General features: G+C 43.1%; 4 protein-coding genes across 5 annotated transcripts; all 4 read left to right on the top strand.

Annotated features, from left to right (window-relative positions):
- Positions 1-46,060: 46,060 nt before the first annotated feature.
- Positions 46,061-48,310, top strand: LOC127752685 (uncharacterized). The gene is made up of 3 exons (XM_052278087.1): positions 46,061-46,289; positions 46,533-46,853; positions 46,965-48,310. The coding sequence occupies exons 1-3, from the start codon at positions 46,061-46,063 to the stop codon at positions 48,308-48,310; spliced, it is 1,896 nt and encodes a 631-aa protein (XP_052134047.1).
- Positions 48,311-55,118: 6,808 nt separating this feature from the next.
- LOC127753470 (geraniol 8-hydroxylase-like) lies at positions 55,119-90,181 on the top strand. The gene is made up of 2 exons (XM_052278951.1): positions 55,119-56,016; positions 89,486-90,181. The coding sequence occupies exons 1-2, from the start codon at positions 55,123-55,125 to the stop codon at positions 90,107-90,109; spliced, it is 1,518 nt and encodes a 505-aa protein (XP_052134911.1). The 5' UTR covers positions 55,119-55,122; the 3' UTR covers positions 90,110-90,181.
- Positions 90,182-98,531: 8,350 nt separating this feature from the next.
- LOC127753473 (glycosyltransferase BC10-like) lies at positions 98,532-100,021 on the top strand. The gene has a single exon (XM_052278954.1). The coding sequence runs from the start codon at positions 98,574-98,576 to the stop codon at positions 99,786-99,788; it is 1,215 nt and encodes a 404-aa protein (XP_052134914.1). The 5' UTR covers positions 98,532-98,573; the 3' UTR covers positions 99,789-100,021.
- A 14,368-nt stretch (positions 100,022-114,389) lies between these two features.
- On the top strand, positions 114,390-130,268 carry LOC127753471 (geraniol 8-hydroxylase-like). 2 transcript variants are annotated; one of them, XM_052278952.1, is made up of 2 exons: positions 114,390-115,324; positions 129,378-130,268. In XM_052278952.1, exons 1-2 carry the CDS (start codon positions 114,422-114,424, stop codon positions 129,978-129,980), a joined length of 1,506 nt encoding a protein of 501 aa, XP_052134912.1. In that variant the 5' UTR covers positions 114,390-114,421; the 3' UTR covers positions 129,981-130,268. The 2 variants fall into 2 exon arrangements, with proteins under 2 accessions (XP_052134912.1, XP_052134913.1); XM_052278953.1 differs by lacking the exon at positions 129,378-130,268 and adding an exon at positions 119,474-120,091.
- The last annotated feature ends 13,911 nt before the right edge of the window (positions 130,269-144,179 follow it).

Below are 144,179 nucleotides of genomic sequence, written 5' to 3'. Positions count from 1 at the left end.
AACCTTGACCTTGCTTGTCATCGAGATCATCTACTGTATCCTTAGTGCAGACATTTGAACCCTCCACGACGCCCTCAAAATAATAGCTTGGGTTCTCCATCTTCAATTGGTTGTATATCAGAATCGGACACTTTTAGAAAATCTCCATCCCAGACTTTTCCAGATAAACAATCAAGGCCATCCATCTCCCAAAGAGCTAAATCGGCACTGACAACATTAACTGACCTGTCGGCTGGCACGATCTCTATCTTGTCGCATTGCCACTGAATCAAACATTGATGCATAGTTGAAGGAATGCAACAATTGGGGTGAATCCAAGCCCTTCCAAGCAACAAGCTGTAAGAACCCTTCCCATCGATGACAAAAAACGTTGTAGGAATAGTCTTACTGCCGACTGTCAGCTCTACATTCAGAACACCTTTGGTTTCCGATGGATTACCACCAAAGTCTTTGAGCACCATATTTGTCTTGATGAGATCCTCGACATTTCTACCCAACTTCCTAAACAAATCATAGGGCATCAAATTTACCGCGGCCCCACCATCAACCATCATTTTAGACATCGGCTTCCTGTTGACATAACCGTTTATATACAATGGTTTAAGATGTCGATTCTCTGTTCCTTCAGGCTTCTCGAACACCGCCTGCTCTAGTGATAAAACCAACTTAGCTGATTCCTCTTCCACCTCGTCAACATCGATTTGATCGATTCCGAATTCGGCTGGCAGGGTAAAGACCATGTTAACCAGTGCCGTCACAACACTCTTCCCTTTTGCCAACCTCTTTGCCTCATCGGCCGCAACATCATCGGCTATAGGAACCTGATTCTTAACACGCCACTCCTGCCTTGGCTTTGCTTTCTTCAGTCGATGATTAATTTCTTGTTCAACGTCCTGAAGGCGCTCCCTGTTCCTCAATCTTTGAACCCTTCTCTTCTGATTCTTTGTGAAAATACCAGAAGGGCACCATTGATTCTTCCTGATTACGCTGTCCTCTTGGCCATGATCTTGATTTACTGGACCCAATCTTTGATGAACAAAAACTCGTATTTGTGGCGCATGTGTGTCGATTTCACAGACCTGAACAAGGCATGTCCGAAGGATGATTTCCTCTTGCCACGGATCGACTAACTCGTGGATTCGACAGCTGGCTGAGAACTCATGAGCTTCTTAAATGCATACTCTGGCTATCACCAGATCAACATGAACCCGGCCGACATCCCCAAGACAGCCTTCATCACACCAATTGGCACCTTTTGTCACCTCAGGATGCCTTTTGGCCTAAGGAACGCCGGGGCAACCTTCGCCGGGCTGGTGTACAAGGTCCTTTACAAGCAGTTGGGGCGAAAGGTGGAAGCTTATGTCGACGATATCGTTGTAAAAACCGCAAGGCTTTCGACCACGCGTCCGACCTACAGGAGACCTTCGACAACTTACACGTGGCGGGTATGAAACTGAATCCTGAGAAGTGTGTTTTTGGTGTTCGCGCAGGCAAGTTGTTCGGTTTCCATGTTTCTGAAAAAGGCATCGAGACGAACCCCGAGAAAATCAATGCCATTCAACAAATGAAGCCTCCGTCGAGCGTACATGAAGTTCAAAAGCTCGCAGGCCGAATTGCGGCACTAAGTCGATTCCTCTCAAAGGCAGCCGAAAGAGGTTTGCCCTTCTTCAAGACCCTCTAGGGCGTGGGAAAATTCACCTGGACACCCGAATGCCGATCAGCGTTCGAGGAGCTAAAGCAATATCTGCAAAGCCCGCCCGCCCTGATCAGCCCAGCACCAGGAAGCGAACTGCTACTATACCTAGCAGCTTCGCCAGTGGCAGTCAGTGCTACCCTCGTCCAAGAAACAGAGTTAGGCCAGAAACCGGTCTATTTTGTCTCCGAAGCATTGCAAGGAGCGAAGACAAGATACATTGAAATGGAGAAGCTTGCTTACGCCCTGGTGATGGCTTCGCGCAAGCTTAAATACTACTTTCAGGCCCACAAAGTCACGGTGCCATCGCAGTACCCTTTGGGCGAAGTACTCCGAGGCAAGGAAGTTACTGGCCAGCTCAGCAAGTGGGCGGCGGAGCTATCCCCTTTCGACTTGCATTTTGTTGCCCGCAGTGCTGTAAAGTCTCAGGTGCTAGCTGACTTCGTGGCCGAATCGACATTGGCATTCGCCTCTGAGCCCGAGCCCGTTGAACAACCCTGGGTGATGTACTCTGACGGCTCGTGGTCGCACAAGGGGGCGAGCGTTGCGGCGGTACTCACTTCGCCAGGGGGCCTGCCAATTTGCTATGCCACAAGGCTGCAGTTCGACACAACCAACAATGCAGCAGAATACGAAGCTATTCTTTTGGGCCTAAAAAAGGCGAAAGCATTGGGGGTTCGGCGCTTGCTCATCCGAACCGACTCCAAGTTGGTGGCAGGTCATGCCGATAAGTCCTTTGAGGCAAAGGAAGAAGGAATGAAGAGGTATTTGGAGGCTATTCGGTCTATGGAAAAGTGCTTCGCCGACATAACGGTCGAACATTTACCTAGAGGCCAGAATGAGGAAGCAGACGCCTTGGCGAAATCTGCTGCTTATGGGGGCCCACATTTGCCGGGCATCTTTTCGAAGCCTATACGCACCAAGTGTGCCCACAGAGGGCCTGGATGTCATGGCAATCGACCAGGCAGAACTGGGCGAAGATCCAGCAGACTGGCGAACCTCATTCGTAAAATACTTCAAGAGCGGCTGGTTCCCGGAAGATGAAGCAGAAGCAAAGTGCTTACAGCTCATAGCCGCGAAATACAAAATAGTCTCGGGCCAACTATATCACTCCGGCGTACTCCAACCTTTACTTCACTGTATCTCTTTTGCCGAAGGCGAGGAAATGGCCAAGGAAATACACCAGGGGCTCTGTGGCGCACACCAGGCCACAAGAACAGTTGCCTCCAAAGTGTTTCGACAAGGAGTATACTGGCCCACCATGCTGAAAGTCTGTGTTGAGCAAGTCAAGAAGTGCGAAAGCTGTCAGCGCCATGGCCGAAACCAAACTGCGCCCCAATACGAGCTGCAACCCATCGCACCAATCTGGCCCTTCGCCAGATGGGGGTTGGACATCATTGGGCTGTTCCCGGTGGTGCGAAACGGGTACAAGTTCGCAATTGTGGCCGTCGAATACTTCTCCCGATGGATTGAGGCCGAACCCCTCAGAGCGATCACTTCAACAGCAGTGCAGAAGTTTGTATGGAAAAACTTTATTTGCCGTTTCGGAGTGCCAAAAAAGTTCATCACGGACAACAGCAAGCAGTTCAACTCTAGCGAGTTCAAAGAGTTGTGCGAAGGGCTTAACCTGGAAATCAGGTTCACGTCGGTCGCGCACCCGCAGTCAAACGGGGCGGCCGAACGCGCAAATGGAAAGATCCTAAAAGCACTAAAGAAAAGGCTTAAGGGGGCAGCGAAGGGCAAATGGACGGATGAAATGCTATCTGTTCTCTAGGCCCTTCGGACGACCCCCATAAGGCCAACCATGCTCAGCCCGTTCATGCTCCTCTATGGCGATGAGGCAATGACCCCGACAGAGCTAGGGGCTAATTCACCAAGGGTGATATTCTCTAGGGGCGAAGAAGGGCGCGAGGTGTCGATCGAACTCCTGGAGGGGGTGAAAGTCGAAGCACTAGAACACATGCGCAAATATGCCGCAGGCACTTCGGCAACTTATAACAAAAAAAGTTCGACCGATGGAGTTGTTGTCCGGCCACCTCGTCCTAAGGAGGAAAGCGAACCCAGTGGCGGTCGGCAACCTCGAATCGAAGTGGGAAGGACCGTACCTCATCAAGCACAAGTCTAGGACAGGCTCCTTTCACCTAGCGACACTGGAAGGCGAAGAGTTCGACCATTCCTGGAACGCTGCCTCTCTCAAGTGTTTCTATGTGTAGAATGGGTGGCACCCGAATCGCCAACTTGTAAAAATGTACATATCGTTATGTAAGCCTTTCGGCACGAAAATGCAAAAAAAAAAGAAGAGGAAAATGAAAAAAGACAAAAAATCTGGATGTAGGGCTATTATCCATCATGGAGGCCCGAACTAGTATAAAATTTTTGTGTCCTCTGCCTTCTTTTTATTTGTGTGATTGATAATTTGTGGAAAAACCCCAAGGCAAATGCCTGATCAGCGAAAATGCCAAGGGGGCGAAACGAATCGGCCAAAGCATCACTCGCCGAACATTGAAACCGCAACAGCTTGTTTCGGGAAACAACTAACCGAACACCGTTACACTCGATCAAAACGAAAGCACGAGTGCTTCCTCCAACACAGAATAAAACGGATCGAAAACGGAAGCCGAAAGCTGAAAAGTCAAAAACCTATTTCGCTAATATACACAAAGGGGCCGACACGTTCCGACCCAACGAAAGCATGCGAAGTGACAATGCAAAAATAGCGAAAAGGAAATAAAACACATCTTTATTGATTTCGAAGAAAAATATATCGAAGAATTCAAACCCAGCAACATTGTACAAGTAAAAGAAAAAGCAATGGCTTTACAGATAAATTACATCTTCACCCCCACAATCACTCTCTCTCTCTAAGGACTGGGTTCATCATCAGTACTAATATCATACACAACCCTAAGAGGAGAAGGGGGCGAAACACAGACTAGACTGTAACGACACTGGGAGATCGCCTCCTGCCGATCAGTCTTCTGATGATTTCACCAAAAGCGAGCCATATCCTCCAAACGTTTTGTATGAACAAGATCGTAGTCTTCTAAGGTTCGCCCGGGGTGCGCCCGTAGCCAGCCGGCAACCTTAAAAACCTTATAGCTGTGGCCGTTTATCACCATTTCGCGATAAACAGGCCGAAACGGGCATCGCACCTTTGGCAGAATTTTAACGCCAAAAATTTCTCGTTTTTGCTTCGCCAATCCCTAGAGGAGGGCCGAAGGCACAATATTCGGCGAACACCCTGTTAAACAGTGCAGAAAGGGCAAAAGACGAATTGTATAGTAAGAATGGGCAAAACAAGATCAAATATTACATAATATGAAAATGACGTAATCATATACGCCAAAGGCATCGACCATAAAAAGTGGCTAAGATAGAGTCATACATTCCAAATATCCAAAGGTCCTTTTTCGACTACAATAAGGAGAGTAAGGGGCCGAATATACATTGTTCGCCTTTCCCGGCAAACACAAAAAGAAGAAAAATTTCAAAAATCTAAGGAAAGGGCGGAGGGCCTTACACCTTTGGGTGATCCTGGGCATCGCCTCCAACCCCTCCGACCGCTGCATCCTCTTCTTCTCACCGGTCTGCCGCCTCTACCTCTACCAGTTGCTCCAAAAGGCGCTTCTTGGCGGTGGATCCGCCGTCCTTCTGCCAGAACTGTTTTCTCCACGCACGAAGCGCGGGCGAAACGTTCTGCGCACTAACCTCCCAGTCCCTTTTCGCATAGTTAGGGAACTCGGCGACATGCTCACAGCCGAACTGCTGCAGAAGGCCCATAGTGAAGGCTGCCGATACACGCGCACAGCAATCGCCGTACGCAGTGGCACAGTCCGAAACGGCACCACTAGCCTGCTGGGTCCACTCCGAGAAGTCGAAGGCTGAGGCATCTTCGGCAGGGACTCCTCGCACCTTTACACCCATGTCAGAAAGGGCAAGGCGGAGCGTTTGGCATGTTGTTCTTGCGGACTCAGTGGCTTTCGCCATCTCCCGTGAAAACTGTTGCGACTCCTTCGCAGCGCTCGCCTCGGCCTTGCTGACCTCCCAGGCGAAGAGCCTCCATCTTCGGCTCAGTAAGGTTGTAATAATCAGTCAGCGCGGCAGAATGGGCTTTTTCTTTCTTTAGTTCGGCCTTGAGGCAATCAACCTTAGCTCGGGCCTCTTTCCCCTTCTCCAATTCGGCCTTGAGGCAATCGACCTCGGCCCTAGCCTCTTTCCCTTCTCCAATTCGGTTTGGAGCCGCTTGTTCTCGGCCTTCGCCTCCTTGAGGGTGTTGGGAGGGCCTCCATCTCCAAGCTCTTGCGGCCTATTTCGTCATCTTTGGCCTGAAGACGGTTCCTAAATCCATCAAGATGAGCCCGCATGGTTCGCTCTGTCGAACAGTAGGCCGCAAGAATCTGAATGCAAGATAAGAGCGGACGAAGAGAACAAATGTTAATTATGGGACCAGTAAAAAAGAAGGGGAGGAAAATAAAAAAGAGAGCGAAAAAGCATACCCGAACCAACAAGCTTTTAATAGTGGAACACCCTTCATCGAACTCATTCAACTCGGTGAATAGGCTCGGGGTGCTGGCAGGTAAGACAAGATTGCTTACTCCCTCGACGAAGGGAATAAGATCCGCACGGGTCTCGAAATCGCCAAGGGCGAAGTGGGGCGCCGCGAGAGAGTACTCCGAGGCAGATGTTTCGATGGCCGCCACCTTCCCCTTCGCCTTGACAAGCGGCGAAACAACCGGCTGACGCAGATGGCTTCCGAAAACCCTCGCCGCAGCCGTCACAATCCGATCGGCGGACGCTGAGGCCCCGGCGGCGGCAGTACCACCTGCTCCACCAGCGTCGAGCGGAATAATGGGGGCGGTCGAAAGGTCTAAGCTGCCGCCAGCAAGCGAAGTCGGGGTTTCGTCAGAAGACTCGTCGTCACTGAAAATGCGAGCAACATCAACCATCGACGAGTCCTTTCTTTTTGGAGATCTTTTTAACCGGACCTCCATTCGCCGCCTTGCCTGCTGAAAATGGAACCAACACCTTCGCCCGCTCCAAATCCTTTCGATGAAGGGGGGAGCTGTTCGATTCCACCCCAGTCTCGTTGTGCCAGGGGTCTCGACGCGGTTTTCGACCGCCTCGTCCCCGCCCTTTTCGGCCGCGACCTCCACCGTCACGCTCTTCGACGTCGTCCTCGTCGTCAATGTCAGAATCAGAGGAAGCAGGGACCCTTCGCTTCCTAGGGGCCAGCTTCACTTGTCCGTGTGTCCGCTTTCGCGAAGGCCCTACATCGTCGTTGACCTTGTGGGGGTCCGCCCGGGGAGGCAATTCGCCGTTGTAAACCCGGTTCGCCCGGGCGGCAGCCTGTCATGTAAGCAGCTGGCTATACTCGACAACCAACACGTCGCCGATCATCTTACGAGCTTCGGCGTCAGCCTGGTCGAGAGTCAACACTGTGAAAATAAAGGGTGTAGCCATGTTAAGCATTGAACAACGAAAAATAACGAAGCGCAGGAGTGCATAGTGAAAGTGCAGTCTTACCGTTCGTCCCCTCAGGAAGAACCAACTTCGGCAAACCATCGACCTCTTCGCCTTGGTCAAATGCCACTTGACATGACTGGGAGAGGGGAAAGATGCGAAGCATGCAGAACTCCTCCACCAAGTTGCAGCAGCTAAGTCGGGAGCAAACCTTACGCAGCAGGGCGAACCGCGCCTCCATAGCGCCGTCCACGGCAATCTTGGGTTTCCGGTTCGGTGCAATCGACTTATGCTAGCACCAGAGGGCCTTCGCTGACTCGGAACCAGCCTTGAAGGGGATGGTGTGGTAAAACCACCTCACCATCCAATGGCGGTCCCACTTCGACATGGCGGCATTCACCGACCAGAGATCGGAGCGCTCGGGGCGAACATTAAAGTTCACGCTCCCGAACACTGTCTTCTTCGTTCCGGCCGGGGTAATCACCATATTCGAATTCACGGTGGTGAAAAATATGGCACCGAAGAGTTCGGCACTAGGCTCAAACCCGGAGGTCCGGCACTGTGGACCCCCGTTTTTATAACAGGAATCAATCGTGTAAACAGTACCATTTCCCTGGATCAAGTAGTCTGGTACACACGAACTCATAGCTGAAATATCAAGTGCACATACACGAGAGTCTAGTACGAATTATTACATCATAAGCCCGCAGGCACAGTCTTAAATCATCGGACCGAGCGGTCCGGAATACATTCCAAAAACAAAAGTAGGTAAGGCAGCGGAGTTAAGGCAGCGGCACGCCATTGCCACAGGCAACGACCGTAACTAAGACCTACTGAGCGCCATCGTTCTCATCACCCTCCTGGTAATAGGCATAGGGATCCTCTGAAGCTTCATCTCCGGCCTCTGATTAAGTTTGAATATTGCAAGGGTGAGTACCAACCGTACTCAGCAAGCCACCACAACAATGATGCACATGACAGAGGAATTCAAAGGATGGCTATGGTTCTTTTGCGCAAAGCAAGTTTTGTAATTCTTTTCACAAGCCTAAGACCTAGCATAGACTGATCAAGTTTTAATACGAGTGTTCACATTAAACAACGACGGTTCTGTCCACCATCCATTGTGATCCCAAGGATAGCTTCCCGCCATTGAGTCGTTATGGTTTTCTGAGGACGTCCACATTCCCGCCTCTCAGGAAGTGGCTCCATCAGCATAAAAATCATTATGTAATATCCCATCCCACACAAGTTAAAGAATTTAGAGTCTAGCCAAGTGTAATACATGTCCCGGTGCTCAATAACCGCGAGCACGGCTATTCAAATAGATTTGGTTTACTCACACTGCAGTGGATGTACACTTTACCCGCACTCCGCGACTGCCCAACACATGAGCCTCGTCCCAACACATGAGACGCGTCACGGCAAAGCATTTTGATAACTTCGCATTGGCAGTACCCGCTCCATGAACTTAAATCCTCATGCACTCTAGGCGTCCATGTTTCTAGCAGTGAGAGGAGTTTTGGCGCTCCCAGGAAAGAGAAGTCTCACACACATATTAAATTATGGTTCAAGTTAAGTTCGCTCTCTCACACACTCATGGCAGTCCTACCAATGGCGACACCGATGTAGGGCACGCCTCTCGGCCCTACCTCAACGGCTGTCCCACCGTAGCGCACCTGCCTTACTCAGGGGTGAACCATCTATGTAGGGATACTGCCTCCGCTCGGCTATCTAATCCGCTAGGTCTATACCCATATGAGAAGTGCGGTTGTACGAGGGTCGTTTCATGCTTAACTTCATGGCTCGGTCCTTAATTAACCGGGGACATTACTAGCCTTTTCCAGATACCACCCAATTCCTCCGTTCGCCCCAGTCGAAAACAGTTGTTTATTTTTATTTCTCCTTTCACAAATCATGTCATCAACATCATAGCAATGTGGCGCTCATGTCTCCACATGCCGCATCTCAATTACCTTCCCAAAGGTAATTGCCCAAGCATATAGCATTTGATAAATATGAGTATGCATGATTCTAGAATAGCATTTCTAAGCAATTGTCATAGTTGTCTAGGGACTCATACGTAAACATGGTTACGAAGATTTAAGGGTAAACAATAATCAAGGCATGGCATAATCACAAGTGGGATGTTCATCATTGCATGCAATTTTATTTGTAAACAAAACAATTTCGCAATTGGGATCAACATGTTCAAGGAATAGTGATGACTTGCCTTGCTCAAAGTCTTGCAGGTCTTGGCCTTCACTTGGATCCACAACTCCCTCGGGCTCTATAGTTACGTGCGAAAATTGATTTGAATTCGGTTAGAATTCAAATAAAAATCCAAATAAATCCAAATGGAAGTCGAACGCGAAAGTCGATTCTTTTATATTAACTTTACTATTCGCGAACTACGGCAAACCCAATTTCGATTTATATATCCTAAACAATTTTGCGGGTATAAATATTTTGTTATCATAAGTTTTTAATTTAATCTACCCGAGCATTATATCCATATAATAGGTTGGAAATTTCTATCGCAAGCTAAATATCGGACGGAATCCTAAAATTATCTTATAATATTATACGATTTAATTTTAGTCTAGGACCAAACGACTAAATATAATATACGTCTAAAATTCCTAGTAATTAAATCCGAATTTCTACCGTGAATCAATTACTTATAGAGATTACCCAAAATAATCTATAATATTCTATAAGAATTCATCTAATCGTTTAGTTCTTAATTACATTTAAACTACTACCGCGAATTGATTTCTTGTAGAAATTACCAAGAATAATCCATAATTTATATTAAATTTCGCAATTCTACGACTATAACTAATCTATAACTAAATTCTAATTATTTTAAATTTTCTAAACTTCCCTAATCTCCCTCTAATTTCCTATTTATTTCCCTTTTCTTTTTCTTCCCTTCTTTTTCTTTTTCCTTCCTTTCTTTTTCTTTTCTTTTTTCTTTCTCTCTCTCTTTTCTTTTCTTTTTCCTTCTCTCTCTCCCTTTTCTTTTCTTTTTCCTTCTCTCTCCCTCCCGGTTTCTCTCCGCCTTCCTTCTTCTTTCTCTCCCTCGGCTTCTCCCTTCCTCCCTCTCTCTCGGCTCTCTCTCTACCCAGCGGCATGGCGACAAACAGGGGGGAAGGCAGCGGCTCACCGACGGCGGCGGCGGCGACGACGGCGACGGCGACGATGGCGCACGGCGCGGCACAGGGCGGCGGCTTCGTGGCGGCGGCGCGGCGGCTCGAAGGCGGCGGCGCGCGGCACGACGACGGCGACGCGTGGAGAAGGGGAGGGAAAAGGGAGAGGAGGAGGAGATGGAGTGGGGAGAGGGGAGAATGGTGGGCTTTTATAGGGGAAAGAGAGGATAAGGGGGAGAGGGAAGAGAAGGGAAGGGCAGTGGAGGGGGGGTGAGGCGACGGCGGCGATGGGACGGCGCGCGGCGCGCGAGCGGAGATGGCGACGGCACGACGCGGCTCGGGGCGCAAGGCGGCGCGGCATGTGGCAGCGGCGCGGGGCGCGAAGCGACGGGCGCGCGGCGCGAGGCGACGGGACGGCGCGCGGCACGGCAGCAGCACGGCTCGAGGCGGCGATGGAACGCGCGCGCGGCGACGGGATGGCGACGGCGACGGCGCGGCAGTGGTGGCGTGCGGCGCGAGGCGGCGATGGGACGCACGCGCGGCGTGAGGCGGGACGCGACGGCGACAGGCGGCGATGGCGACGGCGGCGCGGCGGCAGGCGACGATAGCGACGGCGCGCGGCGGCTCGGGGCGCGAGGCGGCCAGGCGCGACGGGCGGTGGCGCGTGGTGACGGTGGCGACAGAGAGAGGGGGAAAGAGGAGGAGCTGGGTTAGGGGAACACGTCGAACACCTGGCGGCCGATGAATAGTGTCTTTTCCTATTTAATCCCCATTTTAGCCTATTTCTTGTGTAAATTTGATTCTATAAATCCTAGATTTTGTATAAATGAAGTTTACTCAATATTTGTGTCATTCCAACCAATGGATTTACTCTAGATTAATATTACTCATTTTTTTATTTATATAGTTTATTTGAATTTTTAATTAGGGTAAATTCTTATTCCATCGCATTTAAATTTAATTGATCCAAATATGGTCGCGACAATATTTTGTTTATTTCCAATCCCACCTAATCTTTATTTTAATTTCTATTTTAATTATTTATTTAGCCAACTTGATTTTTAGGGTTTATTCCTAGTTAGTTATTCATTATTCGCGATTAATAAATTCCGAGATCAAAATCCAATGAAACAGGCGAATAAAATCGGCATGATGCAATTTATTACTTAAAAAGTTTTTGAAAATCCGTATTTTTGGTGTTTTGATTTCGTTGGTCGAATTTTCAGGGTGTTACAGGCACGCCCAGTCGAAGATAGCGATCCGGACTAGCGCCGACGGGCTCAACTGTGGGAGCTCCACCTGGAAAAGGCGAAGGATCTCCGGCAACAACGCGTTGCACGGAAACCGAAGCCCCGCCTCAAAAAAGACGGCGAACACCACCATCCGGTTGTCGACGGGCTTCGGTACCACGGCTTTCCCTGGGGCGAAAGCCTGTCCCTCGACCAACGCCCCAGAGCTGACCAACTTCGTCAACTCACCGTCGTCCATGAGAGAAATCCCCAAATAGGCGGTGGTTTCGTCGTCAATCCGGCCGGGGTCAGGCCCTTTCGCCGAAGCAGGGTTTGGCTTGCGAGGAGCCATGGTGAAGGGTGTGTGCAGTGGTGAACAAAGAGAGCGGGCGAAGGATCTGAAGGGTCAAGGGGTGCCGTGAAAGGAATGAACGGAGGAAGAGAGCGCGCACGGTGAAAATGGGGAAAGGGGGGGAGAATATATAGCCCACCCAGGCGACGGTTCGCCTACCCACCAGTAGTAAAGCGCCACGTGTCGCGAGGGTAGGCAAAACGGTAAATTCCCATCGACCGAGCCGCACAATAATAAGCCCACGAAGGGAAGGCCTATTACTGTTCATTTCGGCCCAGGAAAAATAAAAATAAATATACCACCATCCGCAGGAGGCGAAAAGCGGCAAAACAATACCAACCACATAGACAACAAACTTTATTTGCAGGAACAATATAGGTTTCGGCAGGAGCATCGGTCGAAAGGGGGCGCCACATACCATACCACATGGTTTGCATGGTCTCGGCCGAAGCTCCTATCTCACCCTTGCCCGTGAGGGGCTTGTTGGAGGTATGGCATGAGGCCCTTCAAACAAACCTACCGAAACCAGGCGACCAGTGAGGATTCTAGCCCGAGATGTCAAGGTTAGTCAAGGCGAAGCCCCCCCATGGCGAAGACTATGGAACAAGGACGGCGAGAGGCGGGGAATCGCGCGAGTACCTCGCCAAGCCAGAGGCCTCTTGGGCGAAGGATGTAGGGCGAAGAGTATATGCCGAAGGGAGACGACTTCGCCGTAGCAAGTTCTGCCCCGCGAGGATCGAAGAAGCCATCCTGGCCCATTAAGCCTAGGGGCTATTGGGCCGACGATCGCCTGACGGCCCATTAGGAGCCCATGAACCTCAATTACACTGTATACCCATGTAAATGTCCCTTTCATAAGGGCAACCATGTAAATTCCCCTGGATAACCAAAGCCCTAGTAGTAAGAACCTGTAATGAGGCTATAAATAGTCTCATAGAGCCATGTAATACGGGGGGATCACAAGAAAAATTCTCAATTTAATACACTTTACTTCTTTCCCAACTACTGTTGAGTAACCACGTCTTTCGACGTATGCAGTTGTCGTTTCGACAACAAACGCAATTTCGCAGAAGGTCATCGATCCGGATAGATTAGAAGCCCTTCAGAATGATGTGGTGCAATGTCTTGTCAGTTTTGAGTTGATATTTCCACCTTCATTTTTCAATATATAATGACGTATCTGCTTTGTCACCTTGTCAAAGAGATCGGTATTCTCAAGCCTGTGTATCTACACAACATGTTTCCTTTCGAGAGGTACATGGGCGTTCTGAAGAAGTATGTTCGTAACCGTGCTCATCCAGAGGCAAGCATCGCCAAGGGGTATGGAACAGAGGAGATCATTGAATTCTGCGTAGAATTTATTGAAGACCTTTGCCCAATCGGAGTACTTGAATCACGCCATGAAGGCAGACTACGGGGAAAGGGGACTCTCGGAAGGAAAGCCACTACAAGAAAAATACTTTGTGGAGACATTTTTCTAGTACTATAGAGACACTTTTCAAATGCCTTTACAATACTATAGAGGCATTTTAAAAAATGTCTAATAAGTGCCTTATGGTGAATTGTCTCTACAAACGAAGAGGCATTTTATATAATGTATATAAGGTGGTAGAGACATTTTCTAGAGACATTAAATTGTACCACAACCATATGAAACCAATGTAAAAATGAGAATAAAATATTTTCCCTTGTTTCTGTCAATCCTTGAACTCATGATCTTTTGAACAAATCATTCTTATGTTCAAGGCACTAACCAACTCAACCCCATGTCATTCATTGTATATATTTATGCCTTAAGTTACTTATATTTAGCCATTTAGTATACTTTTATTGTAAGAAGTGTCTCTACAGAGTTTAAAGTGTCTCAAGCAAATGTCTTTACATGTTAGACACATTTTAAAGTGCCGAAAGAATGCCTCTACAAGCTAAAATCTAATAAAATGTGCTGAAAATATTTCTAAAGTGTCTCTAGAGTAAAAATTTTCTAGACAATTTTGGAAGTGTCTCTACGCTATAAAACTCCTGATCTTAGAGGCAATTTGCAGAATTCCTCTACAAAAGTGTCTTTATATAATGTTTTTGTTGTAGTGGCAATAATGACGATAGACAACAATTTATTCCGTAATGCCCATTTCACGGTTCTGCAGCAATCTTCATTGGTGGCTCCTTACATCGAGGAGCACTTGGCTCTAGTTCGCGCCAGAAACATCGGTAAGTCTGATGCATTGATTACACGGCATCACATTGATACTTTCCCCGCGTGGCTATGACAACATCTCATGGGTAACGAGACAATTAACCAAGAACTGGCCTTCCTGGCGAGGGGACCATCTGGCTCGATCACGACATTCCAGGGATATGAGATCAATGGGTACACATTCTACACGAGAGCCCAAGACATGAAGAGCACGAACCAAAACAGCGTTGTTCGTATCGATGCCATGGGACATGATGGAACAACTGGCACGTATTACGGTGTCATCGAGGACATATGGGAACGACTATGGTCCTCTCAAGGTCCCTCTGTTCTGGTGCCAATGGGTTAGGTTGACTGGTGGAGGCGTAACGATTGTTGACAGTGGGATGACAACGGTTGACCTTAACAAGGTTGGATACTCGGACGAACCTTTTGTCCTTGCCAGTGATGTAACGCAAGTCTTTAACGTGAAGGACATGTCTAGCAAAGAAAAGAAGGGCAAAGAGCCTGACGAGCCGAAGCGCCACGTGGTTCTCCCAGGCAAAAGAAAATCGTCGGAGTAGAGGACAAGACTAACGAGAATTACGATCAGTTGGATGGGCAACCCCCTTTCACGGTGACGATTGACCCTAGCATCCTCCTATCAAATGAAGACACCCCTTACTCACGTAGCGATAACAAGGAAGGAACAATAGTGAGGAGAAAGTACGTGCGGTCAACCGTCACCGCCGATGTATTGCCGTAATTATTGTGTACACAATGTAAACTATTTTGGATGTATTGAATATCCATATAAATCAATTGTTGTATGGCATATGATAATTATGTATGATTATTAGAATTTTTAACAATTTTAAATCATGCATATGCTAGTTATATGCGATAATTAAAATTTTTAAAAGTTTTAAATCATGCATGTGGCATTTACATATGTTAATTAGAGTTTTTAAAAATTTTAAATCATGCATATGCTAATAAAATATGATTATTAGAATTTTTATTAATTTTAAATCGTGCATGTGGTATTTACATATGTTAATTAGAATTTTTAACAATTTAATATCATGCATATGCTAATTATATATGATTATTAGAATTTTTAACAAGTTTAAATCATTCATGCGCTTATTACGTATTATCCACTTAATTTACTACAGACAACAATAATTTTTCGAAGTAATTGTCATTAATTTTTTAACTTTAAATAATTTTAATGCATTATTTACTATTTGAGAAACAGATATGTAATGAAATTCAATATTCTGTGCTATTTTCTGTAGTCCCGGTTCTTAACCCTAACCGGGTTTAATAAGAATTTGGAAATAGCGGGAAAATATCTTTAGTCCCGGTTGGTGAAAACAACCGGGACTAAAGATATGTTTACTCCCGGTTGTTCTCACCAACCGGGACTAAAGATCAAGGGGTATATATATTCCCGATGCGCGCCCTCGTCTTCTCCACCAACACTTAGAAGTTTTTTTCCCCGATCTCGGCTTCTCCTTCGTCGCCACTGCCTAGGGCATCCCCGCGCCGACGCCGCCGTCATATATCGCCGTCGTCTCGCGGGGGTTGTTGTCGCCGCCTCTGCCGCCGCCGCATCTCTGGTGTGAGAGCCGCCGCCGCGTCCCTCTCTCTCGACCTCGATCTCTCTCTGTCTCTCTCTCCAAGCCGCCACCGCGGACGTCGACACGGCCGACCCTGACTCCGCCTCCCGCCGATGCCGACCCCAACCTCGATGCGGCCGCCACGACATGCTGCCGCCGCACCGCCTCGCCGCCACCGCGCCACGCCGCCGCGGTGCCGCCATGCCGACGCCGCACCACCACGCCGCCGCCGCGCCACGCCGCAGCCGCGCCGCCACGCCGCCGCTCCGCTGCCGCCCCATCAATGAACGAAAAGCGAACGAACGTACGTGAACGAAACGTGAACTTAACGAGAACGTGAACGTGAACGAAACGTGAACTTAACGAGAACACGAACGTTAATGAACGTGAACGAAACGCGAACGCGAACGAACGTGAACGAAACGTGAATGAAACATGAACAAACGTGAATGAAACGTGAACGAAACGTTAACGAACGTGAACAAAACGTGAACAAACGTGAATGAAACGCGAACGAACGTGAACGAAACGTGAATGAAATGTGAACGAACATGAATGAAATGTGAACGAAACGTTAGCGAACGTGAACGAAACATGAACGAACATGAATGAAACGCGAACGAATGAGAACGAAACGTGAATGAAACGTGAACGGTCGCTTTATTCGGCACTACGTGAAATACAATATATGTTATTTTGCATTTAGACTAATACATTTTTTTGTATGTTGCAAAAAAGACGTCGTCATCGTCGTCCCTCAAGCCGGAGTGGTAGCTAGCCCGTAAAGGAATTCGCGCAGGCACGTGATGTAAAGATATGATTGTTAGATTTTTAATATAATTAAGATTATTAGATTATTAGACTTACTAAATGTGAGTGTTAGAGATTATTATTAGAGTTTTAGACTTAGCATATGTGAGTGTTAGAGATTGTTAGAGATTTAATATAAGATTATTATTAGACTTAGCATATATGATTATTTGAGTTCTAATATATGACACTTAGACTTAACATATATGATTGTTAGAGTCTTAATATAAGATTATTATATTTTTAATATAGGACTAATAATATAAGACTATTAGATTTAATATACGACACTTAGACTTAACATATATGATTATCTAGGGTTCTAATGTACGACACTTAGACGTAGCATATATGATTATTTGAGTTCTAATATATGACACTTAGACTTAGCATATATGATTGTTAGACTTTTAATATAAGATTATTAGATTTTTAATATAGGACTAATAATATAAGACTATTAGATTATTAGAGTTTTAATACAAGATTATTACAGTTTTAATATAAGATTATTAGATTTGTAATTAGACTTAGCATATATGATTATCTAGGGTTCTAATATACGACACTTAGACATAGCATATATGATTGTTAGAGTTTTAATACAAGATTAGTACAATTTTAATGATTATCTAGGGTTCTAATATACGACACTTAGACTTAGCTGCACTGTCTCCTCCTCATGCTCCAGCACCGTCTCCACCTCAGGCTCCTGCACCGACTCCTCCTCAGGCTCCTGCACCGACTCCTCCTCAAGCTACTCGTCCGGCACCTTCCAAGTCAAGGGCCCCCCAAGCTCCATTGCCTACCCCACAAGGGCAACGAAAAAGGCGAAAGTTGACGCCGCCAAAAACAAGGACCTGGGGTACGACTGCACGCAAGAGAAGCTTAACGCTTATGTGGCATCAGAAGTCAGGAGACAATTGAAGCCTCGAAGTCCAGAAAAGAAGATTCCTATAGACCCGAGTGCCAGGAACTTCTTCAGGGGTATGTCTGCACCTGCCAAGGAGGCCATAAAGCTATCGGACTACGAGCGAACACTTAAGAAAGCATCTTCTGTAAAGTCCAAACCAGTCCCTCAGCTTGGAGAGCAACCAAACCAGGTGATCGAGCCGTTGGTGACCGGTGAAGAATTTGGAATACAAGATTTTATTAATGACACCGGGCTAACTACGGATCAATTGCTACGAGGAGCACCATTCGAAAAGGCGGAAGTGAAATACAAGTACGAACTCGGTAAACCGCTTGTCAAGCCTGAGCAGCTGCAGTCCCTACCGACACAGATGTACAAATTCCATCGACTGTACATGGAGATGAGCGCCACCGGTAGAGAGATGATCGAAGTGAGGATCAGGGACACGGACTTCTTGCAAGGAAAAGATATTCTCTGGATCAATTTCAAGGGTATCTACGAACTATACCAGCTGGACGCCTTCGACGTCTCTATTATGAGTTGTTGGACTGTAAGTATCGTCCAGTTAGATTTCTTATTACGTTTCCTTCAATTAATTAGGTCCTTGTATATAAGTACACCATATATAATATATACTTCCTTTTATCGTTGTAGAATAGAGATTCAAAGGGCCCGACGGCAGGGGGTTTTCGATACTGGATTCATCGACCCTCGGAAAGTAAACGTCGCAATGCTCGACGAGTATCCGCAAGCCACAGAGGACAATCTCGTCCATCTCCTAAAGGCGCAGCATTACAAGATGTTCATACTATTGCCGTACAACACAGAGTTAATTTTTACTGTCTTCCTACCAAATTTCATTCCCGTACGAACATGCTAAGTATTTCATATGTAAAGCATCCGACGCACATTGCAGATTCCACTGGGTACTTTTACTCTTCGACTTGGAGGCCTGCGTAGTCAATGTATATGACTCAATGGATAAAAAAGAGTCTACGTTTGACCAGGTTTTTGAACTTATAGACAGGTACTGTCATAAGTTCCAATGTTAATTACGAATCTTGTTATAATTAATTGCTACTACGAATCATAGCTTTAAACTCCATGTAGGGCTTGGTATCGGTTCCGTCATTTAGTCCACGGCAATTGGAGAGAAAGACTTAGGCGGAAGTTTAAATTTCCTGTGAGTACACATGCTCTACATTTATATTGAATCTCCAATTCAAATACAAGTGTATATTAATTAGATCTCTTGCCGTTTGTCATGTATATATAGTGCGCAAAGCAAGCCCAGGGAACTAACTTGTGCGGCTACTACGTGTGCGAGAATTGCCACTGCCTTGCAGACCAAATCATCAACACAAGAGAGTTCGATGTACGTACAAATAAATTGAAAATTTCATTGCGTACGTATCGATTTGTTGTTTACTAATTAATTTCATACATTCATAGGTTATTCGCATGAGGGATAACCTCACACACAACGAATTTATCGCAGCGGTTCAAGAACAACTCATGGGATTCATCAACAAACAAATCCTTGATCCCGAGGGTGAATTCTACTACGACGGAAATATAATTCATAGGTCGTTAACTTCTGAGATAACGACTACTACTATGTCGAAGTCGTAGTAAGCTAGGACATCATAATGAATTGTAATTAATACATGTCTATTTTTCTATATGCATGTACACATTTACTTTAGTGTAAATATATATTTTGGTCATATATATATGCACATAAAATGTTAAACGCTTTAATATATATAGACATATGCATTTGCATAACATATATGTATAAATACATATATATTATGCATGTATATATATTGAAACATATATAAATATAATATATATATATATATATATTAAGCATATATATGTATTGAAACATATATATGCATGGTTTATATATATGCATATATATATATATATAAACCATGCAGCAACAGGGCCTTGCAAATAAAGAAAAGGGAAAATTAGAACCATGCCATTATAATGTTGCAAAATTTGAGATATGCCATCCTGACCCACATGTCATTGACTCATGTGGGTTCTACATGTCATTGAGATACCGATAGCATATCTCAAACTTTGCAAAATAATAATGGCATGATTTCAATTTACCCAAAAAAAAAGGGCAGCTCGATCTTTAGTCCCGGTTATTTCACCCGGAACTAAAGATAGCGATCTTTAGTCCTGAATTGGTAGTCCCGGTTTGAAAACCGGGACTATAGGGGGGTTACCAACCGGGACTAATAAGGGTTTCTCCACCAGTGATTATACGATGCGCCGTCCCCACGCATGCGTCATATCTCCGTTTTTTAGTTGGTTGGTGAGAGGGTTGTTTGGTTGGTTGACTTGCATTGCCAAGTCATATTTTAATCATGTCACAGCTTATTAGTTATCATTTATAAAAAATAGTTGCTTAGGTATGTGTTAATTTGTTTCGCTGCTACAACTTTGTCATGCCCCCTTTTCTTAATTTTTGGATTCACTAGAAAAATACCCCTGCATTGCAACGGGTGAATGCTATTTTAAGCTTATTATTATTATATGGTTTAGGTATGGTAGAATTCACTGTGGGAATTCATTTGGATTTTTTTTTAGAAAATCACGAGCTGCAATTAGGAGTCCGACTTTCATCTCAAGTTAGCATGCGAGTTTTTTAAAAAAAGAGATTTCTTATACAATATTTTCAAAAGCAAACGAGTTTAAAATCCAACTCAAATACGGATATGTATTTCCAATAGCGAACAAATTTAAAAACCGACTCAAACAAGGATGACGTACCAAAATACCGGAAAAACATCTTCAATTTTTATAATTTTTATAATAGTATAGATAAGTTACACTCTCAAATTTAGAGCTAACCGTGCTACACTTTTGACCAACTATTTCTTAGCCACACTTATACCACCCATGCCACAACTAGTCACCTTATAGTGGAAGGATAGTGGATGAGATACTGTTACCTAATTACCAAATTGTTCAGAGTTGCTTGTGCAAAAATTGTAATATCTCCCCAATAAAAAAGAAGAAACATCGCTACATGCAGTTCTGAGTGGGCCGTCTGTTATAATACATGCCAAATAGTGATATTGGGATGTGAGAAAGTGAGGGCACTGTGGTCTTTTGGTTTTCTCTATTTGTAGGTATGTGTCAGGTAGGTGAAAACTAAATTTATTTTTGTATGAAGAAACAGTATGTATTATCATTACATTTGTATGTAAAGATATTTTCATGCAATGGTAATAATTTACTCCTTATGTCCCACATTAAAAATGTCAGGTTATTTAGTATGGATTAAGAGAGTCCAATTGATTACCCTAATAAGTCAAAACCAAATCTAAAATTTGAATTTTCAAACTTAATTTTAACGTTAATTAAAAGATATTTTGAACGTAGTTTATTTTTTGCCATTGGCATTTAAGTGATTACGAACACGTATATAAATTTTTATCTATAATTTTTTATTCCCAAATAAACCGTGTTGGTTATGGGCAAACGATGAGCACAGTGCTGTTCTTCCACAGCCGGAACCACCGTCCCTTCCCCTTCCCCGTGGCACCGGCGCCCATGGCGATGGCTTGTAGTGCTTAGTGAGCTCAGCGTCGAACTTGCTACATCCGTTTCCCGGCAACAGCACGATGGGGTGGATATCGACGACGGCGTGGTGGAGCAGACGACGGCGTGGTGGAGCGGTGGGAGGGCGCTGCCGTCGATGAGGAAGAAGGGGGACAACAGAGGAGGAGCAGCAGGAGGAAAGGTAGTATGTCCATTGTGGCAGATAGCTCGCTAGCTTGGTTGTTTGGAGTTTTAGATAACCACGCGAGATGAGACGATAAGTAGGAGTATATAAGTAAGTGGCACTCTAGCTATTGCTTGAAAGAGCCGAGCAAATTAACTTGCGTTATTATGGTAAGCTCAGTTGCCACGTTTCCGAAAACGGAAATTTGTCTGGACGAAAGTGATTTTCATTTAAGGATCCAACGACCTGAATTTATACATTTGGGCTCGTACAGATAATGTCACACCCTAAAAATCCTAAATATATAAATTGTTGTTTAATTGGAATTATTAGAAATGATTTTAAAAGCCTAGAAGAGAAGATCTAATTTTAAATAATAATTCCAATATAAAATGAGGCTAGATAAAATTTCATTAAATACTTTTCTTAATTCTATAATTCCTAGATTTTTCTGGGATTTATTTGAGCTAAGGAAGTATTTTTAATAAATGGAATTGCATTTCATGAATAATTTAAATTGGAAAAAGTTTTAAAAAGTCTCTTTTGGCTTTGGGCCGAAAGTCGGCCCAAAACCTTCTCTCTCTCTCTGGCCCAAGCCGGCCCAGTCCGCAGCCGAGCCGCCGCTCGCGCGCGCGCTCCCGCTCGCTGACAGGTGGGGCCGGTCTTCGTCTTCCTCGCGCCGCCGCCGCCCGAAACCCTAGCGCCGCGCCGCCGCCGTCTCCTTCCAAATCCGGCCGATCCTTTCCGTTTCCGATGAAATCGATAGAGGGGAAATGATCTTCTCGATCTCCTCTATCGTTTCTCTTTTGGAATCATAGGCTAGAATCGTTTGGAAATTCGTGGATTCGAGGTCGAATCGGATCGGTCTCTCTCCTCCGAACCCTAGACTTTCCTTCTCGTCGCCGCCCGCCGTGGGCCTTCGCCGCCGTGTCCTTGCCCCTATAAAAGGATCCCCGGTGTCTCCGCTACCCGTCGCCACCCTCGCCTTCGCCTCTCGTCGCCGGTAGAGCTCTAGCACCGTGTGGCTTAGCGCCGCCGTCGCCGCCGTCGCTCCAGCCGTGCGCCGCAATCGCTCCGGTCGTCGCCGTCGCTCGGGAAGGCCGCCGTCGTGGTCGTCGTCGCGTCGCCATCCTCGTCCGCCCCTCCGCCGTCGCTGTCGACCGCCGGAACTCCGTCGCCGTCGTCAAGCCGAAGGTTGCCGCCGCTTCTTCCTCGTCGCCGACGTCGTCCGGTCATCGTCCGCCGTCGCTTTGGTCGCCGGTGAGTTCGCCGTGCCGCTCGCAACCCGTAGAGGCTTTCCGTTCGCGCTGTCGTGCCGTGGTTCGCCGGCGAGCTCGCGTGGTTCGGTCGCCGCCGGTGGTGACGTCATCGCCGACGTCATCGATGCCGTCCGCCGTGGTCCGGCCGTGGACCGGTCGATCTCGGCCGTTCGTTTTTGATGGATCGATCTCGGCCGTCCGTTCTCGTGAACCGCCGCCGTGCACCCGGTCCACCGCAAACCCTAGCCGCTGACGCAATAAATCCTCTTTTCCTTTTCAAAAATAATTCATTATTGCGTCATAATTCAATTAAAATCCATATAAGTGTTTTAATCCGATTTAATCTTTAAAAATTCATAACTAATTCATGTTAGCTCGGATTTAGTTGGTTCAAGTTTCTAAATTTTTCTAAAATTGAGATCTACATGTTAAAAATATCCACATGTACTGTTCATACTTGTTTATGTGCTGTTTGGGTGATTTTGCTCTTTTCTCTTAGATTCCGACGTTTCCGGAGAGTCCGTTTTCGCAGGAGAAGAATTTGAAGAGTTCCAAGGCCAGCAAGGCAAGTCACACAGATCCCAAACAACCCTTTGAGCATGTTGATCCCGTTTAAAGCTATTGTTTCTATTCAACTATTGCATTTATTTTCGAATGTCATTGGGTGGAATTAGCCTATTGTTGGTTATAGCCCTTTTGTTCTTGATTACTTTATTCCTTGATACCTTGGGTTATTATAAATTGACTAGTTGAGCTTTATATATTGGTTCAGCTAGATATTAGATGTGATTGCTTAGCCATGCTTAGAAACTTTAGCACACTATTGGGATAACTTATGACTCACTATTATTTAATGATGGCTTAATGATAACTCATGATGGTTAATCATGATGGGTTAATTAATTAATTTGCCAACTAAAACCTGATAATGGTGGGTTGTGAGCACATGGTTTTGATGGTCGTGCTCATGACAATTAAGGACCGGTTCACGAGTTTCGGTTGTGAAACATTAACCGTGCCAACCAGAAGCCAGCGTGGGCAACGGCTTTACCTTTTGTATAGCATGGTTCATTGCGGGGCACCAGACTAAGAAGTGGCGGAGATAAGCCCACGGGGGTCGCTGGGGAGTCCATGCCTTGTTTATAAGGGGGTGATTATGATCCAGGAACGGTGCGCTGTGGTGGATTGTGTTGTGCGAGGGGTACTGTCACAGCTCCTTTCTGAGGTACCGTGGTGGTATCAAGGCGCATGGTGACATGTCGTGGGGCTGTGTCTTGTGGGTACAGTGGTACACCTTTGGCCAGAGTAAAACTATTCGAATAGCCGTGCCCGCGGTTATGGGCGGGTCGAACAATGTCTTTCGTGATTAGTCTCACACCTCTCATCATAATGAAAGATACTATGACTGGTAATAATTTGATTAGCTCCTGGTTTGGAATGGTATATTCCTGGTTTGGAGATAGAACTGTGCAGCCGGCTTTGGTTGTTCAGAATGGTTGGGCCTATGCAACAGGGTATGTTGTATAGCGTTGGATTAATAATGTTTAATTATTACTTAACTGTTTTATTAAATTCTGAAATGTCTATTAAATGTTGTTTATGCAAATGAAACCCTACTATGCCATCCTTTTGTTATCCTGTGCACTTGCATAATTGCTGCGTGGCTTGCTGAGTATGTCATATACTCACCTTGCAATCATTCATCAGAGGAGGAGTTCTACAGTGATGCTGATGGTGTGGAGGATTAGGTGTAGCCCTGGTCAAGCTGCCTGTGGAGTGGAGTCGTCTGCGCCGTTTATCTTTTTTTCCGCTGCTTAGATCTTTATTGATTGAGAGGAACTATCTACCTCTATAATGACATTTTATTCGCTTATTAATTAGAGTAATAATTGTACTCTATTATCAATTTGTTATTGTGTGCCTCGGCTGATTCCTGGACGAGGGTTCACACACATGTAAGCGTTTGGAATTTTGGATAGAAATTCCGGGCGTGACAGATAAGGCGTTGATTATGTGGTGCTGTCCCTGTCCCCACGCAATCGCTTATATTCTGCGGGCAGAGTACAATCAAGCGCCTGATGTTTGAAGAAAAATTGGACGCTTCACCTATGCACTTTGTGTTGCATACATCATATCTTCTTTTATTTATTGGTTGGTTAGAGGATGGTTGGTTTTGGTTGCGTCGCATTGTGAAGTCATACTTTAATCTTGCCACAGTTTTTTAGACATCCAGTATCTGAAAAAACAGTTTCTTGGGCATATGGTAGACCCTATTTAGATTACACCCTGTCACATCAAACGTTTGAACACCTGCATGAAGTATTAAATATAGTCTTAAAAAATAACTAATTACACAGATTGGGACTAATTTGCAAGACGAATCTTTTGAACCTAATTGTTTCATGATTTGACAATGTGGTGCTAGAGCGAACATTTGCTAATTACCGACTAATTAGGCTTAATAAATTTGTCTCACGGTTTACTGACATATTCTGTAATTAGTTTTTTTATTAGTGCCCAAACACCCCATGCGACACCCTATATAATATTCGATCTGACACGCTAAAACTTTACACGCCTGGAATATTTAAACACCCCCCGTAATTTGATTAGTTGCTGCATCTTTGTCATACCACAATTTCTATCTAGGGATCTACGCTTTCACATTTAGAGCTAACCATGTCACACTTGTGACCAATTATTTCTTAGCCATACTTATACCTCCCATATCACCACTTGTCTAAGTTTGCATTAACAAAATATCCTAACTGCAGGCTATATTCTAGGCTACATCCCATTCTTATATACTTATCTTAGCATTTTTTTCCCCAAATGATTTTTCCTTCTAAATTAGTTATCTAATCTGCGATTTGGTTACACCATCATATTTCTTTTAATTTAGCCGTTACAACAAGATCTTAGGAAACTAAATTTGATCTTGGACAAATATATTTTGATGAGAAAAATCATGTGTTATTTTATCGTATATTGAAAATTCTTTCATCACTCGATCAAATTTAGTTCAATTTACAAAAGGTTTCAGAGAGATGCAACATTCAAAATATATATGGACTACACCCCGATAACCACAATATGAAACATTGAGTCCCGATAAACGATACAATATATTTGCAATTTTTTTTATATTCTCAAAATATTTTTATATCATATAGGAACATTAAGTTGTGTATGTTGAAACATCATGAATATTCCAGAACATTATGTACAACATTTACAATTTAACTGAACATCATAAAATACTACCCCTTTGTTTCATATTATAACTCATTGACTATTTTCTTAGTCATCTCTATTTCATATTACAAATCATTTGACTTTTTTCTTAGTCCAACTTCCTTTAAGTTTGATTAAGTTTATAGAAAAATCTATTGACATTTTCAATACAAAATAAACATATTATCAAAATATATTCAATACTAAATTTAATGAAACTAATTTGGAGTTGTAGATGTTGCTACTTTTATCCATAAACTTTGTCAAACTAAAAACATTGACTAGAAAAAAGTCAAATAACTTATAATATAAAACGGAGGGAGTAGTTGAAACGTCCAAATAAACTTCGTGCAACAATTAAAGAAGAGCTAAATATTTTGTCATCGAATTATAACTATTTGTGGTCTTGATGTAAAAATATAATTGTAACGAACATAGTAGTGCAATCGGACCGCTGATTGGAGAAGTAATTTATGAGTAAAAATCATTCAAATATTATATTTATATGCATGCATAGTGTGGGTGATGTGCTATTGTGCATGCATACAAGTAGTGTACAGGCTGCATAACAATCATCACGCCGGAGAACCCAGAGGGAGATCCTACCTTTTTCATTTTCCCCCTCATTTCCCCTTACGCTTTCTACTAATAGGTATTCCTCCTCTCAGTCCCATTGCCTCACCACCAAGTCCAGTGCAACCGCGCCTGCTTGCCCCCCCTCCATATCCCCTTCACCGCTACAAGCGCACCGCCTCGGTTTCTCCCTGTCCCCCTGCAACGAAGTTCATCCTCCTCCCAATCCCCACCTCCACCAACTCCTAGTCTACGCCATTCAACCCCAGCCCCATACTGTAACCTCCTCCCCCCTGCCACCGGCAACTCTCCCTCTTCCATGCCCAATCAACGCCGCCTACACACTCTCCTTCCCCCTCCTTCCTTCCCCACTAACCCGTTACTGCTACATCGATCCTCCTAGGAGGGCAGAAAGGAAGAGCGACAAGAAGGGCACGACAGATCCAAAATGGAGGAAGCCGAGTAACGCGTTGCTGATTAGGAGGTCGAGGAGGAGGCCATGCTTCTATCCAGGACGAGTTGATGACTCTGATGTTCATATCTTGGTGTGCAAACTGATCGAGCTCGACTGCCATGATCCCCTGATTGCATATAGTTAAGATGTGAGGAAGTAACCAGACGACAGCTAAGATTTCGAATTATTTCACCCAAAATATTCTGTGGAATTAAATTTCAGTGCACACTATCAATTTAAAAATTTAATCCTTTTCTGTTGAAATTCTAATTGATTTATATTATCAATCTGCCGCATGCAAAGTTACCAAGAAAAACAGCAAGATTTAGCCTTCATTCTGTCGCAGATTTGACATAGCAAAGTTTAAAATTATTTTCCCATTTGTATTACTGTATAATCGCCAACTATTGATGTTAGGTAAGTGTTGGTATTTCTTACGACCACATATGAATCCGCAAGCGCACGGAATACCACTGTAGCACTTCACCTTCAGGTGACCCCAAAAGGATATCGAACTCAGGGAACGTGTGTAATCTACCTAAGGCTAAGACTATCCAAGGACAACAACTATAGGTAGGCATGCTAGGCTTGAGAGGACATTCTTTGTATTTTAATTATCTAAGCTAAGTTAAAGATAATTTCCTATCTGTTGCTTCGGGCACCGACCCCTGCTAGTCTGCCAGCGTGGTTCCAGCTATAGCTCTATGATTTATCCGAACGTGGAGGATTACTAGGACAGGATTCAGGGCTGTCACCACCTGTCGCCTACCTCTGACAACTCCGTGGGATACACAAAAAACAAAGGTAATCTCTAACTTAGACACCACGTCTAAGTTATTAATTACTACTCTAATACTCGTGCAGGAACTTCCTTCTCTATCCGGAATCCTAGTACTAGAGCACTTAGTATGAATACGAAACAATGAACCCGCAAAAATGAAAATCTATCTTACTTAAACAAAGTAATTAAATAATAAAAGAAAGGAACACGAATGCTTACTTTATAGAAGAAGGTTCTCCAAACTCGGAGCAGAGTGTACCGACAGCTTCGGTACTCCACCAGAATTCCTCCTAGGAAGCTACACTCGTTGAGGAAGAAGTCTGAGGGAGCGCCAAACCTTCCGGGCACTCCTCCAGAGCTTCCTCTCAATCTCTACCTTATTCTAATGTACAAAAGATACAATAGAGCCTTTTCTAATTCAGCTCAAAGTTGTGTGTGTTGGAATGAGAGTGAAAACCTCCTTAATAGGCTCCAAATAACGGTTACTGCTATGGGAAATGACCAAACTACCCTGCAACCGCCATCAGGAAGTAATCAGGAGCGTACACGTGTAAAATGGGGATCAATGGCTGCAATAACGGTTCGGCTGAACTGGTGGTTCGGCCGAACCAAAAAAATGTCTTCCCGACCTCTCCTTTAGCCGGTAGGTAGCTTATTGGGCCCCTAACATCATGTACTTTGATTTGGCTCAATTCTAAATGGTTTTGATTGACATATGGGCCCTCAAAGAGTTTGCATCCATATCCTGATTTGAACTTTTCCTATTTTCTAACTATGAAACTAGTAGATTTTCCGCTTAAATAGTAATAACTCAAAATGTATTAAGCTTTGGAATCACCTATACATTTGTCGACAAATTTTCTTTTAAAAATTTCCCAAATATAATTATAGTACAATCATGATATATTTACACTGTAATTTGCATGTAACTACAAATAACTTGTATATAACTTTCAAAAATCTCTCCTTAACATGCTATTTCGGTAAAACACAAATTCTCTCACATGTATGCGTGCTGTGACTTTTTTTCTTCCCCACTTACATAAATCTTGAAACAAATCTAACTGTTTGAAATTATGTGAATATAGTGTAATTACATGCAAGTTACAGTGTAATTACATGGTAATTACATTACGATTATACTATAATTACATCTGTCAAATTTCTAGAAGAAAATTTATGGATGAATATATAGCAAAATTGTAAGCTTTTGTATCTCTGGCATCGCCTGTACTAACAGAACTTATCATATGCAAGCCCATATTTGGAGATTAATCCTGACAGATACGGCAAGCATACATTTGATACCAAAAGGATGTGTTGACTACATATCTTAATTTACCTATTATAAAAATTAAAGATGATTCCACACTCACCATAATCTTTTAAATTTTAGGACTATCTATATATCATTGGACAGAAAATCCCACCTGCCATCTTTTAATTTTTAGACCATCGGATATGCTTTAAGATTCGTGCAGAGACATTAACCCTACCTCTTCTCCTTCCGTTCCCCGCGCATCGCTCGTTCCACCGCTTCCATCGCGTTTTTCTCCGCTCCGCCTGATCCCCCACCGCCAACCTCGCCGGCTGGCCGGAGGGCGTCAACGGCACCGGCGAGGCCCCCCCCCCCACCCCCGGCGGCCAGCCTCCTCCCTCTCCCCCTCCCACTCGCCCCCTCCTTCCTCCCCGAGTGTTGGCGACGAGATGCCCCCACCACCAACGCCAGCCCACCGCCCTCCTCCAACCCAGCGGCTCCGGCCTCTTGCTGCCCACCGTCGGGCTGCCGCCAACTCTGGCCATCCCTTTAGAGTTGGCGAACTCCGCCCCTTCCCCCCTCCCACCCCACCCCACCCCAGGTCCTCTACCGGAGTTTAGGGTGTCGCCGGTGTTGGAGAAGAAGAGGAGGTCGCCGGAGTTGGAAGAGAATACCTGGAGCATGAATCTCGAAGCTCATCTTGTGTCCCAAAATTTTCAAGATTTAGGGATGTAATTTGTCGAATGAAGGTTAGCAATTTCGTTAAATTTTTCGTCCGTTGTCCGTTTTGGAACATGTGTCATGTCGCGCGGAACGTGTCGGACTCGGGAAAACACCGCGCGCGCGAGAGGCGCGCTCACGGGAACACGCGATGGGCACGTGTTTTCGTCCGTCATCCCATCCGAGTCACTGGACCCCTCTCCCGCGCGCTCTCTCCCTCTCCCTGAAACGTTGTCCCTCCAGGAGGGAGAATTCATGTCCCTGCATCTGCATCCGCTGAAGACGAGGGTAGTAATACAGAGGAGCGATCCACGCCAAGGACGACGTAATCGGCACGACGCGCGGCCATGAGCAGCTCGGGGTGCATCACTACCTTCGGATTGCAATTGCAGCCAGTCTCATTTGCAGTAGTTTTTTTTTTAAAAAAAAGGCTCATCTGCAGTTGCCGGCAGTTGCACTTGTGCATAGCAATCGATCTAGGCTTTATGTTGTAACAGTGGATATATATTTACACAGTTATATACTGGATGTTACTACATTGCGAATTTATAATTGGAAATTACGAATACTAGTCGCCAACCCGTACGTTGCACGGCTATTGTTATTGATATTTAAATATTTTTAAAGAGATCTATTTATGATTTAGTTCTAAAATTTGTACTTAACTAGAGAAAATGCCCGTACGTTGTAACTGGTAAAGATGTTTTCATCAATACAACAACTATTAGGAGATGAGCAATCACACGGGTAAAGATGTTTTTAGTGATACAAGAGCAATAAATAAAAACATTAGGATCGCTATACATTATAATTGAAAAAAATAATGAATATTCTTCCTTGGTTTTGGGCCGAAGCATATTTCTTCCATACTTTTCAGCTTACCCCATACCCGTATGATGCCAAATTGGTTGAGGGCTTTTGATCCATTCGATCTCCTTTTTCCATTTTTTTTCACAAAATCAGGAAAAAGGGCCAGGGAAGCTTGCCGGTAAGCCATTATTAATGGAGTGACGAATTGAAGCCGAATTGAAAGGGGAAATCATGGGGAAAATAATAGGGAAGGAGTGGGGAATCAATTTTTGTAACCAATTTTAGAGGAAGTAGGAAGGTAAATCGACGTTGTGACGATGCTAGGGTTTGACCTGGGCAGTGGCTAGTAGGGGTGAAAGTGGTTCAGATAGTTTCCGTCCGGACCATTTTTCGGATTCGGATAGTTTCGGTCAAAACTATCCGGAAATTCTCGGATTCGGAAACGAATTCGGATTTTTTTTCTCGGAAACGAAAACAAATAAAGTAAGGGTACTATCCGTCGGAATCGGAAAACGGTCGGAAACTTTTCGGATTTTTTTTGGATATCCGCAGACATTGAGCAAATTTTAGAAAAAACACGTATATATACATAACTTTTTCATACGGAATTAGATGGAGACAAACTTTATATCAACATTGTAAAGCTCGATGAGATCTACAACTTTCTTATTGACTATTTTATTATTTAAGGTCATTTAAGGGTCTAAATATTCATTATAATATACCATATTATTTTTTACAAAATCTCAGATCTACAATTCAAACGACATCTGATGGAGATGTGCTCCATATCAAAGTTGTAGAGCTCAATGGGATCTACCACTTTGTAGTTTATAACATTTGTATTTGAAAGCATTTAAAGTATAAAACAAACATTACAAGTTTCAAAAATGTGAAGTAAAATAAATAATATCTCCAATTTATACAATGGTAAATAAGTTATACATATAGTAAAAGGTCTTGGGAATAGAAAATGATAATCATATTTACATATGGATCTCTAAGAGGAATAGCCATGAAAATCGATTTTCACATACGGTTGTGGGACCGTCTACAAAATTGACGATATAAATGTTGGAGATGTTGAACTAGAATAATAAGCGATATCTCTTCCTTGATCAAGAAACTCAATTTGAGGGGTTTTTTATATACCGATAAATATTCGCTACCGTATTCGTTCCGTCTCGTATTCGCTCCTTATCTGTATTCGATAATATTCGATTTCATTCCGTATTCGAGTTTTCGATTCCGATTCCAATTCCCAAAAAAAATATGAAAACGAATATGATAAAGCTAGTTTCCGTCTTTTTCTGATCCGTTTTCATCCCTAGTGGCTAGAGGCGTGCTGCAATTGTGCAAAAGATTGGATACTACTGAATACAAAAGAACCAACAACTAAAAAGGGGATGGATAAAAAAAACACGCACAAAGAAATTCCACATGTGAAAAAATACAAATTGGACAAAAAAATGATGAAAAAAAAGAAAAGAAGACGAACAAAAAAAATGCAAACCGGAAGAGATAAAGATAAATATTAGAAAACCAACTCAAACACGGATGACGTACCAAAATTTTAACAAAAGCATCTTTAATTTTTCTAATAGTAGAGATATAAATATCAAATTGTTATCGGGTTGGTTTTGAAAATCATTAAAACTGTAAAAACTAAAAAATATTTATTTTGTCATTATAATAAATTAATTGTATTTTTTCTTAGAGTTTACCGAGCTATTATTGTTAATATTATAAATATTACAATTTTAATCATGTGCTGTGCTTTCCAGTGGCTTAGATAAAGTTCATATAAGTTACTAATAACTTTGAAATTAAATAAAGTAGTACAGCTTAATTGATATTAATTTATCGCCAATTTTGTCATTATTAACTCTTAAAAGTAAAATCTTAAAAGTTTTCGTCCGCTGTCCACTGACTTATTTAGAAAATTAACGAAGTATTTGTTATTTTTGTTCTGTCTTTTTTATTATTAAAATTGCTCTAAGCATGATTTATTTTTTTATATTTGTCGTAAATTTTTTAATAAGATAGATGGTCAAATTTAAGATCCAAAAGTTAACAATATTATGTATTTAAGATAATTAGGCACTGTCCATATGCAGCAGTCTATTGAAAATAAGAATAATCGAAAATGACTATTATTTAGTGTAAAAACACACACACATATACATATATATATATATATATGAGAGTCTTCTATACACTCAGGTGTATGACGGGGTTGTTTGGTTGATGGCTAAGTTTACCACACCTCACTTTGCCACAAATGTGTCATGCCACACAAAGTGAGGCTAGCAATTAGTTAGCCACAAGTGTGGCTAAGTTTGGCAAGAATTTGAGTCTATGACGTGTAGGTCCAATGACTAGCAAAGTGAGGCATCACACAATGGTGGCAATCAACCAAACACTATACTAAGAAATTGTGGCATGCCTAAGATTTGGCATGGCAACCTTTGGGAGCCAATCAAATAGCCCAGTACTCCCTCCTCTCTAGTGGATAATCCAATAGGTAACCGATGAGCTAGTTTGAAAAACAAAATTCAAAATTTTTTTCCCGCATGCATGGGCAACGAAGGCACATGAAATTAGCTGATGTGCATCCGTATCTAGTCAATAATTCATCCATGCATTTCGGTACGTAAGTACGAGAACCAAGGTTGAAGGAGTATATACCTTTTCTTTTTCAGGATCCAGTATATACTGTTTTTTTTTTATGATCTAACATGTACTAGAATTTTTTTGCTGGAGTACATACCTTTTTATTGTAATATCCAGTATGTTTGTACTTGATTTCTTTTAGGTACAGTATGTACCTTTTTAAAGTTAAGTATATACTTTTTTAAGTTAGTAATGGTATATACCTTTTTGAATTAGTAGAGCAGTATATACCTTTTTAAGTTAGAAGTAGTATGTAACTTTTAAAAAATTTAGTAGCGGTATGTACCCTTTTTAAATTAGTAGAGCAGTATATACCTTTTTTATGTACCTTTTTTTATGTTAGTAACAGTATGTACTGTTTTTTAAGGTGAATATCAGTATATACTACTGTAATTTCAATGAGTACTGATGTACTTAATGATTTTTTCCTGGAACTGACTATATACTAAATTTAATTTCTTGGGACGAGTATATCCCGATTTCTTTTCTAAACAAGTTTGTACTACTCTTCTTTGAACGAGTGTACTGATCTATATACTGATTTCTTTCACAAATTATATTCTCCGATTTCAGGAGTGAACATGAAATTTTAAAGAATATATAGAAAGTTATTTCCTCAATTTAGATTAACTTGAAGCATAGTCCGATCCCAAGAGAATTTGCAATAATCCAGGCAGTATATGGATTCATACATTTAGCCATTCTGAAAAAGAAGAAAAAATGAATGTACAGTATACCCAATTTTCGACCTGCACAAACTGCTTTGGACAGAATTTTCATACTGCCATATCCACATTTTCTACATCTACATCAGCTAATCCATGCAACCATGCGAATATACTGCCCGGTGTTGGCCACCATCCATGGTGTATTTGTCATGCATCTGTACGGAGCAAAGCAAAGAACTAGTTAATTAGGAGCTTCATCATTCTTCAGAAGACTAAATAATACGCTGGGTTATCAAATAATTTTTTTTAAAATACTAGCAGGCCTACTCATGGAAAGAGGGTGAATGGGGATTACATTCAAGTACAGATCTAATAAGAAAGGGAATCCTCGATCTGCAGGAAGAGAAAAATGGAAAGATAATACCTTGGCAGGATGAATAAGGAGTAGAACAGAGTGGTTACGGCCTCATTTCCCTGCACGGCGCATGGATTTATGTGTCAACCGGGCTTGGCGAAGAAACCCCGATTGCATGATCGGATGATCCTGCACCTCCGGCCAACCGTCGTTCTTCGTCCACACCGGTGGTGAGGAGTAGTAGCGTCGCGCCGAGGTGCAGCCAGGCCACCGCTGCCTCCGTGTGGACAGCGTCACCGCACAGCGCCTACATAGGACGAGACGACGAATCGATGACTGATATCGTCGCCGCTAGGGCACTGCCTAGGAACGCCATGATTGCCATGTTGCTGCAAATGGATCTCACCGCATCCCAACAAATCACCGATGGATGCCGCCAGCACCGTGCATGGTTGCTCATCAATCGCCAATGGATCATGCCGTCCGCTTTGACTCTCCGGTAGCTAGCGGTCGATCCGAATATTGCGGAGAGAGCGAGCTATTGCCGTCGCTGGTTAAGTGGTTAGGATGGCAGCCGAGGATTTATATTATTTGCTCAGGACCGATTAGTGCGGGATAGTTAAGCATTAGGTGATTTTTTTTTTATAAAAACGAAACGGGTCTGTTGAGTGGATCTGGTAACAGGGTTGATCGTGTGCCTCATTACTGATGAACGGTGGCAGGTGCACGTACTCCCAGGTGTATAGAACCATTTTCATATATATATATATATACATATATATGTACATATATATGTACATATATATGTATATATATATATGTATATGTATGTATGAATGTTCCACGTGAAATCAGGACCCCGCAATCTATCCCAAAATATCCTGGTTTGGGTAATCAAGGGTTTTGCTGGCGAAAACTTGTGCGAATTGCGATTACGGGGTAAGGCGACACCTCATCTATCTTTTAGATCACAAAACGGTGGTTCAAATGTCTTGAGCAAGACGAATAGATTAGACAATCAAGCCAATGTGCTTGAAATGATGATTGATGTTGATCCAAGTGGTCCAAGTATATCTATTTGCAAAGATACGATAAGAAAGCATTGCAATATCTACTAGCATTAACTACTACAATTATAACATTTTATAGGAAAAAAATTTGCCCAAATGCACAAATAAAAATCAATAATTTTTCAGGACGAGATGGGGCCGGGAAATTAATAATTAAGATAGTTTCTTCATGGCCGAATAACATATATATGTCTGAATTCTGATCCTGAGATCATTGCCTAACATGCTATGCGCCTACCATGCTATCCGTTATATTTTTTCTCAGAATTTTTTTCTGCAAGGAAATGGTGATTTTATAATAATCAGTAACAAGTGCTTTAATGCCTAGAGGGTCATCAAACGGCCAAACAGCACGGTTGTTCAATCTCGATCCTAGCACGGTTATTCACAAGAGCCACCTTGTTAAACCCTCTTCCAATTATCTAGAGCTTCAAAATAATATAGATGGTTAAATGGCAGACTCATAATATGTTGAACGTAGAAATCGGAGTGCAAATACAGTGTGGCAACGAATTTAGTGTGGAATATGCCTCTAGAGCCTAAGGTGGACTCGAACTTGATATGAGTTGGACCTCCATCTTGATTTGAACGTCTATGACGATCTTATTCATCTCCTAGCTTCTTTTCATGTGCTCCATGGTTCTCTCCATGGTTCTCTCCATGGTTCATAATCGTGATTAAATAATTAGGTAGCAATCTATCCTCAAAAGCACATAAAGAAGTACTTAGGAACGAGCTCATCAGTAAATTTAATTGTCGGGCGCGAGCTCTAGTGACTGGACCTTGCAAAACAATTTGAGGGGTAGCGTGTGTATCCAAAACGATAGGGCATGTAGCCTAGTGGTTCTAGTGACCCGAGTAGTACCCCAAGGTCCTGAGTTTAAATCTCCATATGAGCGAATTTTAGACTGGGTTATTTATGGGGCTAAGTTACCAATTTCAATGGCCAATTAGTAACCTCGACTACCTATTGAACAGTGGGTGCACGCAGAAAATGAGGCGGACTTGTGTGTCCAATTGGGGGACATTGAGAATTTGAGATTGTATTTGTACATGAGCCTGAGCCTATGGTGCACGTACAGTGTATTGTAGTGTATTGTTGATCCATCCGCTTTGAATTTGGAGGCCCTAGCTGAGCGATAGAGAATTTCAAGCCCAATTATGCGTACTAGCCATCGAGTCGTGGGTTGCACGGGATATTAATATTGATAGCACACGCTACATGTGATTTAGAACCAACACCATGTTAAGTTTTATTTTAGTTACGTGGATAAAATATGTTTGGTCATAATTTCAAAAGAACTATTTATATATTGTACATCCTAATTCTTATTAATTTCAATTTATTAATCTAATAGTTTTAAAATTTACAAATATTAAGTAACGATATGTACTCATGTCCATGTCTCAATTCTGTATTTTATCTTAATTAATACACATATATAGAATTAATAGGTACCGTATTGTAGTTAGTTTAAAGTCTTCTTTTCATGATATAATATTTTTTCAATATATAATTACTAAATATTAAGTTATATTCATTTTGAGGTCTGAATTTTAGCTTTTTTGGACGATACTCCGTATGGAGTTTAAGTTATTACTTATTCATAATTTAATAACTTTGAAGTTCACAATCAATAACTATCGAGTTATATTTTTTTCAGAACATCAATGTTAGCTTTGCGATTTGTAATCCAAAAAATCAGAATAAATAAGTACCAAACTGTACTCAGTTTGGAGTATCAATTATAGCTCATGATTTAATGGTGCGAAAATTTGTAATTAATAAATACTGAGCTGTATAAGGTATCAAATCCAACAATAGTTTTTCCATGTATTAATAATTCCAAAAAAAAGGAATAGATTGTAATATCCATTTTAGCCTTTTCATAATTTGCTATTTCTAAAATTGATTATTAATAAATGCGAGTGCTACTTGTTGATGAAAAGAAAAACACACAATAGCCTGGGAGATCTGCTTAACTCCAGTGCAGGTATAAGATGTTGATGAGATGCGGGCGTGCCAGTTAGTTTGATCTTGCAACAGACAAGATATGTAAACAACAGATAAAACAGCCGATCGGCTGACAAGCCGATGGAGTAATTTCAGCCGATAGCCGATATTAGCCGATGCCGATTCCAGCCGATGTTGATAGGGTTTTGAGCAATCGGCTATATATCCATTGTAGATAAATATATATAGACAATCGGCTGATGATAATAAAATATAACAATATTATAATCCAATAGAAATCACTCGGCTAATAATAATATGATAGGATAAGTATCGATCCGATAGTTAAAAGCACACATTGGCTAAATGTCCGATGTCATAAAATTCAATCGATTTAGATAAACAGTGAAACCTTGTTGCAATCGGCAAAATCTAACTTGTAAGTAATCTTTGTAAGCCGATGCAACGTCTAGAAAACTTATCGGCTAGCATCCCGATAAAACACTAGCATGAACCTATCGGCTTAACAAGATTTATATTATCAACAATAATTTAGTAGGTAGGACCTAACCGATGCAGCACGAGATTATAAATGATAGTCTAATACTCGATGAGCCGATAGATCTGTCTAATGTGATGGATATAAGAAATCTATTTATAACAGCATTGTGATTGTAGAGATATATCGGTTAAGACGGAAGATCAGACTTAACCAAGACAGTCCGAATTAAACCGATACATCTCTAAATACAATGTAATTAGAGATAGAATTGAGATATAAGGTAGACAAATATATCAAACAAACCAGAGCGATCCAAGAGATCGGAGTGATGCAGCCTTGAACAACACCAATATAGCCGATAGTATCACCAGGGCCGACGAAACGCAGGACTTACCCCTTCGTCGGATATGAAACTGAACTGATGCAGCCCCGCATCAGGTACCAAATTCCTCTGGTTGATAAGTAAAACCTCAGAAAAGAGGGTGGCAGTGCGCCGAGAGTAGTATTGATCGAGAGATAAATTACATTGACCCCGGATGTATATATTTCTACACATGGGTGGAACTGCTTATACATTTGTCGGGTGATTTTTAACAAGAAATCATCCAGATTTTTTCTACACTTAGATTTATATCCAACAGACTACAAAATAAAATAACTAATACAAATTTACTTATTCAACATCTTTATCAAAATTACAGTACACTTATATGTCATATCAACTAAATTTACATATGTAATTTTAGTTATATAGGACTGTAATTTTATATTTTAAATACTCACATGTCATATCAACTGAATTTACAAATGTAATTTTAGTTATATAGGAGTGTAATTTTATATTTTATAGAAAATAACGAATGCATATTTAATTACACAACATTTTTATCAAAATTACAGTACACTTACATGTCATATCAACTAAATTTACAAATGTAATTTTAGTTATATAGGACTGTAACTTTATACAATTACAGTATAATTACATTGTAACTTACATATAACTACAGTATAATTATAGTGTAACTTGTATGTAATTTCAATGTAACTTGTATGTAACTTTTAAAACACTGCTAATCATACGAAATAAACATCACGAGAGATCTCTCACCCGTATTAAAGTAGTATTATCGTTCAATCACTTTCGTTCTATACAGTGGCAAAGCTAAAAAAAGATGCGTACAATACCTCGCTTGGTTATAAGTGCCTTGCCCTAATCAGGTGCTAATCGGTAGGTTGAAAAAACGTCAAATTTTAAGTAAAAAATTTGACGACAGATTTATAGCAAAACTGCCCATGGGTAGATACTAGTCCTTGTAGGACAAGAAAGAAACTTTCCTAAAGATGAAAGAAAAACATAAAGTCCTTATCGGACACTAAACACACTTTCCTTAAGATAAAAAGAAACTAAAACCTGCCCAATTAATAGATAAACTGTCATTTCGCATCCTCCTTGATCTCAGACTTTTCTAGATAAGTTTCCTTTAATTGATCTTTACCCGAATCAATCAAGAATACAACTGTTGGCGATTGATAGTTTCCATGGTCGATTCTAGGACTTTAAAACCGATACTAACCCTAAACCTATGATTACTCTGGGCTTAACAAATTTTGCCATTAACACTACTATATTTAAAATCTCAGTTAATTTAGTAATTTTGAAACTAATGCATATCAAATCGTACTTGGTTTGGAGTTTCAATTATAGATTTGAGTGATTTGATAATTGAAATTTAAGAATTAATCACTACTATTTGTCCCCATCCCAATTTAGTTTTGTATTTAATTTACTAATTCTGAAAGTTAGAGGTTATATGTTTCTGAGTTTATATACTTTGATGTCTTGCATTAGAATAAAGTAAAAAAAACTATTGACTCCATATGTTTTCCTTTTGGAGTGTTTTACTTGATACAAAATTGATTTGGGCCCGTGTGATTCTTTTCTAATTTTTGGATGAGCTCATAGAATCGGAGTATGTTTCTTCGTAGGTGCAAGGAAATTATACGGAATACCTATGTGAATCCAGCAGTTGCAACACAATCATGGATCTTCTTAGTTAGATGCAAATGAACCTTTCTTGTGGATTATTGTGTCATCACCCGAATTAGTTAGCTAATTTACTCCTGGTAGTGTGGTTTCAATGTGGAACAATTAATCAAATTATAAACCAATCTGTTTGATAAATAAAATAAATTAATAATCTTGATTGTGAAAAAAATATACCTGACCTGCAAATTTAGGATCTCCAGGTTCCATGCATTGGCCAATCGGAATTCATGAAGGCATCTCCTGCTGTTTTTTCCAGAGTCATGTACACATGCAACCATTTGATGATGCCGTGAGAAATCAAGATTGATTGACAAAACAAAAAAATATATACACTCAAATACCAAATAGCTGATCGGGATGGAGTATGAAGGGCAAACCTGGAGCATCTCCTGTGGTTTTGCGCGCGGTGTTCAATCCCTATTGGTTTCTCGTATTGCAGATAGAAAAAGGTAGTCGATTATCGTTGTTTTAATTAGATGTATCTCCCAAATATTTGAGGGGCTTTTACATGGCCCACAATATTAGCTAAGGGTTGTTTTCTTTCATCTACGGTTGCTATAGTATGATCTATTAAATTAACGGACAAATGTTTCTAGTTACCATGAGAGCTCGAAGATAGTGGCCAATTAGTATAGATACTAGCCGTCAACCCGTGCGTTGCACGGGTTACTGTTGTTGATATCATAAATGCCGCTTAGATTATGTATTAAATGTATTTTCTAAAATTAGTGTGGCTTAAATTTTGTAAAAAACTAACATTGCGGCTTATATTGCATTATAAGAACAATAACATTGCCTACAATTCACTTAGGCCCCTTTGATTTGGAAGAAAAACAAAGGAATTTCGGAGAGTTTCAATTCTGTGGAAAATTTTCTATGAAAGCCTTTGAAACAAAGGATTGAATCCTATCATATCCTTTGGAATACCTATGGATTGATTAATCCGGTAGAGATTTTGGAGAAAACTTAGTAAGAGCTCTAACCTCTTTAGAAGCTTTCCTTTGAATCTGTCTCTATCATCCGATTCCTGCGTTTTTCCTGCGGTCCAATCAAATGGTCATTTCTCTGTTTTTCCTATATTTTGCAATCAACTATTTTGCAATTGCATTCTTATCACAATCCTTTGTTTTTTTTTATATTCCTCTATTTTTCCATTCATGCGATTCAAAGGGACCCTTAGAATTAATATTGATTAATCATATTAATCATAAACTACCAATAGATTAAATTGTCCATGATTTTTTGGATAGCATATTTATTTAACATAGAATTTTTATGCAATCGACGGTCGAGTTAAATCTTTTTGAGCTATCCGATGGCTAATATAATCGGCTAGTATAAAAAAATGTTCGGCATCTTAATTGGAATTTCATATGAAGATGTGAACAATTTCATATTTATTAATTTTAAAACTGGAATTATTAAATCTCAAATGGTGTTTTTATTAAATTTAAATTGAAATATTTATTTGCATATTTATTTGTCTATAAAAATATAAGTGATGCTAAGACATAAATAAATATCAACATTATTTGTGAAAGGAATGTATAACTCTTCATCAATCTGTGTCATGTTGAGGGCTAATAATTTTGTTGACGTTGGGATTTATGGCATCCCAGAGTTCTATTACACTGACTTTGACTTTCCATGTTTCCTTTCCACGGTTGATGCATGTCACATGCCACTGCAGTTATAAAAAAAAGACTGTTAAGTTATATTTGTCAATGTAACCATGTATTAAATTGACCAAAATCTCTACTATTATAAAAATTAAAGATGTTTTTGCCAATATTCTGGTACATCATCCAGTTGGTTTTAAGATCGTTTGCTTTTAGAAATACAGTTCCATGTTTGAGTTAGATTTTAAGCTCGTTTGCTTTTGAAAATATAAAAAAGAGTATAATAAGAAATCTCTTTTAAAAAAAACTATGTATGCTAACTTGAGATAAAGTCGGACTCCTAATGCAGCTCATGATTTTTTAAAAAAAATCCAAGCGAATTCCCACATAGAATTTTACCCTAACTAAACCGTATAACAATAATAAGATTAAAATAGCATTGACCCATTGCAATGCACGGGCATTTTTCTAGTCTAAACAAATTAAAAGAACATCAACAGTAAGCTATACGACATGACACATGGAAAACTACATATTAGTTCATAGAGTGCATTTGGAAAACATAGATCAATCTATGTTATCTACACAAAATCATCATTAGACAACTCTTTTTTTACTCTGGGAGTTTTGCCGTTGCCTGTTGGGAACAGAGACCTCATCCAACAGGCAAAAATAAGCACATTCAATATGCAAAAAATCAGCTAGTATTTCTACTGTGTACGTGTAGACCGGACATATAGACATAACATTTGAAAATTAAATTAAATATTTAGTTCATAGGTTGTCATCAGAAAAAATATAGATCATGAATCAAAATCAGAAACAGAACCTGCTAGGTCGATAGAATATTAAATAGCACATTCTATGGGCAAAGGATCAACAAACAATTCATTAATTATTTCAACAAAATCATAAATCGATTGTGTTTAATTTGATTACAAAATTCACACCAGACTTGTGGGGTTGCACTCGTTGGGATGGGCCTTTACATGCACACCTTGTGGTAGCGGAGCATGCAATTGGCGAGGATAGTCCGGCACCACTTATCTTGCTCTGCATCTGATCTAGTGGGAGGAAACCAAATCGAGCTGCAGCTTGAGTGCAGCTTGAGATCAGAGTAAGAAAGCTACATGCCTCTATTACAGATGCCATGATAGAGAGGTGGAAGCGAACCTTTCTTGTGAATCATGTTGATACGTATCTGAGTTCGGATGAGTCCTGATCGGTGTCATCTCCGACGGAAACTTAATCTTGATAGCGAAAAAATAAAACAGTTCTAGCTGGTCATGTATGCAGCGGATCCCTTCGATGGCAGATTCCATCTCGTTCTCGCTTGCTCCCATGTGTTCCAATGATCCCATCTGATCAATTAATTCGCTTAGAGATAAACCATCGATGGTGTGCTTGGAGATAAACCGATGGTTATTTAATTTTCCCTGAGTGCTGCAGTCAGTAGACATTGAAAAGGGCCCACATAGTTAAAGAGGCTTTTCAGTTTGGCCCAGGACCCACGATGTGGAATCCTTTTATCACGTTGAAATTGTTTTAATCTACGCTTCTAATTATACAACTAATCTAATAGATGGCCAGATCTTTCTAATTAATGTGAGAGCTCCTAAAAAGTGCCCAATTAATATAGGTATAGATAGATGGTGTCCAATTAGTATATAGATGGATAGATGGGTCGCTTGGGCGGCTAGCTCGGCAACGATAACACCTCTTCTGCAATGTGGGAGCTGTTGTGTCGCTTTTGTGTTTAGTTTGGCGTCGACGTCCTGTGTTTGGGCTCCGCCATCGTTGTTAGTTGTGTAGCGATGGGTTTTAGCCGGTTTTCCTGTAATTAACCGTACGGATGTATGGTTTTCGTGCTCGATTTTTCTTATAAACTGGGTCAATTCTCTTCTTCTAATTATAACAGTGGAACAAAGTTCTTAGGTTTAAAAAAAGATAGATAGATGGATGGATGGATGGATGGATGGATGGATGTAAAGAAGGTTTTGTGATATGTACTCAATAAATAAACTTTTCTACTATGGACAAGTATTGGAAGGTCTACTTGGCTGTGTTCGCATATGCTGGTTCCCAACCCAAATAGTACGCACGGAAAACAGAGCAATCCATTAGCACGTGATTAATTAAGTATTTACTATTTTTTTCAAAAATGGATCAATATGATTTTTTAAGCAACTTTCATATATAAACTTTTAAAAAAACACACAATTTAACAGTTTGAAAAGCGTGGCGCGGAAAAGGAAGGGGTGTTAGGAACTTGGAGTTCCAAACATTAATAGGATAGAAAAATGTCGGTATCGAAAAGCATTTGGGCTGATATTTCTCTCGTTTGTAATCAAGCTGCAGTGTGTTCCTCTCTTATTCCCGATGTTGGGCTTAATTACAGTCCAACTCTTATTCCGTCTGTGACCAAATAAAGCCCACATGCCCAATGTGAGCAAGGCTGGCCTCTTTTTCTTTCTTCTCCTCAGCCTTCAGCTCAATTTGCTGTATCTGGTAGAACTGGCTGAGTCCTCCAAACTTGACCAATAAAGGTAAATGAAGCCAGTGATACACGAATGAAATTTATTACATAAACTTCTAAAACGTTTATTTAGTTGTATAAACGTGCGTAGCGCATACGAATAAAGACCAAAATAGCACAACATGGCAGATTTTGCTGACTTTGATATTTATTAGGATGCCACGTATATAAATACTTGTTCAGCAATCCATAGTGTACGTCTATTGTACATATAAATATAAATATGTCTATAAAAGGAAATATAAGGGACACAAATACAGAAAAGATAAAATAGAAATCCTACATATAGTTATTTTTCAATAGAACATGCGTAATGCCCCTTGTCAGTATGCGTGTGGCGTCCTAATCAATGTTCACCTCAGCAAGATTAGCCATGCATGGTGAACTATTTTGAGCTTGATTCATACGCACTATGTACGTAAGTTCATGTAGCAGAATGAGTGTTTTACAAGTTTTTCCTAGATTACACCTACTTATAAGTTGGTGTACCACCAATATAATTTACTCACACTACTAAAAAAGGCAAATAGGTGTCGCCACTATAGGTGCCAGCACACCAAAAACCGGCACCTATAATGCCTTCCCCGCCCATGAGTCCATCCCCACGCACCACATATTCAAAAACCGGCACCTTTATCTCTAAATAGGTGCCGCTTTTTAAATAAAACCGACACCTAAAACCTGTGTCCGAGAAAGGTGCCGGTTCTAGACCCAAAACCGGCACCTTTAATTTTCTCCCTCCCACACTAGCCGTTGGCGGGCCCCACAAATAGGTGCCGGTTTTGAGACAAAGGTGTCGGTTCTCAACCCAAAACCGGCACCTTTGTTTCATTAGTGTTTTTCATGTCCGACGGTGTGCCCTACACAAAGGTGCCGGTTCTTGGTATTACAAGTCAAAGGTGCCGGTTCTCGATCCAAAACCGGCACCTTTAATATTCTCCCTCCCGCACTAGCCGTTGGTGGGCCCCACACATAGGTGTCAGTTTTTTGTATGACAAGACAAAGGTGCCGGTTTTTGGTCTAGAACCGGCACCTTTCTTCTAATAGCACTTTTCATGCCCTACACAAAGGTGCCGGTGGGAATACAAAGGTGCCGGTTTAGGTCTAGAACCGGCACCTTTGTTCTAATAGTGCTTTTCATGCCCCACAAAAAGGTGCCGGTTTTTTGTCTATAATCGGCACCTTTCTTCCAATAGGGCTTTTCATGCCCTACATAAAGGTGCCGGTTTGGGAAGACAAAGATGCCGGTTTTGGGTCTAGAACCGGCACCTTTGTTCCGACAGCAGTACTTATACTCCATCCCTTGCCACTCGAGCTGATTGAGCAAGAAGGGGAGGAGGTTTTGCTCTATTTTTTTGTGGTATTTGGTTAAAGATTGAAGCCTAAAGGTAAATATTCATTATTTCTCCCTCCGTTTAACTCTTCATTGTTGATTTGAATTGTCTTGTGCGTATGCATGTAAAATACGATATGGGTGTTGTTTTTAGGAATAATTCTTTTTATCTTTTTTGTGTCTACTGTTGGATGAAATGCTAAATTTGTGTTAATGTTTTCTTCCACCTACGTCATGGCCGTTACTCAAATTAATGGTTGTCAAACTATGTTAAGGCCACGAAAATATCCATTGATAGCAATATCCATTGATAGCTTGATTTATCTCAAATTTATGTTAGGGGTGCCCATCGATCCGCTAGAGGAGGTGGAAGCGGTTTTGCTCGATTTTTCTTGGGTTTTGGTTGAAGATTGAAGCCTACAAGGTAAATATTCATTATTTCTCACCCCGATTCACACCCGCTCGTTGAATTGAATTGCCATGTGGTAATACATGTAAATGCACTAGTCATTAATTTGTATGGATCCATAAGTCATTCGTAGATCTATTCTCGGGTGCTATGCTAAATTTGAATTAATGGTTTTTTCAATCTATGCCATCATCGTTAATGTTTCACATTAGCCAAATAATTTTTCGCATTGACGAAAAATAGAATTTTTTTTATCTTTTCGTTAGCCATGACTATCTAGTTAAGGTGACGTGGGTGTGTGCAAAAACCTCAATTTTATCGTAGGGTAAAATGGTCATTCCTCGTTGTTTTTACTCTAATGTGCTTGTAAATTATGAAATCTTCATTGTTTTTTTCCTTCACGGTTTGTAATAAACGATAATAATCACAGGTACCCATTGGATATAATGGATCTAGAATGGATAACTACAGCGGATCGTGACTCTGTGGAGTATTTCAGGGGAGTAACGGCTCTCGTTGCCGCGGCCACCAGCACAAACTCAGTCGATGCACTAGAATATATTTGGTGTCCATGCCATGATTGCAAGAAAGACAGACAACTTCCAGCTCAGCGGGTCCATTCACATCTCCTTACAAGGGGTTTTATGGACAACTTCCTTGGCGAGGAGGATCAAGGGGAGGGAAGTGCCGGCAACTGTCACGGGCATGATGCAGATGTCGGCTACAAGAAGGAGGACCAAACATGTGTCGATCACGGTGAACCAAATCTAGATCAGATGCTGCGCGACGGGGAGAGATTTGACACTGATGATAGGGAATATCACAAGTTCACAACCATGGTGAAGGACTCCAAAACTCCAATTTACAATGGATGTAAGGCGGAGCACAGCAAGCTCCAAGTGGTCCTATCGCTGCTTCACCTAAAGGCAAGCAACGGATGGTCTGATAAGAGCTTCACTGAGTTGCTAGAGCTCTTGAAAGAAATTCTTCCTACGGACAATGTCTTGCCAGGATCAACATACCAAGCCAAAAAAGTTATATGCCCCCTTGGTCTTGACATACAGAAAATTCACGCTTGTCTAAATGATTGCATTTTGTATCGGGGTGAATTTGCAGATTTGGAGCAATGCCCGATATGCAAGGCTTCCCGCTATAAGTGTGGAGACGGGGATGATGAGGGTGGAAATAAGAAAAGAGTGCCGGTGAAGGTCGTTTGGTATTTTCCAATCATCCCCCGTTTGGAACGTATGTATGCAAACAAAAAGCATGCCAAGCTGATGCGTTGGCACCACGAAGAGCGTAAAAAAGATGGAATGATACGACACCCAGCTGATGGGTCTCAGTGGAGAAAGATAGACAGGAAGTACCAAAAAGAGTTTTCTCACGACATCAGAAATGTGAGGATTGCACTAAGCACTGATGGCATGAACCCGTTTGGTAACATGAGCAGTCGTCATAGCACATGGCCAGTGGCTGTAATTATCTAAAATCTCCCTTCCTAGCTCTGTTTGAAGGGTAAGTACATCATGATGCCACTTCTGATTCAAGGGCCTACACAACCTGGCAACGATATCGATGTGTACTTCAAGCCGCTGGTAGAGGATCTTCGTACACTATGGACGGAAGGCATGCGGATGTGGCATGCGTACAAGCGAGAACACTTCACATGTCGGGCTATTTTGTTAGGGACAATAACAGACTACCCAGCACTTGGAAACACGTCGGGCCAAACGGTGAAGGGCATGAAAGCATGTGTAAGGTGCATGGCCCAAACAGGAGGCAAGTGGCTGAATCACTGTCGGAAGACCATGTACATGCGCCATCGGAGGTTCCTCAGGCAGGATCACCCGTACCGCCGAAATAAAAATGCTTTTGATGGGACGGTGGAAATGGATGGACGTCCAATTTTCAGAACCGGAAGTGAGATCTTGGCGGAGGTGAAGGATCTCAGAGTTGTATTCGGTAAAGGGAGCGGAAGCACATGTGCATCCACATCGAGCGGTGAGACCCCTCTATTCAAAAAGAAGTCTGTCTTTTGGGATTTGCCATATTGGGAAGACCTGGATATTCGTCATGCGATTGATGTGATGCACGTGGAGAAGAATGTGTGCGAAGGCGTGCTCGGGGTATTGTTGAACACACCTGGCAAGATGAAAGACACTTTGCAAGCACGGAAAGATCTCGAAGACATGGGCATCAGGAAAGAGCTGCATCCTCAGGACAGAGGAAATGGCCGCTACTACCTACCTCCGGCATGCTACACTTTTAGTGCTGCAGAAAAAACGAGTATGTTGGAATGCCTGCGGGGTGTCAAAGTCCCATCCTGTTACTGTGCGAACATTAAGAGACTAGTTAGCATGAAAGATAAGAGGTTGGTTGGAATGAAGTCACATGACTGCCATGTTCTTATGACGCAGCTGCTACCGGTCGTAATCAGGGCTATCCTTCCAGAAAACGTCCGAGACCCAATCATCAAGTTGTGCCAGTTCTTCAAAGCGATAAACCAAAAGGTTATCGATCCGGCTTCATTGGGCAAGCTTCAGGAGGACGCGATTCTCAACCTTTGCCAGCTGGAGATGTTGTTCCCTCTCTCTTTCTTCAATATCATGGTGCATCTGATTGTTCATCTTGTGGAACAAGTAAAGATCATAGGTCCAGCATATCTGCATAGCATGTGGGCTTTCGAGAGGTTTATGGGCATCATAAAGAAATATGTCAGGAATAGATCGAGACCCAAAGGCAGCATCGTCGAGGGTTATGCAACAGAGGAGGTGGTCGAATTCTGTATAGATTACATGGATCTACAACCTATCGGTGTTCCTCTGTCCCGTCACGAGGGCAGGATGCTTGGAAAGGGAACATTAGGTCACAGGAGAATTTTTGCCCCTGATTGACAAACCATAAGACAAACCCATTTTGCAGTGTTACGACAGTCAGCTTTGGTGGCTCCGTACGTGGACATGCACTTGGATGTACTCCTTAGAGACAATCCCAGGAAAGGAGCAGCATGGCTTGCGAAGATGCATAAACTTCAATTTGGGAAATGGTTGATGGAGTACCTGACAACTGCAGACATCGATGGTGCCCTTTTTTCTTTATCTCGGGGGCCATCCAACACAATCCACACGTACTAGGGCTATGATATGAACGGGTATACCTTTTACACCAAGGCCCAGGACAACAAGAGTACAAATCAAAAACAGTGGCGTGCGCATCGACGCCTACGATGACGGTGGCAACAAGCAGACTTATTACGGTTTCATACAGTCAATCTGGGAGTTAGATTATGGAGCCCTCAAAGTCCCTCTATTCCAATGCAAATGGGTCAAAATTCCAAGGGGTTTGAAGATTGACAAGCATGGAACGATCATCGTTGACCTGAATGATGTTAGCTACAAAGATGAACCATTCGTGCTCGCAAAGTCCATTAAACAAATATTCTATATCAAGGACCCATCACTCGTGAGGCCACGTCATGTTGTACTTAAAAATTTTAGACTTACAATCTTTTGACTTAGGAATTTTAAACTAGGTATATTTTGAGTTAGGATATATATGCAAATGTTTAGGATTTAAAGATAGGAATTTTTGGATTTACGAATTTTGACTTAGGCTTGTAGGTTTTTATATGTTGTGATGAATGGCTTGTAGGTTTTTATTTGTTGTTATGAATGTGAAAGTGAATGTGAAAGTGAAAGTGAAAGTGAAAGGTTGTGAATTGTGATTGTGAATGTGAAATGTGAATGTGGAATGTGGAATGTGGAATGTGCATTGTAATTGTGAATTGTGAATTGTGAATTGTGAATTGTGAATTGAATTGTGGATTGTGGATTGTGATTGTGATTGTGATTGTGATTGTGATTGTGATTGTGGAATGTGGAATGTGCTGTATGGATGTGGGCTGCAATTTTTTTTTGACCCAACAAATAGGTGCCGGTTTCGACCTCAAAAACCAGTACCTATTTAACAATCACGTGGCAATTTGGCTTAAACTGGCACCTATTAGGACCATATAGGTGCCGGTTTAAAACCGGCACCTATTTGACAGCCACATGGCATTTTGCTTGAGAACCGGCACCTATTAGGACCATATAGGTGCCGGTTTTGAGTTTAAAACCAGCACCTATTTGACAGCCACATGGCATTTTGCTTGAGAACCGGCACCTATTAGGACCATATAGGTGCCGGTTTTAAGTTTAAAACTGGCACCTATTTGACAGCCACGTGGCATTTTGCTTTAGAACCGGCACCTATTAGGACCATATAGGTGCCGGTTTTGAGTTTAAAACCGGCACCTATTTCCTAGAACCGGCACCGATGACAAGTATCATCAGTGCCGCCTCCTTTGTGCCGGTAAGGAAAACCAGCACCTATTAGGGTTTCTGAACCAGCACCTTTTACCCTTTCTATAGTAGTGTCAGGGTAATACATCAAATGCAAATCTAGTTTGTCTATAAGTAAGACATGTTTAGTTCACACCAAACTTTCTCAAACTCCTAACTTTCCATCACATCACATCACATCCAAAACTTTCCTACTCACATAAACTCCTAACTTTTTTTCCAAACTATCAACTTTCTCCAAACTTCTCCCCAATTTCAGGAACCTATCAACTTTCTCCAAACTTCTCCCCAATTTCAGGAACCTATGATTTATATATATAATATACATAAATGCAGAGACTTTCTAACTTCTCGGCAAAAGTTTGACATGTCACGCTCTCTAAAACATGGCATTCCGAACAATGCCAGTTGAAAAGTGAAATTAAGCTTCTAAAATTGGGAATGCTGATGGGCGATCGATCGCTATGGGGATGGGGTAGCAATCGATCCCCTCCCCCCTCCTTCCCTCCACCCCTCCACATGGTTTCCTTTTTTGGCACCGCATTACTTTCCTATTTTAGTAAATTTATACACCTAAAGTTTATACACATCAAGTTTACACATCTAAAGTTTAGAGACCAAAAGTTTATAAGTCAAAAGTTTATATATCTGATTCAAATTTAAATTTGAATTCAAATATTTTTTTATATATAGTATTTCTATACATCTAAAGTTTATACACCTAAAGTTTATACACCTAAAGTTTATAAGTCAAAAGTTTACATACCTATTTCAAATTTGAATTTGAATTATATCTGACTCAAATTTAAATTTGAATTCAAATATTTTCTATATACAGTATTTCTATACATCTAAAGTTTATACACCTAAAGTTATAGACCCAAAGTTTATAAGTCAAAAGTTTACATACCCGATTCAAATTTGAATTTGAATTCAAATTTTTTATATATAGTATTTCTATACATAAATTTTTCTAACTTTTTGTTTTTTTAAAAAATATTGTGTGGTGTACTGTAATAGGAAGAGAAGAAGGGGAGGAGGAAAAAGGAAGAAGAGGGAGGAGTATAGGGGGAGGGGGGAGGGGGGCGAACTGATCGCCCAGATCGCTGGGCGATCGATCGCCCATTAGAAGGGCCCTCTAGAATGCCACAAGTTGGCATCATTGGTTTATGTCCTAGTGTATCTGGGGTATACCAGCCATACAAATTTTAAGAGTTGCATTTATTTATTTTATCTTATAACTACGTATCCCACGTAATCGTATCGACCAACACAACACGTCGATTCATCATCTCATCTACACTAATTTTAATGTACCGAAAGAAAACTGACTCATTTCTGTCACATGTTTCTCATGTTTAGAAAAAGACATTTGTTTGGCTGCTTGCTAAAAGAGACCAAGGCCGAACAATGACACGATTGGAGTACGTCGGAAATAATTAACAATCAGTGGTACTAGTAAGCCCGTGATCTCCAACCTCTCGGTCGCCAGCTTACTACAATTGGGCACAAGAGCGACAGGTGAGGAACCAAAGAGGACAAGAGAGGTAAAGAGAAATATAAGGTGTAGAAAAAGTGGAAGAAACCCTCCTGATGCTGGGAGGTGAGCAGTGACGGATCCACGCTCAGACCCAGTTTTTTTCTTCAACCCTAAACTTCAACTTTCTCGTTTTCCTATAGCACGATTTTCAAATTGTTACATGATGTATTTTTTTTTAAAAAAAAGTCTATATAGAAGTTGTTTAAAAAATTCAAACAAATCTATTTTAAAAAATTATAATTATTAATACTTAATTAACAATGTGCTAATAAGTTTTCTCGTTTTATGTACACTAAAAAAATCTAACTGCACAAGTGTAGATGGAACGCAGCCTGGCATGTTTCGATTGGTGGCATTTTAAACCAATCATTGTTTCACAAAATTAATAAACATGCATATACATTTAGTTTATTACCAAATATTTAGCTTAGGAAATTTTGGCAATATCACATTTAACACATCCTACCAAAACTTGGTAACGCTGTTGACTTACCAAAAATTTGGCATTGCTAAATTTCTAAAATGTTTATTTTTGCTTTAAACTAAACTGTCCTGCTACAATGGAGTCAAACCCATGAAGCCCTGAAGAATTGACTCTAGTAGAACAATAGTCTTCAACTCTTCATAGTTTATATAAAAGCAAATTTTGCTACAGGATATCGTGACTTTACGATCTGTACGACACCGCACGAAGCAACACTGGCAAAAATTAAATATTTGCTGGTGGACATCGCACCTATTAAAATAATAATTTTTGGTTGAAGAGGTGAGAGAAATTGTGTAAAAGTTCTAAAATACTCTTGGGCCCACATGTCGGCTCTCTCATCTCTTTCCTCTCTATCCCCGCACCCCTTCCTCCCGTGCCGTGGCCCTGCCGGCGGCGCTGCGCTGTCCTTGCCACCCTGGCACCCCGTCCGCATCCATGCTGATGATGCCATCTCCATCCTCGCTCTACCACCGGCAGCTGCCAAGATGACGCGTCGCTATTCCTAGCGGACCAAGCCGAGCACGCCGTCCTTGCCAGCCACAGATGCCACCTCGTCCTCTCACAACTGCTCCCTTGCCACTCGCTGCACACCAAGGACATACCGATGACCAAGCCCTACCAGCGTCGGCCTACCCACGCCGTCCTTGCGCGAATCGCGTCGGCCGTCGTCCTTGCCGCCCTCACCACGCCGCCCGAAGACCATTCCGTCGCCCATGCAGTCCGCCACCACGACCGACGCCCATGTCGTCCTTGTGTCAGCCACCACCTTGCCGCACCATCCTCGTCGTGAATCGCGCCGCCCAGGCCGCTCCAATCACTTCGCCACAAGCAAGATCCACAGGATGGGCATCCTCCAATGGCGGCGAGCGCCGTCACACCCGAGCAGGCACGCCTCGCCGAGGAGGCTGGCACCTGCGCGGTCATGGCGCTGGAGCGCATCCTCGCCGACATCCGCGCGCAGGCAGCGTCGCCCACATGTCCGACCCGGTGCTCATCCACGACATCAAGTGCGTCGTCACCATCGCAGTGATGGCCAAGGCCCGCATTGAGCACTTTGTGGAGGCCCGGATCTTGGAGGCCATCGGCGAGGCACAACTTCCGCGTCCTCTTCGTCTGCGGCTGCCCCGACCTTGGCGAGGCGCTCCGCCGCATCCGCGAAGGCGCCGCCATAATCCGCACCAAGGGCGAGGCGCCGCTGACATGGCCAACGCAGGGGAGGAAGGGGGTGCGGGGATGGAGAGAAAAGAGATGAGAGAGCTGACATGCGGGTCAAGTGTATTTTAGAACTTTTACATGATTTCTTTCTCCTCTTAGACCGAAAATTATTATTTTAATGGGTACGGTGTCCACCAGCAAATATCCAACTTTTGCCAGTGTTTTTCCCAAAAGTCACTTCGCACGGTGTTCTACAGCTAAAACCGCAAAGTCCCAATGTCATGTAGCAAAATTTACCTTATATAAAACGAAAATTGAAAAAAGCTCAGTGAAGCATTCAATGGTTTAACATCCGTTTGAAAGATATTATGTGAAAAAAACACAGCGGTTGTAACTAGTTACAGCTGTTGCTCCATCTGCTGGCTGTTTCTCTGCTTTTGCCTGGACAATGCCAGCAACAGCCACCGCCCCACAGTCCCGGCAACAGCCGCCACAGCGGCCAACAACCTGCTCCAGCCCAGCGTTGAGAGCTCGAGGTTGCAACGAGCCGGCCACCCTCCCACAACTAGGAAAATCGTTGTCCCAGTCGACCAAAAATTATTTTTCCAGGGAGGGAAAGACCCGCCAATACGCAAAGACCTGTAAAAATCAATTTCATAGACGGCATTTTCATTTTTGGAGGCGCTATAGCCAGACGCCAGCGAAAATATTTTGGGCGAACAAAAAAAAATCACCACCAACCCCACCCGTGCTCGCCCTACCGTCTCCAGCTGCGACGCCGCCGTAGCCCTCGTACCTCTGTCCGGATCTAAGGTTAGGATTTTGGCAGGGAGAGGGAGAGAGGGGAGGTGAGGGGAGCCGTTGGGAGCCGCTGCCGCCGCAACCGCCCTCCGTCCCCCTCCCCCTACTAGTCGGATCTAGGAGGGAGAGATCCAGAAGGGAGGGAGGGAAGCTGCGCCATGGGTGGGTGCCGCCGCTGCCACTGCCATCGCCGGGAGCCCCCGCCAACACCTCCCTCCCTCCTCCCCCCTCTAGCCGAGCTGCCGCCGCCGCCCCTCCCCTCTGTCGGATCTGGGAGGCAAGAGGCAGAGGGAGAGGAGGGGAGCCGCACCCCCGCCACCCTCCCCTCCGGCAACTGCTGCCACCCCTTCTCTCTGCCAGATCTGGGAGGGGAGGGGAGCCAAATATGGGAGAGGAAGGGGGGGCCATGTCGCCTCCTCCGCGCGCCATCGGCACCCTCCCTCTCTGGCCACGCCGCCGCCGCTGCCCCTCCTCTCTGCCGGAGAGAGAGAGGGAGGGTGAGGGGTTGCGCGCGCCGCCTCCTCCATCGCCAGTGCCGGCTGTGGCTGGCCCTTTCGTCATCGTTGGTTGTGGTCAGCGCTGCTGCTGTGTCCAGTAGATGGATAGGGAGGGAGGAAAAGTGAGAGAGAGAGGGAGAGAAGTGGAGGAAAAGTGAGGGAGAGGGCGCACGGCTAGGAAATTAATTTTAATAGTGTTTTCATATTTTTTCCATGCGAAAATAAATGTATTATTATTGACGGGGCTAAATCTAAAGGTTCTTTACGCTTTAGTTAGGCCCAGTTTAGCACAGTTTTCATCTGGATTCGTCGTCTCGTGGACATAGGAAATTCAAACCTGCACCTATTAGGTGTTTTGTAGTAGTGTAATGGGGCATATTCGTGGGTGTGTAAGTATAACGTTATATAATTAGTGATGAACACGCATGTGTCATGTAATTATTACAAAAGTGGCGGTCCTATGAGCGTATGTTATGGGCTTATTCGTGGGTACACAAGTCTAGTATGTTATATGTTGACTGTCTAATAGTGATGTAAAAAAATGTGGTGGTGGATTAAATTCGAATATTAAAAACAGATCCAAATTAACTTCACCACTTATATCTTTATATCCGGAAAAAATGGATAATTAATCTTTTTTGTGATCAGTAATAAATAGGAAAAAAAATCCACTATAATATATACGTTCCCGAACGTTCCATTCAGCACACGTCGACATCGACTTTGACAGCTATTTCACAGGGAGAATCACTTGGACAGCTACTGGTAGTGAATGATGTACATAATTTGGCAAAATACAACAAGCTCTCACCCTCGCGAGGCCGCATACATACATAAAACGGCCGGCATTGTGTGTCACCCCACCAACCAAAAATAATAACAAATGGCTTCTTTTCTTCCATGGTTGCCATGGCTTCTCGCCGCTCTCCTCTCCGTCTACCTCCTCGACCTCCTTGCACACTCCCGCCGCCTCCTCCCGCCGGGACCCCGCCCACTGCCGCTCATCGGCAGCCTGCACCTGCTCGGCGACCAGCCACACCGCTCGCTCGCCGGCCTCGCCAAGATGTACGGCCCGCTCATGTCGCTCCGCCTCGGCGCGGTCACCACGGTGGTCGTCTCCTCGCCGGACGTTGCCCGCGAGTTCCTGCAGAGGCACGACGCCGCCTTCGCAAGCCGGTCCGTTCCCGACGCCACCGGTGACCACGCCACGAACTCCGTCGCCTGGCTGCCCAACTCGCCGCGGTGGCACGCGCTCCGCAGGATCATGGCGGCGGAGCTGTTCGCGCCGCACCGGCTCGACGCGCTCCGGCGTCTCCGGCGCGAGAAGGTGCAGGAGCTCGTGGACCACGTCGCCCGGCTGGCGGAGCGCGAGGGCGGCGCGGCGGCGGTGGACGTCGGCCGTGTCGCGTTCGCGACGAGCCTGAACCTCCTCTCGAGCACGATCTTCTCCCGCAACCTCACCAGCCTGGACGACCACGGCGAGTCCATGGAGTTCAAGGAGGTGGTCGTGGAGATCATGGAGGCCGGCGGTTGCCCGAACGTGTCGGACTTCTTCCCGGCGATCGCCGCGGCGGACCTGCAGGGATGGCGGCGGCGGATGGCCGGCCTGTTTGCGCGGCTCCACCGGGTGTTCGACGCGGTGGTGGAGGAGAGGCTGAGCGAGCGCGACGCCGGCGAGGCCAGGAAGGGTGACTTCCTCGACGTGCTTCTCGACGTCGCGGCGCGGGACAATCCCTCGGCCGGGCTGGACCGTGACACGCTCCGGTCACTGTTCACGGTAACACGTACACGTGCATGCTTGTTACTGTCGGTTCCATTAATTCCTTGATTTTTCTTCAATGGCGCGCGAAACTGTTTTAAAACCTCAAGGATGTTATATCTCATTTGTCTCAAATACATTGAAATACTAGTAAAAAAAGGAAAAATATTAACAACATTGATACAATATATATGCACACAAGTAAAAAAAAACCATCATAGGTGCCGGAGCCGGTTCCCAACCGGCACCAATACTAGCAACCGGTACCTATACCAAAACAATTTTGCTATGAAAAAAGTACGAATTACCCCCCTAAACTATTGAGGTCAGCCAAATTTCCCCCCTAAACTCGAAAAGCCAAACATTACTCACCATCAACTTTCAATAACGAACGAATTACCCCCCTCGATCCAATCCAGGGCCGTTTTGTCCTACGAGGCAACCCAGTCAGCATTTTTTTTTAAAAAACATGGTGGGGCCCACCTATTATTCTCTCCCACCTCCTCCTTTTCCTCTTCCCCTCTTTCCGTCTCTCTCTCTCTCTCGCGTCATCAGGCGCGGCCGTGCGGGCGGTTGACGCGCATGGCGGCCCGCGAGGCGGGAGGTGGGCAGCGGCGCGTCGTCAGGCGTGCCAAGCAAGCGGGGGCGGGCGCAACGAGGAAGGGGACTGGTAGGTGGGCTCTAGATGGCGGCGGGTGGCGTGGAGGCGCCATGGAGGGGGCGCGGTTGGGAGGGGAGGCGAGCGTGGCGGGCAGCCGGGAGGGTGCTGCGGCGGGCACGGCTGACGCGAGAACGACCTCTCGTCCTCCGCGTCCTCTTCCCGATGCCGCATCTGCTGTCCGCCATGGAGGCGGATGGCTATTCGTAATTCTTACGATCATAGATAGAATCCGCAAGCGCACGAATATACCGATGTAGCACTTCCCCTACGGAGTATTCCAATGGGTATCGAATCCAAGAGAACGTGTGTGGTCAGATCTTCCTCCGGTTCATCCAAGGACACCAAGCAGATGATAGGCCAGGATAGAGAGGATTTACTAGTGAGAAATAGTGCCTAGGGAAAGCTTAACTTTAATCCTAATGCAATACTACAGGCACTAGCAATCCGTTGTTCCCAGATATCGCTCTACTACGTACCCGGACAGGGAGGACTTTAGTGCTCTTGAGGGCTGTCACCACCTCTATACCTACCTTAAACGTACTGCGGGATACGCAACAACCACTGGAAATTAATTACCTAGACACTGCATCTACGCAATTAATAACTACGCTAGTGCAAATCAAAAACTAAAGCAATTACTATAAATAAATGGACTATAGTGAACAATGATCCCGTATGTTATTTACGAACTAACCAAGAGATAATTCTCATGAGATAAATCTAAATTACTGAGGAAGAATATTATATTGAATTCAGAGTAAAAACAGAATAAAAGAAATGAGAGAAGATTACCGACAACTCCGAAATTCTTCTGACTTCTTCTACTCTACTCTCTTCCTATTCTAGTATACAATATAGTCCAATAGAGCCTCATATAATTCAGCTCAAGCTTGGAAGTGTGTGAGTGAAGTGAGGGAGTGATGTCTTTACATAGAGGTAGGTGTGACGGTTGGCGAAGGGGAAATGTCTGAAGTGCCTTCCAACCGTCATCAAGGATGCATCTGGGACATCTACGCCAAACCCCACATCCAACGGTGAGGATGGTGGTTCAGCCGAACCTGGGCTGGGCCCATCTGGCCTTGGCTTTGGCCCATGTCCTCCCCTGGTCCTCCTCTATCCATTCTTTGGTATTTTTGGCTGATTCTCTAGTGTTTTGATGAAGTTCACAACCCATCCTTGTATGGATACATAATTCTCCTCACTTTAGTCTAAATTTCCTCCCAACCTCAGGGTTTATCACCTACATACAAATATACACTAACACTTGTGGAATATGTGAGATTAATTAAGCACCTATCACTATGTTGGATGTTTTATTATCTGAACTTTATGCAGATGTTGGCAGTATAGAATCGGCATTTAACAGTCGCCAACAAAAGCCCCCACATTTAGCTCTTTGCTCGTCCTTGAGTAAAGGTTATTGTAGAATGAATTTCTTCAAGATATAAATCAGGCATGTAAATCATTCACAACCATACCTGCACCTGTGAACCTTATTAGTGGCTATCTTACCATCTTGAGCAATTGATAGATGGAATGACCTCGATTCCAGTCCTTCTTGCTTCTCTGTCAGACTTATGGGATTTTAATGAATTTTCGCAAACCAGCTCTTTTCCTCATATTGACTTTCTCTCTTATCTCTCAAGAATATATATTTTCTTTTTGGATCTTCACCAAGGCAAAATGTGCCAGAATTTACCCCTATTCTAAGGCTGATATGTGGAGTTCGGTAGGGACAAATTGTGACATACCTGCATCATATATATTGCAAAGCCAAAAATACGGACTCAAGAAGATCATCATTCATATTCCTAGATCAAGGGTCTTTATTTGTGGTAGAACATAGAAAAGTAAAATATTTTGTGGAATGGTGGAATAAAGAAATGATTCTCCCTTTTCCCTATACTTTCTCCTCCATTTTTGTTTTCTTGGCATGAATATGGAAGGGGCATGGCTATATTTTCTTTTCATCATGCTCAATGTTTTGAGAGCAAGCTTTATTTCCTTCTCTCTTTTTTTTCTTATAGTCATGCCTTTCCCTCCTTTTCTCGTTTTCTTTTACCAAGAACTTTTCGAGGAGAAGAAAGCATAGTTTAATGTAGGAGTTTATTTGGATGGAAATTTTTGTGGGAAGCCAACTTCCAGTGTAGAAGCTTAGTTGTATTATATATGTGGAAACAAAAATGGAAATGACCCCTTGATCATGAGAGTATGAAAGATATCTAACACGAGTCACATAAATTTGACAAAGCTCAATATAATGTCAAGCAGTCATATGCATAATAAGGTTTATCAATGATATACTTGCATATGGCCTTGGTAAGTATAAAATGAAGTCAATTGGAGGAATGAGCTTCTTAAAACAATTTTATTTTTGAAAACAAACTCCCAAGAGTCATAACAAAAGTTGCAAGAATTCCTTTCATCTTTAATCATCTCAAATAAAGCAATTACTTAGATGCATAAGGTTCCCTAAACATGGATGGTTGTTCACAAGCACAAGTTCAGCTGAGAATAATGAATATACAAGATCAACCATATGAAGAATTTCATTAGTTGGAAATTTTATCTTTTCAATTCTGCTTGAACCAATTGTTTTTCTGAATTTTCAGCTCTAGTACTATACCATGGTGGAGATATACAGATAATAGACGTGCTCACCTACTTACCTGTAAAAATTGAGAGGTATTGGGGCCAACACTGGTTCGGCCGAACCACCACTCTGGTGTCCAATCCCTCTGCAATTTTCTGCAGAGTTCCGTGCCTTCCAGGTGTTCAGAGATTCAACAATTTTCAGAGTATATGCACGTCAGAAGCTAGGAAATCTTCCACACACTTATTCGAAACCTGAACTTTATTAGACAAAAACAGAAACAAACTTAGCATGCATTGGGGTTAACACCAATGAGCCAAATTATTTATAGCAAGTTCTTACATAATTGGAAAAGATAAAAACCAAGCACCTACTACTACTTTATTCATGGGAGAGGAGACATCTAATTAGCATAATACTTATTCTCCTTCCCCATTTCTACAAATGCACGCTTGATTTTAGCGCACAAACCGCGACTAAGGGTATCAACATTATTCCTAAGTTCAAAAAGTTCTACCCCTAGCTCCGCATTTCGGTCCCTAAGCTCAATGTTCTCCTTGCAGAGCTTCTTTACTTGCGATGCTAGCTTATGAACTGAGAGCTCCGACGACTTTACTTCATCTCCTTGAAATTGGCCTGCCGCCCTTACAATTGGAGGGTGCATCAATTGACGCTTCACCTTCATAGGTGGAGGGCTATGGGATTCCGCTGCCCCCTCCTTCTCCGACTCCGTCAAAGGCCGGAGGAAGCCCTTACCATACCCACCGCCGGGAGTTCGCACTCCCTGAATGCGAAACCAAATTCAGGGTTTATCACCTGCATACAAATATACACCAATACTTGTGGAATATGTGAGATTAAGCACCTATCACTATGTTGGATTTTTTATTATCTGAACTTTATGCAGATGTTAGCGGTATACAATCGGCTTTAACAGTCGCCAACAATGGCGCGGTGGGGAAGTGTCACGCCCAGAAATTTCCGAATAGAATTCCAAGCAGAATGTGCATTAAAACCCTCGTCCAGAACCGCCCGGGGTACACAAATGACAAAGTTGACATACAGATCCACGTCTTACAAATATTATAAAAGTCTTACATAAATGCAGCGGGAAATTAAAAGATAAATGGAGCTAAGCCTTGACTTGGACTGCAGCGGGAACACCACTCCACAGGCATCCTCGATGGCACGGACGAAGCCTACTCCTCGGAAAAGTCACCATCCGACGCATACGCAAACTCTGGGGTTTTGGGGAAAATAGAGCAAGATTGAATATAACCACCGTACTCAGCAAGTCATACCGGAACAGGGGGTATGATGCAGGATATAACCAAAGGATAGCAAGAGCGGTTCATTTGCATAAATCGAGCATTTATAAACAGTAGTTGAAAGCAGTAAACAGTTGTAATAATTAATCATTATTAACCATCCACTGTCGAACGCTACACCACGTTTGTCACGCCCGGAATTTCTATCCAAAATTCCAAACGCTTAAGTGTGTGTGAACCCTCGTCCAGGAATCAGCCGAGGCACACAATAACAAATTGATAATAGAGTACAATTATTACTCTAATTAATAAGCGAATAAAATGTCATTACAGAGGTAGATAGTTCCTCTCAATCAATAAAGATCTAAGCAGCGGAAAATAAGATAAACGGCGCAGACGACTCCACTCCACAGGCAGCTTGACTAGGGCTACACCTAATCCTCCACACCATCAGCATCACTGTAGAACTCCTCCTCTGATGAATGATTGCAAGGTGAGTATATGACATACTCAGCAAGCCACGCAGCAAATATGCAAGTGCACAGGATAACAAAGGATGGCATAGTAGGGTTTCATTTGCATAAACAGCATTTAATAAACATTTCAGAATTTAATAAAACAGTTGAGTAATAATTAAACAATATTAATCCAACGCTATATAACATACCCTGTTGCATAGGCCCAACCATTCTGAACAACCAATCCCGGCTGCACAGTTCTATCTCCAAACCAGGAATATACCATTCCAAACCAGGAGCTAATCAAATTATTACCAGTCATAGTATCTTTTATTATAATGAGAGGTGTGAGACTAATCACGAAAGACATTGCTAGACCCGCCCATAACCGCGAGCACGGCTATTCGAATAGTTTTACTCTGATCAGAGGTGTACCACTGTACCCACAAGACACAGCCCCACGACATGTCACCATGTACCTCGATACCACCACGGTACCTTGGAAAGGAGCTGTGACAATACCCCTCACACAACACAATCCAACACAGCGCACCGTTCCTGGATCATAATCACCCCCTTATAAACAAGGCATGGACTCCCCAGCGACCCCCGTGGGCTTATCTCCAACACTTCTCAGTCTGGTGCCCCGCAATGAACCATGCTATACAAAAGGTAAAGCCGTTGCCCACGCTGGCTTGTGGTTGGCACGGTTAATGTTTCACAACCGAAACTCGTGAACCGGTCCTTAATTGTCATGAGCACGACCATCAAAACCATGTGCTCACAACCCACCATTATCAGGTTTTAGTTGGCAAATTAATTAATTAACCAATCATGATTAACCATAATGAGTCATCATTAAGCCATCATTAAATAATAGTGAGTCATATGTTATCCCAATAGTGTGCTAATGTTACTAAGCATGGCTAAGCAATCACCTCTAATATCTAGCTGAACCAATATATAAAGCCCAACTAGTCAAGTTATAATAACCCAAGGTATCAAGAAATAAAGTAATCAAGAACAAAGGGGCTATAACAAACAATAGGTTAATTCCACCCAATGACATTCGAAAATAAATGCAATAGTTGAATAGAAACAATAGCTTTAAATGGGATCAACATGCTCAAAGGGTTGTTTGGGATCTGTGTGACTTGCCTTGCTGGCCTTGGAACTCTTCAAATTCTTCTCCCGCGAAAACGGACTCTCCGGAAACGTCGGAATCTAAACAGAAAAGAGCAAAACACCAAAACAGCACATAAAAAAGCATGAACAGTACATGTGGATATTTTTAACATGTAGATCTCAATTTTAGAAAAATTTAGAGACTTGAACCAACTAAATCCGAGCTAAGATGAATTAGTTATGAATTTTTAAAGATTAAATCGGATTAAAACACTTATATGGATTTTAATTGAATTATGACGCAATAATGAATTATTTTTGAAAAGGAAAACAGGATTTATTGCGTCAGCGGCTAGGGTTTGCGGTGGACCGGGTGCACGGCGACGGTTCACGAGATTGGACGGCCGAGATCGATCCATGCAAAACGAACGGCCGAGATCGACTGGTCCACGGCCTGACCACGGCGGACGGCACCGATGGCGTCAGCGGTGACGTCATCTCCGGCGGCGGCTCGGGCGCGCATGCTCGCCGGCGAACGACGGCGCGGCGGCGCGAACGGAGAGCACCTACGGGTAGCGGACGGCACGGCGAACTCACCGGTGACCAAAACGGCGGCGGAAGATCAACGGACGGCGACGACGACGAGGAAGAAGCGGCGGCGACCTTCGGCTTGACGACGGCGACGGTGTTCCGGCGGTCTACGGCGACGACGGAGGGGCGGACGAGGACGGCGACGCGACGGCGACCACGACGGCGGTCTCCCCGAGCGACGGCGATGACTGGAGCGACGGCGGCGCACGGCTGGAGCGGCGGCGACGACGGCGGCGCGAGGGCTCACGGCGCTAGGGCTCTACGGACGACGAGAGACGAAGGCGAGGGTGGCGACGGGTAGCGGAGGACCTGGGGATCCTTTTAAAGAGGCAAGAAGGCGACGGCGAAGGCCCACGGCGACCGGCGACGAGAAGGAAAGGTTAGAGTTCGGGAGAGAAAGCCGAATCCGATTCGAGATCGAATCCTCCGCTTTCCAAACGATTTAGAAGAAGTTCCAAAAGGGAAAAGGTAGAGGAGGTCCCGAAGATCATTTCCCCTCTATTGATTTCACCGGAAACGGAAAGGGGTGGCTGGATTTAGAAAGAGACGACGGCGGCGCGGCGCTAGGGTTTCGGGCGGCGGCGGCGCGAGGAAGACGACGAGTCTGACAGGTGGGCCCCACCTGTCAGCGGGCGGACGCGCGCGCGCGAGCGACAGCTGCGGCTGCGGACTGAGCCGACTTGGGCCGGGGAGAGAGAGAGAAGGTTTTGGGCCGACTTTCGGCCCAAAGCCAAAAGAGACTTTTAAAAACCTTTTTCCATTTAAATTATTCATGAAATGCAATTCCATTTATTAAAAATACTTCCTTGGCTCAAATAAATCCCAGAAAAATCTAGGAATTATAGAATCAAGCAAAGTATTTAATGAAATTTTATCTGGCCCCATTTTATATTGGAATTTATTATTTAAAATTAGATCTTCTTTTCTAGGCTTTTAAAATCAATTCTAATAATTCCAATTAAACAACAATTTATATATATTTAGGATTTTTAGGGTGTGACAAACCTACCCCCCTTAAACAGAATCTCGTCCTCGAGATTCGGAAGAACTAGCGAACAGATGCGGATGAGCTGACTTCAATTCATCTTCCCGTTCCCAAGTTGATTCTTCTTCCGAGTGATTACTCCACTGAACTTTACAAAAACGGATAACTCGATTCCTGGTTCTTCTCTCATCTGTTTCTAAGATACGGATTGGTTTCTCAATATAGGTCAGATCCTCTTGGACTTCTATCTGTTCAAGATTAGCTTCTTCGGTAGGTACCCTTAAACACTTTTTCAATTGCGACACATGGAACACATTATGGACTCCTGTTAAAGATTGAGGTAACTCCAATTGATAAGCGACCTCTCCTCTTCTACTGACAATCTTGTAAGGTCCCACGAAACGCGGTGCCAATTTTCCTTTAGTGTGGAAGCGATGAACTCCTCGAAGAAGCGTGACACGAAGGTACACATAATCCCCTTCGTCAAAACTTAGATCTCTACGACGATTGTCGGCATAACTCTTATGACGAGACTGGGCCACACGCAATCTTTCTTGAATGATTTTCACCTTTTCTTCTGCTTCCCTCAGGATATCAGTCCCAAAAACCTGACGTTCTCCCGTTTGATCCCACAAAAGCGGAGTGCGGCACTTCCGACCATACAGTGCTTCGTAAGGAGCCATTTGGAGACTAGCTTGATAACTGTTGTTGTACGAGAATTCCGCATAAGGTAAATTCTTTTCCCAACTTCCACCGAAGTCTAAAGCACAAGCTCTCAACATGTCCTCCAAAATCTGATTTACCCTTTCGGTTTGTCCGTCTGTCTGCGGATGATAAGCAGTACTAAAGTTCAGCTTAGAACCCATCTCTTCTTGAAGCTTCTTCCAAAACTGTGAAGTAAACTGACTACCTCGATCAGACACTATTTTCTTAGGGACACCATGCAAGCACACAATCCTTGCCATATACAATTCAGCCAACCGACTTCCGGAATATGTTGTCTTTACTGGGATGAAATGAGCCACTTTGGTAAGTCTGTCGACTATCACCCAAATAGAGTCATGTCCTGATGACGTTCTGGGTAGACCGGTGATGAAATCCATACCGATTTCCTCCCACTTCCATTCAGGAATCTTCAAAGGCTGCAGCAAACCTGCGGGCTTCTGATGTTCTGCCTTGACTCGCTGACAAACATCACATACTGCTACGTATTCTGCGATTTCACGCTTCATACTTGCCCACCAAAATCTTTCCTTGAGATCCTGGTACATCTTAGTACTACCAGGGTGAATGGAGTATAAAGTATCATGAGCTTCTTTCAGAATTGCATCTTTTAAATCTTTGTTGTCGGGGACACAGATTCTCTCACCCAACCATACAGTTCCTTGCTCATCTTCCAAGAAACCGATAGCTTTTCCTCTTCTCATATTCTTCTTAATTTCTTGAATATCGGGGTCATTAATTTGGGCTTCTCTAACCTGATCGATTAGCGTGGGCTTTGCTTCTAAGACTGCAATAAAACCTCTACTAACAATTCCCAAATTTAATCTTTCAAATTCCTTGCATAACTCCAATGGCAACTGTCGTCCTTCCGTAGCATTGCAATAGCCTTTCCTGCTAAGAGCATCTGCTACAACATTAGCCTTTCCCGGGTGATAATGAATTCCCATGTCGTAATCCTTAATTAATTCTAACCATCTCCGTTGTCTCATGTTCAAATCTGGCTGAGTAAAGATATACTTTAAACTCTTGTGATCGGTGTACACCTCTGTACGAGTACCGAAAAGATAATGACGCCAAATCTTCAACGCATGAACCACTGCAGCTAACTCAAGATCATGAGTAGGGTAGTTCTTCTCATGCGGGCGTAACTGACGAGATGCATAGGCAACCACCTTCCCATCTTGCATCAGAACACAACCTAACCCAAGTTTGGATGCATCGCAATACACCCTGAAACTCTTTCTTGGATCAGGTAAAATCAAAATAGGAGCTGATGTTAAGCGATTCTTCAACTCTTGAAAACTCTACTCACATTCTTCGGACCGCTTGTACTTTACATCCTTTTGAAGCAGTCGTGTCATGGGCTTAGCAATCTTGGAGAAATTCTCTATGAACCTCCAGTAATAACCTACAAGACCCAGGAAACTGCGAATCTCTGAAACTGTCTTCGGTTGTTTCCAGTTGGTTACGGATTCCACATTACTAGGATCAACGGCAACTCCTCCGGCTGAGATGACGTGACCAAGGAACTTCACTTCAGACAACCAAAATTCACATTTGCTAAACTTGGCATACAACTGATGTTCTCGCAGCTTCTCTAATGCAAGGCGAAGATGTTCTTCATGCTCTTCTTTTGTTTGGGAGTAAATAAGAATGTCATCAATAAAGACCACCACGAACTTGTCTAGGTATTCCATAAACACCTTATTCATCAAGTTCATGAAGAAAGCGGGGGCATTGGTAAGTCCAAAAGACATAACAGTACATTCGAACAATCCATACCTAGTGGTAAAAGCCGTCTTAGGTATATCTTCTTCTTTGATTCTCAACTGGTGATACCCTGATCGAAGATCTATCTTGGAGAAAACGGTGGCACCTTTAAGCTGATCAAACAAATCGTCAATTCTGGGCATCGGGTACTTATTCTTGATAGTCACATCATTTAGTGCACGATAGTCCACACACATCCTCTGGGTATGGTCTTTCTTTTCCACAAAAATAACTGGAGCTCCCCATGGAGATGAACTTGGTCTGATGTATCCCTTTTGAAGCAAATCGTCGACTTGCCTTTTGACTTCTGCCAACTCATTGGCTGCCATTCTGTAAGGTCTCTTATGGATCGGAGTTGTTCCGGGTATCAGATCTATTCTGAATTCAATATCTCTCTTAGGCGGCATACCAGGTAAATCGTCCGGAAACACGTCCGAGTATTCCTGTACTATGGGAATCTCTTCCAAAGCCATTTGGTTCAGACTTGACCTTAAAGACTCAGAAGACAGTGCATGAACCGTTACAACTCGACCATCATTGCTGATGAGAGTTACTTTTCTGTTGGCACAGTCTATCACACCTTTATACTTGACTAACCAGTCCATCCCTAGGATGACATCAAGATCTTTAGATTCTAACAAGATAAGATTGGCCAGAAATGGCACTTCTTGAATTTCTATTCTGACAGAGGGGCTACGTTGCAAAGAGAGTACTTGATTACTCGGGGTACTAACCATCAAAGGACGTCTAAGATCTTCTACTTCCATCCCATGATTTCCCGCAAAACTCATAGATAAAAATGAATGTGTAGCACCAGAATCAAAAAGCACTGTTGCAAGAACTGAGTTAACAAGGAACGTACCCAAAATCACATCTGGAGCACCTTGAGCTTCTACCGCAGCAACATGATTGACACGAGCCTTTGATGTAGGTGCGGTAAAGTTACTCTGGGCAGGGACAACCCTCACGCGGCGGGGCTTCGGACACTTGTCAGAGTAATGTCCTGGTTCACCACAGTTGAAGCATACTCCGGGCTTGCTGCCTTGCTCCTTCTTGGCAGGCTGTTGTTGTGTTGGAGCTGCAACAGGACGTGGAGCTTGATTGCGGATGTTGTTGCCTGCGTTGTGGTTGAAAAACTGACGCTGTGGACGAACAGACGAAGAACCTCCCTGTGGCATGGACTGGGGTCCTAAAGTAAGACGCGGCCTCTGACTATTCCCCTGTTGTGCCTTGAAGTGAGCAATCCGGCGTTTCTTCTACTCCATGCGGTTATACTTGTCCTCCTGACGAATAGCCTTATCCACTAACTTATGGAAATCATGGTAATCCCCAGTCATGAGTGGGTAAGACAGCTCATCATTAAGTCCTTCCAAGAACCTCTCCTGGCGCTCTTCATTAGTGCGCACATCTTCCGGAGCATAACGAGCCAAACGATTGAACTCGTGCAGATACTCGGTGACCGTGCGAGATCCTTGGGTGAGCGACCTAAATTCTTTCTTCTTGAGAGACACCACTCCCGATGGTATATGCGTCTTCCGAAAAGCAGCGGTGAATTCAAGCCAAGTGATAGGTTCAGCAGTAGTCCTGTTAAGGCGGAAGTGATCCCACCACTCAGAGGCAGGGCCATACAGTTGGTGTGATGCAAATGAGACCTTCTCCTGATCAGTGCACTGAAGCAAATCCAACTTCTTCTCTATGGCGTGCAGCCAATCACCAGCTTCCACAGGATTAGTGGTGCTAGAGAAAGTGGGCGGCCTCACACGAAGAAATTCTGCTAACTTGTTCTGGGGAGGTGCCTGGTTATTTCCCTGGTTCTGCTGGTTCTGGAGTTGCTGCATCATCATGTTCATAAGCTGTGCCTGTTGAGCCAGGACTTGGGCAAGTGTGGGATTCTCTCCATTGTTGTTGTTGTTGTTGTTGGGGCCATTCCCGTTGCTGCGAGTGAGCACCATCTGGCATGGGCAAGAGCACAAGAAGAGAAACCGGGGAAAACTACTTAGGACAGAGAAGTAATTTTTCTTCTAACTTAACTTTTATTGATCTTAACTGAGTTTCATTATTACAAAACTGAAGACTCTCTCACACCACTAAACTCACCAACTACCTAATACTCGAAAGCAAACAAACGCATGCACTTACATCCCACCACTGATGTAAACCACATGCAGGACCCACACACACAACCACACTTAAAACAAGCAAACTAACACAACGATCTAGGACAACGGCTTGACAAGGAACTCTAGGTCTTCCGGGCATCGGAGTTGATTGAAGGCTCGTTCGGCTCGTCTCCATCATCTTGAGTGGCTCCCCACTCGACCTTTGAATGGGTGCGCTTCGATTCTTCTCCTTCATCATCACTTATATTGACGACCGGAGGGTCTGCTAGGGTTGGGATAACTTCTTTCTCCACCACACGGACCTTTGGCGCCAATTGGTAACGAGGGATGAATAGAGCTCTCTTCCTTGCGGTAAGGCGAACCCTGGCCTTCTGCGGCGGTGCTTCTCCCTTCAATGCGGCTAGTTCCTTCTCCAAACGATCCACCTTGTCTTCTAGCTTGCAAATCTTACCGCGATTCCGGTCTTCACGATCTTGAGCTGCTAGCACAACCTCCGCGCGGGTCTCATCCATAGCCCACAGCATCTCAACCAGATGCCTTGTGGTAGCATCATTCTCAATCCCCTCAGTCTCAAGGTAGCTGCCACGGTCACTTCCCTGGGGTTGGCGAGGATGGTAGCGATACTCAGTGTCGGCCAACTGATCACTGTAGCGATCGCGGAGCTCTCCTATGGCGATCCTTGCCACCTCCTGACATGCATGAATATAATTTCCTCCTCCAGCTTCGAACATCACTGATGGGATATCTTCACTATTACTGTTCAAGGTGACTTTGACTCGACACTTCTCTTCATCCCGATCATGAGGAATCTGGGCATACATAGGGGCAGTCCCAAATCCTATGGCAAAGGACATCGTACGCAACTCCTGGACAAATCCCTCAACACCAAACAAGTACTCAGGCTTGTAGCGCGGCATCTAAAGACAAGTGAAAGGAGGGAGTTAAGATGTTTGTCCAATTAATAGCACAAGTTTTTGGATTAATTTGAATTAAGTTAGAAAATCCAAGTAAAAGGTAAGTAAGTAAACCAAGCTTGCAAGATAAGTTGAAACAGTTGGAAACAAGATCACAAATTTTGCACTTTTGAACGACAGGTTTCAAAAGAAATAAAATAAAAGAAAAGTTATAAAATCAATATGCTAAATTTATTTCATTGCAGCAAGATTAAACAATGTTGTAAAACTTTTGCTGGCCAATAAGCCATTAGTACAGTAATAGATGTACGGTACTAATAACACAGGAATAATAAATAAATTTTTAAATGAGAACAATTAAAGGAATTATAAACTGCATGTGCCATTTGTTTGGTTTAATTAAAAGAGAAAGAGAGGAGAACAGTTCTATTTTTCCAATATTTTTAGAGGGCTTCTATGGGTAACCATTGGGCATAACCTAGGGTCAAGGAGGCTCTGATACCAACTTGTCACGCCCGGAATTTCTATCCAAAATTCCAAACGCTTACATGTGTGTGAACCCTCGTCCAGGAATTAGCCGAGGCACACAATAACAAATTGATAATAGAGTACAATTATTACTCTAATTAATAAGCGAATAAAATGTCATTACAGAGGTAGATAGTTCCTCTCAATCAATAAAGATCTAAGCAGCGGAAAATAAGATAAACGGCGCAGACGACTCCACTCCACAGGCAGCTTGACTAGGGCTACACCTAATCCTCCACACCATCAGCATCACTGTAGAACTCCTCCTCTGATGAATGATTGCAAGGTGAGTATATGACATACTCAGCAAGCCACGCAGCAAATATGCAAGTGCACAGAATAACAAAGGATGGCATAGTAGGGTTTCATTTGCATAAACAGCATTTAATAAACATTTCAGAATTTAATAAAACAGTTGAGTAATAATTAAACAATATTAATCCAACGCTATACAACATACCCTGTTGCATAGGCCCAACCATTCTGAACAACCAATCCCGGCTGCACAGTTCTATCTCCAAACCAGGAATATACCATTCCAAACCAAGAGCTAATCAAATTATTACCAGTCATAGTATCTTTATTATAATGAGAGGTGTGAGACTAATCACGAAAGACATTGCTAGACCCGCCCATAACCGCGGGCACGGCTATTCGAATAGTTTTACTCTGATCAGAGGTGTACCACTGTACCCACAAGACACAGCCCCACGACATGTCACCATGTGCCTCGATACCACCACGGTACCTTGGAAAGGAGCTGTGACAATACCCCTCACATAACACAATCCACCACAGCGCACCATTCCTGGATCATAATCACCCCTTATAAACAAGGCATGGACTCCCCAGCGACCCCCGTGGGCTTATCTCCGCCACTTCTCAGTCTGGTGCCCCGCAATGAACCATGCTATACAAAAGGTAAAGCCGTTGCCCACGCTGGCTTGTGGTTGGCACGGTTAATGTTTCACAACCGAAACTCGTGAACCGGTCCTTAATTGTCATGAGCACGACCATCAAAACCATGTGCTCACAACCCACCATTATCAGGTTTTTGTTGGCAAATTAATTAATTAACCAATCATGATTAACCATCATGAGTCATCATTAAGCCATCATTAAATAATAGTGAGTCATATGTTATCCCAATAGTGTGCTAATGTTACTAAGCATGGCTAAGCAATCACCTCTAATATCTAGCTGAACCAATATATAAAGCCCAACTAGTCAAGTTATAATAACCCAAGGTATCAAGAAATAAAGTAATCAAGAACAAAGGGGCTATAACAAACAATAGGTTAATTCCACCCAATGACATTCGAAAATAAATGCAATAGTTGAATAGAAACAATAGCTTTAAATGGGATCAACATGCTCAAAGGGTTGTTTGGGATCTGTGTGACTTGCCTTGCTGGCCTTGGAACTCTTCAAATTCTTCTCCCGCGAAAATGGACTCTCCGGAAACGTCGGAATCTAAACAGAAAAGAGCAAAACACCAAAACAGCACATAAACAAGCATGAACAGTACATGTGGATATTTTTAACATGTAGATCTCAATTTTAGAAAAATTTAGAGACTTGAACCAACTAAATCCGAGCTAAGATGAATTAGTTATGAATTTTTAAAGATTAAATCGGATTAAAACACTTATATGGATTTTAATTGAATTATGACGCAATAATGAATTATTTTTGAAAAGGAAAAGAGGATTTATTGCGTCAGCGGCTAGGGTTTGTGGTGGACCGGGTGCACGGCGACGGTTCACGAGATTGGACAGCCGAGATCGATCCATCCAAAACGAACGGCCGAGATCGACCGGTCCACGGCCGGACCACGGCGGACGGCACCGATGACGTCAGCGGTGACGTCATCTCCGGCGGCGGCTCGGGCGCGCATGCTCGCCGGCGAACGACGGCGCGGCGGCGCGAATGGAGAGCACCTACGGGTAGCAGACGGCACGGCGAACTCACCGGTGACCAAAACGGCGGCGGAATATCAACGGACGGCGACGACGACGAGGAAGAAGCGGCGGCGACCTTCGGCTTGACGACGGCGACGGTGTTCCAGCGGTCTACGGCGACGACGGAGGGGCGGACGAGGACGGCGACGCGACGGCGACCACGACGGCGGCCTCCCCGAGCGACGGCGACGACTGGAGCGACGGCGGCGCACGGCTGGAGCGGCGGTGACGACGGCGGCGCGAGGGCTCACGGCGCTAGGGCTCTACGGACGACGAGAGACGAAGGCGAGGGTGGCGACGGGTAGCGGAGGACCTGGGGATCCTTTTAAAGAGGCAAGAAGGCGACGGCGAAGGCCCACGGCGACCGGCGACGAGAAGGAAAGGTTAGAGTTCGGGAGAGAAAGACGAATCCGATTCGAGATCGAATCCTCCGCTTTCCAAACGATTTAGAAGAAGTTCCAAAAGGGAAAAGGTAGAGGAGGTCCCGAAGATCATTTCCCCTCTATTGATTTCACCGGAAACGGAAAGGGGCGGCTGGATTTAGAAGGAGACGACGGCGGCGCGGCGCTAGGGTTTCGGGCGGTGGCGGCGCGAGGAAGACGACGAGTCTGACAGGTGGGCCCACCTGTCAGCGGGCGGACGCGCGCGCGAGCGACAGCTGCGGCTGCGGACTGAGCCGACTTGGGCCGGGGAGAGACAGAAGGTAAGCCAAAAGAGACTTTTAAAAACCTTTTTCCATATAAATTATTCATGAAATGCAATTCCATTTATTAAAAATACTTCCTTGGCTCAAATAAATCCCAGAAAAATCTAGGAATTATAGAATCAAGCAAAGTATTTAATGAAATTTTATCTGGCCCCATTTTATATTGGAATTTATTATTTAAAATTAGATCTTCTTTTCTAGGCTTTTAAAATCAATTCTAATAATTCCAATTAAACAACAATTTATATATATTTAGGATTTTTAGGGTGTGACAACGTTGCAACAGGCCCAACCACCCACCTGGACTAATCAATTTCATTAGACTAGACTAGGGTGACCTATGGAAAGGCTCACCGGCGTGCGGCGGATAGCGGCCATCGATGGCGGAATTCGACAGAGGAGGGGTGGACGAGGTGGGCCTCGGCCGCGCGAACCTGACGGTGGCGACGGCGCGGTGCGGCGGCGGCCCTAGTGGCGGCTAGAGGCGACCAGAGTAGTGGAAGAGACCGCAGCGGATGGGTGCACGGTGCGGGAGCGGTGGAGAGCTCGGGAGAGGTCGGCGGAACAAGGAAAAATGAGGAGGAGGATGTGGGGATGGATTATATAGGGGCGGAGAGGTCGGGAACGGCCAGGAGTGGCTCAATTTCGCCGGAGTTAGTGGGGAAGTTGGAGGAGTCGAGAGAGAGAGAGGCGGGATTCGAATTTGAATCCCGGCCATCTCGTGGCGTGGACGCGAGCGGAAGTGGGGGCGTGGGCGCGGGGAAGGCGGGGCATGCGGGAGCGGGGCGCGGGGAAGGCGGGGAAGGTGGGCGGCGTGCGCGCGGCGGCGGTTGCCGGCTCGGGGGAGCGGCTGGAGGTTGGGGAAAGGGCTGACAGGTGGGCCCCACCTGTCAGCACCCGAGGGAGTGAGGGGGAGGCGGCCTGGACTTTGGGAGGAGGAGGGAAAACGGGCCGACCCAGTAAGGAAGGGGGGATGCGGGAGGTGAGGGGCCGACGGCCAACAAGAGAGAAAAAGGAGGAAAAGAAAAAGAGAAAAAGAAACGGAATTTCCCAAGGATTAAATATTGCACTTTGCTTATTTTAATTGGTTAAAATTATTTCCAAGGCTCTGAGAATTCCACTAAAAATCCTATTAGCATATTTTGACATGTAGAATCCAAGAAAAATTTCACATGCCGATTCCGATTATTAGATGCATTTATTAATTAAGGATTCACCTCTAGGTTAAATTAAATCATTTCTTCGGACGATTTATTTTATGAATTTTAAAGCAAGGAGGGGAACTTCAGGGCGTGACAGGATGTCGAAGCAGGCAGCGAGGGGGAAGCCGACTTCGCCGGTTAAGCCCAGTTGGTCTCGTGCACCGCCCGCCCTCGCACGCCCGCCGCCCACCACCCGGCCTCGCGCGCCGCCTCACCTGCCGACCGCTCGCCCTCGCGCGCCGTGCATCCACCGCCCGCACTCGCGCACCGCCGGGCGCGCCGGCTGGCCGCGGGGCCACCCACCTCGCGGTCTCGCGCACCCGCCGCTCACCGGCCGGCCACCTCCACCCCTCCCACTCCATCCCGCCTTCTCCACTGGTGAGCGATGACGTCGGCCATGGACTTACTGCGCTCGAGCACCACCTCGTAGCCATTGGTCCAACTCTCCATCCCGGGCGCCATCACCTGCCAGAAGAGTCCACCAGCACACGCGCTGCCCGCCCACGCCGACGTCACCGTGTCATGGACCGTTCGGAAGTAGGTGTCCCTCGCCGCCACCGTGTACCCGTTCGACCGCGTGGACCACCCGAACACCGTCATCAGCAGCGGCTCCCGGAGCACCGCCGCTGAGTCGCGGATGTGGTCAGCCATCCACTTCCTCATGAACGCCACCTGCTCGGCGGCCATGGCGGAGAGGCGGGTACCGGCCGGAAGCATCGGCAAGGGGAGGTAGAGGGGATGAGGGAGGGGGAGTGGAGGAAATGGAGGGTCGGGCCGGTGGTCGGCGCGCACGCGGTGGCCATGACAGAGAGGCGGTCCCTCGTGGCGCCGGCCGCCGCCGCCATCGCGGCCTCACGCGGTCGTCCAGTTCCCGCTCCTCGTCTCACGTTGCGCGCCGCCATGCGTGCCTCCACGGCTCCGCCCACGAGAGATAGAGAGGGATTAGGAAGAGAGAGAGAGATAGAGGAAGAGAGAAAGGGGGTCCCACCATTTAAAAAAAATAAAATGTTGACTGGACTACCACGCGTACACCACATAGACCAAAACCACCACGGATTGGGTCGAGGGGGGTAATTCGTCCGGTTTACATTGTTGGGGGTGAAGAATGTTTGGTTTATGTTTTAGGGGGGTAATTCGGTCGACCGCGATAGTTCGGGGTGGGGAGGAATTCGTACTTTTTCCTTTTGCTATATATTTATCGACAAATTTTCTCCTAAAAATTTGACAGATGTAATTATAGTACAATCATAGTGTAATTACACTATAACTTGCATTTAATTACACTATAACTATAATATAACATGTATGTAACTTTCAAAAATCTCTCCGTAATATGTTATTTTGGTAAAATGGAAGTCGTGGGAACAAGTCCTTTCACATATGCGTGTGCTGTGATTTTTCTTCTTCCTCACCAGAACAAATCTTATAATAGATCTAACGATTCAAAATTGCGTGAAACTTACATACAAGTTACAATATAGTTACATGTAAGTTACAGTGTAATTACATACAAGTTACACAGTAATTACACAAGATTGTACTAAAATTACATCTGTCAAATTTTTAGAAGAAAATTTGTTGACAAATGTATAGGTGGTCCCTACAAAAAATAGAACCGGCACCTAGAGGTTTGCACGAGCCAAAAAAAAGAGCCGGCTCAAATCGAGCCGGAACTCACAATCGCCGTCACTGCGTCATGCCCCAGTTCCCCACATCCCCAAATCCCCAGTTTACAATCGTCGTTGTTTGAAATCCCCAAATCCCCACATATCACAGATTGAAACATATTCAACAACAAAATCATCCACAAATCACAAAAACATCTAAAAGAATCTACAAAAACATAAAAAAAAACAATCCATCGGGCTCCGCCGCCTGCCACCGCCGCCCGTCGCCTCCCCTCCCAACGGATCCGACGGAGGGGAATGCGCGGCCGCCGCCGTTGCCGTCCCCGAGGTCCGGCGTCTTCCATCCGATCGGATCTAGTGGAGGGGAGGGCACGGCCGCCGCCGCCGCCGCCTCGTCCGGACCGCCGCTCGGCCATCCCTGAGTTCCACCACCTCCCCTCCAGCAGAGGGGATGGCATGGCTACCGCCAGACGTTGTTGCCGCCTCTGCCGGGGTCTGACCCCTCCCCTCCAGGCGGATCTGGCAGAGGGGAGGGTTCGGCCGCTGCCTCCGCTGGGCCACCGCCAAGGTCCACCGCCTCCCCTCTAGCTGGATCTGGCGGAGGGGAGGGCGCGGCTGCCACCGCTGCCGCCTTCGCCTTGCCACCACCACTGTTTCCTCTGCCCAGCTGCCACCGGCCTGCTACCGAGACAAGAGAGAGAGAGAGAGAGAGAGAGCGATAGATGGAGGCAGGAGAGTGAGAGCGAGAGAGAGACGGAGAGAGCGAGAGAGACGGGAGGGACTTATACGGGCGGATGGATAAGACCGAGAGATGGATAAGGCCGGCTCGTCGGCTTAGCTCAGTATAGGTGCCGGTTTGTTAGAAAACCGACACCATTATAGGTGTCGGTTTTGTTTAAAAAACCGATACCTATAGTATAGGTTCCGGTTTTTCTTTAAAACCATACCTATCGGTGTCGGTTTTATGTGTTTTCAGCCTGCGGGGGAGGGAAAAGCACTATAGGTGCTGATTTTAACTGTTCCGGCACCTATAATGCCGATCTATATGAGGTTTTTTTAGTAGTGACACCAGTACTCAAAACTTAAGGTTCTGCGCAAACTCAACTCACGCATTGTCACGCCCGGAATTTCTATCCAAAATTCCAAACGCTTACATGTGCGCGAACCCTCGTCCAGGAATCAGCCGAGGCACACAATAACAAATTGATAATAGAGTACAATTATTACTCTAATTAATAAGCGAATAAAATGTCATTACAGAGGTAGATAGTTCCTCTCAATCAATAAAGATCTAAGCAGCGGAAAATAAGATAAACGGCGCAGACGATTCCACTCCACAGGCAGCTTGACCAGGGCTACACCTAATCCTCCACACCATCAGCATCACTGTAGAACTCCTCCTCTGATGAATGATTGCAAGGTGAGTATATGACATACTCAGCAAGCCACGCAGCAAATATGCAAGTGCACAGGATAACAAAGGATGGCATAATAGGGTTTCATTTGCATAAACAGCATTTAATAAACATTTCAGAATTTAGTAAAACAATTGAGTAATAATTAAACAATATTATTCCAACGCTATACAACATACCCTGTTGCATAGGCCCAACCATTCTGAACAACCAATCCCGGCTGCACAGTTCTATCTCCAAACCAGGAATATACCATTCCAAACCAGGAGCTAATCAAATTATTACCAGTCATAGTATCTTTTATTATGATGAGAGGTATGAGTCTAATCACGAAAGACATTGTTAAACCCGCCCATAACCGCGGGCACGGCTATTCGAATAGCTTTACTCTGACCAGAGGTGTACCACTGTACCCACAAGACACAGCCCCACGACATGTCACCATGCGCCTTGATACCACCACGGTACCTCAGAAAGGAGCTGTGACAGTACCCCTCGCACAACACAATCCACCACAGCGCACCGTTCCTGGATCATAATCACCCCCTCATAAACAAGGCATGGACTCCCCAGCGACCCCCGTGGGCTTATCTCCGCCACTTCTCAGTCTGGTGCCCCGCAATGAACTATGCTATACAAAAGGTAAAGCCGTTGCCCACGCTGGCTTGTGGTTGGCACGGTTAATGTTTCACAACCGAAACTCGTGAACCGGTCCTTAATTGTCATGAGCACGACCATCAAAACCATGTGCTCACAACCCACCATTAACAGGTTTTAGTAGGCAAATTAATTAATTAACCAATCATGATTAACCATCATGAGTTATCATTAAGCCATCATTGAATAATAAGGAGTCATAAGTTATCCCAATAGTGTGCTAATGTTTCTAAGCATGGCTAAGCAATCACATCTAATATCTAGCTGAACCAATGTATAAAGCTCAACTAGTCAATTTATAAGAACCCAAGGTATCAAGGAATAAAGTAATCAAGAACTAAAGGGCTATAACAAACAATAGGTTAATTCCACCCAATGACATTCGAAAATAAATGCAATAGTTGAATAGAAACAATAGCTTTAAATGGGATCAACATGCTCAAAGGGGTTGTTTGGGATGTGTGTGACTTGCCTTGCTGGCCTTGGAACTCTTCAAATTCTTCTCCTGCGAAAACGGACTCTCCGGAAACGTCGGAATCTAAACAGAAAAGAGCAAAACACCAAAACAGCACATAAACAAGTATGAACAGTACATGTGGATATTTTTAACATGTAGATCTCAATTTTAGAAAAATTTAGGGACTTGAACCAACTAAATCCGAGCTAAGATGAATTAGTTATGAATTTTTAAAGATTAAATCGGATTAAAACACTTATATGGATTTTAATTGAATTATGACGCAATAATGAATTATTTTTGAAAAGGAAAAGAGGATTTATTGCGTCAGCGGCTAGGGTTAGCGGTGGACCGGGTGCACGGCGACGGTTCACGAGAACGGACGGCCGAGATCGATTCATTCAAAACGAACGGCCGAGATCGACCGGTCCACGGCCGGACCACAGCGGACGGCATCGGTGACGTCGGCGATGACGTCACCACCGGCGGCGACCGAACCGCGCGAGCTCGCCGGCGAACGACGGCGTGGCGGCGCGAACGGAGAGCACCTACGGGTAGCGGTCGGCACGGCAAACTCACCGGCGACCAAAGCGACGGCGGACGATGACCGGACGACGTCGGCGACGAGGAAGAAACGGCGGCGACCTCCGGCTTGACGACGGCGACGATGTTCCGGCGGTCGACAGCGACGGCGAAGGGGCTGACGAGGACGACGACGCGACGGCGACCACGACGGCAGCCTTCCCGAGCGACGGCGACGACTGGAGCGACGGCGGCGCACGGCTGGAGCGGCGGCGACGACGGCGGCGCGAGGACTCACGGCGCTAGGGCTCTACGGACGACGAGAGGCGAAGGCGAGGGTGGCGACGGGTAGCGGAGACACCGGGGATCCTTTTATAGGGGCAAGAACACGGCGGCGAAGGCCCACGGCGGCCGGCGACGAGAAGGAAAGTCTAGGGTTCGGAGGAGAGAGACCGATCCGATTCGAGATCGAATCCTCCGCTTTCCAAACGATTTTAGCCGAAGTTCCAAAAGGGAAAAGGTAGAGGAGATCGAGAAGATCATTTCCCCTCTATTGATTTCACCGAAAACGGAAAGGATCGGCCGGATTTGGAAAGAGACGGCGGCGGCGCGGCGCTAGGGTTTCGGGCGGCGGCGGCGCGAGGAAGACGACGAGTCTGACAGGTGGGCCCCACCTGTCAGCGGGCGAACGCGCGCGCGAGCGACGCTGCGGACTGGGCCGACTTGGGCCGAGGAGGAGAGAGAAAAGGTTTTGGGCCGACTTTCGGCCCAAAGCCAAAAGAGACTTTTTAAAAACCTTTTTCCATTTAAATTATTCATGAAATGCAATTCCATTTATTAAAAATACTTCCTTAGCTCAAATAAATCCCAGAAAAATCTAGAAATTATAGAATTAAGCAAAGTATTTAATAAAATTTTATCTAGCCCCATTTTATATTGGAATTTATTATTTAAAATTAGATCTTCTCTTCTAGGCTTTTAAAATCAATTCTAATAATTCCAATTAAACAACAATTTATATATTTGAAATTTTTAGGGTGTGACAAACCTACCCCCCTTAAACAGAATCTCGTCCTCGAGATTCGGAAGAACTGGCGAACAGATGCGGATGAGCTGACTTCAATTCATCTTCTCGTTCCCAAGTTGATTCTTCTTCTGAGTGATTACTCCATTGAACTTTACAAAAACGGATCACTCGATTCCTGGTTCTTCTCTCATCTGTTTCCAAGATACGGATCGGTTTCTCAATATAGGTCAGATCCTCTTGGACTTCTATCTGTTCAAGATTAGCTTCTTCGGTTGGTACCCTTAAACACTTTTTCAATTGCGACACATCGAACACATTATGGACTCCTATTAGAGATTGAGGTAACTCCAACTGATAAGCGACCTCTCCTCTTCTACTGACAATCTTGTAAGGTCCCACGAAACGCGGTGCCAATTTTCCTTTAGTGTGGAAGCGATGAACTCCTCGAAGAGGCGTGACACGAAGGTACACATAATCTCCTTCATCAAAACTTAGATCTCTACGACGACTGTCGGCATAACTCTTATGACGGGACTGGGCCACACGCAATCTTTCTTGAATGATTTTTACCTTTTCTTCTGCTTCCCTTAGAATATCAGTCCCAAAAACCTGACGTTCTCCCGTTTGATCCCACAAAAGCGGAGTGCGGCACTTCCGACCATACAGCGCTTCGTAAGGAGCCATCTGAAGACTAGCTTGATAACTGTTATTGTACGAGAATTCTGCATAAGGTAAATTCTTATCCCAACTTCCACCGAAGTCTAAAGCACAAGCTCTCAACATGTCCTCCAAAATCTGATTTACCCTTTCGGTTTGTCCGTCTGTCTGCGGATGATAAGCAGTGCTAAAGTTCAGCTTAGAACCCATCTCTTCTTGAAGCTTCTTCCAAAACTGTGAAGTAAACTGACTACCTCGATCAGACACTATTTTCTTAGGGACACCATGCAAGCACACAATCCTTGCCATATACAATTCCGCCAACCGACTTCCGGAATATGTTGTCTTTACTGGAATGAAATGAGCCACTTTGGTAAGTCTGTCGACTATCACCCAAATAGAGTCGTGGCCTGATGATGTTCTGGGTAGACCAGTGATGAAATCCATACCGATTTCCTCCCACTTCCATTCAGGAATCTTCAAAGGCTGCAGCAAACCTGCGGGCTTCTGATGTTCTGCCTTGACTCGCTGACAAACATCACATACTGCTACGTATTCTGCGATTTCACGCTTCATACTTGCCCACCAAAATCTTTCCTTGAGATCCTGGTACATCTTGGTACTACCAGGGTGAATGGAGTACAAAGTATCATGAGCTTCCTTCAGGATTGCATCTTTTAAACCTTTGTTGTCTGGGACGCAGATTCTCTCGCCCAACCATACAGTTCCTTGCTCATCTTCCAAGAAACCGATAGCTTTTCCTCTTCTCATATTCTTCTTAATTTCTTGAATATCGGGGTCATTAATTTGAGCTTCTCTAACTTGATCAATTAGAGTAGGCTTTGCTTCTAAGGCTGCAACAAAACCTCTACTAACAATTCCCAAATTTAATCTTTCAAATTCCTTGCATAACTCCAATGGCAACTGTCGTCCTTCCGTAGCATTGCAATAACCTTTCCTGCTAAGAGCATCTGCTACAACATTAGCCTTTCCCGGGTGATAATGAATTCCCATGTCATAATCCTTAATTAATTCCAACCACCTCCGTTGTCTCATGTTCAGATCTGGCTGAGTGAAGATATACTTTAAACTCTTGTGATCGGTGTACACCTCTGTACGAGTACCGAAAAGATAATGACGCCAAATTTTCAATGCATGAACCACTGCAGCCAACTCAAGATCATGAGTAGGGTAGTTCTTCTCATGCGGGCGTAACTGACGAGATGCATAGGCAACCACCTTCCCATCTTGCATCAGAACACAACCTAAGCCAAGCTTAGATGCATCGCAATACACCTGAAAACCCTTCTTTGGATCAGGTAAAATTAAAATAGGAGCTGATGTTAAGCGATTCTTCAGCTCTTGAAAACTCTGCTCACATTCTTCTGACCACTTGTACTTTACATCCTTCTGAAGCAGTCGTGTCATGGGCTTAGCAATCTTGGAGAAATTCTCTATGAACCTCCGGTAATAACCTGCAAGACCCAGGAAACTGCGAATCTCTGAAACTGTCTTTGGTTGTTTCCAGTTGGTTACGGATTCCACATTACTAGGATCAACGGCAACTCCTCCGGCTGATATGACGTGACCAAGGAACTTTACTTCAGACAACCAAAATTCACATTTGCTAAACTTGGCATACAACTGATGTTCTCGCAGCTTCTCTAGTGCAAGACGAAGATGTTCTTCATGCTCTTCTTTTGTTTGGGAGTAGATAAGAATGTCATCAATAAAGACCACCACGAACTCGTCTAGGTATTCCATAAACACCTTATTCATTAAGTTCATGAAGAAAGCGGGGGCATTGGTAAGTCCAAAAGACATAACAGTACATTCGAACAATCCATACCTAGTGGTAAAAGCCGTCTTAGGTATATCCTCTTCTTTAATCCTCAACTGGTGATACCCTGATCGAAGATCTATCTTGGAGAAAACGGTGGCACCTTTAAGCTGATCAAACAAGTCATCAATTCTGGGCAGCGGGTACTTATTCTTGATAGTCACATCATTTAATGCACGATAGTCCACACACATCCTCTGGGTATGATCTTTCTTTTCCACAAAAATAACTGGAGCTCCCCATGGAGATGAACTCGGTCTGATGTATCCCTTTTGAAGCAAATCGTCGACTTGCCTTTTGACTTCTGCCAACTCATTGGCTGCCATTCTGTAAGGTCTCTTATGGATCGGAGTTGTTCCGGGTATCAGATCTATTCTGAATTCAATATCTCTCTTAGGCGGCATACCAGGTAAATCGTCCGGGAACACGTCCGGGTATTCCTGTACTACGAGAATCTCTTCCAAAGCTATTTGGTTCAGACTTGACCTTAAAGACTCAGAGGACAGTGCATGAACTGTTACAACTCGACCATCATTGCTGGTGAGAGTTACTTTTCTGTTGGCACAGTCTATCACACCTTTATACCTGACTAACCAGTCCATCCCTAGGATGACATCAAGATCTTTGGATTCTAACAAGATAAGATTGGCCAGGAATGGCACTTCTTGAATTTCTATTCTGACAGAGGGGCTACGTTGCAAAGAGAGTACTTGATTACTCGGGGTACTAACCATCAAAGGACGTCTAAGATCTTCTACTTCCATCCCATGATTTCCCGCAAAACTCATAGATAAAAATGAATGTGTAGCACCAGAATCAAAAAGCACTGTTGCAGGAACTGAGTTAACAAGGAACGTACCCAAAATTACATCTGGAGCACCTTGAGCTTCTGCAGCAGCAACATGATTGACACGAGCCTTTGGCGTAGGTGCGGTAAAGTTACTCTGGGTAGGGACAACCTTCACGCGTCGGGGCTTCGGACACTTGTCAGAGTAATGTCCTGGTTCACCACAGTTGAAGCATACTCCGGGCTTGCTGCCTTGCTCCTTCTTGGCAGGCTGTTGTTGGGTTGGAGCTGCCACAGGACGTGGAGCTTGATTTCGGATGTTGTTGCCAGCATTGTTGCTGAAGAACTGACGCTGCGGACGAACAACAGACGAAGAACCTCCTTGTGGCATGGACTGGGGTCCTAAAGTAAGACGCGGCCTCTGACTATTCCCTTGTTGTGCCTTGAAGTGAGCAATCCGACGTTTCTTCTGCTCCATGCGGTTGTACTTGTCCTCCTGACGAATAGCCTTATCCACTAACTTCTGGAAATCATGGTAATCCCCAGTCATGAGTGGGTAAGAAAGCTCATCATTAAGTCCTTCCAAGAACCTTTCCTGGCGCTCTTCATCAGTGCGCACATCTTCTGGAGCATAACGAGCCAGACGATTGAACTCGTGCAGATACTCGGTGACCGTGCGAGATCCTTGGGTGAGCGACCTAAATTCTTTCTTCTTGAGAGACACCACTCCCGATGGTATATGCGTCTTCCGAAAAGCAGCGGTGAATTCAAGCCAAGTGATAGGTTCAGCAGTAGTCCTGTTAAGGCGGAAGTGATCCCACCACTCAGAGGCAGGGCCATGCAGTTGGTGTGATGCAAATGAGACCTTCTCCTGATCGGTGCACTGAAGCAAATCCAACTTCTTTTCTATGGCGTGGAGCCAATCACCAGCTTCCACAGGATTAGTGGTGCTAGAGAAAGTGGGCGGCCTCACACGAAGAAATTCTGCTAACTTGTTCTGGGGAGGTGCGTGGTTATTTCCCTGATTCTGCTGGTTCTGGAGTTGCTGCATCATCATGTTCATAAGCTGTGCCTGTTGAGCCAGGACTTGAGCAAGTGTGGGATTCTCTCCATTGCTGTTGTTGTTGTTGTTGTTGGGGCCATTCCCGTTGCTGCGAGTGAGCACCATCTGGCACAGGCAAAAGCACAGGAAGAGAAACCGGGAAAAACTACTTAGGACAGAGAATTAATTTTCCCACTAACTTAACTTTTATTGATCTTAACTGAGTTTCATTATTACAAAACTGAAGACTCTCTCACACCACTAAACTCACCAACTACCTAACACTCGAAAGCAAACAAACGCATGCACTTACATCCCACCACTGATGTAAACCACATGCAGGACCCACACACACAACCAAACTTAAAACAAGCAAACTAACACAACGATCTAGGACAACGGCTTGACAAGGAACTCTAGGTCTTCCGGGCATCGGAGTTGATTGAAGGCTCGTTCGGCTCGTCTTCATCATCTTGAGTGGCTCCCCACTCGACCTTTGAATGGGTGCGCTTCGATTCTTCTCCTTCATCATCACTTATATTGACGACCGGAGGATCTGCTAGGGCTGGGGTAACTTCTTTCTCCACCACACGGACCTTTGGCGCCAATTGGTAGCGAGGGACGAATAGAGCTCTCTTCCTTGCGGTAAGACGAACCCTGGCCTTCTGCGGCGGTGCTTCCCCCTTCAATGCGGCTAGTTCTTTCTCCAAACGATCCACCTTGTCTTCTAGCTTGCAAATCTTTCCACGATTCCGGTCTTCACGATCTTGAGCTGCTAGCACAACCTCCGCACGGGTCTCATCCATAGCCCACAGCATTTCAACCAAATGCCTTGTGGTAGCATCATTCTCAATCCCCTCAGTCTCAAGGTAGCTGCCACGGTCACTTCCCTGGGGTTGGCGAGGATGTTTAGCGATACTCAGTGTCGGCCAACTGATCACTGTAGCGATCACGGAGCTCTCCTATGGCGATCCTTGCCACCTCCTGACATGCATGAATATAATTTCCCCCTCCAGCTTCGAACATCACTGATGGGATATCTTCACTATTACTGTTTAAGGTGACTTTGACTCGACACTTCTCTTCATCCCGATCATAAGGAATCTGGGCATACATAGGGGCAGTCCCAAATCCTATGGCAAAGGACATCGTACGCAACTCCTGGACAAATCCTTCAACACCAAACAAGTACTCAGGCTTGTAGTGCGGCATCTAAAGACAAGTGAAAGGAGGGAGTTAAGACGTTTGTCTAATTAATAGCACAAGTTTTTGGATTAATTTGGATAAATTTAGAAAATCAAAGTAAAAGATAAGTAAATAAGGTAAACCAAGCTTGCAAGATAAGTTGAAACAGTTGGAAACAGGATCACAAATTTTGCACTTTTGAACAACAGGTTTCAACATAAAAGAAAAGTTATAAAATCAACCTGCTAAATTTATTTCATTGTAACAAGATAAAACAATGTTGTAAAACTTTTGCTGGTAAATGAGCCATTAGTACGGTAATAGATGTACGGTACTAATAGCACAGGATTAATAATAAATAAATTTTTAAATGAGAACAATTAAAGGAATTATAAACTGCATGTGCCATTTGTTTGGTTTAATTAAAAGAAAAAGAGAGGAGAATAGTTCTATTTTTCCAATATTTTTAGAGGGCTTCTATGGGTAACCATTTGGCATAACCTAGGGTCAAGGAGGCTCTGATACCAACTTGTCACGCCCGGAATTTCTATCCAAAATTCCAAACGCTTACATGTGCGCGAACCCTCGTCCAGGAATCAGCCGAGGCACACAATAACAAATTGATAATAGAGTACAATTATTACTCTAATTAATAAGCGAATAAAATGTCATTACAGAGGTAGATAGTTCCTCTCAATCAATAAAGATCTAAGCAGCGGAAAATAAGATAAACGGCGCAGACGATTCCACTCCACAGGCAGCTTGACCAGGGCTACACCTAATCCTCCACACCATCAGCATCACTGTAGAACTCCTCCTCTGATGAATGATTGCAAGGTGAGTATATGACATACTCAGCAAGCCACGCAGCAAATATGCAAGTGCACAGGATAACAAAGGATGGCATAATAGGGTTTCATTTGCATAAACAGCATTTAATAAACATTTCAGAATTTAGTAAAACAATTGAGTAATAATTAAACAATATTATTCCAACGCTATACAACATACCCTGTTGCATAGGCCCAACCATTCTGAACAACCAATCCCGGCTGCACAGTTCTATCTCCAAACCAGGAGCTAATCAAATTATTACCAGTCATAGTATCTTTTATTATGATGAGAGGTATGAGTCTAATCACGAAAGACATTGTTAAACCCGCCCATAACCGCGGGCACGGCTATTCGAATAGCTTTACTCTGACCAGAGGTGTACCACTGTACCCACAAGACACAGCCCCACGACATGTCACCATGCGCCTTGATACCACCACGGTACCTCAGAAAGGAGCTGTGACAGTACCCCTCGCACAACACAATCCACCACAGCGCACCGTTCCTGGATCATAATCACCCCCTCATAAACAAGGCATGGACTCCCCAGCGACCCCCGTGGGCTTATCTCCGCCACTTCTCAGTCTGGTGCCCCGCAATGAACTATGCTATACAAAAGGTAAAGCCGTTGCCCACGCTGGCTTGTGGTTGGCACGGTTAATGTTTCACAACCGAAACTCGTGAACCGGTCCTTAATTGTCATGAGCACGACCATCAAAACCATGTGCTCACAACCCACCATTAACAGGTTTTAGTAGGCAAATTAATTAATTAACCAATCATGATTAACCATCATGAGTTATCATTAAGCCATCATTGAATAATAAGGAGTCATAAGTTATCCCAATAGTGTGCTAATGTTTCTAAGCATGGCTAAGCAATCACATCTAATATCTAGCTGAACCAATGTATAAAGCTCAACTAGTCAATTTATAAGAACCCAAGGTATCAAGGAATAAAGTAATCAAGAACTAAAGGGCTATAACAAACAATAGGTTAATTCCACCCAATGACATTCGAAAATAAATGCAATAGTTGAATAGAAACAATAGCTTTAAATGGGATCAACATGCTCAAAGGGGTTGTTTGGGATCTGTGTGACTTGCCTTGCTGGCCTTGGAACTCTTCAAATTCTTCTCCTGCGAAAACGGACTCTCCGGAAACGTCGGAATCTAAACAGAAAAGAGCAAAACACCAAAACAGCACATAAACAAGTATGAACAGTACATGTGGATATTTTTAACATGTAGATCTCAATTTTAGAAAAATTTAGGGACTTGAACCAACTAAATCCGAGCTAAGATGAATTAGTTATGAATTTTTAAAGATTAAATCGGATTAAAACACTTATATGGATTTTAATTGAATTATGACGCAATAATGAATTATTTTTGAAAAGGAAAAGAGGATTTATTGCGTCAGCGGCTAGGGTTAGCGGTGGACCGGGTGCACGGCGACGGTTCACGAGAACGGACGGCCGAGATCGATTCATTCAAAACGAACGGCCGAGATCGACCGGTCCACGGCCGGACCACAGCGGACGGCATCGGTGACGTCGGCGATGACGTCACCACCGGCGGCGACCGAACCGCGCGAGCTCGCCGGCGAACGACGGCGTGGCGGCGCGAACGGAGAGCACCTACGGGTAGCGGTCGGCACGGCAAACTCACCGGCGACCAAAGCGACGGCGGACGATGACCGGACGACGTCGGCGACGAGGAAGAAACGGCGGCGACCTCCGGCTTGACGACGGCGACGATGTTCCGGCGGTCGACAGCGACGGCGAAGGGGCTGACGAGGACGACGACGCGACGGCGACCACGACGGCAGCCTTCCCGAGCGACGGCGACGACTGGAGCGACGGCGGCGCACGGCTGGAGCGGCGGCGACGACGGCGGCGCGAGGACTCACGGCGCTAGGGCTCTACGGACGACGAGAGGCGAAGGCGAGGGTGGCGACGGGTAGCGGAGACACCGGGGATCCTTTTATAGGGGCAAGAACACGGCGGCGAAGGCCCACGGCGGCCGGCGACGAGAAGGAAAGTCTAGGGTTCGGAGGAGAGAGACCGATCCGATTCGAGATCGAATCCTCCGCTTTCCAAACGATTTTAGCCGAAGTTCCAAAAGGGAAAAGGTAGAGGAGATCGAGAAGATCATTTCCCCTCTATTGATTTCACCGAAAACGGAAAGGATCGGCCGGATTTGGAAAGAGACGGCGGCGGCGCGGCGCTAGGGTTTCGGGCGGCGGCGGCGCGAGGAAGACGACGAGTCTGACAGGTGGGCCCCACCTGTCAGCGGGCGAACGCGCGCGCGAGCGACGCTGCGGACTGGGCCGACTTGGGCCGAGGAGGAGAGAGAAAAGGTTTTGGGCCGACTTTCGGCCCAAAGCCAAAAGAGACTTTTTAAAAACCTTTTTCCATTTAAATTATTCATGAAATGCAATTCCATTTATTAAAAATACTTCCTTAGCTCAAATAAATCCCAGAAAAATCTAGAAATTATAGAATTAAGCAAAGTATTTAATAAAATTTTATCTAGCCCCATTTTATATTGGAATTTATTATTTAAAATTAGATCTTCTCTTCTAGGCTTTTAAAATCAATTCTAATAATTCCAATTAAACAACAATTTATATATTTGAAATTTTTAGGGTGTGACACGCATTAAAACGTAAAAGAATATATAAATTCAACAGAAGATATCCTGCATTAAATTTGAACGAAAAATATGCACGAGAAGATATCCTCTCGAAGAATTAAAATTTTCCCATTACACAATAGATGTATACACACGGATGTGGATTTTCATCCCTCGAGGGGATATCCACTCGTTGTTTGCATGTCATCTAAATAGTCATAAAACAATTTGAAAACAAATGACAACATAGATTAATACGAAATATATCACTTCATAAACATGCAAAACCAAATTCAACTTCTACAAGTTGCAACAAAAATAACAAATTAATCATCCCATGCAACTAGGAGGGGTGTAACCGTGGGACTATGTTATGCGTATGTGCATGGCATAATGGACATGGATTTTCATCCGTCAGAGGGATGTCTTCTCGCTGCTTGCATGTCATCTAAATAGTTATTAAAAAAATTTTAAAAAATGATAATATAGATTAATATGAAATATATTACTACACAAACATGCAAGGCCAAATTAGATTTCTACAAGTTGCAACAAAAAGAACAAATTAAACTGAAAATAGTTCCCGTACTTTTGCAGTTATATTTGTTATTTTTGTTTCAATATGTAGAAGTTGAATTCTAATAAATATGTTTGTGGAGTGATATATTTCTAATCTATATTGTGAATTTTTTTCGAATTTTTCTATAACTATTTAGGTGACATGCACGAAACAATGGATGAAAACACTTTTCCATTAATAACTTTAATTTTCTATTGGGAATGAGCTAAGCTTTACTTTGCATGACTATTATTTACATTTAAAAATAAAGGGCCAATTTTGGATGAGCTCAAGGACCATAGAGCACCCTGAGTTCAAAATTACTGAAGGCTATTACCAAAATAGGTCTGGGTTAAAAGGTTATTGAAATTCTATAAAATTTACATCTCGTCATTTAAAAGAAATTAAACATGATTTCGTAGATAAGTCTAGAGCTCAAGCAAGATTCAATAGTATAGTTAGCTATAAAAATTGACACCTTATTTTTAACTAATTTAATAGCTCACTCGTAAACTACATAAACTAATTTAATTGCTCACTCATAATAGATTCTGTGATATGCATCTTCCATTTTATATTCTATTACTATATGAAATATTTCCTGCACAACTAGTTTGACAATAATTCATGTTTTAGGATTTGTTTGCTGCTGGAAGTGACACAAGCTCTAGCATAGTTGACTCGGCAATAGCAGAGTTGATGAGAAATCCATTGTGTATGATTAGAGCTTGTGATGAGCTTTCACAAGTTATTGGTTCAGGTACAAATATTGAAGAATCAGATATTGGCCAATTGCCTTACCTTCAAGCTGTGGTGAAAGAAACGTTTCGGCTGCATCCTCCAGTACCATTATTGTTGCCACGCCAAGCTGAAACGACAAGAAACATAGCAGGTTACACAATACCAAAAGGCACACGAGTTTTCGTAAATGTGTGGGCTATAGGCAGACACAAGGATAATGGTCTCAACCGGAAAAATTTATGCCTGAGATTTTTCGAAAGAAATATTGATTTTAGGGGAGTGCATTTTGAGCTCATTCCATTTGGTGCAGGTCGCCGGATATGCCTTGGAATGCCATTGGCAAATAGGATGGTGCATTTAGTTCTGGGATCATTGTTAAACCAGTTCAAATGGAATCTACCTGTTGACATTGAAAGGAATGGGATAGATATGTCAGAGATGTTCGGCTTGACACTTGTAAAGGCCATCCCTCTCTGCGCTCTTGTTACACCAATTTCAGTCGAGTCATGTGATCATTAAGAATGATCGATAATTTGAATTGTCATTATAAATTGTCCCTGCTTTGGGTTTACTAATATCATTTTTGTGGCAACAAAACGAAACATTTTCATCAGAATCTGGAGATCATATCTCGTTGTACTGTACTAGAATAACTTGATTTTCCTGCAAAATGGACTTAATTAGTTTAGAATTTCAATACTTGTATATTATTTGTCGTTATTACTGAAAAACGTAGGTTTTCCTTTCTTTTCCAAGATTACCTAGTGTTCTTAAACAGATTTTTAAGTCCTGTAATCTGATGAATCATATATAGGAAATGGACTCATTTCTACTTGAGTTAATTGAAAGTTCAAGTTACATATAAATCCCAGCTGGAAAAAAGAAGTTATACGGTGAGCAGCAAAAGTTGCCTTTAAGAGCCCAATAGTCACCACTGAAAACTATAGCTTGAGTCAGAGGCGGTGCTAGAAAAATAACGAAGAGTAGGGCTGAATCAATGTATTTCAATTAGACACAATGCATTTTCAAAATTCTCATACAACTTTTAAGGGATTTGAAGAGGATTTTGGAGTCGTGGCTGTCCTAGGTCTTCGATCCACCTTTGCTTTAGGGTAACATATGATTGAAAAAAATGTAGCCATAGGACAAATACAGATATAGAATAGGAATACACGTGTAAAAGAAGTAATGAAAAAACACATGAAACCATAGCAATTGTTTGTTTGGATGGTGTCGAATCTGGAATTAGGCAATAATAAACGGGGGTAGCGCTTGAGACCTAAAAGTTGATGAAGGCGGAGACAAGGATTTAGACAGCTTTAAGCCCTCAATGAGAGGTAATACCCCACTCCTATTTGGGGATTTGAATCTGCCGAGTTGTGTATTGATCTGACAATATGATTGTGAATCTACCCCCAAAGAGGCATCCTGCCCTCCTTATATAGGCGAAGGAGCAGTCTTACAAGATAGAAAATTATCCCAACACGGATTAACTTTCCTATATCTAATATACAAACTTAACATACTAGGAATTTATTAAAAAAAGAATGAGTACATAAAAAAGGGAAATTACAACAAAGAGATCCAATTAAGAACTGCTCCCTCTGTTTCAAAATATTTGACACCGTTGACTTTTTAGCACATGTTTTACCGTTCATCTTATTCAAAAAAAATTGTAAAATATGTAAAACTATATGTGTACATGAAAGTATATTGGACAATGAATCAAATAATATGAAAAGAATAAATAATTACTTAAATTTTTTGAATAAGACGAATGGTCAAACACGTACTAAAAAGTCAACGGTGTCAAACATTTTGAAACGGAGGGAGTACATCTCTGTATATCTCATTCAACCGAAACAACAACATGAGGAGATCCGCCTTAAGGAGCTGCCCCATGAATCTAAGGAGGGGGCTTTATGATCAAAGATGAAACCATTCCTTTGCCTCCAAATATTCCAAGCCCTATAAAGAAATTTTTTTCATGAAACAATGGCCTTCGTAACAGTTTCTCAAGTGCACCAACATATTGTCCAGGCTCAAAGATGTGTCCCAAGAGATACCAAGAACATACCAGCATCACGTTACAAAGGGACACTGTAAAAAGAGATGCAATAGATTCTCAAGGTGGTGAATTAGGTCATGATCTTCTGATAGGTATTGATAACTCTTGATTTGATGGAAACTTGACACAGACGATCTGTCTTCCGATCAACACAATCTGAACCCTGCAATCGTAGCACCATCTCTCCTATGGTTATCAAACGTGCGTTGCCCGGTTGATCTCGTCGAGAAGGCTAATCCCTGCATGTGAATTGAAGAACACAAGTAAGAACAAACTAGATTGCAACTAAATTGCATATGAATTATTAAGATTAGAAATTGGGGTTCCACAAACTGAACAAGTGGCGAAACTACATTGGCAGAAATAAATCTAAGCAAAACCCGAGTCTAAACTATGAAGCCTACTAAATGAATATGATTTGGGACATCCTAGGGTTTCCCTAGACACACACCCCTTTGGGCTTAGCCCACAACACAATTACAAGGCCCAAATCCTAAATCAGATTTGGACTAGATAAGGTATGTGACTTGTTTTGAAAATTCCTGACAACTCAGTAAGAATTTTGACGTGGGACCAAAACCATTTGAACAAAGACTCCATAAGCTTTCCAACTAATACTCATGGGCCCCAATATTCCATTTAGATCAGGGGCTAGGTTCATCTGAAATTGATGCTGTTAAGAAACCCAAATCCGAATCCAAAACGTATAGAAATTCATCTCTTGTCATGTATGGACCAAAATTGACATGCTGAGATAGGAGTGGACTTGAAGATGATCTTAGGTCGATCCCTAGTCAACTTCTTTGATCATCTATGCATTCATTACACTCAAGTCTCTTTTCTTTCACCCAAGCAAGTAGCACTGCAAATGAAAACACACCAAACTCGTTGTGTAGCAACATTTGTTTAAATATATAACATGTAAATCTTACATAGAAAACATGCACCTTTGGTTTATGAATATATAATATAGTCGTGGTCTTATCCAAGCTAGTGATGTCCTCATAATTTTGTGTTAACCTTTGAGGTGGCCTTATCTTCCATAACCAAAGGAAATGAGGAGGTGGTTGCATGGCCCTAAAGTTTAAGGCATAATACTTCTGAGAAGAGTATTTAAGATTTCTCCAAATGTAAGCCCAAATATCATTCTCCTGAGATAGGTTAACCTCCTCCAACATTGCAGATAAGGCTCGCAGTTCTTGTAAGGCTTGAAGAGATAGAGGCAGCTGAAAATTATCTTTCAAGTCTACAGAGATAAAGTTATGAACCAAAATCTTAGTATTTCCAGCAAAAGAATATAATCATAGCATGTGACAGGACAGAGTAGGTTTATCATTCCAAACATCATCCCTGAATGACCAAGAAATTCCATCTCCCACTAAGCATCTTGCAATTCCCCTAAAGAAGTCTGTTAACTTGCAAACATATGTCCACCAAAAAGAACATTTGAGAGTGCTTAAGTGATGTACCCCATTTCCATATTAAGAGTCCCAGAATAGGTTAACCCATTGTAAATTTCTTCTGTTATAAAACTTATCAAGATACTTCAAAAGGAGGGCTTGATTCTGAATGGAAAGATCTATGACTCCCAAACCTCCCTTATTCTTAGGTCTGCAATTCTTATCCCATGCAGACAAATATTTTTTTATTTGAGTTCACATCAGAACCCCTCCATAAGCAATGCCTCTTTTCCCTATCAATGTTGTCAATGAATGTTTTAGGCAGCTGCAAAGTGCACATGTAATAGGTTGGCAAGGAAGAAATGATCTCAATTAACCAAAGCGAGTCTATCACCATAGGATGAAAGAGCTGAATTAGCATATAGTCTTCTCTCGATTCTATCAACAATGGGAGCAAAATCAACCACTCTAGTCTTAGTAGTTCCAAGGGGTAAGCTAAGGTATGCGAAAGGTAGTGTACCAATCTAACAACCAAAGACACCTGCCAACATTTGTGCTTTCTCTCCATCAACATTTATTAGTGTCAGACATTTATGATAATTTACTGTGAGACGTGTCCCTTGTGCAAAAGTCTAAAGCAGAGCCTCCAAGGTGAACAATTCTCTTCCACAATTATCTTCCACAAGTTTTGACATACAGAAGGATGTCATCGGCATATTAAACAACTGAAAATTTGGGTCACTTTCAATAGGGATAGGTTTAGACAGAAGTCCAAGAAGATTTGCCTTGTTGATTATGGCCTGTAGCAATTCTGCTCCAAGGACATGAGCACTAGAGACAAAGGATCTCCCTATCTAATTCCTATTTTACAATGAAAAATTATTGGCTCGGTTTTTTGGTGCCGGTTAATTAAAAAACTGACACCTATGATATTGGTATTGATTTTTACTATAGAACTTGCACCTATAGTTGCCGAAGGTTTCCTATGAGCCTTTTCCCGTGAGGGTGGTAAATGGTTTATAGGTGTCGGTTTTGCTAACACCTATTAAGGGTTTTGTAGTAGTGTTGGCACCCATGGGTATGCACAGCTACGCAAGGAAGCACACAAATTTTCATATGCATGACTGAAATGTTCCTTCCCGTGGAACCAACTCACCTGGGTTGAAATTCTAGACTTGACACGGGTGTTCACATTTACGGCTAATTATTCTTTCGGTGATAAATGACGTGTTACGCTCGTGATGACTCCTTCAATTTCAGAATATGCTGGCCAATCTTTTGAAGATGCTTATAGAGGTAGAGTGTGCGTTTGTGCGTTTTCGCAGCCGGCTCGGTAGGCAACTATGCCACCGGCCGGGCCTTGAGGGAGCACTAGATCTTACGGCTATAGGCCAAGGAAGTGCCATATCTGGCTGCTGTGGGCTACTAAGGGTGCTTTGTTCCAAAACAGGAGTTTTTCCCTATAGAGTAGCTAAAACCTCGAAGTCTACACTATAGTAAAATGTATCTTTTCTCATTATGTATACATAGAAAATTAATTCTCGAGGCAAGGTGGTGTCACAAAGCGTCTCATTCTTATTGAGTTTGATGATTGTCTCTAGATAAAATGTATGGCGCTCCACACAAGTTTTCTGCTGTAGCATTGTAAATATGGAGTCAAAACATGATATATATCTTAGCTCTTAACTCAAGATTAATTGAACAGTTACGTAAAGGATTAAGGATAGCTACGCCCACTGGATGTGCAGTCAACGTTTCGCTCTAGGCTTGGTATACTTCATACAGGGATATGATTTGCAATCATGATACTCCATCTAATATGTTGACTCTGGACTATAGAAACCGAGAGAAGATATGTTTCGTCCTCGTTTACTGCATGCATGTGTGTACACCTCTCAGTACGTTGTGTCACTTCTACGTTTGCTTTCTTGTCCTACAAGACACTAGCAGGATATATAACATGCATGCATGTTTTATATAAACCTGGTCCAATCCTTGATAATCAATGACTTTAAGATCTGAGCATTTGTCTATTATTCAGATTTTTCTTGCTTATCTAAATGTGTCTCTAAAATATGGCAAATTTGTGAGTCATTGTTACAAAAAGCAGTATGTATAACTATATAAAGCAAAAATTATGATTTTTTGTTCCAATCTTGAATTTTTTATTTAAATAGAGTTGCACCCATTTTTAAGGACGAAAAATGATTTTTCACATGTGGTTTGTTACGAAACCGTCAACAAAATTAGACATATTTTCACTAGACTGAAAATATATGTTTTCACACGTGGTTAATTAGAAAAATACAACGATTAAACAATATCATTGACGACCATATGGAGACGACCCTAGATAAATGATAAACAAATAAGAAATTGCTGTCTCTGCTTATGAATAATTGCCAGTTTAAAGCAAATAGGTTTTAAGTGTTTTGTACATGTTGGTAAAACACTTTTGATTACAAAGCTAATGGTACAAATTTGATGTTAAATGTCCCTTGGTCTCAAAATATATGAGATCATATATTTGTCCCAAGTCAAAAATAAATTTCACCAAATTTATAGAAAATAATAACATACTTACAATATGAAATAAGCATAATCAGATCCATTATAAAAAAAATCATAGGTTACTTATTTGATGTAGTAAATGTTAATACTCTTGTTAAAAAACTTTATCAAACTTTGATAAGTTAAATTTAGAACAATCCTATGATCCTTATATTTTAGGATCAGGGGAGATTATGTAAAGGATCTTATTGGTCAAAGCAAGACAATTAAAGTCAAAACTACAGTAACAATTATCTTTGGTGCCTGGTATACCACGGGATCCTGTTCGTACAAGATGATGCAAATTTGGTATCAGATTATCTGCACCATATCTGGTACCCCATAGGTACCGGGCATTAATACATGTCAAGTACAAAACTGATACCTCGTTGGTCTCGGTCATTACCTAACAATATCGCGCCAGTACCCATCAATATCAGTCGAAACTCATTGGATATCAGATCTGAGCTAAGAGGAGTGAGAGAAGAATTAAGGGATAGAGATGGTTACCTATGCAACGGCACACCCCATCCTCCATCAGCATGGCGGCGCTTCCCGGCGGTGGTTCGAGGGGGTGGTCTAGGTAATAACTGGACCACCCTCAATTTTGGCTCAGAATGACCCTTCTATCCAAATTCGACCCAAATCTACTATATAGACATGACCAGTTAGACTATTTATATTGTTTTTTTATTATTAAACTAAAATGTTAGTACGTTCTTTGAGAAAATTTTGCTATGTAAATTGAGTTTTTGGTATTTTGAAATTTTGGAGTGTGGAATAAGACCACCCATGATTTTTTTTTTGGAACCACCGTACCACTGGCGGTTCCCATCCTCTCTCGGTGGAGGGCCCACCATAGACAACGCCGACACAGAGCAACCTCCCCTTTTATTCACCGACACTACTACAAAACACCTCATAGCTAGGTATCGGCAAAAAGGTATCGGTTTATTTAAAACCGACACCTATTACCGTTTTCCACCTCTATAGATTGAAAAATATAGATAAAATATGGTACCTATATTTATATTATAGGTGTCGGTTCTAGATAAAAACCAGCACCTATAATATTAGTAACGGTTTTTTTTAAAGAAAGTACCTAATAAACTGTAGGCGCCGATTTAAAAAAAAGGTACCTATAGTTTATTATAGGTACCGGTTTTATAAAACCGACACCTATACAGAGGTCAGAGGCAGACAAGCTGGCCGACTTATCCAGCTACCTGCCCATACTTATCCATATATTATATCTCGCCATCCATCCCCCTCCTCTAACATCTCTCTCTCGCTCCTCTCCTCTCCCTTTGCCTTCCTATCTGGCAGAGCGGCGGCGGTGGCCCTCTCCCGGCCCGGGGGCCCTCCCCCCTTCTCTCCTCCAACTTGGCAGGAAGTGGAGAGGTAGCGGCCGCCCTGGGTGGTGGCAGCTGACGTGGAGGCCGGTGAGATCGCAGCAGAGGGGGCCATGGTGGTGGTGGAGGAGGCTCGTTGGCCCCCTCCCTCTCGGGGACCCTCCCCCTTCTCCTACAGATCCAGAGATGGCGGCGGTGGAGAAGACTGCGGGCGAGGTGGCGGCCGACGCAGAGGCTGGTGCGGCGAGGTGGTGGCGGCAGCGGCGGTGGTGGTGGAGGCTTGCGAGCATAGTACAAAAAACCAGGCCAGAGGTTGACCCGCTCTGACCGTCGGTTCACCGGTCGAACTGCCGGATTTTATTTATTTATATTATATTTGATTTGCCTTATTTTAAATATAGAACCATCACAAATTGGTGAAAATATTCATAAACAAACAAGTATATCTTTTATTATATGGCCACAACATAAAAATAAAATAAATGTAGTGTGGTAACATAATAAATTCATAGTCATAGAACAAATTAAAAACCGGTTCATTTCTTAAAAACCGCCACTGGTTCACTGGTTCCCATGAAACTGTCTAGTTCAACGTTTTTGACCGGTTCGATTGCAGGGATGGTCTTTTTGCTAAATCGAGCCGCCAAGGTCACGCCAGTTCCGGTTTTTTTCCAGTTCAACCGCTAGTCTGGCCCCTTTTTTTTTTTACTATGCCCCCAGCGCGGTGTGGGGTGGCGGCCGGCACAGCGCGTAGGCCGGCGTGGTGAGGTGGCGGCGCAGTCGCCGGATCGGCTCCATCGGCGATTTTTAAAAAAAAATACTATAGGTGCTGGTCGTGGGTGAAGAACCGGCACCTATTCTCTATAGGTGCTGGTTCTAAAACTGGCACCTATATCTATGAGTATTAATGCTGACCAATAGATGTCGGCCGAAAACCAGCACCTATAATGATTTATGTACTAGTGCCACCATCGATCTCCCACACCTCCACAATCGAGCAGAGAGCAGGATAAGACCAAGACGAGCGTATAGGGGTGCGTGGAGCGAGGGCATGAGAAGGAAGAGCAGCGGAACGGAGCGAACTGGGACGCAAGGGGTATCGTCCTGATGCATGGGGACGGGATCCCGGTGTATAGTTTTCCCGTTATTTTTTGACCGAGGGCAAGAAATAAATGGCCAGATGCGGAAGTCTTGTTTTCGCAATGGACATTGGTAAGTCGTTACTCGTTAATTGGCAGCAGAAGCGAAGGATATGAAAGTTGAAACTAGCTAGCCAGCTACGTACGACTCGATTGAATACACCTACTACCCACTAGTAGTTTACGAACGTCGTTGAAATAGAGAATACGACGTTCTAGTAGCCACTTTTGCAGTAACAAGCAACCTCTCACCTTAGTCAGCTAGCTAGCGCATGTTAATTTGCAGATATCGGAAGCAATCAACTTGAGCAGTACACGTAGATGTAGTATTCGTACTGCCTGTGTTCGCTGTTGCTAGCTCTCTCGACGAGATGACAACGAGGCATCCATGCATGCAGCTAGCTCAGTAGATAAGGGAGGTAGCTACTACGTTGCAGCACTATAGCCCTAGCTATAGCTTGGCAGCTACTAACCATGAAGGAGAAGGACACGAGCAAGCAGCTGCTGCCGACGCGGGCGTCGTCGTCGTCTCGCTTTGGTGGGAAAGTGGGCAGCAATATCGCGGTCGTGCTTCTCCTCGTCTCCTTGGGCTTCGTCCTCGGCCTCACCTCCTCCAACGCCATGTTCCTCAAATCCTTCTACCCCTCCTCTCTCATGCCATCATCCATGGCGCCATTGCGGCTAGTGCTATCGTCTACTTCTACTTCTCCGTCGCCGCCCTCGCCACCGCCGCCGCCGCCACCGCCACCGCCGCAGCAACCTGCACCGATGCACAGCATGGGAGATGAGGAACTGTTCTGGAGAGCGTCCATGGCGCCGAAAAGTCGGCGGCGGCTGCCGGACGGCGTGGTGCCGAAGAAGGTGGCGTTCATGTTCCTCGTGAGAGGGGAGCTGCCGCTGAGGCCCCTGTGGGAGAAGTTCTTCGAGGGGCAGCGAGCCGATCACTACTCCATCTACGTGCACGCCCACCCGTCGTACAGCTTCACCGGCTCGCCGGAGTCCGTGTTCCACGGCCGGTACGTCCCGAGCAAGGCGGCCAAGTGGGGGGACGCGTCGCTGGTGGAGGCGGAGCGGCGGCTGGTGGCGAACGCGCTGCTGGACGCCGGCAACTCGCGGTTCGTGCTGCTGTCGGAGGCGTGCATCCCGGTGTACGACTTCGCCACCGTGCACGCCTACCTCACCGGCGCCAACACCAGCTTCGTCGACAGCTTCGAGAACGGCGGCAGCCGGTCGCGGTACAGGGAGTTCTTCGCCGGCCGCAACATCACCCTCGCCCGGTGGCGCAAGGGCGCGCAGTGGTTCGAGATGGACCGCGCGCTGGCGCTGGAGGTCGCCGCCGACGACGAGCTCTGCTTCCCGGCGTTCCGCGACTTCTGCGTCGGGCGCCGCGAGTGCCTCATCGACGAGCACTACCTCGCGACCCTGGTCACCATGCTGGGCTGGGGCCGCCGCAACGCCAACCGGACGCTGACCTACGCCGACTGGTCGCGGCCGGTGAACCGGCACCCGCACACGTACACGGCGGAGGAGGTGACGGAGAAGGTCATCGGCGGCATCAGGGCGGACAAGCGGTGCTCGTACAACGGCGCCAGCAGCGGCGGGATCTGCAACCTGTTCGCGCGCAAGTTCCCGCCGGAGACGCTGCAGCCGCTGCTCCGGTTGGCGCCCAAGGTCATGGGCTTCGGCTAATAAGGTGACAGATCGACATGCATGCTCGCTTCATTCCTTGCGTTAATTGGAAGAGATATGGCAAAGCATGCTGCAATGCGGCTAAGCTGGCTGCATGTAGTTGAGGCCCAGAGAAAAATATTTTTCCTTTAATTATATTTCGTTCGAAAACATGTTGATCAGGTATATATAATTAATCTGTTTCTGGCTGATTTGTGTTGTTACCTGAGAAATATACAGATTGGCTTTGACAGAACGAGTGAACGATATTTTGTTTTGACAAAAATGATAACTTGTCATCTTTGCATGTCTTATTTATGTGTGTATCAGTTGACTTCGTTGCAAATTCTTGGTCAGCGTAAGGTTAAACAACATGCATGTATATTGATCTTCAAGCCACACTATAAAATCATGGTGATCACTAATATATACTAGTTGTGATGAAGATTTCGCTAAGAATATATTGAGAGGTATAGTTCTGAAAAATTGGTTTTGAGAACGCAGTGTTTGTGCAGCGGCTGTCGGCACTATAAAAACTAATTTTCATAGGCACCATATATTTTACTTTACATGTGCATCAATTAAAATCCGTTTGTAATAACGGATTTGCTATCCTACTGTCGACAGTTTTTAGGGGTGAAAACTGTCAAATTTTTAACCGTATGATATGCTTTGAGATTTGTGCTGTGGAGGAAAAAATGGAAAAAAAACCCGATGCTCGCGACAAGGATTGAACTCGAGACCTGTAGCTTGCATGCTCGTTCAACTAATCAGTTGATCCATCCAATTTTTCAGAGTTATATATGAGTTACATATTACTTATATTGCAGTTAGATAGTAGTTACATAGTGGTTACAATGTAGTTACTATGTAAGTACATTGTAATTACATAGTAGTTACAATTGAAAGTTTTCCATTCAAAAAACTGTCGAATGTTTTATAGGTACACCCTTGTAATAATAGCAATAAGCTCATGTGGTCCAAACCTGCATGAAATCAAATTCCCTAGACGGTTGGTCACCCGCCTGTGAAAATATGCCTTTGATCATAGGCAATGGGGCCGGCCGACGACAGGGCCTGCCGGCTACGGAGATCCATTTTATCCGCCACCAAAAATGATTTTCGTAGTAGTATGATCAGACTACTATGGAAAAACCTGGTCAAACCAAGCTTCGTAGGTCCAACTATAAGTGTGAGGGATGTAGTCAGCTTGGAGGATCGACTAGACATGCTATATGAAGTCAGACCAAGATGAGATGCGCCAGTCATACTAGATCTAGAGAGGAATTGGTTTCGGTTAAATCTTTGAGCATCAAAGTTGTATCGATGTTTTCATGCCTTAATATGTTGAATGTTGTTTTTGGGTTAACATGTTAGAAGTATAATATGTTAGTTAGAGATAAGAGTCAAAAACAAATTATAGAGATAAGATATATCCTAAAGATAAGATAGAGTCCTAGAGATAGAATCCTAGAGATAAATCTACTCTTACGTACTCCAAGTCTCTATCCCCTATGTACTCCTCTATATACCTTATGAGAGGGTCCATCTAATATATGAGAAAACAACAAAATACAACAATGAGATTTTTCTACATGATATCAGAGCTATAGACTAGCGTCGATCGATCCTCGGTACGATCCATCCATCCTTCAGCTGCCCCCGGGGAGATGAGTTGAATCTATAAGCTCTCCCTGGGGCAACGCATTAGCTAGCTAGCCTCCTATTCATTAGATATATTTCCTAATAATTAGTATTAGATCAATTTATTTTTAGCCACGTCGAACCCTACGATCTCCAGGAGCCAACACGATTTCGTCGGAAGCCGTCGCTCACTAGAATCATTAAGCAGAAGGCGAGGCCATGGCGTATAGCACCACCGTCCAAGTCGCCGTGAAGCCCGAGCGACGGGAACACCAGACGCCATCGAGTCATCTACTACTGCATCCATCTACTCAATTGAGAGGAGAAGCACATGGTGCACAGGAGAATAATATTCTCACGTCCGGTGCTACAAGCATCAAATCAAGCGTCAAGACACCAAGCAATCCGCATCGATCATCATCGCCAAGTTCCTACGAACGGCCACGACGTAAGCCGCAGCTGCTTCCTCCTCTACACCAGCCATATGTTTGTCTTCACCGACAATACATCACCAATGGTCTTCATCAACACGCTGCCGCCGTATCGTCCACAAGTATAGACACATGCGCGTCCTCTGACAGATTAATCTGCAAGACGCTTCATCGACGACAACATCGATTACGTCCTGTACGATGGCAACGACCGCGTCACCGATGACGGCATCGATCACGTCATTTACAACGATAACGACTGCATCAACACGGCATCAGTATTGTGATTACTGCTACACGACCCAGAAGGATCAACCAAAAGTGGTAGCCTCATCGCCAACGACGTCCTTTGACATATGCAAGACGTCACTAATGTCATCCTTTGACATATACAAGGTGCAAGATGCTAAAATTGCAGTTTTTGTCATCACGCCATGGCGTAAATATTTTTTTTTTGCCTTCGGCTATTTGTGGCTACACCATCTACCATGACTACCACGACCGCAGCTACTACATGATCGGCTACATCGACGAACGTCTACAACAACTCCAATTAAAGCGTCCGTGTCATCGCTATCGTCCATGACACTCCCGCTATGACTGCGGGAGGGAATAGGGGAGAGTCAAGCGACGACACAGAAGGGGACGTAGGCACCAAGTGGAGGACCGTCTATCAGAGATGCAATTGATGATGGTGACTTGAAAAAGATGAAGAAATAGAAGATTTCAAATCCAGTCGCAATCGTTCGCTTCGCTCCCGTTACGACTGAGGGGGGATGTTAGAAGTATAATATGTTAGTTAGAGATAAGAGTCAAAAACAAATTATAATAGAGTCCTAGAGATAGAATTCTAGAGATAAATCTACTCTTGTATTGTATTCCAAGTCTCTATCCCCTATGTACTTCTATATATATCCTATGAGAGAGTCGATCTAATAGACGAGAAAACAACATAATACAACTACATAACATAAGTATGAAAATACTTTGGACCAAACGTCCGACGGGAGACAATTCATCGGATGCTACACCCACCGAGCCCACTTCACTCCCAACGACCATCCATCCCTATCCCCACCTCTCTCACCTCCCTCATCTCTCTATCCAGGCACACTCCCAACCATCCATCCCTATCCTCACCTCTCTCACTTCTCTCATCTCTCATCTCTCTATCCAAGCAGTCCGCTGTGATAAACATGATAAATCGTGCGTCGCCGCCACTCCTGCTACACACTCCTGAGCCGTTGTCAACCTGCCGTCGCCGTCGAGCAGCTGCTGACCTTGCCGATATCGAGGCATCTCCTGAGCTCGTCCAATCTCCTAGCAAGCAAGCTAATCAGATCAAACAGTAGCAAATGGAGAGGGAGCAGTAGCCCGATCGAGCTAATGTCGTCGAGCGTGTGCCTCTCTGCCGCCACTGATGTTGACGAAATTGGTCTCCTACAGCTTCCAATGAAAATGAAGTTAAAATCTCATGCCCCTGTCACCAACAAAACTAGCAGCCAAGGTCACATGTTGCTTTTCATGCTATGGAGCACATGCTGCTCGGTCCTCCTCCATATTAATGGCGTATTGATCTTGTTGTAAAAGCTTCCACTACGCCGGACTAGGTCATCTCTGACGGGTCCAAACCCTCACCTTTGACGAGTTTGGTCTTGGTAAGTGATTAGTGGTCACTGATGACAAAATCATCTGTGACAGATAACCCATCTCTGACCGTTATATAAGTCATCTCTGACGGGTTAAAACTTGACACCCATCACAGATGAGTTATCAGTGACGTGTCGTAACTACCTGACCGTCAATGATGACTCATCTCTGACGGGTTGTACACTGATGACAAAGCAAGAAATATAATTTTTGAATTTTAAATGGAACATAAAAGCCTTAAAAAAATATTTTTAATTTTACTAGCCATCCTATACATCGTTACACATCACTACCTACAAATTCACAATATTTACACAATATAACTTGCATGCTACACGTGAGATTCGAACTCAAGACCTCAACCTTCATATAAAGCTCCCCTTACCAACTCACCTACTCGACACATATTGACTACTCTCCCAATGTTATTCTTTTGTCTATGCTTGTCTGAATCATATAACATATATTTAATACCCTAAATGACTTCAAATGAAAATATTATCAACTAAATAGTTATAGATCTCATCGTGTTTTATAACTTTTACATAGAAAATATCTTCATCCGATGTTGTTTGAAGAATCCAAAATTTCATTTTTCAAAATATATCTCACTTTATAACATGTATTTTGAACATGTAAACTTTGTGAAATGAAAATATTTTCAATTATGTTGTAGATCTGGTTGAGTTCTATGACTGATACGGGGCATGTATCCATCCATGTCATTTGAAAAAAAAACTCAAAATTTTGTTTTTAAAAGTAGATCTGATCACTTGTAATGCATATTCGAGGATATAAACGATCTCTAATAAAAATGTTGGTAGTTATAAAGTTGTGGATATCATCGAGAGCTACAACTTTTATATAGGACATGTCTCAATCCGAGGTTTTTTGCAAAATTTAAAATTTTGAATTTTCACTCATCACTGACGGGTCATAACTACAACCCGTCAGAGATAACGTTATCTGTGACGTGTGTTAGTTAAAGACCCGTCAGAGATGAGTGGTCTCTTTTGTGATGGTTCATAATACTACACCCGTCACAGATGACATGGACGAGCCATGGTTGTGACCCGTCACAGACGATCTGTGACGGGTTACAAGTGCAAGCCGTCACAGATGACCTCACATCTGTGACGGGTCCTCCCTGGTAGCCATATATTGAAGAGGATATTTTTTCGACCCGTCAGAGATGACTCATCTTTGACGAGTTGCGTTGGCCCGTCACAGATGACCCGTCACTAAAGCCCGGATCTGTAGTAGTGTTCCGAGGTCAGGGTTCTGGGATTCAATAGCGTAAAAATTTCGGGACCTACCAAAATGGATGAATCTCGGAAATTTCAGATGAAATTTGACCGAATTTGGTGCAAAATTCAAACAATCATTAAAAAAATGGGTAAAATGATCAGAGAACCATGACAAGCATCAACACACCACCAAAATACCATTTAATACGCATTAATGCATAGATCTAACAACCAAGTTCATAATAACATACATAGACTTAGCATGCAAATTCATAACTGTGTAGTCCATTAGTCTAATTCATCACCATGTCTAAGGTCTAAAATAATTACAGTCCAGCCATACATAACCCAAAAGAATGCTAAACATATATCCATAATAAATATTAGTCATGTAACTGTCGTCAATTGCTACTGCCACTAGCTCCATATGTGTAGATGAATTCAATCACCATCATACATGCATCCATAAAATACTTCATAATTGTTGGACTGTCCTAACCGTTGCCTTGACAACCAATGTCACCGCTGCCGCACGAAATCACCATGAGGAGAATGTGGATTGGGGACTCAAGTAGAAGATGGTGGAGGGGAACAGGGAGAAATGGAGCTGGGAGAAAGAGGAGGACGCCGGAGCTGCTGCTCCACTCCTCCGGCTTGGAGTGATGGAGTCTCTTCACCAGCCGCCACTAGGGGGAGAGGACAGGGAGGATAAAGAGTGGGTTAGGGTTTTTTTGTGTGAGATTTGCTCTTTTATACTAGGGAAGATACTTGAGGGCTGTTTTGGACCATGGGCTGGGCTGAAAATTCAAATTGGGCCGAATTTTTTTGGCCGGTTTAGTGTTGTCTCGGGCTAGACCGAAATGGGCGAATTTCACCGAATTTCGGCCCACTCGGTCCGTATCCTAGAACCCTGTCCGAGGTAGCTCAGTTTTGTCCTGTGGTGGAAGCCCAGATTCGGCCACAGGAGCAAATTAAAGGAAGAAGATAGATCTAACTATTGGAGTGGAGGAAAAGAATGGACGGTAGGCTTGTTGCAATTCATTGTATTATATTGGTGCACTTTGTTGTTTTCGTGTGTTCCGTCTTTTTCTAATTGGATGTTGCACGAATGCACATTGTATTTTCTTGGATGTTGCACACAATGTGTTTTCGGTGTTAGAATCAGTATCTTTAAATGTTGCATATAATTGGAACAATTTTAACCACATGATGACACATTTTTCATTGGACAATGAAACATATGAAACAATTTTGCTAAAACATTTCTTAGTTAATGGTGAAACATGTGAAACATTTTTCTAGATATGGTGAAACACTGCCCGGAGTTTCGACTGGGATCGGACGTCTGATGCCTAGTCGTCCCCACATAAGTAGTCATTTCTTTTGTGGTTAGGAGGTTGATTTCCATGTGTATTTTGGCAAATATGTTGTCAGTGGCTACAAGCCTACAACTAGGATACAAATTGGAACAATTGGTGGGTTCATAGTTAGGAGGTCGTGCGGGAGATGAAGCAAAGATCAAGAGGTACATGTGGAAGATCAGGAGGTTTTCAAGTTGCAAATTCAAAGTCCCTTCGAGGTGCACATTGAAAGGCGAATTTGGAAGGTTTTTGAGTTTGAGAAGTGAATGAAAAGATTGGATTCAGTATCATATATAATCAAGCCATTATCTAAAAAATCATATATAATCAAGCCTTTCAGCATCAACGGTTTCTTCCTTGTGTTTTGTAAGGTTTGTTCGGTTTTAGTGTTAAGTGTTGTATATTTTTCCTTTTGTTGCATTTTTGCTTGACTTTATCCATCGAAAACGTCACTACTGAAAGAAACCATCTTTGGTCGATTGCCCAAAAACAACAATAGTCCCGGTTGCTTAAAAAATCGGGACTAAAAAGCATTTTTAGTCCCGGTTTAAAAGTGCAATGATCTTTAGTCCCGGTTAGTGTTACCAACCGGGACTAAAGATCATCTTTTGTCCCGGTTTATTCATTGGCACGATGTGGCAGGTCTCCTAATATTTTTAATCCCGGTTGGTATAAACAACCGGGACTAAAAATCTGATTTTAGTCCCGGTTGTTTATACCAACCGGGACTACAAATCAGTTTCCCATGTCTCTCTTCCATCATTCTCTCTGCGCGCATCTGAGTCCTCACCCTTATCTCTTCCTCCCCTCCACTCTTTATCTCTCCCTTATCTCTTCCTCACCTTCCTCTTTCACTCTCATCTCTCCCTCTCCCCTTCCTCTTCCACATCTGAGTTTTCCTCTCTTCCGTTCCTCAGATATGCGGGAGAAGCAGCCGGCGGCAGCCGGGCCCATGCAGGGGAGGGGCGGCGGCGGCCGGGCCTGTGCTGGGCGGGGGCGGCAGCCGCCGCAGCCGGGCGCGTGCCGGGTAGGGCGGCGGCGGCCAGGCCCGTGCCAGAACGACGGCGGCTAGGTGGTGGCGGAGCGACGGCGGCCCGGCGCGGAAGGCCGCGCGGCGGCAGGCTCCATGGATTTTTTTTTCTTTTTTCCTTCTCGTTGTGTGAATAATGTGAATAATTGTTTGTTGATTTGATCTGTGATTTGAGAATGATGTGTGAATGGATTTGTGATTTGTTGTTGTGGATGATTTGGGATGTTGAGATATTGGGTTGTTGGTGTGGATGATTTGGGATGCTAAGATGTGTGAACACAATCTGTGATTTTTGATTTCTTATTTTTTAATGATTTGGAGATATTTGGCGCCAGAAAAGAAAAAAAAGAAAAGAAAACTTGTGTTCCAGTTATTTCAACATTAAAAGCGATGTTTTTAGTCCCAAATTCGTAATCCCGGTTGAAAAACCGGGACTAAAAACGATTCTCCAGCAGTGCGTCCCTGTTACTTCCTAAAATGGTTCTAGAAAGTTGGCTGTTTTCTTTTGCTACATTCATATTTGCTGAAGTCAGTTTTTACCAGAGTTTGAGATGACTGCTAACTGCTGTTCGGTGGTATTTTCTTCTAACTGCCATTATGTTTATAGGATTGTAAACATCTAAAATTTGATCAAAAATTTAAAATACGATACTTCGGAAATTTTTCCAAATTTTAGAAGTTTTTGTCCTAGGAATATTTTGGTCACTTGGACAAAATTGTACAGTATTAACGGAGGCTAACTGGACGACGATAGTAAATCGTAGAAGTTAAACAAAAGTCAGTGGCAAATCGTAAACCTATGACAAACTCATAACAGATTATGTCTAATATATATACACACATATGTATATACTTATATACGTATATAGGAACAGAGTGGATTAGAGGGGGGCGCACACGCGCCGATTATGGATCCCCATCCTTAGCCCTTGCTCGAACCAGGAAGGGATGGAACGAATGACGTTGCACACAAGGTGCTGGATGAACTGGCTCCAGCTCCGGGCGGACTAGCTAAGAGCTTAGAGCTCAAGGTGAATGAGAAGTGATAGTGTACCGGGTAAAGGCAGACGGTGAGCCCGTGGTGAGTATTAGAATTTGATGGGATAGGCCCAATTTAATTGTAGTATTTTTAATGGAACCAAAATTAATGTTAAGGGATTAATATCATCTTAAAACCAATGAGAAGGGACCTAGATTTAAATAAGCTACAAATGGATAGCACCTATTGATAGGGTGGTGGTAGGACTGCCACACACGCGTGCGCGCTGAGCCAAGCTGGGGACGGGGACAGGACGGGAGGGCTTTCTTGCCTTCCCCTGTTTCCTCTGCTGGCAATGTCAACTAGTACCGGGAATGGCGGCAATGAATGAGGAAACGGTGGCAAAGGAGGAGAGAACGGCCACAACAACGGAGGCAACAACAACAATGCCTTATCTGGATCCAAAGCGTTCTCCGAGCATGTTGTTCTATTCACTTTAGTGTTGAATATGTTAGTAGATGATGCTATTCCTGTTATTAATATGTTCATGTTTAGAACTATCACTAGATCATCCTTTTATTCATATGTCATATTTATTATCTTATTTTTCTGTATTAAAATTTACATGACTACATTTCTAATAGTGAGGTAGGCGATGGCGAGCGAAAGGGCGGTGGACTCGCGTGAAGGGCAGATGACGAGCTCGCGACGAGACACGCACGCAAGGTGCTTGACCGCAGGAGTGGGTGGAGCGAGAGGCGAAGGTTAGGGCAGTATGTTTGTGGTCCGCTAAAGGCTGGGTTCTTTCACTAAGATCCCTAACTTTCATATCTCGTTTTTCTTATTCACGCTTTTTAAACTACTAAATCGTATAAAATTTGTGCTTTAAATTTTTTCAAAAAAATCGTATTAATTTATTTTCTTAAAAATATTTAATACTACACTTATTAATTAATCATACCCTAATGATTCACCCCGTTCCCAGCCCTACCAACGGAACACAGCCCCCAGTCGCGCGCCGCCCATTATTGGAGCACGCCGGATTCGTGGCAATAGGGTGCGGGTGACGTGAGCCACAGTGGCAACTTGGTGTGGTCGGCGCGGCGATTGGTTCGATCTGGTTCGCGGCGGTCAAGTGCGGTGCGGGAGCGGGAGCGGGAGCGGCAAGACGGTTTCGATCGGGCGCACGGGAGACGGCCTCCACGATTCGGTCAGGGAGGTAAATGCGGCGCACCAGCGCTATCGCGTGGGCCGGTTTCGCCCGGTTCGCTGCGGCGAAGTCAGCGTGCGCGTGACTGGTGGCTGGGCCACTTCGGCCTTGCTGCCGGTCTGGACCAGTTAGGTTAGGTCAGCTAGCCTGTTGCTGGGCCGCTACGAATCTGGGCAAGATATGGGCTGCAGCATATGGAAGGGAGAGTTTTTTGTTTTCAATTTTATTTTATTAAAAAATTTAAAAAATATTTTTTTCAAAGTTTTACAAATCTACACCCCTAATATCCTTCCAAATGATTTTTTATGACATGGTACATATTCATTGGTGTATTCTAACGGCCATATGGAAATGGTCGGTCATTTTGCAAGGGGCCACCTACAAAGTATCATAAGCTAGCCATTTACAGGCAGGCTCTAGAGAACGGCAAGTGGCCCGCTTATAAAATGTCGTATGTCGCTATTTTATATAGACAGTCTGTAAGGGGACCGCCATTAAAATGTTCGCGTGACTGTAACAACACACCAACGGGTGTGTATCATGACAACATAAAGTGTTTTTAAAAAACTTTGAAACCAAAAGTTATTTTACGAGAGAGCGTTAGGGAGTAAATTTGTAAAACTTTAAAAAATTGTAAAAAATATTTAAATAAATAAAATTAGATATTAAAAAAATCCGGGCCAGGGAGAGAGACAAGGATGAGAGGTTGGGCTAAAAGGTGATATTTTTAGGATTTTTTTTAAATCCACAAATCCAGTCATCTGTAATGCTCTCTTTAAAAAAACAGAGAAAATACTACGTGAACAAGAAAGATACTGTGAATTCAATAATTTATTGTGGGATATGTGCACTCGATAATTATTGTGAAATTTCTTGCTAGGTCGTCAATCTTTCTTAATTTCGTTCATCATTAAATTGCTTGAAGTTCAGTGCAGGGGTCGATATCTATCTGTTTCACGTGGAACACGTGCACTCGAGAATCTTAACATCCACTCCATCCGTTACGTAATTTAACAACCTAAAATCGGATGTAACATTTAACTATCGGTAGTTAAACATCACATGTAACAGTGACAAATCCTTAAATATCTCGGTGTTTGGTGTGTGTTTACGATAATATCAATTTCGTAGTACCGTTGAATCTAGCCAGCAAAGAGGTCTGTTTAGTTTGCCATCCATGTTCTATTCTTTTATTTTATTTTGTTTTGGTAATGTCTAATCATTCTTATTCTTACAATAATTTTGGCACTGATAGTTACCTCGCAACAAACCAAATAAAACTTCCACTCAGCTGACTGATTTTTTCTTTTATAGTATAATATAGAGTAAATTTCACAAAGCTACAGGTATTTTGCACAATTTATCACAGAAATACAGATTTAAGAGCTTGTTTCACAAAACTATATATTTAGTGTCTCCGTTTATCACAAAACTGCAAATTTAAGAACTTGTTTCACAAAACTATAGATTTAGTGTATTCGTTTATCGCATAACTACATATTTAGTGTCTTCATTTATAACTAAACTATAGGTGTAGTGTCCTCATTATTACAAAACTACTGGTTTAACAATGCTAAAACCTATAGTTCTGTGAGAAATGAAGATATTAAATCTGTAGTTTTGTTAAACAATTTCTTAAATATGTAGTTTTATGATATATTCTGCAAAGTACATGTAGTTTTGTGACAACGAAGATATTGAATCTATAGTTTTATAAAACAAGTTCTTAAATCTGTAGTTTTGTGATAGATCGTGCAAAGTATATGTAGTTTTGTGAAATTTACTCTATAGTATATAATTTGCAGCTTTTTTTGACTGTAAAAACACAGCTCGGTACAGTGGTGGATCTATTGTTGGGGCTTGTTGGTGCGCAAGCCCCATCTGCATGATCCCCTTCCTCTAATTAGCGACTAATGACTATAATTAATTAGCATTTAGCGTAAATATGTACTGGCAAGGAAAGCTAGCTCAAGCACTTAATGCCAAAATTAAGTTGCCAATGTCAAATATGCTGTAAGTATACATACCAATTTCTCGATAGATTTGTGTAGATATATTTGTATATCTGCGAATTAAAATGGAGAAAGCAATGGGCTGTCGATTGATCATATGCATTTGGGGTTTCATCCGAAAATACATAGTTGAGCACGATTGACTAATACAGTGACATCTTCTGTGCCACAAATAATACCATGCGCCGTCCTCCTCCTTGCTAAAAATAGTACGGCGTGCCGTCTGCCGCTTATCGTTTCTTTTGCTAAAACAACACCGTTCTACCAAGCTTGTTGGCTCGAGATTACACATTCATCCTAGCAGGCATGTATGCATCAGCTGCCAACAGTGCATGTCTTTTCTTTTCCTTCTTATAGAATATTCTCTTAAATTACTCATCCGATTTACGATCCGATTATACCGTTGTGTTCATAATAATTTAATCTTTATAAGATCTTACATGATTATATTTTTTAAAAAAATTACAAATTATTTTCATAATATATCTAAATTACTTTTAGATTTCATTAAATTATTTCTTAGACATATAAAAGTAAATTTAATAAATCCTAAAAAAGGTAACTTACATATATATTATAATAGTAACTCAAAATAAAAGAAAGTAACTTGTCACGACATCAAAAGTTAATTTATTGTGGGAGTAAAAACATAAGTCAAACTAATAATTAAATTTAATCAACATAATATAGAACTAACCAATCAAATAAATTGTTCACCGAATGTCTGAAATTTTTTTTAATAAAATCTAAAAGTAATTTTAATACATGATAAAAGTAACTTACATATATAATAAAATCAATTATGTAATATTTTGTTATAAAAATTTAGTTGCAACGAATATAATGGTATAATCAGATTGTAGATCGGATAAATAAGTTAGCAGAAAATTTTATAAGAAGAATAAAAGACATGCACGTTGACAATAATAGGTTGGCACAAACCCCATACCAACCTAGCCTTCAGTTGGATAAACTCTGGCTTGAAATGATAATTTTACCACATTTAGCAACTGGACCATCGCTCCTTGATACTAAACCAAGACCTCTCTCGGTTAAGATTTTTCGTCAATTGATATATCTTAGTTTGTTTCAATCACACTTTCATATTTAAACACGAGCCCTCCCTCAATTTACATCCTAGATTCTCCACTGGCTCGGTATCGTGGTTGACAGTAGTCGATTGTTTTTCACTGTTTCAATTTCGGTCCTAAAAAAATTAGTTTAAACTGGCCTTTAAGTCGTGCATTTGCACAACCATAATCTCCCTCCATGAAACATGTTAAATGTTATTTATAGTAATGAGTTAAAATAGGTGTTCGTTGAACATACTTTGTAAGAAGCTTAGTTATAACAATAACATATATATTCTGAGTTGTAATGTGGCTGGTTCGCATGTCCGACTATAAACTATGTACTCCATCTGGTCACATATATAATTGGTCCTAGTTTGTTTAGCAGAGTTTAAGATTGAGGTTGAATTACTTTGTACACAAAGAGTTTACTCATTTGGTAAAGATCGCACCTATCATTTGAAAATTCCTTATATTTGTCGACGGACGGGGTAGATAAGAAATAGCATTTTCCAAGCGATGGGCGCGAATAGAGGGGAAAATATGTAGTGCAAACCACATATGTGTTATAAACTTGGAAACTACCGTTGGATCGAGAAATGGACGTCCGAGATTCATCCACGTCATCGTGAGTTAAAATTTAACTCCCAGTAAAATTTTAACTCATGAGTGAATCCGCAAGTTAAATTTTAACTCAAGGTGACGTGGAAGAATTTCAGATGTCCATTTCTCGATCCAACGGTAGTTTCCAAGTTTCCACTATATGTGTGTGGTTTGCACTACATATTTTCCCCGAATAGAGATGTGTATGTAAAATTCAGTGGTATCCAACTACTTCCCATTGAGAAAGTATAAGTTTCTTGATACGAGATCGGGGAATTTCGTGATTAGCGTTGGCATGCTTAACATGCCCTTTTCATAGGGGATCAATCGGTTCTATTTTATGTTTTAAAGAAGACCATAAAAAACAAATATCATATTTATTGATGGACCTATTAAAACCAAATCTCATATACATTATTGACTTATCTGTCAGTAAGCTAACTCCAGGAGCGTCCTTGGGCCCGTACGGGCTGTGCGACCGAACAGGGCCCCTAAAATATTATGTCCTATATATAATAATATTAGAGGCTTTAATTTTGTTAATTTGCAGTTCAAATAGTAGTAAAACAAGGTCCAAAACGCTGCAAAAGATGAACCAATCCATCTTCCATCGTACTCCTGTCCAGGCGTCCACGTCGTTGCGTATTGCCGAAGTCCTGACGCCGCAGCTGCTTCGTCAACTCTCCCCAGTCCCCTCCGGCCTCCGCTTCTACTTCATCGCTGATGATCGGCTGATCACCACGCCCCTTTTTAATTTTACTATAAAAAATTACTAGGCTACTAGGGCCCCATTTTAATATTTTGCACACAGACCCGATTTGGCCTGGACGCCCCTGCCTAACTCAATCAACCGGGCATAGGCCCAGGCTCCCTGGTTCGGTGCAGGGATGTGATACTTGATAGTATATGTGGTTCAATTTTTTTTATTTCTTTGGTGTTTAGTCTCTACTATTCTTATCTCTTTACCACATTGAGGAAGTGCTGGAAAATTCCGGAATACCCTCTTTTATCCAATGGCTGAGATTTATTTTATCTATTTTGTCACTTCATGAATCTGACGGCTAATATTAATATGATGATGTGGCTCATCCTAATTGTATTTTAGGATTCACTTTACACTAGTAGAAATTTGACCAAATCTGTAAAAAAAATCATTCCGAAAATTAACAGACATGTCAGAAATTTTGATTCCCCGGAATATAAAACGAAATTACGTCCATGATGGTTAATTACACATGCCACCACCGGAAATATCCAATCCCAATCACAATTTCACTTTCTTCAATATGGCGTGCAAAACGCCGCCTTATTTTATTGCAAATAACATCACAGTATCACATCCACCACCTTCATTTTATAGCTGCTAGAAGTCTGCCAGTTTCCAGCTCACACCGTACACTCACTAAAAGCCGTAGCAATGGCGACTTGGATTCTTGGATGGTTGCTATGGCTTCCCGTGTTTCTCATCTCCCTCTACCTCGTCGACATCCTTGCACACTCGTGCCGCCGCCTCCCGCCTGGACCCCGCCCACTGCCGCTCATCGGCAGCCTCCACCTGCTCGGCGACCAGCCACACCGCTCGCTCGCCGGCCTCGCCAAGAAGTACGGCCCTCTCATGTCGCTCCGCCTGGGCGCGGTCACCACTGTGGTCGTCTCCTCGCCGGACGTCGTCCGCGAGTTCCTGCAGAAGCACGACGCCGTCTTCGCGGACCGGTCCATCCCGGACTCCATCGGCGACCACACCAAGAACTCCGTCATCTGGCTGAACCCCGGCCCGCGGTGGCGCGCGCTCCGCAGGATCTTGGCGACGGAGCTGTTCTCGCCGCACCAGCTCGACGCGCTCCAGCAGCTCCGGCAGGAGAAGGTGGCGGAGCTCGTCGGCCACGTCGCGCGGCTGGCGCGCGAGGGCGCCGCGGTGGACGTCGGCCGCGTGGCGTTCGCCACGAGCCTGAACCTCCTCTCGCGCACCATCTTCTCGCGCGACCTGACCAGCCTCGACGACCGTGGCGCGTCCTGGGAGTTCAAGCAGGTGATCACCGACATCATGGAGGCAGCGGGGAGCCCCAACCTGTCCGACTTCTACCCGGCGATCGCCGCCGTCGACCTGCAGGGCTGGCGCCGGCGGTGCGCACGGCTGTTCACGCAGCTGCACCGGCTGTTCGACGCTGAGATGGACCATCGTAAGCTGCATGGCCGCCATGGTGGCCCTGGAGAGAATGGGAAGGAGAAGGACGACTTCCTGGAAGTTCTCCTGAGGCTCGGCGCGCGGGACGACGACATAGCAGGGCTTGACGGTGACACGCTCCGCTCGCTCTTCATTGTAAGTACTCTCTTCAGTTTGATAATTCGTGTTATTTTCAATAGTGACATTGTTTCCAAAGCATATACTCCATATGAGTGTGATTTTCTGTTATAACTAGAAAGAAAGCTCCCGCAGATGCACAGGTATCTTATTTACTGTTTTATAAAATAATGTTAAAATAAGTCATATCTCACTATTTGTACGCTGTCAGACAGACCAGACTTTAATATATTTAAGAATGCATGTTAGACTTAAAAAAACATCTTGTCCCAGTTCCATATAAATTTTTCTACAGTCACACAAGCTTATTATCACTATTTTAAAAGTTGAGTAATATATGAAACTATATATGTTTATTTCCAAATCCATATATAAATATTCTAAAAATACCACTTCTACTGATTAATAGGATACACCATTAAAATTAAACCATTAAAGTTAAACATAAATGCCGGATGAAGATAGTCATAGTCATCGAGACTTTCTTACTCTACTGTCTTGAATGATGGGTCTCTCATTGAGATAGTCGTGCACGTGCTCTCTCGAGATCAACCTAGAGCACAATTTTAATGTCTATTTTACTATCACACTCTTATGTAGTATTGCATTGGTACACTGGCACCGCCTTAACTCAGCGTATATACGCTCTTGTTATACTTATGATAGCATAGCAAACACTGTTGTTTATGCTTGGTGACCCTAGGAAAGGATAAAGAAAAGATAAAGGTGATCGACATAGTTGTGTTTTGAATCGATTTGTGGTATAGAGTAGACACGGTATGCTTGAGATTTTAATTATTGCTACTCAAATTTTTATAGTATAGCTAAAATACTCTCATTCATAAAGAAGCAAGGTCCATCACCCGATGGTAGTTAAATAAATAGCCAAAGAGAGACATACCCATCACAATAATCTCCAGAGCACTATTGTTTATATTTTGACAAATAGCTATAGTTTAGCACCTGATTTGTTTTAACACCTACTGTTGACAACAACATGATACACCATTACTAATTTAAATGATGTATTTATACTTCTAAACCTATTTATCAATTATGTAGTATATTTCATATTTGACAAATATGAAATTATTTTAAAATTATAATTACATTAATTATCATATATTAGCCCGAGATTAGCCCGAGATGTGCTGATGTATTTAGAACCGGAATACAAATTTTATTACACACAAATATTTAATTTAAATAAAGGAATACAACAGGATCACAAATTGAATATATAATTTAAAAGATAACAATTTCGAGATAATTGATTTTATATTTAATATTTATATTACAAATCTAATTTATATTTCTGCATATTTGTGGAGTAATATATATTTTATATGGTAAAAAGTTACATTTTAAAGACCATTGATTTTGTTCGATGTACGTATCTTTTTTATTAATATGTTTCTTATTGGCTTTATTGTTTTTTATGGTAGGTACGTGCTTTTTTTTTCCTCATAATATACATACTTATGTTTTTTCGTTCTTTGACCATCAAGGTGCTTACAGATCTACTAAGCACGCTATGTTTTATTTTGGCTTTTGTCGTACATACACGAGAAGGTATTATACATAGAGAGATCTGAATTATTGTATAAAATTACGGGTCCACCATTTAAGTGAAAATCAACCGCATATATCTAATCTAACATTATAAAATAACGGGTCCACCAATTTAAATGAAAATCGATGGAGAGATTAAATTTTGTCACGTGGCGTGCTAAGAGCATTTGTATACAGATCTACTAAGCACGCTGTGTTTTATTTTGGCTTTCGTCGTACATACAAGAGAAACGTATTATATATATAGAGATCTGATTTATTGTATAAAATTACGGGTACACCATTTAAGTGAAAATCAACAGTATATATCTAATCTACACTGGTGGAGAAACCGTTTGTAGTCCCGGTTGGTAACCCCCTTTAGTCCCGGTTGTCCAACCGGAACTACGAATCTGGGACTAAAGATAGCTATCTTTAGTCCTGGGTGTAATAACTGGGACTAAAGATCGATCTTTAGTCCCGGTTCGTGTTACCAACCGGGACTAAAGATCGATCAGCCACGTGGCCGGCCAAACCATCTTTAGTCCCGGTTTGTGTTACCAACCGGGACTAAAGATCGGTGCATCATTTTCTTTTATTTGTATGGCCCTGTTTGCTGCATGGTTGATTATATATATATACACATATATATGCATAATATATATATACACACACATATATACGTGTGTATGTATAAATCATATATTACACACATATATGTATAATTTAAAGCACTTAACATTTTATGTGCATATATATATGTTACCAAAATATATATTAACACAAAAGTAAATGTGTACATATATAAATATATATATACATGCATATATAGTACAATTCATTTGCTACGACTTCGACGCCGGCGTTATGTCAGAAGAGGAAGGACCAACATTATGAATTGTCGATCTGTTGTAGTAGAATTCACCGTCAGGATTAAGGACTTATTCGTTGATGAATCCCATCAGTTGTTCTTGAACAGCCGTGATAAAATCCTTGTGTGGGAGATTATCCCTCATGTGAATACGCTATCGTTCGAAAAATAATGACGTATCAATATATGAAATTAATAAACAACTTAACAAATCGAGCAATGAAATTTTGAATGGTTTATGTATACGTACATCGAGCTCTCATGTTGTGCATATTTGGTTTGATAGGCAGTGGGCATACTCGCATACATAGTAGCCGCATAAGTTAGTTCCCTGGTCCTGCTTTGCACACTACATGAGAAACGATGAGAGATTTAATATACTATTTATATTAACTGTAATTAGAGATTCAATTCAATATAATTTTGGATCATGCATGTACTCACTGGAAAATGAAACCTCCATCCAAGTTTTTCTTTCCAAGTCCCGCGGACCAATTGACGGAACCGATCCCAAGCCCTACATATGCAGTTGCAAGCTATGATTAATTAATTATTACCTGAGATCAACATAATGGCAATAGATTCCCCGCGACTTTGGAATAGATGGCATTATATTACCTGTCTATCAGTTTGAAGACCTTGTCAAAAATCTTCTCCTCTTTATTCATTGAGTCGTACACAATGACTCTGCATGCATCCAAGTCGAAGAATAACAGGACTCAGTGGAATCTGGAATATGCGTGTGATGAGATATATATGATTGAAAATGTACATGCTATATATATGGGAACGAAATTTGTTCGAACGACAATAAAAACTCACTCTGTGTTGTACGGCAGTAGTATGTACGTCTTGAAATGCTGCTGCGTTAAGAGATGGACGAGATTGTCCTCTGTGTCTTTCTCGTACTTGTCGATCATTTCGGTGTTGATTTTCCGAGGGTCGATGAACCCAGTATCGTAGACCCTCCGCCGTCGGGCCCTTTGAATCTCCATTCTACAACGATGAAAGGAAAGTATTATTGCTTACATATATGCCAGGAGCTAATTATTGAACGAAACAAATCGAACTCAAAGATACTCACAAAATCCATGCGCTCAGAAGAGAGACGTCGAGGGCGTCCAACTGGTACAGATCGAAGAGATCCTTGAAATGGATCCAGAGAACATCTTCTCCTTGCAAGAAGTCGGGGTTTCTGATCCTCGCTCCGAACATCTCTCTACCCTTGGCGCTCATTTCCATGTACCGTTCATGGAATTTGTACATCTGTGTCGGTAGGGACTACAGCTATTCAGGTTTGACAAGCGGTTTACCGAGTTCAAACTTGTATGCCACTTCCGCCTTCGGGATTGGTGCACCTCCAACCAACTGATCCACAGTTAGACCGGTGTCTGAAATGAATTCCGTTATGCCAAAATCTTCGCCGGTCACCAACGGCTCGACCTCTTGGTTTGGTTGTTCTCCAAGCTGAGGGACTGGTTTGGACTTCTTGTGATAGGCTCTCTGAAGTGTTCGGTCATAGTCCGATATCTGTAACGCCTCCTTGTTTGTTGTGGTCATTCCCTTGAAGAAGTTCTTCACACTCGGGTCAATAGGTATCTTATTTTCAGGACTCCGAGGCTTGAGTTGCCTCTTCACCTCTCCTGCCACATAAGCATCAAGCTCCTCTTGACTGCAATCGTACGGTGGCTCCTTGTTTTTGGTGGCGTTAACTTTCGCCTTCTTCGTTGCCCTTGTGTGGGCAGGCGGTGGAGTTTGGCGAGACCTTGTCTTGGGAGGTGCAGGCGGACACGGTGGAGGCGGAGGAGCCGGAGGAGCCGGAGGAGATGGTGCAGCAGGAGGTGGCGGAGGAGCCGGAGGAGATGGTGCAGGAGGACGTGGTGGAGGAACCGGAGGAGATGGTGCAGGAGGAGATGGCGGAGCCGGAGGAGATGGTGCACGAGACGCCGCTTGTCGCCCAGGAAGGATGATGTACCGCTTGCGCCATAGTATGATGGCGTGGCTTGTGTCTCGTAGATGCGTCTCACCGTCTCCTCCTGGGTAGTCCAACTCGAGGTCCTTGTACGCGGCTTCCACCAGCTCAACTTCGACCCTCGAGTATCCTGCTGGAATCGGCCTGCAGTGGTAAGTCCCGAAAGGGTCCGTTGGGATGGCCATTCCCGACGCCACCTTCACGTGATGAGAGGTTATCTATTAGTAATCAACCTAAGCAGCAACTTGCGGAATGTACAAGTCAAAAATCATCAAACTACGAGCATACCTTGATTGATAAGTTCTTGAAGGGAATATGTAGCTCACATGGTGTCCGCTGCGTGATCTCATCAACGGGGCAGGTGGTTTCGTCCTAGGTTTGCATGGCGTCCATGCTCTGTGATCCGACCTGCCCCGTTGAGGCGCAGCTGCTACGATTGCCTGATGGGCTGACCATTGTAGGATGAATGTACGGCTGGGGATCCTGGGACCGATGTACGGCCATGTTCATCCACCTTCCTTGCCACCTCCTCTTGCATGCTGAGCTCGTAGCTCGATACCCTGTACTCAAGATCTGCAATTTTCGCCTCGGTATCTCTCTTGCTCCTCATCTGACTCCTGTACGTGTGGATGTCCTCCTTAAATCCAATCTTCCAGGGAATCACGCCTTTCCCTCGTGTTCGTCCTAGATGCTCGGGAGTCTGTAGGGTGAGTGACAGCTCATCCTTCTCTCTGTCGGGTCGGAATGTGCCCTGAGAAGAGGCTACCACTGCGTCCGTTAGTCGACTGGAAGCCTTGCGTATCTGATCGCTGAAGACAAGGGAGCCATCAACTGGGTTAAGCGTTCCACCGTGAGCATAGTACCAAAACTTCGATCGATCCGGCCATTTAGCGGTGGCCGGTTCGATACCCCTCTCAATCAAACTTGCCTCCATCTCCTCCCACTTCGGCATTGCGACGCTATATCCGCCTGACCCCAAGTGGTGATGGTACTTCTTCTTGGCGGCATTGTCTTTGTTTCTGGCCATCATCGCTTGCCCTTGTTGCCCTGTATTGTAAGCAACGAACTCGTCCCAATGATCCCTTAGCTTTGGGAATACGTCGAAGTTCGGTGTTAGTCCCTTTAGGATGTATTTCTTGTAGAGATCTCCCTTGAAGCTCTGGAATTGTTCTGGCATTTTCTTCAGAGTCCACTGTTTCACTATGTTCTCCGTACCCACGGGTAGCGTGAACGTCTCTAGCATTGTGGTCCATAGCATCTCTTTCTCTGAGTCCGGGACAAAGCTGTCATTATCCCCGCGTGCCCTTGTTCTGCGCCAGTACACAGGCACGTTGTCCCTCACAACCCAACCGCTGTGGCGTACAAAATTCTTGGTTGCTTCTGCCGGGGCACTAGGTCGGCCGTCTTCGTCCACCTCAGTTATGATCTGCCGACCCTCTATCTTCTTCGCGGCACCTCGTTGTCCGCGTGCCCTCTTCTGTCTAGCGGAGGGATGACTTCCACTAGTCTCCTCCTCATCGTTCCCCTCCTCGTTCCCCTCCGCATCTCTCTCCACATTCCCCTCCTCGTTCAAGTACTGGTTTGGATCCTCGTTCCCCTCTCCTTCATTCCAGTACTGGCTGCTTCCCTCTGCGATTGTATCGTATAGTATCTGTTCCTCATCGCGATCAGCCATCTGTGCATACAAAAAATATTTGTTAGGTATATAGGATGTATTTGCGTACCGTAATATTAAAACTCTGCTAATCTTGTATTAAATCTCTAATAATCTTATATTAAATGGCTACTAATCTCATATTAAAATTGTAATAATCATATATATATACTAAGTCTAACAATCTTATATTAAATCTCTATCAATCTTATATTTAATCTCTAATAATCTTATATTAAAATTGTAATAATCATATATGCTAAGTCTAACAATCTTATATTAAATCGCTACTAATCTCATATTAAAATTGTAATAATCATATATGTATGCTAAGTATAACAATCTTATATTAAATCGCTACTAATCTTATATTAAATCTCTACTAATATCATATTAAATCGCGGCTAATCTTATATTAAAATTGTAATAATCATATATATATATATATATGCTTAGTCTAACAATCTTATATTAAATGGCTACTAATCTCATATTAAATTGCAATAATCATATATATTCCTCACCCAAGAGATGCGGCGGCGGCGACTGCGGCGGAGGTGGCGAGGACCGCCAAGCGACGGCAAGAGACGACGGTGGTGTCGGCGCGGGGTTGTCCTCGGCACGGTGGTGGCGAAGGAGATTGAGCCGAGATCGAAAAACGTCTAAGTATTGGTGGAGAAGACGAGGGCGCACCGGCAATATATATACCCCCGGATCTTTAGTCCCGGTTGGTGAGACCAACCGGGAGTAAAAATATCTTTACTCCCGGTTCGTAACAACAACCGGGATTAAAGAAAAGTTCTTTACTCCCGGTTGTTCGTACGAACCGGGAGTAAAGATATTTTTACTCCCGATTGTTTTCACCAACCGGGACTAAAGATCTTTTTCCGCTATTTCCAAATTCTTTTTAAACCCGGTTAGGGTTAGGAACCGGGACTAAAGATAATAGCAGCTGTGTCTTGAATTTCATTGCATATGTGTTTCTAAAATAGTAAATAATGCATTACAATTATTTAAAGTCGAACAATTAATGATAAAACCTTCGAAAAATTATTGTTGTATGTACTAGAATACGTCGATAATATATAATAAGCACATGAATGATTTAAAATTGTTAAAAATTCTAATAGTCATATATAATTAGCATATGCATGATATTAAATTGTTAAAAATTGTAATTAACATATGTAAATAGCACATGCATGATTTAAAATTAATACAAAATCTAATAATCATATATAACTAGCATATCATGATATTAAATTGTTGAAAATTATAATTAACATATGTCAATACCAAGTGCATGATTTAAAACCTTTAAAAATTATAATAATCATATATATCTAGCATATGGATGATTTCAATTTGATTAAAATTCTAATAATCATACATAATTAATAAAAAATCTAATAATCATATATAACTAGCATATGGATGATTTCAATTTGGTAAAAATTCTAATAATCATACATATTTAACATATGCCATACAACAATTGATTTGTATGGATATTCAGTACATCCAACATAGTTTACATCGTGTACAGAACAATTACGGCAATACATCGGCGGTGACGGTTGACCGCACGTACTTTCTCCTCACTATTGTTCCGTCCTTGTGATCGCTACGTGAGTAAGGGGTGTCTTCATTTGATAGGAGGATGCTAGGGTCAATCGTCACCGTGAAAGGGGGTTGCCCATCAAACTGATCGTAATCCTTGTCAGTCTTGTCCTCTACTCCGACGATTTTTCTTTTTCCTGGGAGAACCACGTGGCGCTTTGGCTCGTCAAGCCCTTTGGCCTTATTTCCTTTGCTAGACATGTCCTTGACGTAAAAAACTTGGGTTACATCATTGGCAAGGACAAAAAGGTTCGTCCGAGTATCCAACCTTGTTAAGGTCAACCGTTGTCATCCCACTGTCATCAATCGTTACGCCTCCAGCAGTCAACCTAACCCATTGGCACCGGAACAGAGGGACCTTGAGAGGTCCATAATCAAGTTCCCATACGTCCTCGATGGCACCGTAATACGTGCCAGTTGTACCATCGTGTCCCATGGCATCGATACGAACAACACTGTTCTGGTTCGTGCTCTTCATGTCTTGGGCCCTCGTGTAGAATGTGTACCCATTGATTTCATATCCCTGGAATGTCGCGATCGAGCCAGATGGTCCCCTCGCCAGGAAGGCCAGTTGTTGGTTAATCGTCTCGTTACCCATGAGATGTTTTCACAGCCACGTGGAGAAAGTATCAATGTGATGCCTTGTAATCCATGCATCGGACTTACCGATGTTTCTGGCGCGAACTAGAGCCAAGTGCTCCTCGATGTAGGGAGCCACCAATGAAGATTGTTGTAGAACCGTGAAATGGGCTTTACGGAATAAATTGTTGTCTACCGTCATTATTGCTTTCCTTCCGAGAGTCCCCTTTCCCTGTAGTCTCCCTTCATGGCGTGATTCAGGTTCCCCGATTGGGCGAAGGTCTTCGATAAATTCTACGCAGAATTCAATGACCTCCTCTGTTCCATACTCCTTGGCGATGCTTGCCTCTGGACGAGCACGGTTACGAACATACTTCTTCAGAACACCCATGTACCTCTCGAAAGGAAACATGTTGTGTAGGTACACAGGACTGAGAATACCGATCTCTTTGACAAGGTGACAAAGCAGATGCGTCATTATATTGAAAAATGAAGGTGGAAATATCAACTCAAAGCTGACAAGACATTGCACCACATTATTCTGCAGGGCTTCTAATCTATCAGGATCGATGACCTTCTGCGAAATTGCGTTCATGAAAGCACATAGCTTTGTTATTGTTGCCCGGAGTACATTGTCTAGGAGAATACCCCTTATTACAACTGGTAGCAGCTGTGTCATCAGCACGTGACTGTCATGAAACTTTAGATTTGTGAACTTCTTCTCCTTCGTGCTTATTATTCGCTTTATATTCGTGGAGTATCCAGACGGTACCTTGATGCTCTCCAAGCATTCAAACATACTTTCCTTCTCTGCCTTGCTAAGAGTGTAGCTGGTTGGACTCAAGTAATGGCTTCTTTTCTCCTTTGGTTCCGGGTGATGGTCACCGCATTGTTCCATATGCTTCAGATCATTACGTGCTTCCAGTGTATCTTTCGACTTTCCATATACACCTAGGAAGCCAAGAAGGTTTACGCAAAGATTCTTAGTGAGGTGCATCACGTCGATTGCGTGGCGGACGTCCAAGAATTCCCAATAGGGTAACTCCCAAAATATAGAGTTCTTTTTCCACATCGCTGCGTGACCATCTTCGCTCTCTATAGGCTGGCTGTCAGGCCCCTTTCCAAACACTACTTTAAGATCTTTAACCATAGCAAACATTGTTTTCCCGCCGCGATGTTTAGGCTTCGTACGGTGGTCCGCCTTATGTTCAAAGTGCTTGCCTTTCTTCCGAACCGGGTGGTTTGCTGAAAGGAATCGACGATGACCCATGTACACAACCTTCCTACAATGCTTAAGATACGTACTTTCTGTTTCATCCATACAGTGAGTGCAAGCCTTGTACCCCTTGTTGGACTGCCCGGATAGGTTGCTAAGTGCAGGCCAATCGTTGATGGTCACGAACAGCAGCGCTCGTAGGTTAAACTCCTCCTGTTTGTCCTCATCCCACACGGGGACACCTTCCTTCTTCCACAACAGTTTAAGATCTTCGACCAGTGGTCTTAGGTACACAACGATGTCGTTACCAGGTTGCTTGGGGCCTTGAATTATAATCGGCATCATTATGTACTTCCTGTTCATGCATAGCCACGGGGGGAGGTTGTAGATACACATCGTAACGGGCCAAGTGCTATTGCCGCTGCTCATCTCACCAAAAGGATTCATGCCATCCGTACTTAAACCAAACCGTATGTTTCATGCGTCCTTTCCAAAGTCTTTAAATTTTCTGTCAATGTTTCGCCACTGCGAACCATCGGCGGGGTGTCTCAGCATCCCGTCCTGTTGACGCTCTTCAGCGTGCCATCGCAAAATTCTAGCATTCCCCTTGTTCCTAAACAAACGCCTTAGCCGTGGTATTATAGGGAAATACCACATCACCTTAGCAGGAATTCTCTTCTTTGTTAGCTGCCCGTCAACTTCTCCTGGATCATCTCGTCTAATCTTGTATCGTAGTGCTTTGCAAACGGGGCATGCTTCTAGGTTCTCGTACTCCTCACCACGATATAGGATACAATCATTCGGACATGCGTGAATCTTCTGAACTTCCAGTCTTAGAGGGCAGACTATCTTCTTAGCCTTGTACGTTGTCTCGGGCAATTTGTTTCCCTCCGGAAGAATGTTCTTGACGAGTTTCAATAAATCACCAAATGCCTTGTCACTAACACCATTTTTTGCCTTGCATTGCAAGAACTCCAGAGTGGTATCCAACTTTTTATGCCCCTGCTCGCAACCTGGGTACAACGACGTTCTATGGTCCTCTAACATCTTGTCCAATTTATGGGCCCCCTTTTTACTTTCGCAATCCTCCTTGGCGTCCTGCAACATCTGATCAAGATCATCCACAACGTTGTTACCATCAGCATCCCTTTCCTCCTCGCCTGTTTGATTTCCTTCAAATCCAGCGTACTGAGCAAAGTCCGGAATATTGTCGTCTTCCACTTCATCTTCTTCCATTTCAACACCTTGCTCTCCGTGGGATGTCCAACAATTATAGCTTGGCATGAACCCCGACTCAAACAAGTGGAAATGAATAGTCCTGGATGCAGAATACTCCTTCCGATTCTTACACTTATTGCATGGACAACAAATAAAACCCTTTTGCCTGTTAGCTTCGGCCACTCTCAAAAAATAATGCACGCCGTCAATAAACTCTTTGGACCGCCGGTCAGCGTACATCCATTGCCGATCCATCTTCATGACATGAAAAAAAATCGTACACACATAATTATTCGTACAATAATGACAGTCATACAATAATTATAAAATAATTACAAACTCTTTCAACAGTCACACAATAATGACATATCATTATTCATACAAAAATTATGTAATATTACACCGAATAATTATATATTTACTATTTATAAAGTTTTAAACTAATATTAATTTGTTGTACTTATTTTAAATTTTCATTTTACTTTGTTTTCTATTATTCAAGATTAACTTTCACTATATTTTCCTTCTCAACTATTTTATAAAACCTTCTTTAGCAAATAAACTAAATTTCTATATATTCTTTCTTCTCCACACAAATTTTCTCTCTCATCAACTAACAACAAAATTTTGGAGACAAAAAAGTGTGCAAAATATAGCTCCAAATGTAATATGAAAAAAAAACATTGGAGGATGAAGTTGCTAACCTTTTAGGCACCTCCGATTTGTATATAATCACCAAAATAAATTCACTAGAAATTTTGGCATGACCTCCCCTCTTTTTTGAAGAAATTTTGAAGCTTGCTCGGGCTGGAGGAGGAAGAAGACATATATATATAGGGGTGGGACTTTAGTCCCGGTTGGTGTGATCCGGCGATCTTTAGCCCCGGTTCATAACACCAACCGGGGCTAAAGTTACGTTAGCCCCCGGTTGGTGAACACCAACCGGGACTAAAGATCCCGGGGGGGCCTGACAGGCCCTGACAGCATTTGAACCGGGACTAAGGATGATCTACCAACCGGGACTAAAGATCAAATATGCCTGTTACTCTTTTAACCGGGACTTGATCTTTAGTCCCGGTTTTTGTTGCAACCGGGACTATTGTGGAATTAGCCCGACCGACGAAAGATGGTTTCTCCACTAGTGCTAATATAATAACGGGTCCACCAATTTAAATGAAAATCGATGGTGAGATTAAATTTTGCCACATGGCGTCCTAGGAGCATTCGTAGGAGCACCACGTGGTGCCTTGAGAGCATTTGTAGGGAGTTTAATGGATTTTTATTATATAATAGATAGATATAATTTCATTAAAGTATAATAGATAGATATAATTTCATTAAAGTAAATCAATATTTAATTTCATTAAAGTATATTTTAAGACTAACCTATACAAGTAATTCGAATACCTTCTAATAATACCATATTTTATATGTTATTGATAGTCAGAGTTTGTAATAGTTTGACCTCAATATTATCCATAATTTTTGTACTTATTAGCTGACAAAAATTTCCTCAAATCCCCGTTATATGTGCCTAGCTTTCGCATTCAATCCTCTAGTGAACAGAGTTCGTGCAGGAAGGAGGGAGCCAGAATAACTCAACGGCAGTGGTTTTTTTCTTTCTTGGGGCAGTGTGTGGACAGTGACACTGCTCGGGAAGTGCTCTTTAGTACTAGTTTGCAACCCTTTGTCCCGGGTTACAATCGGGACGCTTAATCCGGGACGAAAAAGATATCTAATTTTTAAGTCTCGGTTGGTGTTACCATTCGGGACTAGATTTAGAGGTGATTTTCTCGATGATTTTGTGAATGATTTGGTGCTGCTTGCATCTATTGATTTCGAGCACCAACGCTGTCACCCCCAAATCCCCACAAATCATTCACCAAATTATCCCTAAATCTACAAATATCTACAAGAAAATCTACAAATCATTCACAAAATCTTAAAAAAAAACCACAAAGCCACGGCCGTTGTCGGCCGGCTGGCCGTGCACCGCCTCCTGGCCTCCCATCCCACCGCCTCCGTTGTCGGGCTGCCACCGCTGCCGCTTCCACCGGGCCGCCGCCTGGCTGCTGCGGCCGCTTCCACTGCCTCTACCTGCTGCGGCCTTGTGTGCCGCCACGGCCACTTCCGCCGGGCCGCCACCCGGCCTCCCCTCCCGTCGGATCTGGCAGAGGGGAGGCCACTGCCCGCTGCCCGCCCGCCTGCCGCCTCTGCCTGCTGCTGCCTCATGTGCTGCCACGGTCGCTTCAGCCGGCCACCGCCCGGCCTCCCCTCCCATCGGATCAGGTGGAGGGAAGGCCGCCGCTCGCTGTCACCGTCGTCGGAGGAGGGGGGAGGGGGAGGAGGGAGGAGAGGAGGGGGAGAGGTTGAGAAAATAAGGGGAGGAGGAGATAAGGACAAGTCGCACGGCTCAAGGCAGCTGTTTGTGATTTTTTTTAATTTTGGTCCTAGTTGGTATAAACAACCAGCGCTAAAAGATGGATTTTTAGTCCCAGTTGGTAACACCAACCAAGGCTAAAGATAATAGGGGTCTGACATGTTTTTGGACCGTGACTAAAAATGATATTTAGTCTCGGTAGGTGTTACCGACTAGGAGTAAAGATTAAAAAGTTTCACTGGCTTTTTAACCAGGACTTAAAAATCTTTTTAGTCTTGGTTCCTATTGAAACCAAGACTAATGTGATTTTTTACCAACCAGGCAACTCTAGCAAATATGGCAAATTAAGTCATTATGGATGTGGGTGTTTGTGTTGTGGGGGGGGGGGGATTGATAGGAGTGTTGGGTGGAGGTTGGTAGGATTTAGACGAAGGTAATGGGAGGAGGAAGCCTGGCGATAGCTGGCGGCAATGACAGGGCGATAAGGCACTGATAGTTCTACCTCGACCACGTGTGGTTGAGTAGGTGGGTAGAATTAGGAGAGGGGATACTTGTCGGAGTGTAGGAGGGGGTGACGATGATTGATCCAATGAAAACCAATCAAACAAAGGTTAGGAGATATGGGTCAGAAAGTGGGTAGTTGAGAAGTAGGAGTATGAAGATGGCTAGCCAGTGGGAGAGCACACTAGTGGGGCCCAATGAGTAGATGGGTGGCGGTACTCAGGGTCAGGTCGGGAAGGGTGACGGTGGTGCACATATGTGTGTGTGGCTGCACATCGTTTGGATCTGATTGGAGACAGGAGAGGAGGGTGTATATACGAAGTTCGAAGTGATCGTAATTTACAAATAAATAAGGTGCGATTGACAAATAACCAACCCTTATTTATCTTTTTCAATTCCTAAAACATCTTAAATGTTGTGATGTAGAAGCAGGATTAGTTTTCATTATCTGAAGGATTATGTTTTGTTATTAACTGTCATCACCGTTTCATAGTATATCTATTATGTAGGACTTGTTTGCTGCTGGGAGTGACACAAGCTCTAGCACAATAGAATGGGCAATGGTGGAATTGCTTAAAAACACATTATCAATGGGTAAAGCCTGTGATGAGCTTGCCCAGGTTGTTGGATCAAGAAGAAGAATTGAAGAGTCTGAAATTGGTCAATTGCCATATTTGCAAGCTGTCATAAAAGAGACATTGAGATTACATCCACCGGTTCCACTGTTACCACATCGAGCTAAGATGGCGATGCAAATAATGGGTTATACAATACCTAAAGGTACAAAAATATTGATAAATGTGTGGGCCATGGGTAGAGATAAAAACATTTGGACAGAACCTGAGAAGTTTATGCCAGAGAGATTCCTTGATAGAACAATTGACTTCAGAGGTGGAGATTTAGAGCTCATCCCATTTGGTGCAGGCCGTCGAATCTGCCCTGGAATGCCATTAGCTATTAGGATGGTGCATGTGGTTCTTGCATCACTATTAATTCATTTCAAATGGAGACTACCGGTTGAGGTGGAAAGAAATGGAATTGATATGACAGAGAAGTTTGGATTGACTCTAGTAAAAGCTATTCCGCTATGTGCTATGGCCACACCAACTTAAGTCAGCGAGCCACTGTTTGAGTTAGAATAATGGACTGCTCTTTGTCAACTCAAGCATTGTATCATGCACGGTATTATTGATGTGAAAATAAAAAATGCAACATCAATTAAATTTGTGGGTATTTACTACTTCCCAATATTTATCAATAGTCCTGAGAAAATTACATGATATATATTTGTATTAAAATAAAACCTCGTGGGGAAAAATGTAGAAATGTTAAGATGTCAAAGTATATATGAAGTGAAGTGATTCGTATGTCCTTCCTCATTATCTTGAGATTTGGGGAAAACTGTAGAAGTGTTAGATGTTAAAGTATATGCGAAGTGAAGTGAACTGTATGTCCTTCCCCATTAACTTGAGATATGGGTTGAATTTGCTAGTGTGTATAATTAAATATGGCAATGCATATACAAAGGTCTCAAGTTTGAACATGTCACTTTTGTTCTAGGCCTGACGCCGGCCTGATAGACACCACACATGAGGAAGACTACTATTTGTGATGAAGAGTACTATTTGAGAATTTGCCAAGCTTTTCATGGGTTGGTGAACTTTTGGGGAAAATTTTCTATTGTATATGTGAACACTGTTTGTTCACTAATATTTTCATCGAATTGATGGGTGCATGCAACTCAATATGTATACAGTATATAACTGTATTTAATCGGAGCTTCAGGTCCAGAGTTTAACTTGTAGCTGACACAACTATAGAAAATAGCAATCCACATCAATGCAACGCTGCATAGGGGAAACCTCAAACCTATGCATGAGGGGATCGCTAAGTTATAATTAATTGAATTAGTTGTATTAGCTGTGTTTCCTTATCAATTTTAAGCTTTTTGCTTGAAGCAGCCCACCTATAAATCTATTAGAATTTATTACAAATTAAATACAATGGTTCAATTAACTATATGAGCTGATTATATATAACACACCCCAAATTTGTAAAGTTAGAACAAATTTAATGGACAGTGCTCCGGTACTCATCTGCAAAGGAATTTATTTGGCTTGTTTGGATTTTCCATGTATTCATAAGTACATTTGCATGCATATAACTATGTTTAAAAAATGACAATTAACATATCTCTGCTATCATAAAAATAAAAATGACAACGAACATTTGTGACGAGTTTTATAGCGATCTCTATCCGGCCTAAAACTAAGTCTGTCACCGATGACACGCATCGGTGACGGGGCTAAACAATCATCTTCATTGGGCCTAAATTAGTGCCCATCACCGATGAGACCTATCGGTGACGGGGATAGGTTTAGGCCCTACAAAGATAATCTTTATCGAGCTGAAACATAAGCCTGTCATCGATAGGTCTCATCGGTGACGGGCTCGCAATACATGTTCATGGAATATGTCTGTACGAGTATATTTGTGTCGGTGTTTATTTCAGCCTATTAAAGATAACGACGGTGTGATAGTGACAAAGGCCAAACACGGGATAGGCTGTCACAGATATGTAGTTTTGTACTAGTGAACACTCTGACATCTTCGATCATCTCACATATAGCACTGTACATTGAGGCTTGAGATTCAGTTATATGACACTATAAGTAAAAAAAAAATATATATTTGCTATATGTGTTCCAATGCCTGTCAGATTGATCCTCTCATCTTTAATTTACACCTGCCAATCTTATTATGCAACTCCCAAGACAATAAATTACATTGCGATAAGGCAATAAACTTGAACATCGACAGCAACATTTTGTCAGGGCGGCTGGTGATCAAGGAGTGCCAAGAACTACTGAAGCAGAAGGGCAGCAGACTGAAGAGCATAACCTGCCGGATGATGTACAGGAAGACTCAGAGATGGCACTGGCGCTACCGCGACGAACATCAAGTATTGTGGGCCAAAATGGGCCTTGTAATAGATCCAATACAGTCTTGCATTAGCTGGAACTTGCGTGAGAGAGGAGGTTTGGTGAGATTTGTAATACAAGAACAGAGTACTCTGCTCGAAGAACTTAGGCTTGGCAACTCAGTGCCAATGGCGGCGACAGCGCAAACCTAATGGATTGGAGCAATATATCTACTAAATAGTTGCCTGAATCATTGTGTGTGTTCTTGTCCTGTTCTTCCTCTTTTCTCCAATTCAACTGGCGAGTAGCTCACAATCTGGTATAAGAGCCTTCCGCCCCAAAAATTCTGCTGGCTTGGTTGTAAAATTCCCGAGAAGGATTGGAAATTGTTCTTTGGATCAATATTCCGCGAAACGGCAACTTGCCTTGTTCTGGTTAACTGAGTTTGGAGAGGGAGTGGTCGATTCTGTCGCCTACGTCACAACTCAAAACACCCATCAAAACCATGGAGCATGAATGGAAGCTGGATCTTCTATTGAGAACTATGGAGGAGAACGAGAGGAAAAGGGAGGAGGAGGAGGAGGAGGAGGAGGAGAGGGCGAGAAGTGATTTTGCTACTCTGAAGTGATCCCTCCTTGCCTTTGGCAACTCTGGCAGCATCTGACAAATTCTTTAGAGTCCTCATACATTGTTGGCCAAAAGAATCCGCTCTGCCAAATCTTGGCTTGTGTGCAGAATGCACAGTAGTGCCCACCATAAGGTGCTGATTGTCATCTCTCTTTGATATTAAGTCCTTCCTTGGTTGGCACATACCTCTTTAGTAGTCCGTCTAAGCAGACACAATATAAATATGGCTCGTCCCATATGTGGTGATGACTTTCTCTCTCGGTGCTATGTATCTTGATACCATGTAGTTCACAATATTCGTGTAACACGGGTTGGAGTTGTTCACAATCATCAGCTTGTCATCTAGTATGAAATCATTTATTGGTGGTTCCTGCACGTTAGTGATTTGCAATCTTGACAAATGATCTGCTACAGAATTTTCTACTCCCTTTTTGTCATTAATTTCTAAGTCAAATTCCTGGAGCAGAATTTTCTACTCCCTTTTTGTCTTAAAAGACAGGGTTTAGCATCTGTCTTGGTGAGCAAATATTTTAAGGCAACATGATCAGTATAGACAATTACCTTAGCACCTAGCAAGTAATATCAAAACATAGCTATAGCAAAAATAACAGCCAGAAGCTCCTACCAAGATTTTGCTAGCATAACAGATTGCATGATGTTTCTTCTCTTTGGTTTGGCCCAAAACCGCACTAACAGGAAAATCACTGGCATCACACATAATCTCGAATGGGAGAGTGTTGGTATTTCTTAACGACATTACTAGAAATATAATTCCCAGCAATGGCGCAGAAATACTCCTGGTATATTATGGTTACAGAGTTTATCCGCAAGCGCACGGATATACCATTGTAGCATTTCACCCGAGAGTATTCCAAGGGTATCGTATTTATTTAATCCCGTGGGAAGATCATGTAGAGAGAACTTAACTAATAATTTATATATTACTTGTGATAATCATATTCTAAGCATGGGTTAAAATAATCCAAGGGTAGAGTGACACACAAGCATTACTACTCATCCTCATAATAAATAACTTAAGTTAGGTGGAAAGAAAAGAGAAAGAGAATCTATTCCTATACTTCTAATATACATAGTATACATACATTCTAGTTAACTGATATATTAGCTAATACCCTCTATCCGATGCCCTCCTGGTACTTCGAGAAGCCACCCCTGACTGCCGAGTTCCTTACGGCAGCCCGTCATGACCATCCAACCGGGGCTGAATACGGAGGAACACCCTCCCCAGGAAATTAACTTAGGATTATATATAGGTGCGGAGGAATACCCGTACTGAGCTGTCACCATCAACGGCTCACCTCTCATCCACAATATATAACTCCAAATAATAATATCCCGTAATCTAGACACCACATCTAAACTACCAGATACTACTCTAATATCATCGTCATGACATAGAGTAATTGCATAAGCAAACATTATACCTACACCAAAGCATCTCCTAGATAAGCTAGCCGTATATTCAGTATAACATGAACATAATGTAAAGTTGGTACTCATATACTCGGAAAGTAGTTCAATACCAAAAATGTATTTAGAAGAGTATTCTAATAAAAGTACAAAGCTTACAAAAGAAGAAAGAAAAGCTACTAGAGTCATACCCGAACTCTTCCGAAGACTTCCGGACTCCTGATTCCTATTCTAATTCTATTCCACCAGCTAGATACTACTAAACTAAACTTAAGAGGAATGAGAGAGCTCTTGCTTGAGGTGTGTGAGTGAAATGAGAATGGCAACTCCTTATATAGCCTCCCAATGACGGTTGTGGTGGTTGGAATGGTCGGAAATGCCCTCCAACCGTCATTGGGGGCTAATCCACACCATCCTGGCGAAGCCCTGGATTGGATGGCGCTAAGGAGGGTTCGGCCGAACCCCCTGGTTTGGCCTAACCTGGGGCCGGCCCGATCCAGCCCAATTTCGGCTGCCGGCCTCCGCTGTTGCTTCTCTTCGTAGACTTGTGAACTTTGGCCTAGTTTGTCGTGTCAATTCTGAGTTCTTGGCCCAATCATGCATAAGTCTGGTTCTCGACATCGTCCGATTGATTTATCGTTGGTGTTGATGTCGATTCTTCTCCACTTTATGATCATTCTCTGCAAAAAGGTTAGTAGACCTAATACTAGTGGAATATTATTATTCTAACATATTTATGCATTGCAAGCATCACTAGTTCTCTCCTGTTTTAGTAATATTGACGGTCGAAACTGATTGATAACGACCGTCAACAAGAACACTAAACTAAACTTGAGAAAATATGAGAGAGCTTTGCTTGAGGTGTGTGAGTGAAGTGAGGATGAGAGCTCCTTTTATAGCCTCCCAATGACAGTTGTGATGGTTGGAACGGTCGGAAATACCCTCCAACCGTCATTGGGAGCTAATCCACACCGTCCAGGTGAAGCCATGGATCGGATGGCGCTGAGGAGGGTTCGACCGAACCTCCTAAAAGGGTTCTCACAAGATTATATGGCGCTACGGATTCCCTTGATACTCACCGGAGGTGGAAGCTGATAAATCAACTCTATCATAGCTCGATCCAAATCTATACCTCTCTCGGACACACGATGTCCAAGGACAATCTCTTCATGGACCATGAAATGGCAATTTGCCCAGTTAAGAATTGTTCACGGTCCTTAAATCATGATATCTGACTATCAATACCTGCATATAATGAAATAAAACATGGTATCCAACTTAGTGGTAGGTATTATTACTAATCATGTCCACTAGTGTTGGTGAAACATGTGTATGCAGGTATTTTGAGAATAAAACACATCCGTCAAGCGACAAACTGCACCTCCGCGCATTCAGGACATATTTACACGGATTGGAGGCCCCATAAGTCAATTAAAGAACTCCAAATGGGCCCAACTATAATGCCAATGGGCTGAGGGCCTCAAAATTAGTGTCCACGATGAAAATCGGGCTGAACGGAGCTGTCCCGGGTTCGGCCGAACCTCCAGTTCTGCAGAATTGGTGGCCGTTCATCACCATCTTTCACATGGACGGTCCTGATTTCATCCCAATAACGGTTGCGGGGTAGTTTGGTCGTTTCCCATACCTGTAACCGTCGTATGGAGGCTATAAATAGAGCTCCTCTCATTCATTCATAACACACAACTTTGAGCTGAATTACAAGAGGCTCTATTGTTTCTTTTGTACATTAGAATAAGGTAGAGAGTGAGAAGAAGCTCCGGAAGAGTGCCTGGAAGTTTAGCGCTCATCCGACTTCTTCCTCGACGAGTGTAGCTTCCTAGGAGGAATTCGGGAGGAGTACCGGAGCTGTCGGTACACTCTGCTCTGGGTTCAGAGAACTTCTTCTATAAAGTAAGCATTCGTGTTCCTTTCTTATGTTATTTAATTACTTAGTTTAAGTAAGATATATTTCCATCTTTGCGGGTTCATTGTTTAGTATTCATACTAAGTGCTCTAGTACTAGGACTCTGGATAAAGAAGGAAGTTCCAGTGTGAGTATTAGAGTAGTAATTAATAACTTAGACGTGGTGTCTAGGTTAGAGATTACCTTTGTTTGTTGTATATCCCACGGATTTGTCAGAGGTAGGCGGCAGGTGGTGACAGCCTCTAATCCCGTCCTAGTAATCCTCCACGTTTGGATACATCATAGAGCTATAGCCGGAACCACGCTGGCAAACCAGCAGGGGTTGGTGCCCGAAGCAATAGATAGGGAATTACCTTGCTTAGCATAGATAATTAAAACACATAGAAAGTCCTCTCTAGCCTAGCCTACCTATCATCAGTTGTTGTCCTTGGATAGTCTTAGCCTTAGGTAGATTACACATGTTCCATAGTTTGATATCCTTTTGCGGTCACCCGAAGGTGAAGTGCTACAGCGGTATTCCGTGCGCTTGCAGATTTATCTGTGGTCGTAAGAAATACCAACAAGCATTTCTGGCGCCGTTGCCGGGGAACAGTTGCTAATTTATCCGAGTCTAGGTCATCCTCATATCTTTATTTTTGTTCTACTTTTATGTGGGGACACCCGATAAAGTCATGGTGCCCCACTAATACGTAACTGCCCAGGATGTTCAGTTACGCATGAAATGATAGAAAAGCATAACCTTCAATTATACAATACTTAAGTCACTTAGTTCACAACACAACATAAATACAAACCATTACATATATGGCCTATAAAGCCTTACTTCTACAAACAGATAAACTGCTAGACTTCACCACAGGAACTGCCTAAGCGTAGGATGACCTAGAAACCATAGCTGTCCCACTCTAACAGATCAACAGGTTCTCCACAAGCATCTTCCTCGTCATGATCTGAACCCATTTATGAGTACAAAAGGTACTCAGCAAGACATGCTTATGATAATAAATACAATAATTGCAACATAAAACATGCAGTATTGAGAGCTAGAAGGTTTAAACCCTAACCTTAACAGTTATTTCATAGAGCCTATCTTAATAAGCATTTGATACAAAAAACACTATTGAACATTTAATTTAAACAATAATAACGAGGATAAAAATATCGATGTTACTTATAAATAACATGAATAGAACATCAAGTAATAAATAAGTTAACCATATTAATTAATAGCCATTTAGTTTAACTTGTGCCCATAATCTGGAATCATCCATAGACACATCTCCATTAACTGGGAGCACGGCGTATTCGAATACTCAACGACTCTGCAGCGTCTACCCAGCTTTACTCACACGATACCCATAGCTGGCTGGGCTGAAAAGTAACAAGGTATAATATTGCTCCATATATCTCTCCCTTCTGCCTAGTAAGTTAAAGGATGCTCGGGATGTTGCTCGGAGTGATCTGGTCCGAGGTGTGTACCAACCTACCTCCGCATCCACTTACCATTGTTCGTTACTCGATGGGCAGCCCAGAACTTCATGGACCCATAGGGTAGTTCTGAACTCTCGGGGCCCATCGAGCCCACATATATAAATCATATAAACATGAACCATGTCACTTTGCTTCACACACTTGAAAGCTAATGGTCAGTATGCCAAAAGGCCTGCAGAAGTTTAATCAATTGGAGCAATATACGGCCAGGTTCGACAAATCGATCGTGTGGATGGGCGAAACTATGTCATTCTTATTGACACAAGGGGGTTTATTATTATATCAATAAGAAATAACCATAAATATATCCATATATCCATCACGACCATCAACAGGTCCATGAAACCAAACACATGAGCTCTATCATGTGTACCACCCGCTCACAAGCGGTGCCAACAATTCTTAGCATATAGCCATAAATAGTTCCATAAGCATGTTTTCATATGCAATGATAATAATATCCATATTAAATCAATATCATGTTAAATAATTAACCATTTGTTTAGGTGTTTCTCAAATTTTATCCTAAGTTTGTTAGACTCTAAGGCCCATTAAGGTGTCCACAACAAGAATATAAAATATAATGCAATAATAGCAATATAATTAATTTAAAAGAATTCGTGCAATCTATCGTACTCCAAAGGACAAGTACGCTACTAAAATAACTCTCTATGTACTGGGATTAAATTGTTCAAAGGAGGGTGCATGTCTTGCAACCTTCGGGCTCGATGTAGTCGTACAAATCCTCTCCTCCTGGCGCGGAGATTTCACTCGCTCCGACTACCGGACCAATGTAAGTGTTTTCTATTTACGCAACAATCATCACCACAATAAATAACAGAAAAACAAAGACAACCAAAAGAAAATATTATCACAAAGTGCAACAATGGGTGAAAAAGATTTAAAGAAATAATTTTAGGGATTTTTGGAATTTCGGAGAACGGCGAGCCCTAAGGCTAAAATGAGGGTCGTGACAATGGGTGCTCGGATTGCAACGAAACTGACACGGATGGAATCGGAATAAATCTAGGAGTTTAGAATAGGCCTCGGATTTTGTTTTCGAGGTCAAACGGATGGTCAACTTAATAGGAAGAGAAAAAGGGTATTTTCTGATTTATTTTTCAGTAGAAAAATCGGATTTTCTCATCTTCTCGCTCTCTGTACAGGAGCCGGTCGGAATCCCACAGCATCGGCGGTGGAGATGGCCGGTTTTTGGTGGGGAGGCGCCGGTGTTGCGATCTACGGGTCGAGGCAACTCCGTTCCCGTGGTTGGCGGCGGCGCAGGTGGCGGCGGCGAGGCTGGCGACGGCGGCCTGAAGCAGGAGGCGGCAGCGGCCATGGCGGCGGCGACTCCGGCGATCTCCGGTGAGGGTGGCTGGCCTAGTGAGAATCAGGGATGCAAGGGGAGCATGGTGGTGGCGGCGGCTCAGCCTAGGGCGGCCTGCAGCGGTGGCGTGCCGTACAGCTGGCAGCGGCCGAACAGAGCGGCGACGCTGGCGATGTTCCGGCGATGGATTGGATGGGGAAAGAGAGGGGAAAGGGATTACACGGCATGTAGAATCCGTTTTTACCTTCAATTTCAGAAGATTTGCAACGTACGCGACGAATTTCGGAGGTCAATCAATGCCGCAAAATTAGGGTTTCGGGGATTTTTCCTCCGGTGATGATGATTTGATTCAGCGGGGGTAGGGGCGGATTTGAGGAGGTGAAAGAGGATTAAATTGCGCTTCTTTTGCCTCCGGTATTTAGTCTTCTAGTTAAGGAATGAGGGAGATACGGAGGTGGGAAGCTGGAGGTGTCGCGGCGGCATTCGCTCGTCGTTCGTCCTTGTGCGAGCGTATGCGGGCGTGTGGCGCGCGCGGGGCGGAACGAGCTCGGCGCGAGCGTGCGCCGGATTGGTGCGAGGCAGCAAGAGCTTGCCCGGCCTGGCTCAGCCTTGCTTGGCCTAGCCGTGTAGAGAAAGAAGAAAGAAAAGAGAAACAGAGAAAGAGAAGGAGAGGGAGAAGAACAGAGAAGAAAGAAAAGAAAGAAAAAAAAACAGAAAAGGAAAACATGGGGAAACTTAAAATAGATAGAATTTGAATTGATGTGAAATTTAGATGATCCGGTATTCGGAATAGATTTAAATTTGATTCAAGGGAATTATTTGAGGGATGATATGCACTTTGCGACAAAAATTAAACGAGGAAAGAAACACCTGAAACAAACTCGTAAAATAATATTTTAAATAAATGTCTAACTCGACGGTTATATTTTTAGAGAACCAAAGCAAACTAAATCGGTTTTAAAAAGTTGTCAAATTTTAGGGCTGTTACAGTTCTACCCCCCTTAAAGAAATCTCGTCCTCGAGATTTACCAGTTGGCAAATAGGCGCGGATAATTCTTATTCTTTTTCAACTCAGACTTCCTTTCCCAGGTTGCCTTATCTTCTGAATGATTTTTCCACTGTACTTTGCAAAATTCAATCCCTCTATTTCTTAACCTCCTTTCCGTGACCTCCAATATTTTCTCAGGTTCTTCTTCATATGTTAAGTCCATCTATAAGGCAATATCATCCAAAGGCACTTGTTCTGTTGGTTTTCTTAGACATTTCTTGAGCTGTGAGACATGAAAAACAGGATGTATTCCGATTAATTCTGCCAGTAGCTGCAACTGATATGATACTTCACCTCTTCTTTTCACAATTCTATAGGGTCCAATATATCGAGGTGCTAATTTTCCTTTCATTTGAAATCTTTGAACTCCTTTAAGTGGCATAACCTTTAAATAAACAAAATCTCCAACTTCAAAACTTAAGTCTCTTCTTCGATTATCACTATAATTCTTTTGTCGGTTCTGTGCTGTTTTGAGTTTTTCTCGAATAATCCTAACATGTGCTTCAGCATCATGTGCAATTTGTGGACCAATCAACTGTCCTTCTCCTGTTTCAGTCCAATTAAGAGGTGTCCTGCATTTTCTACCATATAAAGCTTCAAATGGTGCCATCCCAAGACTTGACTGATAACTATTATTGTAAGAAAATTGGGCGAATGGCAAACAAATTTCCCAAACTGGGCCATAAACTAAAACACATGCTCTTAGCATGTCTTCGAGTATTTGATTAACTCTCTCAGTCTGTCCCCCTGTTTGTGGATGATATGCTGAGCTGAATCCCAACTTTGTACCCATAGCTTCATGAAAACTTCTCCAAAATCTTGATGTAAATTGGGTTCCTCTATCAGAAACAATTCTTTTTGGTACTCCATGCAATATAACAATCCTTGTGAGGTACAACTCAGCAAGCTTGTTTCCATCATATGTCTGCTTAATAGGCAAGAAATGTGCTACCTTAGTTAATCTGTCAATTATAACCCATATAGCATCATAACCTCCTTTAGTCTTTGGTAGACCTGTAATAAAATCCATTCCAATTTCATCCCATTTCTATTCGGGCAGGGGCAAAGGTTGCATTAATCCAGCTGGTCTTTGATGATCTGCTTTCACCTTTTGACATACTTCACATAAATTGACATATTCTGCAATTTCTTTCTTCATATTAGACCACCAAAATATTTTCTTCAAGTCTTGATACATTTTTGTACTCCCAGGGTGCATAGAAAATAAAGAATCATGTGCTTCCTCTAATATTTTATCCTTGATCTCCTTCTTATCTGGAACACATATACGCCCTTGGAATTTTAAAACTCCATTATTTTCTTAAATCCTAGGGCTTTGTTCTCCTGGAGATCCTTTCTAATTTTCTGCATCTCAGGATCTTCCTGTTGAGCCTTTCTTATTTCATCTTCTAGTGTTGGTTGTACTTCCATGGTAGCAACACTAGATTGATCAATAAATTCCAACCTTAACTGTTGAATTTCCCTCAACAAAGGTTGTGGACATTCTTGTACTATAGCATTGCTACAATAAGCTTTCCGACTCAAAGCATCAGTAACCACATTAGCTTTTCCTGGATGATATTGAATATCCAAATCATAATCTTTTATTAGCTCAAGCCATCTGCATAGCCTTAAATTTAGATCAGGCTGAGTAAAAATATACTTGAGGCTCTTATGATCCGTGAACATCTCACACTTGTTCCCAATTAAATAATGTCTCCATATTTTTAAAGCATGAACAACTGCTGCAAGCTCCAAATCATGTGTGGGGTAGTTTTGCTCATGTGGACGAAGTTGACGAGATGCATAGGCTACTACCTTTCCCTCTTGCATCAATACACAACCAAGTCCTTGACGACTAGCATCACAATAGACTTGGAAATCCTTTTTATTATCAGGCAAGGCTAACACAGGAGCTGTTGTTAACCTTGTCTTTAATTCTTGGAAGCCCTTCTCACATTTATCTGTCCAAACAAATGGTGTATCTTTCTTCAAAAGATTAGTAAGTGGCCTTGCTATTTTAGAAAAACCTTCAATAAAACGTCGGTAATATCCTGCCATCCCCAAGAAGCTTCTAACATCTTTAACAGTCTGTGGTTGTTCCCATTGTGATACAGCTTTAACCTTTTCTGGGTCCACTTTTACTCCCTCTGCAATCACAATGTGGCCAAGAAATTGCACTTCTTTCATCCAAAATTCACACTTAGAGAATTTAGCATACAACCTCTGTTGCCTTAGCTTTTCCAAAGCCAATCTCAAATGCTCCTCATGCTCTTCAGGAGTTGAAGAGTAAATAAGAACATCATCTATAAAGACTACCACAAATTTATCAAGATAGTCCATATAGGTTTTGTTCATTAAATTCATAAATACTGCTGGTGCATTGGTTACACCAAAAGGCATAACCGTGAACTCATATAATCCATACCTGGTAATAAATGCAGTCTTAGGTATATCATCTTCTTTTACCCTTAATTGATGATAACCTGATCTCAAGTCAATCTTTGAAAAGACTTTGGCTCCTTTCAATTGATCAAATAAATCATCAATTCTTGGTAAAGGATACTTATTCTTTATAGTAGCTTCATTAAAAGCTCTATAATCCACACACATTCTCAGAGTTCCATCCTTCTTTTTGGCAAATAACACCGGAGCAGCCCATTCTGAGACACTTGGGCGTATAAATCCCTTCTCCTCAAGCTCATCAATTTGCTTCTTTAATTCTTTTAATTCCGGTGCTGCCATACGGTACATGGTCTTAGCTATAGGCTTGGTACCTGGCTTCAAATTAATAGAAAATTCCACTTCTCTTTTTAGGGGCATACCAGGTAATTCTGTTGGAAAGACATCTGGAAATTCATTCACCACTTGCACCTGTTCAACCCCTTCTGCTACAACTGTATTCAAAGACTCCGGCAAATGGGGTAATAAAGAATGTTTTGCCCTAAATTCAGCTCTCTTCCCAACAGTATTCACCAAACTGATTATCTTATTTTCACAATCCATTCTACCTTTGTACTTGTGTAACCAATCCATTCCCAATATAACATCTAATCCTTGCATCACCAACACAATAAGATTAGCTTCAAATAGAACTCCCTCAATTTGAATTTCTATATCAGGGCATTTAAACTGGGATTTCAAGTCTGAACCAGGGGCATGAATGATATGGGGGTTATTTAGTGCAACTATTTTCAATTGACGCTTCTTAACCAAAGCCAAAGAAATAAAAGAATGTGTTGCACCCGGATCAAACAAAACCAATGCAGGTTCTGAATTAACTGGAAACATGCCGAGTATAATGTCTGTGGCACCTTCTGCATCCTGAGCCGATACATGATTGACCCTTCCCTGATTAAGAGCAGGGATAGGTCGTCCCCTTCTAACAGCAGCTCCTCCATTAGATCCTCCACGGTTCGGCACAGCTCCTCCACGGTATGGTACCATGGCTCCACGTCCTGGATTATTTTGATTTGGTGACAAGGCATGTGGCACATTCTGTTGTCCAGCTGCTCTAGCAACTGCCACATCCTTCGGTAGAATCCTCCATGGGCACTTTGGACGGACATGGTTAGGTTGCTGGCAGTGGAAACATACCATTGTGGATTTGTTTCTAGGATTCTGGTTTCCTCCAACATTTTGCCTTGGTGGTGGAAAACGGCGAAGTGGTTCTGCGGATATTGCCATTTTCCCTGTTGGATTGCTGGAAGAAGGCCTTATCTGTTGTGGGGCCTTGCGTTTCCTACTTTCTTCCAATTCCTTCCTCCTTTGCTCAATCAACAACACCTTATCAGTAAGAGAAGTCATGTTGGAGTAGTCCAACCCAGCAAGTTTATATTTGATTGGTTCATCAAGTCCTTCGACAAACCATCCCATCTTCTTACTTTCAGTGTTTACATCATCTGGAGAATATCGAGCAAGACATTGAAATTCATTAAGATAGTCTATAATAGACTTCCCATCTTGCTTAAGATTCCTGAATTCCTACATTTTAACAGCAATTAAACCTTCAGGAATATGCACCTTCCTGAACTGTTCAGAAAATTCCTTCCATGTGATAGCACTTTTATCTGTATGCATTGCCTGATAATTGACCCACCAGACCGCTGCGGGTCCTGTGAGTTGATGTGAGGCATAAAGAACTTTCTCCCTGTCAGTACCCTGAACAGTGTCAAGCTTCCTCTCAACACAAAGTAGCCAATCATCAGCTTCAAGTGGCTCTGTTGAGGTAGAATATGTTGGTGGTTTGGTCTTCTGGAAATCAGTCCATCTAGAGCCCATGATAGATCCCTCAGCAGAAGTGGCTCCTGATTGTGGAATTCTGCTAATAACTTGTTCAAATAGCTTGGTATAGTTCTGATCCATAGTTTGCATGATTCTGGCCAAATTGACCTGATTGTCTGTCATCTGCTCATCTGTCACCTCAGTGCCTGATGGTCCTGCCATTTTACCCTTGGGCTAGATCTGTAACATGTTTTTCTTTATAAAAACAGTTGTTTATGAATAATAAAAGTAAACATCGAACATAATTAGATAGGGTTA

The sequence above is a fragment of the Oryza glaberrima genome, chromosome 10 (genome assembly GCF_000147395.1).
Source record: "Oryza glaberrima chromosome 10, OglaRS2, whole genome shotgun sequence".
Classification (NCBI taxonomy): Eukaryota; Viridiplantae; Streptophyta; class Magnoliopsida; order Poales; family Poaceae; genus Oryza; species Oryza glaberrima.
Note: the sequence above shows the minus strand (reverse complement) of the source record. Positions and strands in the feature narration are given on the sequence as shown.

Excerpts from the sequence above, each read along its gene's own strand:
- LOC127753470 (XM_052278951.1), top strand. The coding sequence starts at position 55,123 with ATGGCTTCTTTTCTTCCATGGTTGCCATGGCTTCTCGCCGCTCTCCTC. Across the intron at positions 56,017-89,485 it reads CGCTCCGGTCACTGTTCACG|GATTTGTTTGCTGCTGGAAG; the intron begins GTAACACGTACA and ends TTCATGTTTTAG.
- LOC127753473 (XM_052278954.1), top strand. The coding sequence starts at position 98,574 with ATGAAGGAGAAGGACACGAGCAAGCAGCTGCTGCCGACGCGGGCGTCG.
- LOC127752685 (XM_052278087.1), top strand. The coding sequence starts at position 46,061 with ATGGACAACTTCCTTGGCGAGGAGGATCAAGGGGAGGGAAGTGCCGGC. Across the intron at positions 46,290-46,532 it reads AACTCCAATTTACAATGGAT|ATTTGGAGCAATGCCCGATA; the intron begins GTAAGGCGGAGC and ends GTGAATTTGCAG. Across the intron at positions 46,854-46,964 it reads TGATGGCATGAACCCGTTTG|GGCCTACACAACCTGGCAAC; the intron begins GTAACATGAGCA and ends TTCTGATTCAAG.
- LOC127753471 (XM_052278952.1), top strand. The coding sequence starts at position 114,422 with ATGGCGACTTGGATTCTTGGATGGTTGCTATGGCTTCCCGTGTTTCTC. Across the intron at positions 115,325-129,377 it reads CGCTCCGCTCGCTCTTCATT|GACTTGTTTGCTGCTGGGAG; the intron begins GTAAGTACTCTC and ends TCTATTATGTAG.